The 144,179-nt window shown below is 35.0% G+C and overlaps 2 protein-coding genes across 5 annotated transcripts in view; one reads left to right on the top strand and one right to left on the bottom strand.

Moving 5' to 3' along the window:
- The window catches only part of ZC2HC1A (zinc finger C2HC-type containing 1A), a 68,019-nt gene extending 15,655 nt beyond the window's left edge, over positions 1–52,364 (top strand). Inside the window, exons 2-10 of one of the 2 annotated variants that reach the window (XM_089899026.1) lie at positions 1,316–1,389; positions 3,732–3,848; positions 7,443–7,584; positions 9,945–10,093; positions 22,310–22,409; positions 23,041–23,140; positions 32,327–32,443; positions 35,974–36,081; positions 42,514–52,364. In XM_089899026.1, coding sequence (XP_089755152.1) covers positions 1,316–1,389; positions 3,732–3,848; positions 7,443–7,584; positions 9,945–10,093; positions 22,310–22,409; positions 23,041–23,140; positions 32,327–32,443; positions 35,974–36,081; positions 42,514–42,679 — 1,073 coding nt within the window. In that variant the 3' untranslated portion in view covers positions 42,680–52,364. The remainder of the gene's footprint in view (positions 1–1,315; positions 1,390–3,731; positions 3,849–7,442; positions 7,585–9,944; positions 10,094–22,309; positions 22,410–23,040; positions 23,141–32,326; positions 32,444–35,973; positions 36,082–42,513) is intronic. The other variant, XM_022566641.2, reaches the window with a different exon arrangement.
- A 10,464-nt stretch (positions 52,365–62,828) lies between these two features.
- On the bottom strand, positions 62,829–119,219 carry IL7 (interleukin 7). Of its 3 annotated transcripts, XM_022555001.3 has the most exons (6): positions 118,564–119,215; positions 109,969–110,102; positions 71,252–71,332; positions 70,067–70,198; positions 67,417–67,470; positions 62,829–65,373 (listed from the first exon to the last, which is right to left on the bottom strand). In XM_022555001.3, the coding sequence occupies exons 1-6, from the start codon at positions 118,571–118,573 to the stop codon at positions 65,254–65,256; spliced, it is 531 nt and encodes a 176-aa protein (XP_022410709.1). In that variant the 5' UTR covers positions 118,574–119,215; the 3' UTR covers positions 62,829–65,253. The 3 variants fall into 3 exon arrangements, with proteins under 3 accessions (XP_022410709.1, XP_089755153.1, XP_089755154.1); XM_089899027.1 differs by lacking the exon at positions 67,417–67,470 and having other exon boundaries at positions 118,564–119,219; XM_089899028.1 differs by lacking the exon at positions 71,252–71,332 and having other exon boundaries at positions 118,564–119,218.
- Between the last annotated feature and the right edge of the window lie 24,960 nt (positions 119,220–144,179).

Below are 144,179 nucleotides of genomic sequence, written 5' to 3'. Positions count from 1 at the left end.
ATGGTCTGCACGCTGATCAGCAGCACTGGGGCCAAGGGAGTCCAGTGATTGGTGCCTTCCCATTGGTGGGCGAGGCCAGGTTCTGGAGTTAGTGCCAGCCCTCTGGTGGGTGGAGCTGGGTCCTGGGTTCTCTGGTGGCAGGGCTGGGTCCCTGGGTGACTGGGGGAACCAAGGTGCCTATAGTCATTGCCAGCCTGCTGTTGGGTGAACCTGTGCCCCCACAGTTAGCTGCTTGGCCTGTGGGTCCCAAGGGCTGTTGCAGACTGACTGGTGGGTAGGGCTGGGTCCTTGCACTACGAAGCTAGAAGGAGGACTCCCTAATGTTTCTTGCCAGCACGAGCATTCCTCATGGTAGAATGAGCTCCAGAAAATGGCTGTCATCAGTGTCTGTGTCCCCAGCGTGAGTCCCACATGCCTCCTCCTCTCTGGGAGGCTCTCCAAGATCAGCATGTGTGTCTGACCCCAGGCCAGTTTAAAATGACTGCTTCTGCCCTGGGTCTTGGAGCATGTAAATTTTCTGGGTGCCCTCTAACAGCGGAGTCTTTATTTCCCACAGCCCTCTGGGTCTCCCGAAAGTAAGCCCCCTGGGTCTCATCTTCTCATTGCAGGACCCCCCGTGTTGGGGAGTACAAAGTGGGGCTTGGACTCCTTGCTCCTTGGGGAAAACCTCTGCAATTGTGATTATCCTTGTGTTTGTGGGTAGCCTACCTGTGGGTGTGGGTCTTGACTGTACCATGTCTCTGCCTCTCTTACTTGTCTCATTGTGGATCCTTCTTTATATCTTTAGTTGTGGAAGATCTTTTCTGCTAGTCTTTAGGTTGTTCTCATCATGATAGTTGCTCTGTAAATAGTTGTAGCTTTGTTGTGCCCATGGAAGGAGGTGAGCTCAGGGTTTTCCTACTCATCTTCTCCATTCCACTAGCCACCAATGTTATTCTTTAATGCTTTGAAGATAAATAATGTATTTAACCTTCAGATAAATTTGGTTTTTAAACTTCAGTAATTTACAAAGAGACAGCCTATAAATTAAGAGACTGACAAATTGATTTGGTTAAAATAGAAACCAGATATTTCCAACATTATCAGTTTGGTTCTCCTTAAAGTATGAATTCTGTATTTGGCATTTGCCTTTTTGACCACTGATAACTTTAAGTCTTCTGCCCATTTTAATTGATGATGTTACTTATTTCAAAATGACATGACATTTTTCACGAGAACTGACAACTTACATATGAAACTAAGTGAAGACATTAAAATTTGGAAGTTTCACAGTTTGAGCCACTGAGTATATTGACTACATTCTTTTCGATTTTAGAAAATGGAAGTGTCCAAGTTGGAGAATTGTTACCTTGCAGGATTTGTGGAAGAACATTCTTTCCAGTGGCATTAGTGAGTACCTTTTTTTTTTGGAGTTTGGTAGATCTTTAATTGTTTAATACTTCAGGACAATGAAAAGAACCTTTGGAATAATTTAAAGAGATACTGGCTAGTATTCATTGCTCAGGAGTATCAGTTCCATCTTTTTTTTTTTTTTTTTTTTTGCGATACGCGGGCCTCTCACTGCCGTGGCCCCTCCCGCTGCGGAGCACAGGCTCCAGACGCCCAGGCCCAGCGGCCATGGCTCACGGGCCCAGCCGCTCCGCGGCACGCGGGACCCTCCCGGACTGGGGCACTAACCCGCGTCCCCCCGCATCGGCAGGTGGACTCCCGTCCACTGCGCCACCAGGGAAGCCCTCAGTTCCATCTTTGTCATTCTTCCAGAGTGCTCTGTTTCCTTCAGAGTTTGATTGGTCTTCAGAACTCCTCTCTGTTAAACTATTAAAGTGTTTTCTCCCTTTGTGGGACTATTAACAAAAATAAAACCAAAATAAACTCTTAGAAATACTGTTAGAAATAATGTATTTAAAGAAGCAGAAGGCTATGATGTCTGGGATTTTCTTTAAACTTCAGGAAAAAGTGCTGGGGCTGGGATAGATGAAACAAGATTGCTAAAATGTTGGTAATTGTTGAGGCAGGGATGAGTAAATGGAGCTAATTACACTATTCTGTCAATTCTTATGTATGTTTGAAATATTCCAAAGGAAAAAATATTTTCGTTAAAAGTGCACCTAAAATATATTATGCATTCTTTAGATGCTTAGTATATACAAATAGAAGCACATTTAACTGATTTTAATATAAAATCTCTAGCTAAGTAGAGAATAAGAAAGTCAATATGCCTTATTTAACTTCAAATATAAATATGTATTTATTAATATTTTGATGTGAAATAAAGATTTTTCTTTGAGTATGGGTCTGCTGATTAGAGTTTTGCTACATTTTATTTTGCATCCTCTCATTGTTTCCAGTTTTTCTTTAAAGCAGTGAGGAATTAATGACCCAAAATGTCCACCTGACTGCAGACTCCTCTTAAACATTAACAGCTTTCTTTCTTAAACCTTTCTTGCCCACGCTTAATTCATCCATTTTTTTTGTTATTAATTAGCTATTTTTGAAACCATTTTCAAAGCATTAAGCTGAGTTTTCACTGGGAAAATTATGCCTTTTTTTGGTCCTCATTTATGTATTTATTTAATATTTAATTAAATGATATAATCACGATAACAACTACAATTTGTATACATCAGTTTTGGGAACAGGCACTACATACTTTTGACATATACAGCTCAATGTGAGAACAGACATTCTCTAGAAAGTCGCCCATTAGCCATCCTTTTTTTTTTTTAAATATTTAAGAGATTTTATTCTAATAGTTACAGTTACTGTGTTTGTCAGAATGATATCCAAAAACAAGTATGTAAAACAGTTGTGTATTGAAAATATTACAGGCTCCATAACATTGAATCAGCCAGTTCTGAGGTTCCTATTTTCCCAGATAAAGCTTAGCAGTTCTGACTTGTTCATTGTTTATCAAAATACAAAAGAAAAAAAGGGCATTTAGCATCCTCTATGTTATTAGTCAACATGTTTTATTTAGGGGAAGGAGAATTATTATTTATCCAGTAGGTTAATTTGAGGTCAGTTAAGAGAGCTTCCATTATAATGTCTTTAAAATGAATATATGAATGACTGAATGAGCTGGCAGCCATATTAAAACAGCAACAGCAACAACAAACCCCCATCCCCCCCACCCAAAAACTGTAGGAGTGGGACACTAGGTAGCACAAGAAAAATCCTTGGTAAAAAAAAGGTGGAAAATTTGAGTTCCAGAGAGGGGGAAGGGATGATCATGGAGTAAGGACACAAACCTGACCACCTTGTCCTATATTCTGTGTTAACAAACTACTATTTTGTTAACTTGAGTAATCCCAACTGTTATTATTATGTTAGCTTTTGGAATCCTAATGCTAATGTGTTTTCCATTTACATTCCTTTTTCTAGTATCTATTTTCAAGTATTTAGTAATAAAGGTAACTTTTTTCCCATTTCAATAGCTTTGACTTGCTTACATTAGTTTCCTTATTCTTAGCAGTGTAAAAACCAGGAGACTATTAAATAACTAAAAAAAAATTTGGGAGAGTATTTATCAATACTTTCTTGTTGTGAGAAAGATAACTTGTAACATGCATTGCATATATTTTTTTAACAATTTTAGCTAAAACATTTCTTATTTATGGATTATTATTTATTTCATCTTTCAGGTTTTTAAACTGGTCTCAAATGACAATTTAAAGTTTTATAGTCTTTTTGTAGAAAAGAAAATGACATGTTGTATTTCCTCATCTTGACAGAAAAAACATGGACCTATTTGCCAGAAAACTGCCACTAAAAAACGGAAGACGTTTGATTCAAGCAGACAAAGAGCTGAAGGAACTGATATTCCAACAGTAAAACCTCTTAAACCTAGGGTAATTATATGACCTGTGAACAGTATGAACCTTGCTGCTACGTGTAATGAAAAAATTATAATAATCTATTATACTAAGATTGAAGAATAAGCAGAATTCTGTGTCATGTTCTCAGTTTAGAAGTGATTAGAAACTTGTTTATTTTGAATTTCGACAAAAGGGAGGCCAAAGTACTGTCCAACTATTACAGGGAGGTTTTTGTAGCATTGGAGAGCCAATTGCTTAGCTATAGGCTGGAAATAACTGAGAAGTCCTCATACATTCATTGTGAGTCATTAATTACTTCAGCTATAATTAGGTTTATGTCTCAATATGTTACACTATTACCAGTAGTGTAATCCCTGTAGTATACAAAAGGAAAGCTATTAGTTACAAACATCTTAGCATAATAAATATTATCTTGACTGATTGATTTGTCAGCATTTATCATCTTATTATGCTTTCTGGGGAAAAGTTTTATACGTTGCTCAATTGTTCATATATGATCATTGTCAGCTTATTTTCTTCTTTGTAACTAAAAGCAATGAATCTCCTATGCTAATCTCTCCTTAATACCACCTTTCATGATATGTTATTTGCTAAGAATAAATCACATAAATGCTTTGTCCGACATAGTTTTAAAGAGTTATTTCAGTGTAATAGTCAAAATTTGAGTACCTGACTTAATTAGGTTTTTGAAACAAACTACTTTCAGTGGTAATAACTTTTCCCAGTGTTACAGGAAAACATTTCCCTATGGGGCAATTAATCTTACTAATAAAATCCTTTGACAACAGAAAAGTCAGTTCATCTTTGTTTTTCAGTTTATGAATATTTAAGGGAAGGATGGAGAAGCTTGAATAAGGTACATAAATTATTATTTAAAGCTTCTCTTGGTAACCTGCCAGATGTATGATTGTATTAGCTTTAATTAGCTTAGATAAATTAATTAAATCTTGGTATAGCATAGTGGGTTTGAAAGCTGGCTCAAGATTCAGACCGCCTGGATTTAACCCTGGCTCTGCTACTTTGTTGTGTTGGGTGAGTTCACACACAGAGGCCTTATTTGTATCTGTATCTGGTACATCAGAGAAGAGAACTGTTTTGTATAGCCTAGAAAGCTACCCTGGGCTGCTCTTTTCTCCCAGAAACTCTTGTAAATAGCTGTACCAGGAAAACCTAACTCATTCAATGATGGGTAATAAAAAACATTAGCTAAGCATTAATATAATAATATATATAATAATACTTTGAGAAGAAAAGGTAGATGAGAGCAGCAAAAATTAGTAATATTCACTGTGGAGCAGATGAATGTTGTGATCAGAAATCTCACTATAAAGTAAGAAACTCTAAAGAATCAGTCATCTCAAACATCTAAATCTGCTTTTATTTAGTTAAGATTTTTGCATCTATATTCATGAGAAAAGTGGCCTGTGATTTTTCTTTTCATCAGTTTTGTTGCTGTCATAGGACTAGTTGGAAGGTTGTTCTCTTGTTTTCTGTTTTTGAAAGAGTTTTTAAAAGATTGGTGCTGTTTCTTCCTTAAATGTCTGCAAGTATTCAACAGTAAAGGCATCTGGGCCAGGAGTTTTCTTTGTGGGTCTTTTAAATAATAGATTCATTAAAAATAAATAAATATAAGACTATTATAATTTTTCTGTTTCTGGTATCTGTTTTGTGGTGTTTGTCAAGGATATTATCCATTTCATCTTAAATGTCCCATGTATTACCATAAAGTTTTTTTTATAATATCTTCTTTTCTTTCTCATGTTTGTAAGAACTGTTTTCCATTCCTTGGTAATTTTTGTTTTCTCTTTTTTTCTAGATTAGTCTTGCCTTATAAGTGTTTTTAAAGAACAGTCTTTTGACTTTGTTGGCTCAACATAATATTCTTGATTTGAAAAACAAAGACATAATAGGAATAATCAGATATTTCAATATTATGACAAAATAAATTTCTTTGTAGCACACAAGCCAGCATTATGTTTAATGGAAAGATACTTAGAGGTAGTTCCATTAAAGTCAGGAACAAGATTAAGCTCCAACCAATACAGTAAGTGCTAGTCAGTAGAGTTAAATAATAACAAGAAATTAGTTGCATAGGAATTGGAAAAGAGGGGGTAAAACTATCATTATTAGGTGATGATATACCTGGAAAACCCAAGAGATCAACTGAAAAATTACTACAAACAATAAGAGAAATCAGAGAAGTAATGAGATGTAATGTTAATATACAGAAATTATCAGGTTTCATACTTCAACAAACAACTCCTTGAAATATAAAAATGATTAAAAGACACTTATAAAAGAACAACACAAAATATAAAATATTTAGGAATAAACCTTATAATAATGAAGGTGCAAGACTTCCACAAAGACTACTTTAAAAAACCACTGAAAGACACAAATGAACACTTCTTCAAATGGAAATATATCTCATTCTTGGATAGGTAGACTTAGCAAAATAGAGTCCTTAAGTTCCTTAAGTTGTTTATGAATGTAATGTTTAATTTTTCTGGTTAAAATGTAGTTTAAAAAAATAGACAAGCTGAATCTAAAGTTCATATGGAAAAATACACATATAAGAATAACCAGAAAAGATTGAAAGAAAAGCAGAATAAAGTAGGTTTACCTTAGTGGATATTAAAATATTATTATAAAATCTCAATATTTAAAACACGGGTACTGACACACATAGTCAGAACAGTACAACAGAGAATTCAGAAATAGACCCAAATGCCAAAGAGAATATGAGAAAGGTGTTCTCTCAATTCACTGGGGAGAAAAGTTAATAAAGGATGGTGAGATAACCACATAGCCATGTTAAAAAAACAGAAAATAGAGTCCATATGTCATAAATCAGGATAAATTCCAAATGAATAAACAATTTAAGAATGGTTCTAGGTAGAAACATGGAAAAATTTTATTTTACCTTGGTGTGAGGTTGGGCCTTGCTAACTGAATGCAAATCTGGAGACTATAAAAGGAAAAGTAAGTTAAACTACATTTAAAAATAATTCTGCATATCGGAAGACCCTTAAACAAGGTTAAAAGAGATGTATTGTGGGGGAGGGGTGGGGCTAGTCTCCTATAAAGAATTACTAGAAATTGTTAAAAAAAAAAAAAAAAGGCCAATAACCCAATACATACGTTGACCAGGCTTATAAACAGTTCACAGAAAAGACAATACAAGTGATTCTTTATGATATGAAAAGATGTTTGCTCTCATTATAGGAAAAAAAGCAGTTAAAACCACAGAGAGAACTATTTTTCACCTCTCTAATCAGTTAAAAAACCAGAAGTTTAGTATCATACTATGTTGGAGAAACTATGGGAAAATAAGGAAATACACTCTTAGTGGTGGCTTAAGTGTTTGTAACACCTACAGGAGGCAATTTAGCAGTGTCTGTCACAATTAAAATTGTATTTTAAAAATTGCATATAATTTAGTTGCCTAAAATTTCTTTTCAAAATTATAAATTTGGGAAGGAGATCATTTAAGGACTCCTGATGAGGGAACATTTAAAATAATATGGTGTTTTCTTGAGTTTTATTTTAATTTATTAAAAATTGTTTTGAAACTGTTTTTTGTTTGTTTTTTTAATTTGTTTGCAGCCCGAACCACCAAAGAAGCCATCTAACTGGAGGAGGAAGCATGAAGAGTTCATAGCCACCATAAGAGCAGCTAAAGGCCTTGGTCAGGCCCTTAAAGAGGGTGGCAAACTTCCTCCCCCTCCTCCACCTTCTTATGATCCTGGTATATGTCATATTGTTGACAGAAATTGTTCATGTGGGAAAGAAATATCGATAGTATTGATAGATTTCTTATAAATTTTAAGATATTAAACTTGTAATAATTGAACCTAATGAAGCATGATCTTTAAAGTTTTCCTACAAAATAATGGTGACAATCCAGGCATTCAGGCTTATAAAGACACATCAGTGTTGGACATAGAAATGCATTATCTTTTTATCTCAATACTTTATAAAGCATTTAATATCATTTAAAAATTATGGTAGTAACTATTAAATGTTAATATTGCAGGAAATTTTTTTTTTTTTTTTTTCGATACGCGGGCCTCTCACTGTTGTGGCCTCTCCCGTTGTGGAGCACAGGCTCCGGACGCGCAGGCTCAGCGGCCATGGCTCACGGGCCCAGGCGCTCCACGGCATGTGGGATCTTCCCAGACCGGGGCACGAACCCGTGTTCCCTGCATAGGCAGGTGGACTCTCAACCACTGCGCCACCAGGGAAGCCCCTCCAGGAAATATTTTAATCATGCATAATGTCTATTGAAATGTAGTCATTCAGTAAGATTCAAATAATTGTGTTGCCTGGTTCTTTGGTATCTTCTAATCTGGGAAGGTAAAAAAAATCATAATTTTGCTTCTAAAAATGTATTATTCTAGTGGGGTAACCACCATATAGACGGATATACCTAGATTATGCCCTAAATTCGTGTATTTTTATATTTTCTTCATTGGGTGGGTAAAAGTTTCTTGTTTATTGTTCCCAAAAGCAAGGCAAGATGCAGGCAACCACATATGAGATAATTGAGATGAAGAAAGATTTAAAATAGCACCGTTGACATTTTGACAGTGGTTAATGGAGTAGCCTCAAGAGGTAGTTATTTTAATATAACAAGTTAGCTGCATTAAAATTGTTAGTATTCTAAGTTGGGATTAATTTCTTAGTAAAGAGAAAGTTAGGTATGATCTTTATAAGGAGAGGCTGATAAACAATTTCTATAAAGGACCAATAGTTAATATCTTAGGTTATGCAGTCCATAAGGTCTCTGTTTCAACTCCTCAACTCTGCCACTGTTGCAAGAAATCAGCCACAGAAAATATGTAAATGAATGAATGTGGCAGTGTTCCAGAAACATGCACCAGGCAGGCTGGATTTGGCCCATGGGCCCTTGTTTGCCAACTCCTGTTTGAGTCTTAGTAATTAACTTTAATGCTATGAGTATTTCTGGAATGTTTCATTTGGGTTTGCATCTCTTCTATTTCTACCTTAATTTTCCCCATGAAGTTGAATTCTCTCTTTGTTTTAGAGGTATTTGTATATTGCATCTTATTCAACACAGTTATATTTCTCATGTTTATGTTAAGTCAGAGCGGGGGCGGGGGGCAGTTCTTCAGGATAATTTGGACTTAAGAAATTTTTTGATCTCTTAGTCCTGACAGAACAACTTCTTTGTTATTAGAGATTTTAGACCTATTTCACTAGTTAGCAGGACAAATTTCTGAGATTCAGGTGAGTGTATATTCTAAAGGGCAAAAAACTCCATCTCAAAAAGTAAACCTATTGAAATAAATTGAAGATTTTTTTTGACACTTCTAAGTTGTTATATTTATTTCTTCTCTGTATCTAATAGAGTTGAAATCTTTCACAGTGCTATAAAATTTGGTTCTTTCTGGGATAACTTTAAGATTTATTTTGTGAGAAGTTTTGTTTGTACTATATATTGCATTTGGGGAGAATATATAATCTGCAACATTTGCTGTTTCTTAAATTTGAATTAATTATGTTAGGAGATATATTTTTATTATTCCATCTGTTGGAATCTCTAAGAGAAAATAAAACTGTATAAAGTCTATTAAATTATTTCTTGACAGCTTTCCTCTAATTGAAATTAAAGATTTTAACAGATGAGCCCAAATTTTAAATTTTTATTTTATGTAAATTTTTATTTAATGTAATGTGTTATTAATGTGTTATTACTTAACCTAGTCTACCTTATGAAAACATATATTTGTGATGAAAACATATGGTAATATAGAAGCAAAATATAATTAACATTTTTCCTTTACTTATTCATTTTTATGTAGGGACGATTTTTTTGTAGGGACGATTTTTATGTAGGGATCTTTTTTTTCCCCTCAAATTTGATTCTAAGCTGGGAGAAAATTGTAGTTTATCGTATACTAGCATACTTTTTTTCTTAAATGTCTTTACTAAGTTTAGATAAGTCAGGTTGGGTGGTTATAAGAAAGTGAGAGTTTTTGCTTAGCAGTTGTTATTTATGTTATATGTCTTGAGTTACTAACTTATAACTCTTTATGTCCCATTTCAAGTATTATGTTACTAATCTGTTTCTTTTTTCTGTTTTAGATTATATTCAGTGTCCATATTGCCAGAGGAGATTTAATGAAAATGCAGCTGATAGACATATAAATTTCTGTAAAGAACAGGCAGCACGTATTAGTAATAAAGGCAAATTTTCTACTGATACCAAAGGAAAATCGACTTCTCGGACACAGGTAATCATTGTGGTCATTTCTACAAATAAATGAGAAAATGACTTTAAGTTCACAGTTTTGTGTTTATTCTTTATAGCACATTTAACTACAGTTTCTCACCCGCTAAAATTTATATATTACTGTTCAGGGATTTAGTAAGAAATTTGAATGGCTAGTTGAGAACAAAATTTGAAGTGGACTTGAGTTAGTAAAGACTTAAAAATATACAGATTTAAAGAGGTATTAGGAAAAAAGGGAGAAAATTAGTTTAAAATAGATGCAGCAGATTCAGAGGAAACTAGAGGGGTTAGATGAATGAGAAAATTGCAATAAAAATCCACATTTGAAAATCATGTAAGTTGTGAATGTTTCCATGTTATATATGAGTAACACATTTGAGGAAATGAAAACATGGGGTTACATCCAGACTGCTACTTTTGAACTTTTAGACAAATGACATTAATGTATGTAAGCCTTCATTTCTTCACCTGTGAAGTGGTAATCTACATAACTATAGTGAGAAGCAAATGAAATGATGTATGTGAAAGCACTTAGAGAACCATAAACCATATAAGGATTTTGTTATATTAAATTTATTTTTACACTACTGTTGTTTTTCTTTAAGCATATTGTCACATAAAAACTTTGACAATGTCATACTTTTAAGCAAATTTTATTTTTCACAAAGCTTTCATTTGTAAACTTTTTTTTTAGTACTGTAAACTTAGCAAACAGTAAATAATCAAATCTATTTTTTTGTTACTTATGAATAAAATATTGGATTAAAAGACCACATTGTAATTGAGACCTCCTTGAGAGAATCCTCCTATTGAATTTTTGTTAATATTATCTGAAATGGAGCATATCATTATTACCATCATCATTGTGGGGAAAGAATAGCGAAGAAAACTCATTTAGAATTTCCAAAACAAATGGAAAACAATGTATATCTTTTGAACAGTTAAGAACATCAATAGGATTTTGTTTTGTTTTAAGAATAAAATAGTAGAGCAAAGGAAATACAATAGAATGTGTGTATTCCAACAGCTTGGTGCCAAATGATTTGTAAATGTAAAATCCAAGTAGTTTTTAAGTTCCCACCTTAAATTTTATCAGTTCTGATACCATGCCTAGTCATATATATTTATTTCAGTCTGACCCCATATTTTCTCATCTGTATTCATTCAAGAAGTTTTTGAGTACTTTCTTTGAACCAGACACTGTACCTGGTACTGGATCTACATTAGTAAACTAAGTAGAGTACTTTTCCTAAACAGGCTTAAATGCTTCCTTGTCATATTTAGCAGCTGTAATCTGGCCTGATTACAGCCCACTTTTTGACCCTGCTCTAATCAAAATAATGATACAAACACAGTGAAGATCAGGTTTTTATAGGTAAAAACAAGAAGTTCTACAGTTAAGCTGTCATAATTCTTCACTAGGAATTTTATCAAATTTAGGCATGGTTGTATTAAAGTAGACCCATGAAGACATAGGAAACCAAAAATATCATCTAATGTATGCTAAATTACATGTCTTGTTATTTTAAAAGAACAAATTATTTTGAAATAACTCATGCATAATTTAGATCCTGCAGTAGTCTTTCACCAGATTAGGCTAGGCTGAGTTACCTTATGAGTTTAAAGCAATACGATAAGTATTTTATGATTTAGGAATTTTCCTAATCAGATTCTGATAGGAAATCAGATTCTGATAGGAAATCAGATTCTGATTTCCAAATCGGTATTCTGATTGATTCTTACCCTACTTATTCTAAAGTAATGAAGTTTTAAGTCTGGAAAGATGATATGCAATTTTTAATAAATATTTTTCTGATTATTAAAAGGATTCCTATTCTTTATGGAAAATTTGAGAAATATATATATTTTAAAAGTTATCAACATAGTTAACATTTTAAATATCTCTAAGCTCTTATTTTTTACAACACTTTTATTCAGATTTTTTCTTACAATTTTCCCGTTATTTTTTTTTGTAAATTATACACATAGAAAACAAAGTATAAAACATAAATACATACATAACCACAAGAAAGTTGAGAAATACAATATTGTTAGTCTTACAAAAGCCTCCACTAGTGTTTCACTCCCATAATGTAATGTTCTCTCACTCCTAGCCCCCAACACCCGTGAAGTAGTCACTATTTTGACTTTACATATAATCAATTTTTGCCTTTTTATATAGTCCGCAGACCACATTAATATTTTTATTTACTATAGCTTTATGAATTTTTTTTTAATTGAAGTATAGTGGGTTTACAATATTATATTAGTTTCAGGTATGTAGCATAGTGATTTAGTATTTTTACAGATTATACTTCATTTAAATTTATTACATAATAATGGCTATATTTCCCTGTGCTGCACAATATATCCTTGTTGCTTATTTATTTTATACATAGTAGTTTGTATCTCTTAATCCCTTATGCGTATTTTGCCCCTCCCACCTTCTCTCACTCCACTGGTAACCACTAGTTTGTTCTCTGTATGTGTGAGTCTGTTTTTTTGTTATACTCACTAGTTTGTTTTTTTTAGATTCCACATGTAAGTGATATCATACAGTATTTGTCTTTCTCTGACTTCACTTACTATGATATTCTCTAGGTCCATTTATGTTGCTGCAAGTGGCAATATTTAATTCCTTTTTAATGGATGAGTAATATTTCATTGTGTATATATGTATATACCACATCTTCTTTATCCATTCATCTGTCAGTGGACATTTAGGTTGCTTCCATGTCTTGGCTATTGTAAATAGTGCTTCAGTGAACACTGGGGTGCATATATCTTTTAGAATTAGTTTTCGTCTTTTCCAGATATATGCCCAGGAGTGGGATTGCAGGATCACATGGTAACTCTATTTTTAGTTTTTTAAGGAACCTCCATACTGTTCTCCATAATGGCTCTACCAATTTACATTCCCACCAACAGCGTAGGAGGTTTCCTTTTTCTCCACTCTCTCCAGCATTTATTATTTGTAGACTTTTTGATGATAGCCATTCTGACTGGAGTGAGGCGATACCTCACTGTAGTTTTGGTTTGCATTTCTCTGATAATTAACAGTGTTGAGCATTTTTTCATGTGTCTGTTGGCCATCTCTGTCTTCTTTGGAAAAATGTCTATTTAGGTCTTCTGCCCATTTTTTTTTTTTTTTTTTGCGGTACGTGGGCCTCTCACTGTTGTGGCCTCTCCCGTCGCGGAGCACAGGCTCTGGACAGGCAGGCTCAGTGTCCATGGCTCACGGGCCTAGCTGCTCCATGGCATGTGGGACCTTCCCAGACCGGGGCACGAATCCGTGTCCCCTGCATCGGCAGGCGGGCTCTCAACCACTGCGCCACCAGGGAAGCGCTCTTCTGCCCATTTTTCAGTTGGGTTGTTTGTTTTCTTCATGTTGAGTTGTATGAGCTGTTTATAAATTTTGGATATTAATCCCTTATCAGCCACATCATTTGCAAATGATTTTCTCCCACTCAGTAGGTAGTCTTTTTGTTTTGTCAGTGGTTTCCCTTGGCGGTGCAAAAGCTCTTAGGTTTAATTAGGTCCCATTCACTTATTTTTTCATTTATTTCCTTTGCCTTAGTAGGCATATCTAAAAAAAATATTGCTATGCCTTATGTCAAAGAGTGTTCTGCCTGTTTTCTAGGAATTTTATGGTTTCTGGTCTTACATTTAGGTCCTTAATCCATTCTGAGTTTATCTTTGTATATGGTTTGAGGAAATGTTATAATCATTCTTTTATATGTAGCCATCCAGTTTTCTCAGCACCACTTAATTAAACAGACTGTCTTTTCTCCCTTGTATATTCTTTTTTTTTTTTTTTTTTTTTTTTGCGGTACGCAGGCCTCTCACTGTTGTGGCCTCTCCCGTTGCGGAGCACAGGCTCCGGATGCGCAGGGTCAGCAGCCATGGCTCACGGGCCTAGCCGCTCCGCGGCATGTGGGATCTTCCCGGACCAGGGCACGAACCCGCGTCCCCCGCATCGGCAGGCGGACTCTCAACCACTGCGCCACCAGGGAAGCCCTCCCTTGTATATTCTTGCTTCCCTGTTGTAGATTAATTGACCATAGGTGCATGGGTTTATTTCTGGGCTCTCTCTTCTGTTCCATTGAGCTAGGTGTCTTATTTTTGTGCCAGTACCATACTATTTTTATTATTGTAGCTTTATATTATAGTCTGAAGGCGGGGAGCATGATACCTCTGGCTTTGTTCTTAGCTTTATAAATCTTGATATCTGGTAGAACTTTTTCTCCTACCTTCTGTTTTTTAAGGTGGTTTTAGCTAATTTTTGTCCTTTGCATTTTCACATAAATTTGAAATTATCTTTTTAACGTCATTGCACACATGTGCACATACATACCCACTTGTATTCGATTTTTGATTAGGATTGCATTGAATCAGCTGGGATTGAGTTTATATCTTCACTGTCTTGGGTTTTCCCAGACTCAATATTATCAGTCTTTTTCATTTTAGCTGTTGTAGTGAGTGTATGGTGGTGTATTGTGATTTTAATTTACATTTCTTTGAAAACCAATTAGTTTTAGTAGCATTTTGTGTTCTTTTTTTTTTTTTTTTTTTTTTTTTTGCGGTACACGGGCCTCTCACTGCTGTGGCCTCTCCTGCTGCGGAGCAGAGGCTCCGGACGCGCAGGCTCAGGGACCATGGCTCACGGGCCCAGCTGCTCCGCGGCATGTGGGATCTTCCCAGACCGGGGCACGAACCCGTGTCCCTGCATTGGCAGGCGGACTCTCAACCACTGCGCCACCAGGGAAGCCCTCGTTTTGTGTTCTTATTGGTCATTTGTGTTTTCTGTGAAGTATCTGGAAGGTTTTTCTGGTCCTTTTTTTAGGTTCTCTTATTGAATGAAAGCATGTGTTAAGTATTCTCAGTCTTTTCTCAAATGTGTATTAACGATATTTTTTTCCCTTCTGTGTCTTGGCTTTTTTTTTTTAAGGATGGCTTTTGAAAAGCAAAAGCTTAAAACTTTGATAAAGTCTAATTTATAAATTATTTCTTTTATGATTTTTTTTTCTTCTTGGTTCTAAGGAATCTTTACCCTTACCAAGCTTGCAAAGATTTTTCTCCTTTATCTTCTAGAAATTTTATAGTTTTAGCTCTTACATTTAGATCTGTGGATTATTTCAAGCTAATATTTGTATGATGTGAAGTAAAGGGCAGTTGTTAATTTTTTTCTATATGGATAATCTGTTGTTTCGCACCATTTGTTGAAAAGACTTCTTTACCCAATGAATTGGCCTAAGCACCTTGTTTGATCATCAGTTGAATGTATATTTTTAGTTCTATTTCAGGACATACTGTTCTGTTCCATTCATCTGTATGTCTGTTCTTTTATCAATACCACACTATTGCCATACTAAATATTATACCATATAAGCCGTAAAATCATGTAGTCTAAATTCTTCAACTTGTTTTTTCTTTTTAAAATTACTTTGGTTATTCTAGGTTGTTTACATTTTATATAAATTTTTTTGTTTTGCTAATTTCTAGAAAAGTCTACTAGTGCTTGATTGAAATTACATTAAATATATAAATCATTTGGGGAAAATTAACATCTTAATATTGAATTGTCCAGTCCATGAATTTGTTATATTTCTTGCTTATTTAGGTGTTCTTTTTTTAATTGAATATAATTGATGTAGAACATTATATTAGTTTCAGGTGTACAACCTAATGACTCAATATTTGTTTATATTACAAAGTGATCACCACAATAAGTCTAGTTAACATCCATCATCATACACGATTACCTAATTTTTTTTCTTATGATGAAAACCAAAATTTATTTCAAGAGTGTTTTCCTTATCTTGTTTGATCTTGACGTTGTTTCTAATCTTGCACCCTACTATTTTGTTAAATTCACTTATTAATTATAATAGCTTATTGTAGATATCATAGGGTTTTTCTGTGTACACAATCATGTCATCTGTAAATAAGGACAGTTTTACTACCTCCTCTTCAATCTCTATGCCTTTTTCTCCCTGTAATAATTTATTACACTAGCTAGAATTTTCAGTCCAGTGTTGAGTAAAAGTTGTGAAAGAGAGTTGCTTTCTTCCTGTTCTTAGGTGAAAACCATTCAGTTTTTCACCATTGAGTACGATATTGCTGTGGATTTTTGTTGATGCCCTTTGTCAGGCTGAGAAAGTTCTCTTCTAATTGCTGAGAGTTCTTTTTTAAACCAAGAATGCGTTTTGCATTCTGTCAAATGCTCTTTATCTATTGAAATACCATAGTTTTTCTGTTACTCTGTTAATGTGATGAATTGCACTTATTTATTTTCAGATAAACCAACTTTGCATTCCATGAATAAATTCTATTTTGTTATGAAATATTGCTCTTTATAAATTATTGGATTTGATACGCTAAAATTTAGAATTATTGCCTCTATGCTTGTGAGAAATATTGGTGTGTAGTTCTCTTCGTTTGATGTTTTTAGCTGGTCTTGGTATCAGGGTAATGCTAGCCTCATGGATTTGCAGTTATTTCCTCCTCCATTTCCTGAAAGAGCTTGTAAATTCTTTTTTTGTAGACTTTTACAGTAATGGTATTATTCCTATTGTGTATGTTTGCTAAAATTCAGCAGTGAAGCCATCTAGGTATGGGTTTTTCTTTTTCTCAGAGCTTTTCATCTACATCATTTTCTTGGGTAGATACAAAGCTGTTCAGATTTTCATTTCTTCTTGGTGTCAGTTTGGGCAATTTGTATCTCTTAAGTAATTTGTGTAATTGGATTTATTGACCTAAGGTGTTAACTTCTTAATGTAGAAATATGTTGTGATATCCTCTTTTTCATTCCTAATACAGGTATTTTGTATTCTCTTTTTTTCCCTCTGGTTAGTTTTTTTCCCTTGATTATTCTGTTTAGAGATTTATTGATTTCATTATATCTTTTCAGAGAAACAGCTTTTGGTTTTATTGCTCTAGCATTGCTTTAGTTACATCTCAAAAATCTGAATGTGTTTTTTTTCTTATTCAGTTCAAAACATTTTTAAATTTGTGACTTCTTTTACTCAAAGTCTAGTCAAATATGAGTCATTTACTTCCAGATACAGTCATCCCTTGGTATCTTTGGAGGACTGGTTCCAGGAACCCCACCCCACGCTCCCTGCCCCACCAAGGATAAGTCCCTAATGTAAAATTGCATAGTGTTTGCATATAACCTACATCCTTCCCACATATTTTAATCAGATCATCTCTAGGTTACCTATAATATCTAATACAATGTAAATGATATGTAAATAGTTGTAAATACAGTATAAATGATATGTAAATAGTTGTGTGCATGTGGCAAATTCAAGTTTTGCTTTTTGGAACTTTTTGGAATTTTTTTTGACCTGTGGTTAGTTGAATCCATGGATTCGGAACCTGTAAATGTGGAACCAGTGGATATAGAACCCGTGGATACAGAGGGCCAACTGTGTTTGGAGCTGTTCTAGATGTTTTGTTGTTGTTGTTTTAATTCTGTTCTGGTCTGAGAATGTACTTGGTAAGATTTTTATCTTATTGGGATTTGTTTAATTGCCTAGCATGTGGTCTCTTAATGAATGTTCTGTGGCATATGAAAAGCAGAGTGTATTCTGCAGTTGTTGGGTATAAAGTTTTATAAATGTCAGTCAGGTAAGGTGGCTGGTAGCTTCATTCAGATCTTCCATGTTCTTTTTATTCCATCATTTACTAAGAGAAATGTGTTAAAATCTTTATGATTGTGAGCTTTTCTATCTCTCATTAATTTTGCCAGTTTTTGCTTCAAGTATTTTGAATTTCTCTTATTAAATGTGTTTTACATTTACAAATGTTATATCTTCTGTATTTATTGATTCTTTTATCATATGGAGTGTCCCTTTTTGTCTTTAGTGACATTCCTTGTGTTGAAATTTGTTTCATCGATAACATAGCTGTTTCAGCTTAATTATCCTAATGTTCCTTCTATTCTTTAACTTAAATTTGTAGATTTGCATCTTCTGTAGACAGCCTATAGTTTTCTTTAATCCATCTGACAACCTCAACCTGTTTGTTGAAGTGTTTTGGCATTTACACTTAATGTAATCATTGATATGTTTGTGTTTAGGTCTGCTATGTTGCTATTTTCTATTTTGTCTTTATTTTTGTTTTTATTCCTCTGTTACTTCTTCCTTGCCTCTCTTGTTTTAGTAGAAGACATTTTATTTTCTCTATTGGCTTTCTAGCCATAAGTCTCTGTATTTTTTAAAATCGTTACTCTAGGAATAACAAGATGCATCTTTAACTTAACCCTGTCTATTGATATGTTTATATACCTCTCACCAATCTTAGTGCTGTTGTTGTATATATGTAAAACTCTGTAGACATTATAAAGCCATCAATACTCTTGATGCGTATTGTTATAAGTGTTATACTTACTGCTTTAAAATCTGTCTTTTAAAGAAATTAGGAGAAAATAATATGTGAACATATATTTATACGTATATAGGCACACACACTGTATATATTTATGCATACATGTATATACTCTGCATTTTATATTTACTCACACATTATCATTTCCAGACCTCTTCATTTCTTTTTATAAATCTTTGTTGCCATATTTAGTCATTTTCCTTCAGCCTGAATAAGTTTCTTTAGCCTTCTAATAGTACAGATCTGCTGGCAATGAATTCTCTGTTTTTGGTTATCTGAAAAAATGCGTATATTTTACCTTCATTTCTCTGTTGAGATTCCCTATATTGTTCATTCACTGTTACCATATTTCCCTTTAATTCTTGTGTATATGTTCCTTTACTTTTTGAACATATTTATAATAACTGTTTTGAAATTCTTAATTACAAAGTCTTACACACCTGTGCCCACTTGAAGTCAGTTTCTGTTGACTTTTTTTGCTGAATATGGGTCATGCTTTCCTGTATTCATTTTCCTTTTCTTGTCTCCCCTTTCCCCTTCCCTTATGCTTCCCTTCTCTTTCTCGTTTCCTGAAATTAAACCCAGAGATACACAGTTTCCAGAAGGACTGCTTTTGGATGATTTCCAATCTCTTAAAATCCTTTTTTTAAATCTATAGGAGGATTATATCTGTATCTATAAGGAGGATTATAGATTATCTATAGGAGGATTATACAGCTGCTTCATTTCTCCACCATTGAATTTGTAATCTGTTATTTTTAATTTCTTCTTCTAATTTTCTGTGTTACTTTCTATAGTTTCTAATTCCCTGTTGATATTTTCAAAGTTGTCTTTTATATCTTTGAATGTAGTAAGCATAATTTTTTTATGTTATGTGTCTGATAATTGTTACATCATGTGACCTTTATGGATATGTTCTTGCTTTCTTTTTTCATTTGTGGTTCCTTATGTCATTATGTTTGTAATTATTATCGACCATTTTCTGCTGTTGCCCTTAAAATGTTATTCTCGAGGATTAATCTTGTGAAGTGCCTTTTTCAGAGAAAATTTGTACTTGTTTATTCCAGGTATCTACCAGTCTGGAGACACATTAAATTAAATTACTGGCTTTAGTTTGCTGTACCATCTAGTAATGCATAATCATAAAGCAAATCCATGTGATGGCCAGACCCTGTTACAATCTCACATGGTGTTGGCCTGGCAGTTCTTTTTCCTCTCATGTGACATTCAGTGCTTTTAAAATGATTTTTTATACTTTCCTGAGCATTTAAAATTTTTTAGTTGAAGGGTTGGTACAAATAGTACCTTTTACCATTTTATCAGAAATGAACGTCCTCCACGTTCTTTAAGTTTTTTCCAGTTTCAATAAAAAGTCTTCGTAAATATAAATATGTTACTAACACAATTTATTAGATTTGTGATCTGTATAAAAACACATGAAATAATCACCTCACAAATACTTATATGACGAATGAAATATGTATTGAGTATAACTATAAAATCAGAGTTTGTTCTTTTGATCATTAAAGTAAATTTATACAAAATGGTTGCTAGCTAGAGTCATCCTGAAAGCCTACCAGTAGAATTTCAGCTTGATGTTGTAGAATAGATAAAATACAGGTCAGTAAGGAAGGAGTCATATTATCTAGGTCAGGGGAACAGCAAGTTACTGAGAGACAGATGAATATGTTTTAAACAAGAGGCATTCAGAGTAGTATGAGGATTCAGTAAGGAAACTAACGTGACTAGTTTTGGTTGAAAGTAATAGGAAATATTATAGGAGATAGATAAAGTTGGGCTAGGTTCTGGTCATCTCAGATCTGACCAAAAAATTGAGTAAAATAGTAGGAGGTCTCTACAGAGGGGAAAAACAAAGCACCTTTTGAAAGGAATATTCTGCCTTTTTCTGTTTGTAAGCCATTAATTAATAATAGTAATTCCTAATATGTGAATAAAAATTTCTAGTACCGGTATATAATGCTGCCAGGGCCCTTCCTGCCTAAAATTTGACCTCTCAATGTGTAATATGCTATACCAGTATCTTTTATTAATGCTAATCATTTTGCTCTGTTTTTGGTAATTAGCACAGTATGAGTGGATCACCAATCCTGTTTCTTAATCCAATTTTATTGACCCTGTTTTTAGTAGACATGCCTCTAATATTTTGACAAATCTTTGTTAGGTCTTTTTTTCCATATTGTTAGTTTTAAAATCTTGCCTAATGTCTTCATTAGCATTGGTATTTTAGTAGGAGAGACTGACACTAACCAGAAATACCCCTTAGGTTTTCAAAGAAACAGTATATTTATATGGCTCATCTCCAAAGTCTCCTAGTCATTTGTTCATTTGACAGACAGTTATCGAAGGCTTTCTAGTTGCCAAGTGCTTAAGAAATTGCAGTTTCTGGCATTATACTTGTTACTTGTCTGTGTGTGTGTGTGTGTGTGTGTGTGTGTGTGTGAGAGAGAGAGAGAGAGAGAGAGAGAGAGAGAGAGGGACCATTTTACCAAGATTTGTTTTTGCAAAAGGTCAGATACTGAATTTTGAAGAGAGATAATATTTGCGTTCAAAATTTGTGCTTAGCAGTTTTCATTAGTAGCACATCTTAAATTTTATACTGATTATAGGTTGTAAATATGATTTGATTTTTGAAAATTAGGTTTAAAAACAATTTTTCTCATTAAGTCCAAAGCAATCTAAATAATGCATTGGGCTCAAGTACACATACATGCAACCACAGTAATCACCTTATAGTTGGAGTATAGGGCTAGAACTAAGGTGGCGTGAGTCTTAATTCCTATTTTGTTGTTAAGTTGGGGTGTAACCCTGGGCAAATTCACTTCTTTATCTTGGAGTGGGTGTTCAATAAGATTCTTTTAAATTCAGTAACAGAGCAAAATTTGGCTCAAGTAAGAGACAGTAAAATAAAATTAATGGTGATATCTCTAGAGAAGAGAGAAAAAATGAGAATAAACGAGATAAGCTAAAATACCCTATCTTTCTCAGCCCACATTCCATTCATCTAACATGGTCTGGTGAGGTTAATAAAGCCAGAATTAGCTCTTTCTCTCCACATTGGGGCAATAATCCATTAAGCAGCTATTGTAAAACTTGTTCAGACTGATAGGTACTCTTATGAATTTTTATCAGTAAGAAATATGACTGGATTATATATATGAAATATAAAACCATACCCAGGAGCATGTAAGAATCTTGACCTTTAAAGCTACACCACTGAGTGAGCATCATTGGGCATTTCGAAGTTTTTCTGTTATTATGGTTGGCATTTAAAATCTTAACATTGAGGGCTTCCCTGGTGGCACAGTAGTTGGGAGTCTGCCTGCTGATGCATGGGACACGGGTTCGTGCCCCAGTCTGGGAAGATCCCACATGCCGCGGAGCGGCTGGGCCCGTGAGCCATGGCCGCTGAGCCTGCGCGTCTGGAGCCTGTGCTCTGCAACGAGAGAGGCCACAGCAGTGAAAGGCCTGCGTATCGCAAAAAAAAAAAAAAAAATCTTAACATTGAGGAAATTTTTTTTCCATTTCATCCATTTTGTTTTCTTTGAATGGGGAAAAGTTGCTCTTAGTTTATTTTAGCAGTACAACATCTGAGCCAAACTTTTAGTACTCCAGTTTTGAGAAGAAACATATTTTGGGAAACCTCTCTGTGAGGTGATATATTTTAACCTACACTTTCTAAATTTGGATAATTCAGGAACTAATAAAAAGATTGCTCATTTAAGGTAATGTATGCTTTTGAAATACTGGTTTACAATCCATAATCAAAGAGTGATGATGATCAAATATTTTATTTTCATTATTTTAGTATAAGCCTCCTGCACTTAAAAAGTCCAATTCTCCTGGAGCCACCTCATCAGGATCTTCACGATTACCACAGCCAAGTGGCACTAGCAAAACTGTTGTAGGTAATGAGATCCATAAAATAACTTGATTTTTTTTTTTCTTTTAACAGTGTTGGTACAAAAGGAAATGAATATAGTATTCTGTTATGGATTATTCAAAATTTATAATTAGGATGAGATGTGGAGGATAAGTAATTATTTTGGTTTAGAAATAAAGTAACTTTCAGTAGCTTCTACTTTAGATATTTTATAGTTCTTTTTTTTTTTTCAGCTATATGTCTACCCTCCGTGTTGTAGTGATATATCATCTCTTGAGAATAGTCAACCAAGTTCTTTTCTTGATTCTTTGACCACAGTATTTTTCCCCTCATTTCTACCTTTCCCCCTCTGAACTTGACAGTTATCCTTAATAGACAAATATTTAATGATTTGAAGAAAATATTGATTACTGAAGTGTATCTTTATTTGTATATAAATTGTAAGAAAGAAATACAGAAATTATAAATGAAGGATGTGTATGTTGTTCCCTGGAAATTTTATTCAATTTTTTTTTTTCTTATTTGATAACTCATTTTGTTCTTTTGCCACAAAGATTTATTGCCACTAAAGCACCGTTTTCCTTGTCAGATGCTCTGTTTTATGTGATTTTTGTTTTTCAGACTGTCGTTAAAACTAATACCTTTTTTATTATAAGGTGTTCCTTCAGGTAAAGTGTCTTCAGTTAGCAGCTCTTTGGGAAGCAAACTTCAGACCTTGTCTCCCTCCCATAAAGGGATAGCAGTCCCTCATGTAGGGTAAGTCTACATTGAATTTAATTTATTAGTGATACATACATATATACATACACACACGAAACTAAGGTTTTATTTTGTTTAGGTAATTGGCTTTTTCATTAATCTTAATTTCTAAGTTTGTCTTTTAACATATTGCTCATCAGGATCAGAGACACTGCTATTGAGAATCTAACTTAGTATAACCAGTTAGGAAGAAAATCTGCTGGCATTTATCAAGAGTCTTAAAAACATTCATATCTTCGATTGAATAATTTTATTTCTGGGAATCTAGTCTAAGGAAATCACTTAAAATATGGTAGATTTTTATAATCATTATTTTTTAAGCACGTATCAGGCACTGTGCTAGACGTTTTACATTATTTTTATTAAAACTACCCACTGCCATAGGATGAGAGGATCAGAGAAGCAGAGTGATTCACTCAAAGCTACACAGCTGTTAAGAGTTGGAAGCAGGATACAAATTGGAGTCTCTTTGGCAGTAAACATTGGTCTCTTTTCATGTTTTTACTATAAAGTAAAAAAAATAAAATCACCTAAATGTCTAGCTTTGTTTGAATAGCAAATTGTGAAAATCTTCAAAAGGATATTATACAATCATAAAATATATATAAATTTTAAAAAGATGATCCTGCTATTATAGGAGAAGTATGTGGGATACAAACTCCATGTATACTTTGATAGAAGCTATAAAAATTTAATAATTTTAAAATACTTTTTGTCTTTCTATGGTTTTATATACATGGCTTTTAATAAAGTAGCATAATTAAGCTTTCAACAATTATTTTAATCTGGGAAAATTTGTTGATAACACTAGAGTTTTTAATAGAAGTCTTTCTATTCCAGTAGAAACTCACTTTCCATTTTGATAAACTAGAAAATTAAGGCATTGCCATATGATTATTAGAATGTGGCCTTATTCTTTATCTTTACACATACTGATAAAGTTGATTTAGGAAACATAGCATACCTTATTTTCAGATCTAGTTTCTCTCTTTGGTTTTTATGTAGGGAATATATATGATGGTATCTATCCATAGAGACTAACTGCCTTTTGTTTCCTAATTTGGACTACATAGAAAGTGTAAGACCTAAAAAGAGTTTAATGTAATTATTGTAGAAAAAGAACGAGATCTGATTAGTTAAATGTCTTTCCTCTTTGCTGTGCTTCCAAAAAGAAGAGACAGGCTATCCTTAAGAAAGAGACAGGTTATCAGTAGAACAGGTGGTTGAAAAGTTAAAAAGTTCTCATCTTCCAGTGCTAAAAAAAACTCATCGATTTTTTTTTGTTTGTGTTGCTTCTCTGCTGAGTTGGCCCACTAGATATTTAACTGAAGTATAGACATAGCAATATGTTTTAACTTTACAAACAGTAGTTTCATTTAGTTGATTATGAATTAAAGGCTGGTAGTTTTTTAGTACCTTTCCTATCATACTGGTAATTTTATCAGTTGACACTATTAAGTTGTACTGACACTGTTTTTAAAAGAGGACATGTGAAGCTGGCTGGTAAGATGAAAAGGGTTACTGACTTTGGATTAGAAAGCTAGGCTTCTAGATCCTACTTTGCCCCTAAATACCTATATGACTTTGTGCATATCTCTTCTCTATCTCGCTCTGACAACTTTCTGTGACTGCTTACACCTTGACAGATGATCTAAGAAAATCTGACCAACATTTATTTATCTTTAGGAGAAAATTTTTTACTAACTAGCAAAGGCTTTAGGCACAAGAATTTTATAAGTTATGTGCTGCTACAGTGCTATAAAGATTTAAAATTTTTGGTGGTCCCATATTATATTAAACTGTCAAACATAACAGTTTAAATCCCAATTTTATATATGATCCTTATGTGTTAAAGGCATTGTTTCCAACTACTGGAAGGAGAGTGGTGATGTGTGCTTCTGATCAATATATTACTGTATTAACTGGAACATTACTGTATTACTATATTGAATAGAATCCTTCATGACTATTTAGTGGCACAGCTGGTTATGTTTTTTAGATTATTGAGGTAATGATTTGTCTCTTGCCCTTACTAGATTATAAGCTCTGTGATAGCAAAGCCCTGTGTCTGCTTTGCTTACAGATATAACTACAAAATGTAAATAGTATAATGCTTGGCATATAGTCACACAAATTCTTGGTGAATATATGAAAAAAATAGTGAATCAGTAAATTCCTCATTTGTCAATTTTTTGACCCATCACAGAGTCATGGTCTGGTAGTGGTAAGAAAATTACAGAGGTTTATATGATAATAATCATTTTTATTGACACAGATAATTCAGGATTGAGTAAAGATAGAATTAAGACATCTGACTAGCTGTGATGTTCAAGCAGTTGAGCACCCTTCTGAGATTAGTAAAATGAGTCGTTTTAGTGGCTTGATTATTTAGAGCCTGGTATATATAATCTTTATTGTGGTCAGCTTTAATCATACATATCAGTGGTCTGTAATGTTTAGTATATATTGGAGTAATACCACATAAAAAATTATCTTTTTACTTGGAAAAATTCTCATATGTTTGATAATGCTAGACAACCTGTGGGTTGACTGATTTAAACAGAATTTTTATTTAAGAAAAACATACCCCTGATAGAAAATTTTTTTCTTAGCTAAAAGATGATTTTCTTTACTCCTAGAGATTTTAGATGTATGATGAAACACAGAGCTTTTAAATAAATATTGCCATGCTTGAATTGTATCAGAGTTTACATAGTCATTCCTTGAGAATTGTGTTTTGTTAATGGTTAATTACTAGCTTAAATGAATACTTCAGCTGATAATTTTCAATAGCTAAAGTATCAAATTTCAGATATTTACTTCTGTTCAGTTACTCTGAAAAATAGGAGTTTACTTTGAGATATAATGTAATAGATATGGTAAAACTAGAGAAACAGAATGCATGTAATGAGCACTTTTTAATAAAAAAAAAATTAGTTTCTCATACTTTATATTAACAAAAGTGAGAAATAAATGTCTAGTTTTTTTGTTTGTTTTTTGTGGTACACGGGCCTCTCACTGTTGTGGCCTCTCCCGTTGCGGAGCACAGGCTCAGCGGCCATGGCTCACGGGCCTAGCGGCTCCGCGGCATGTGGGATCTTCCCAGACCAGGGCACGAACCCGTGTCCCCTGCATCGGCAGGCGGACTCTCAACCACTGTGCCACCAGGGAAGCCCAAATGTCTAGTTTTTAAGTATATTTTTGTATGAGTGGAAGCAGGCTTTTCTTATAAGCCAATCTTTTGATGTGTGTGGTTTGTGTGGACCATTATTTAGATTTTTCTGAATTTCTCTCTCTTTTATTATTGATCTAGAAATGCCACAACCTAGAATTTCAGAGTTTGGCTTCTTTTGTGGATAACAATGATTTAGGCTGTTGGACTAGGGAAGCTCACTTTGCCATGGAATTGAGATACTACATTATCTGTATAGGATTGATGAGTTTAGGATTAAAATTAATTTGTCATTAATTTTATGACAGATTTCAAAACTTTGAGTGCCTCAAAGTATCAGAGCTATAGATGTCTACAAAGATACAAAATACCACTTGATAAATTTTTTCCCCAAATTATTTCAGACATCATTTTTTTAAATTTTATCTCTTCTGCTTTGTTACAGTCGTACAGGACTGAGTGGCTTATTTTCTAAGGGTTCATTCTAATGGTATCAACAATAAACAAGGACCTTCCCTAGGTTAAAGTTTGTCTCATTAGAAATAGATTGATACTGTTGCCAAATATTTTTTAAAATGCTCATTCAGCTATGAGTATTTGGAAAGCCTGCCAAAGTATTGTTCCTTTCTAGATATACTAATGATATCATAGCAGTTACATGCAGCTAGAGATAGTCCTTTTAAAAAGTCTAGGTCAAATTGAAGAGTTTATCATCTATGGAAATGTATTAGCTTGACAAAAAGTTGTGTTTTTGTCTAGGAATACAGGATAATCTAGTGATATTTATCATAACTTTATAGTAAAATTTTAAAGATCATCATTGAAATCTGCCTTTCATTTAGATTTTCAAAATCTTAAAATACTGGCATGCTTTCATGTATGGAATTTTGATATTTTAGAACAGGTGATATTTTTGTACTTGTTTTTTATTTTTATTTTTTTGCGGTACGCGGGCCTCTCACTGTTGTGGCCTCTCCCGTTGCGGAGCAAAGGCTCCAGACGCGCAGGCTCAGCGGCCATGGCTCACGGGCCTAGCGGCTCCGCGGCATGTGGGATCTTCCCGGACCGAGGCACGAACCGTCTCCCCTGCATCGGCAGGCGGACTCTCAACCACTGCGCCACCAGGGAAGCCCCCAACAATTGTTTTTATTGGAACATTGCCACACCTAATTGTTTATATATTGTCTGTGGCTGCATTCATGCTACAGTGACAAAGTTGAGTGTGACAGAGATGGTGTGGCTCACAAAGCCTAAAATATTTACTGTCTGGGTTTTTACAGGAAAAGTTTGCCACTCCCTTTTTTTCTGAATGAGCGAGTTGTCATAGGAATTAGATATTTATAATTTGAAGGTATGGGTTTTAAGGATTCTTCATTTATTCCCAAGGATGGAACTGTTTTTAAGTCATGTGGAATATCTAGGAAGTTAGGCCAAAGATTAGTGTTCCCATGAACCAAAGGGTTTTTTAAAAAAAACCTTTTATTAATCCATTCAAACACATTTCTGTGGTTGAATTGAAAGAACAATAAGGGATTAAAAATACTTTCATGTTGATTCTGACCAAATCTAGGTGCCAATTTCAGGACATATCCTTGAATTTCGTATGGGATTCTATGTTATGTGTAGAATTGCTTATTCTGCACCAAATTTACCCTATGTAGGTGTGCTTGCTTGGCTTCAAAATACCTTCCTTTTTTTTTCCTTAGCAGTAGCAAGACTTCTTTTACTGCTGAATGGATTTGTTTATTCCTGCCTTAATTTCTTTCAGACCTTGGGTGTATCACTGTCATTACTGAATTGGACCCTTTAAAAGAAAAATAGCATAGAGGCACTCTAAAAACATTGATATTGATAGTCCATAATTATTACTATCAAATTGAAATTTCTCAAACTTTGTAAATAATGTAAAAATACATTATAAAGTAGATTTCTCATTGTACTTTTTCAAAATTTATTAACACAGTAACCCCTGATGTAGATAGATGTATAAGTTCAATATTAAAATCAACAAAGGTGATTTTTTTTTTCATAACTTGAAACATCTAAGGCCCCTGAGGGCAGGCCAAACATGTAATAGAGAACTCCTGGTTCTTTTACTTGTTTTATTCACTTCCTTAAGTCAGTTACTGATGGTGTGCAAGACCAAGAAAGACATAGAGAAGGAAGGAACTTTGACCAAAGAGCAATCAGTTGGGTTTAAAACTTTAAATTGCTTTTGAAAATATGTCACTACTTTTGCAAAGATTTCAGTTTCTTTTCAAATATCCCTTTATCTTGCTCCTGCTTTGACTTATCTTTAGTGCTACTGAAGGTATAGGGACAGAAAAGAAGGGGTTTAATAGAAAAGGAGACATGAGCAAAGAAGTGTTCTTGTTCACTGAAATAAATATGAAGATGGTAAATGGCCTGGATCCGAGTCAGTTTAGGGAACCATTTAAGTATTTGAAAGGTCTTCTTTCATAAACTGATAATTTTACCTTTTAAATTTTTTATTGAAGTATAGTTGATGTACAATATTATATGTTTCAGGTGTACAACATAGTGATTCACAATTTTTAAGGTTATAATCCATTTATAGTTCTTATAAAATATTGGCTATATTCCTTGTGTTGTTCAGTATATCCTTGTAGCCTGTTTATTTTATACATGGTAGTTGGAACCTCTTAGTCTCTTGCCCCAAACTCTCCCTCCCTCCTTCCGTCTCCGCACTGGTAACCACTAGCTTGTTCTCTATATCTGTGAGTCTGTTTCTTTTATGTTATATTCACTATTTTATTTTATTTTTTAGATTCCACATATAAGTGATACCATACAGTATTTGTCTTTCTCTCTCTGACTTATGTTCACTTAGCATAATAATACCCTCCAAGTCCATCCATATTGTTGCAAATGGCAAAATTTCATTTCTTTTTAAGGCTGTATAGTATTCCGGGGTGTGTGTGTGTGTGTGTGTGTGTGTATTCATTACATATGTGTGTGTATGTATGTGCATATATATGTATATATCACATCTTCTTTATCCATTCATCTGTTGATGGACACTTAGGTTGCTTCCATATCTTGGCAATTGTAAGTAATGGCACTATGAACATTGGGTGCATGTATCCTTTTGAATTAGTGGTTTTTTTTGATCTGTACCCAGGAGTGGAATTACTGGGCCATATGGTATTTCTATTTTTAGTTTTTTGAGAAACCCCCTTACCGTTTTCCACAATAGCTGCACCAGTTGACATTTTCACCAATAGTGTACAAGGGCTCCCTTTTCTCCACATCCTCACCAACGTTTGTTGTTTGCGGTCGTTTTGATGGTAGCCTTTCTGACAGGTGTAAGTTTTGATAGCTCATTGTGGTTTTGATTTGCATTTCTCTGATGATTAACAATGATGAGCATCTTTTCATGTGCCTGTTGGCCATCTGTAGGTGTCTTTGGAAAAATGTCTATTCAGGTCTTTTGTTTATTTTTTTTAATGTTGAGTTGTATGAGCTGTTTATATTTTGGATATTAACCCCTTAATGGTCGTATTACTTGCAAATACTTTCTGCCATTCAGTTGCTTGTCTTTTTGTTTTGTTAATGGTTTCTTTTGCTGTGCAAAAGCCTTTAAGTTTAATTAGGTCCCAGGATAATTTTAAAATGTATTTAATTACCCCAACATTGACTATTATTTCATGGTATTTAAAATATATATGTAAGCAAAATTTATATGTAAAAACACTTAAATATATAAATTCATTTATATAAAATTATATTTATTAAAAATTATAGAAAATACATTATGTATAAATTTATGTATTATATAATCTTGATTACATTATGAAATTTTTAAATTTTATTTTTGTACGGTTAGACCTTGATAATAACATAACAGTAGCAGATTTTACTGGAACATAAGTTCAAGTGATTTGAGCTTAATACAACATATGCTAACATTTAGCCTAAGTAACATTTGAACACACACATACATATACATAGGTAGATATATCAATTGAGTTGAATTTCATAACACAGGTATGTGGTATGGTAAAATCATCATTGGAACTGCCTTTTAATTACGTTTTTAAAATCTGAAAAATACTAGCAGTTTTTTCATATATGGAAAATATGTAATATTCCCACTAGATAATTACCTTTAGATTTTTATTAGATTTCACTCATCTCCTTTGTTTTATCGTACATAAGATTTTAATAGTTCTTATCATGTTAGAGGAATCCATTTTTAAAATGTTTCTAAATTTTTAAATTTTAATTGCAATAACTTTTTTCTGAGGTAGAAAGTAAGAGCTTTTATTTCTTTTTCCAAATCCACAGATGCCTTTTGTGAGATAAACACTGTTTGGAACAATAATGTTTTGATTGTTATTAAGTAATTTAAAGAGAAATCTGATTTCTTAATTAAAATTCGAAATAGGTGAATTTTCCAGTAATCTCTCACAAATAAAGCCCATAAAATTAATATTCTGAGACATGAGTCTCAGAATTAATGTTCTGAGACTAATGTCTCGGAAATTTCAGAAAATTTGATACATATACATATATTTAATGGAGGCATCTAAAAAATCCTTTAAAATGTTTTTGGGAGTATGATGTAAACACCTAATTTAAGTATCACCACCAGCAAAATATTAATATCACCTTTTACATCAAAATGCCTTCTATGTATAGGATACTGAAGGAACAGAAAGTGGATAAAATGTGTCCTTCCTTAGAGACCCTTATTATCTAGAGGAATGAACAAATTCTTTTTAGACACTAAACTCCTTAGTAAGAACAAAGCATCAGGTCTGTCTTATTTGCCACAATATCCTCAGAATTTAGCACAGTGCCTGATACATAGTAGGTGTTCAGGGTTTAAATGAGTTTAAAAAAAAAAAATCCCTTTAAAAAAACTATACTTTTTTTTTTTTTTTTTTTTTTTGCGGTACGCGGGCCTCTCACTGTTGTGGCCTCTCCCGTTGCGGAGCACAGGCTCCGGACGCGCACGCCCAGCGGCCATGGCTCACGGGCCTAGCCGCTCCACGGCATGGGGCATCTTCCTGGACCGGGGCACGAACCCGTGTGCCCTGCATCGGCAGGCAGACTCTCAACCACTGCGCCACCAGGGAAGCCCGATACTTTTTAAGTTATCAAGCAGTGATGTGTCATTCAGTAGTCATTTAAGACAGTTCTAGTTTCCCAATTTAATTTTCCCTGCTCCCTACTATGAATGGATATTGGTTGGTGATAATAGAATTTGTTTGATGTAAAACAATGAGTTCTTTGCAAACCTGTAGTTTTTCTGTTATTCACTAGCCGGAAATCCTTTATACTTTTGGTTAAAAAAAAAAATTAGTAAGCTTCAGATGGCATGGCCACTTAACATTTTTACATGTGATTTTTAGAATTGCCATCCCCATTTTCATAGGATCATGTTTTACATTTCTCTGGATAAATTTTAGAAATAGTCATTCTTTGTTAGAAAGTCAGATAGGGATAAAGATAAAAATACATTATTTGATTCATTATTTTATATTTGGAATTTTTAAAGGTAGGGGAAATCATAAAATAAAATAATAAAGAAGAAAACAGAGAAAGGTTCTATGATTCAAGGAGGGGGAAAATTAGATTATTTGTGAGCTCCACAAGAACAAACGTCAAATCTGTCTTTATTTACCAGACTAACAACTTTCAGTTCATCTCTGGCTTCACAAATTTTCTTTGAAACAAATCCTTCTAAAGTTTTTTTTATTGATTCCATTGCCCTGCTGTGTATAATTAGTGTGGGATTTGTTAGGATATTTATCAAAACTGGCAGGGTGGCCTGCATAGTCAGAATATTCATATCTAATAATGGACATTGTATGAACTATCTGAGGATTCTTTTTTGACGTTAGTCCTTACCCTGGCAGATAATTAAGAGCTTGGGGGTTGGATTTCTGATGAACCAGAATAATGTCTTAAAAAAATTTTTTTTTAATATAAAGAAACAAACAGTAGCATTCTCCTTATGGGTACACCTTTATATATTTTAATAGTAAGATGGACAAGTTAGGCCCTCCACTTCGAACTGGAAGACATGTGCAAAGGTTGCATGACAGTGATACAAAATCAGACAGTGCCATCAAAAGACATGAGTTATTACCCATTTACAAGTAAGTATTTGTAACTCAGTTTGATTAATCTTTTTCAGATATTTCCTTAAAGGCTTTATATAATGGAATACTGTAAATTTGTACATTCCTATACTTAAATTTTTTTTATTTTAATCATTTTTAAGCCAAGAAGTACTAAATACTCTTCTAGGATTTATCACACTTTGATTTTTGATGAACATTTCTATTGTCCTAAATCTGATTTTAGAGCTTTCATTTTATTCCATTAAATTTTAATTTTTAGAGGGTTGAAATAAGAGTCACCTTCAATAATTGTTATTTTTATGAAGCTCTTTTTTAGGAGTAACATTTTTAAAAGAAGAATACGGGGAATATTACATCATATGTAACACTGTTAGATTATCTTTTAGTTAAGCAGACGATAAATTATTATAAAAAAGCTGGAGAAAAAAGAAATCTTAGAAAACATTCAATCCAGGATCCTCAGTCTTTTTGTTAGATGGTTACAAATTCCACATAAAACAGGGAAAAGGTTATGACACTGCCAAGCACACTCCCCTGTGTGTACTGGCCTAGCAGACTGAGTGAGGCAAGAGTGGCAGTGGCAGTCTTGGAGCTCTCCTGCACAGGCCTTCAAGGTTTACTAGTTTGGGCCCCCAAACCAAGTCTAGCCCTCTCAACTTAAAATGATGAACTTAGGGTCTCATAAGTTAAACTACTTATTAACATTGAAAAATATGTTGTTAAATAGAGTTTGCTTAGTTAAATTTTAAACCAAGGCCCGCTACAACATTCTCTTAACACTAGATTATAATAAATTTAACTAGATATACAATAAAACAAAGATGGGAAAAGTCTTTGATGCATTAGCAGCCGTCATGTGTTATTTTTAAGTAGTTGGTGATAAATCCTAGAAGGAAAAATTTGTGCCCTGAGCCTTTTTCTTTGTACTCCAACTCTCTGTACCCTCTGAAGCAGATCTCAAAGAAACAGTGATTAGCAGTGAGGTAGATTAAGTGCAGTTCCAAAATTAAACCTTCTTTGTTATTGCTTGAACTACAGCAGGCAGACTATAGATACATAATATGGGTAGCACTTTTCAGACTCTGGCCAGGAAGAAAAACGTGTTGACCATGTGAGACTGGGGCAACGTGTTTTAAGTACTGCTCAAAATGGTTCTAGTTCTCCAGTCTCTTAAGAATGGTTCTCAACATTCCGATTCTACTTCATAGATATTACTAAAAGTACACGATTGGCATTGAATAGTGGCAGCTGTAGTTGATAACCTTATATTTTTCTTTAATTTTTAAAATTTTCTAATTATTTGAATAGCTATTGATAATGAAGTTGTGTGTGTATATGCATGGGTTTGTTTGCATTATCTATATATCTCATATACATATTATATGAAGGTGATAGGATTTCTAACAAGACTTTATTCTAGAGCCCCCCCAAAAAAAGAAATGTGTCCTTCCTGATTCTCTTATAACTCTTATTACTTGGAGGAATTGCCATCCTTTGGCAATGAATTTTCAGAGATTGAGTTCCTAAAAAGGCATGTGATAGTTCTACAACATCCCTAGAGAGGCTGTATAAAAGTAGAGTAGAATACACCTCATGGATGGGCTTGCATATTGAATATAAGATTTTTAATAAGACCCACCTAAATTCAAGTTGAAACACTCTGGCCATGTAATAGCTTTGCACTTCACTTAATCTCTGAATATGAGTTTCTTCGACTTTAAAATGGGAATAATATCTTCTGAGATTTTTGTGAAGATTAAAGAAGCAAAGTATGTATAGTACCTGCTATCATATTTGGCATGTAATGGGCATTTGAAAAATAGTAGATGTTGTTATTTCCTGCATGTATTTTGGAGATAGCCCTTTAAAATTTTGGGAGACTCTCTCCAACTTTGCTGTATAAGTAGAAAAGGAAGAATTTCAGCCAGTTTGAGAACTTCCAATGTAAAGGCATTTTTTAAAGTATCCTACTTGATCATATAACACAACATTGCTTGTCTCTGAAATGAAAAGATTTGACTAAATTTCTAAAGAGTGGGAGGGAATTAACACTGTATTGAACATCTTACCCCTGGTTCTGCAACATACTGACTGTGTCTGTCACCTTGGGTAAATTACTCTTTGCCTCAGTTGCCTCCTTTGTAAAATGGAATTATTAATCCTTCCTACTTCATAGGATTATTTTGAAGATTAAGTGAGTTTTATATGAAGGCAATTAGAAAAGTAGCTATACCAAACGTAGTAAGCACTGTTATATAAATGTTAATTTGTAGTGGCAATAGCCATAGTAGTAATAGTAGTATTACCACCATCAACTATGCTAAATGTTTATAAAAATTACAATTTATATATCTAACTTTCTGTAAGATAAGCGATGATGGTCATATTTTATAAATGAGGGAACTTGGACTCAGAGAGGTTGCCACTACCAGAGAGTTGTTCAGAACAAGCTTTCTTTGATTCTGACAGTTTCAGAAAGGGAATTCAGTTATGATCCAACCACAACTTCTTCTTTACTGGTAACAGGTAGCCCAGGGTGTATAGTTGGTGAAATTAAATCTTTATATTAACCCACTTATTTTAGTTGCTCTTTCCAACAACAGACTTTCGTAAATAGAATATTATCCTTTTAAAATGGTTAGCTGATTTTTTTAACCACACCTCATACGCTTTTAACATTATTATTTAACAGTTATTCATAGGCGCTTAACAAAACACATCTCTATTTTGAGGGAACTGTAGATTTCAACTTTTAAAAATTTGAAACCTTTTAGAATGATTAACTTATAAATTTCATCTAAAGAATATATACATATGTCAAATGATTTTATGTACCATCAAGATAATGTTAGTAAATGCAGAATGCTTTGGTTTATCCTTAGTATTAAGGATTTCAGTTTTGAAATAATCATTTGGATTTTAATCTTTTGAATTTACCTCTCTACAGCTTCTAATTATTATTATTTTTTATTGGAGTATAATTGCTTTACAATGTTGTGTTAGTTTCTGCTGTACAATGAAGTGAATCAGCTATATGTATACCTATGTCCCCTCCCTCTTGGACCTGCCTCCTACCACCCCCTCCAGCCTCCCCCATCTAGGTCATCACAGAGCACCGAGCTGAACTCCCTGTGCAGCAGGTTCCCACTAGCTCTCTGTTTTACACATGGTAGTATATTTATGTCAAACCTAATCTCCCAGTTCGTCCCACCCTCCCCTGCCCCCTGTGTCCACATGTCCATTCTCTACTTCTGCGTCTCCATTCCTGCCCTACGTATAAGTTCATCTGTACCATTTTTCTGGATTCCACATATATGTGTTAATGTACAGTATTTCTCTTTCTGGCTTACTTCACTCTGTATGACAGACTCTAGGCCCATCCACATCCTTCACATGACCCAATTACATTCCTTTTTATGGCTGAGTAATATTCCATTGTATATATGTACCTAATTATTTTTCTAATCATGTAAATAAGCAATTCGAGAAAGAAATGCTTACTATTCAGTAGGTTTTTCATTATGCCATCTCCTTCTCTCTTCTAGAGCTAACATCAAACCTCGAAATTCCACACCACCTAGTTTGGCTAGAAATCCTGCCTCAAGTATGCTTGCAAGCAAAAGAAAAACATATACTGAGAGCTACATGGCCAGGTATGTTTAGCTCTGATATTCTAATAACTAAAATAAAAATGAGTATATGCTGCTTTTCAAGGACCATATACAAAAATTTCTATCAGGCTATTTATAGAAAATCTAATTTTTCCTTTGCTATATGATTTAATTTGGCTTTTATGTTATACACTAAAGAAATAGTTTGGGCATAAATAATGTTTTCTTATACCTTATAATCTTTATGGTAAATACTCAAGGATGTTTGTTCATTTACAGTGGATGCATTTGTTTTTTATGTCTTAATTTTAACTGCAACATGCTTATTTTTACCTCTAGAAATTGAATTGACCCTTTACACCACTGCTACTATAATTTTCAGCAGCGTTTTAATACATTTAAATTCCCCTGCTGAGATTGTGATTATCTATGTACTTCCCTTTCTGATCTGTCACAGTATTTGTACAGCTTCGACATTCACTCTGTTTTTAAGCATATAATGAAATCATTTCAGTTATATTTATTTTTTATATGTATCCCAATTTATTCCAGAAAGTTTTAAGGAAAGGTACAGAAGGCCATGATGTATAGTGAGATACAGCATTTTTTTTTAAATGAAGGAAGAATAGGAAAAGGAAAGACGAGAAATGGAAAAAGGAATGGGGTTACTCCACAAAATGTGTGTCATGAGACCCTGGAGATGGACTAGCCCTGGGCCACAAAGTGGAGTTTGAACTTTGTTTTAGGAGCCAAAGTACAGGAGAGGATAGGAGTAGTTACATGATTCATGATGTCTAAAACAGAAAAATAAATCACTTTCTCTGTGAAAGTACAACTAGTTCTGAGGCTTCAAAAATTCTCCTTTGATTTCTCATAAGGAGACACTGGATAACTTAATTGTTAACTTCTTAATTAACATCCCTACTGAATCCATACTGAATATGGCAGTGGATTTCATAGGGTGTTTTTTTTAAGGTGCCCTCAATGCAGGCCTATAATGTGACATCCTATGATTCACCAAAACCAGTTGTGATGTGGGTGTGTTATGTGTAACTGTATATATTGTCTGCTTTTGTTGTAAGTATGTAACATGTACATAGTCATTATTCAGATTTAATCCGGGGATAGATTTTCAAGTATCTAAGATGATAGCTCTCCATTCTGGTTGCCCATTAAAAAGAAGCATCTGTGGAGCTTTCTGAAAATGAACACGTCAGGGTCCCTCCCTGAGATTTTGATTTCTTTAATTTGGAGAGTGGGATCTGGGCATCTGTCATTTGGAAAGTTTTAAGAGTGATGCCTATGCATAAGATGAGGACCGTAGAGGGATTGGTGAATTGCTGTCTTTTCAGCTAGATTCTGTAATAAATATTGTTTGTCTCACCTGAGGTTTTAATACATGTTAAATATCAAAGAAGTTAACTTATGTTTCTTAGAGTCCTGGAGTGTGGTTGTACTATGTTGTTGTATATGTGTGGAACCATGTGTTTTGAATCAATGCCGAGTATAAGATTAACATTCTTATAAAATGGAAAACTTAATAAATACATATGATTGAATAAAAAGATCATTTTATCTTTCCAAAGAGGAGGACAAAAGAAGTGTCAACAGGCAGGAGTAAAATTCACATTAAAAAATGTTTGGCTTATTCTTTTTTTTTTACTTTTTAGAGCTTATATGTGATAGGAAGGCTTGAGCCTTACTCACTTGACTTATACTCTGCCCCCATCCCAGACAGAAATAATTATAACCATAACAGATAGAGAATTCTCAGAGATTTACTTTTCTGGCAGTGTGATAGACTACATTTCCAGGACAACCCCTCCCACCCAAAACACCTAGAAATGCTGGATAAAAAAGAAAAAATATCTTTCTGAATGTATAGCTTAGCTCTCAGAAAAGTAACGGGAACTTGTACAGACGAGGCCAAATTGTAAATTAACTGTCACACTGCAGCTACATTTGAGGTTTTCTGTGATCTTCACTATGTAGAGACTTGGGTTTTAAGGTCATTGTGGGAGAGAGGAGTTGACTTCTTGGACTTGTACAAAATGGAGTGTTAAAAACAACTTTTCCTTACCCTTCCCGCCGTGCCTCTGCTCTAAGCCAAGACTCTTGAAAGATTCAGTAAGGAGTCTTCTTAGACTCAGCCAGAGATACTTATATGACAGTATATTACATTTGTCACTGGAATTGTTTACAGAAATATAGGATAATAACAGGGCAGTGTCAGGTGTTTCTCTTTCATGGGAGCCCTTGCAGCGGTCCTGGAGCTCGTCTTCCTTGGCTGTCTAGCTGACAGCTTAGGTGTGAGAGAATAAGTTCTCATAGGTGGGTGTAGGGACAGTTTAATGAGAAATCCTTTGTCCCCAAAGGGAACCAGTATCTCATATAACAGTTTCATAGGCATAGCTTCCAGGTTATCCTGAGGGAGATACCCAGTTTCAGTGGACTGCTTATAAACACCGTTGCCTAGAAACACAGCTGGCATTTCACCTATATTGGGTTTTCATTAAACAGAGCTAGGAAGTTATCCCAAGGTCAAATATGTACACAGGAAAGGAGAAAGAGTGTGTTAACCCTTCTCTCACAGTATTCAAAGGGTTATCTCTCAGTGAAAGGATGGACTAGGAAAAAAAAATTTTTTTTACCACCCAGGAATAAGACTCCAAGGAAACTTGTCTGCCTCAGCCATGGCTCAGAGGGATGTGAGAATTCCCACCAATAATTCATAACTATAGGCGCACCTTCCCATGAGTTTAAGGTTTGAAAGCACAACATCTGCATATTCTAAGAAATTCTTAACTGAAAAAATAGCTTAGATACTCTTGGTTTAAGAGCTTCCTTGGAGCTTGTAAAAGCAAAAGCAAAAAGAATCATCTATGGTGTGAAATGCTGTTAACCCAGGCCTCCTGATTCGCACAGGTAAATAAACATGAGCTTGCAATTCTGAATTACAGAACACACATGGAAATTTCACACTGTACAAGGAAACAAAGGATCAGTCATGAAAGCAAAAAAAAACGAACACATGTGCCCATGACTTATGATACCGAAATCATCATAATTATGACTTGTAAAATAAGTCAGTTTGAAGTATATAAGGAAATAAGACAGGGAATTGAAGTCATTAACAGTGATAATATACTATCAAAAAAAGATTAGAGCATCTTTACAAAAGAACCAAACAACTCAATGTAAGGGAAAAAAAACCTCAAAAGATGGTGTTTAAATTGTAGATTAGACTCGGCTGAAGAAGAGAGGAGTGAACTAGAGGAAAGATTCGAAGACATTATCTAGAGTGTAGTCCTAAGAGAGAAGGAAAGCGTGAGAGAGATTAAAAATCATAGGTGGTAAAATAAGGTCTAAGATTTGTTGAGTCAGAGGTCGAAAGAAACTAGAGTGAGTGAGAGGCAACATTTGGATAATTTATACCTGAAAATAATCCAGGATTAATGAAAAACATGAGTTCTCATAATCAAACAACAACAATCCCAAGCAGGACAAATAAAATGAAAACAACATGTAGATGCATTGTAATGAAACTTGGGAAGACAGACCATGAGAAGGTCTTAAAAGCAGCCACAGCGGAAAGACGTTACTTAGACAACGTGAGGATCACCCAGCTAGTACAGAGCTCGCTTGCAACACTTGGAGCCAATAGACAATGGAATCGATCCACATGTTCAGGGTGCCGACGGAAAATAACTGTGGACCTTTGATTGTTCACCAGCTGAACCAGTGGTTCTCAAGCTTTAATGTGCATCAGAATCCCCTGGAGCACTAATTTCAACACAGCTCGTTGTCCCCACCTGAGGATTTCAGAGTCAGTGGGTCTGGAGTGGGGCACAGGTTTGCATTTATAGTAAATTCTCACTTGATGCTGATGCTGCCAGATTAAGGACATCACTTTGTGAACCACTGAACTATACTGTCAGTCTAAGAATGAAAATGAAATAAAGCTGTTTTCAGACAAAAAATATTGAGAAAATTTACCAGCTGTAGACCGTGACTAAAAGAACATTCAAAGGGAGTATCTTGGGAAAGAGTAAAGTGTCCAGAAGAGGAGGAATTTTGCAAGGCGGACTGGTGTAGAAATCAGTAATTAAGTAAATCTAAACTAATAGTACATGAAATAATAAAGATAAAACAGAAATTAATGAAATAAAAAGATTATAATGGAGAGCATTAAGGAAAAAAACTGGTGGTCAAATAGGAGCTTCCTCCCAGACGGTGCTCAGCAACTGCAAGAGATCCTGATGAGACCAGTAGATCCGAACCTTGGCTTCTGTATCTTTGTTGGCAGGAGGTAGAGAGGGAGCTTCAGGATTCTGTGTGGTACTTCACCTTTAATTAATTCAAATTCTCATCAGCCTGCTGTCATCAGGTTGAATTTTGTCAGGCCCTTTGTTCTAATTTACTTCGTTGTCACAACATGCTCCAAACTCTTTCATTCTTCATCCCCTCTACTGCAATCCTAACGGCTCTGACCAGTCTCTGCCACCCTGTACCATGTCCTCTTTGCTTTATTGTTTTCTAGCTGACATGCTATATATGTTATTTATGTTGTTTCTTCTCCATAAAACTAAGCTCCCTAGGCACAGGGATTCTTACCTGTTTTGTTACTGCTCTTAACTCTAGGATCAAAAGGAGTACTTTATGTAAACTAGGCTCCCAGTAAATATTTTTAAATGAATAAGTGAATGAATAACACATGATGAAGACTCACAAAACGAGAAGGTTGGTTGATTTAAAATGATAAACTTCTCAAGATGGATCAACAAAAAAGGAGAGACGGTACAAATAATATGCAGAATGAAAAGAGGAATGCAACCACAGATGCAGCAGAGATTTAAAATTGTAAGAACAACTTTTTGCCAGTAACTTGAAACAGATAAAATGCACAATTTCCTAGAAAAATATAACTTTTGAAAACTTATTTCAAATGAACTAGAAACTATAATCATTAAAGAAATTGGATCAGTAGTTAAACTGTGCTTGCTTCCTCACTACACGAGTGCACGTACACACACATACGGTGTACACACACACACACACACACACAAAATGGGCTCATGATAGTTTTATATAGTAAGTTCTACCAAACTTTTCCAGAGGAGTGAGGTGAAAAACAACATTCTTCAACTTATTTTCAAAGGTTAGTGAAACCGTGATATCCAGACTAATGAGAGAATGCAAAATTATGATCAGGCTTACTTATAAACTTGAAAATACATATAAAAATCTCCAAGAAATTTATCAAACCCGGGCCACAGACGTGAAATTCATGACACTGTAGATTCATCACAGAAAATGATTAATTTAACATTAGAAAGTCTATTAATATAATTTTTCACATCAACAGATGGAAGGGTTAAAAAATATTCGTCAAATAATAATATATGATTTACCACCTATTTTTGATTTTTTTAAAAAAGCTCTTAGAAAATTGGGAATAGAAGGGAATGTCGTTAAATTGACAAGAATGCTAGATTTACTAGAACCCTACATCACTCTTCATATTTAGTGGTGGCATGTAAGAAGCATTTTCTGTAAAAGCAGAAATAACACAAGAATGTCGGCTATAATTTCTATTTTAATCTAGCTAGTGTAGTAAAAAAAAAATAAAATTACAAGACATGGAAATAAGGACACAAAACTGTTATATTTACATATATATATTATGATTATATATAGAATACCCAAAAAAAGACAAATTAATAAATAATAATGAAGTCTTTTAATAAATTTGCTGGTTTTCTTATCATTATATTGAAAGTTATTGCAGTCTGTTTATCAGCAACAAACAGAAAATGCAGTCTTCAGAAACACACACACACACACACACACACACACACTCTCTCTCTCTCTCTCTCTCTCTCTCTCTCTCTCTCTCTCTCTCTCTCTCTCTCTCCTCCCCCGCCCCCCTCTCTCTCTCTCTCTCTCACTCACTCAAGGTATTTAGGAATCAATTTAAAAACCAAGCAAGAAGTTTAACTTTGATGGAGAAAATTACAAAACTTCAGAGATGTTCAAACCTAAGTAGAAATATACCTTCTTTATAAAATAGAAAATTCAATATTATAAAGCTATCTATTCTCTCCTAAATCAGTGTATAAATTCTGTGCCATTTTCAAACAAAGTTTATGAATCCTGACAAGTTCTTTTCATATGAAAGAACAAAAGCCTAACATTAGCCAGGACAAGTTAAAGAATAATGCATGAATGATTTATGAAGCTATAGTAATTAGTGTGATACTGATTCAAGGGTAGACAAATAGAACAATGGATCATGATGGAGTGGTTAGAAAAAGACCCCATGGATTTTGTTTAATCTGAACTAGAAGAATATTAACAATGAGATTAAGCAAGCTTTTAGTTACACTTAATATTATGTTCTGTTTCCCAAGGCTTACAGATTGAAAACTACTGACATGAACTTGGTGTTTCTACTTTCTTTCTGTACCTCCCCAGGCCAGATGGAGACTATGTCTCTTCACTTAATGGTGGAAACGTTAAAGGCATTGAAGGAAACTCAGTGGGACACTTAACAAAATTCTGCCATGAGTGTGGGACTAAATACCCTGTAGAATGGGCAAAGTTCTGCTGCGAATGTGGCGTTCGAAGAATGGTTCTGTGAACAGAATCCAAACAGGAAAAGAGCTAAGTCCAGAATTTTATGACTGTTGCTGCTTGGACATCTAGAGCACTTCCTCTAGTGATCTTGTGCTAAAATCATTCATAATACTTTTTTCAACAGTTTTTGGAGCATAATCCTTTGGCTGTGTAATGTGTGTGTGTATATATGTGTGTGTACATATACTGTATATAATAAATACCTGACAACCTAAACTGTGCCATACAAGGAGATGTTCACTTATCAGTCAGAAAATAATTTCAAGTGGAATCATTAACTTAGGTATTACTTTTCTGTTGTTCTTAAAGCACATTAAGCATACCTCCACCAACTCTCAAACACTAGTGCTTAGCCCTTAAGTTTTAGGATGATCATTACTTTGAGCAGAAAATCAGAATAAACATTTTTATTATTGGTGCCTATTTTCAGATAGTATCATTTAGGATGGGATGCTTGGAATTTTGGAACTGAAGAGAATATTTTTAGTTACACTTAGTTATGTGAGGTCATTTTTCTGTAGAGTTCTTTAATTATTCATTTTATAAATATTTTTTAGAAGGAGAGGGGAAAAAACCCCCTATGGTCTCTGTTGCCCTTTACTCGGTGTATTATTGATTATATAATTTAGAGATCTTTGCTCAGTTCTTTAAAATGCAATTATGCAATTTTTTTTTTGGAGATACAAGGCTGAAAATACAGATGTATCTTATTCTAGTTATAGCTGAATGATTTTTTAACTCTGTGTATTAGTTGAACATATATTCTTTCTACTGCTAATTGTCTTCACATTTCACTTTTTTCCTTTCTTTTCCATAAACTCATGTCTGAACAGTAATTTTAATTTGCTACTTCATTTTTGCAAAGTTTGCATATTAATTATTTAATAGAAGATGCAAAAAACTCCTTGCAAAATCTTGCATTTATATCTATGTACTTGATTTAGAAGAAATCATATTAATGGATTTTAAAACAAACCATCTCACCTAATAGACAGTAACTTCAATAATTAATCATTAGTGCAGGGCATGCAGGTTTAAAAGGATTTGAATTTTAGTCACTTGAAGTATAGTTATATGTAGTTATGGGTAGGTTAAGAGAACATCTAATTTTTCCTACTCATATTTCCTTTCTAGTGTTAAGCACTGAATCACCATTCACATCACAATAAAAAGCCACTGAAAATGCATTGCTTTAATGGATAGCTGATTTATTATGTAATTAAACATTCACAAAAATGTAATTATATTCCTCTTTAACTTTGACTAAAATACCGCTTTTAGTCATTGTCGCTTTCAGTGTAATTAGTATTTAGTAGTAGACATTTTTGATTGCTTGTGCAGCCATATTCAGTAATTCAGTAGTAGTTTCTGTCAAATCAAACCTAACAGAGCCTTGATCTTATTATAAAGGTACAAGCAGATCTGTTATAGGTAGTTTCTAACTTCTTATTTATGATTCTGATCAATTGTAAGGATCGTTGTAGAAATTTGTGGCTTATAACTTTCTCTGAAATTTATTTATACATATACTTTATAATTTTATTCATTAGTTTTTTTGTTTTGGGTTATCCAGTGGATAACTTAGTAGGAATGGGAATTATTTACCTTATAGTTTCTTTCCTTTCCATTAATTTTTTTTCTGGTTGCCTTTATTCAGTTATATTGGTCAAAAGGAAGGGTCAAAAGTCAAAAAAAATATTACAGCTTATTCCATCAACTAGAATAAGCTGTAATAAATTTAGGAGAATAATGTACATATTAGGATTCCATTTCAATAGTTTGTTCTTCTGTTCTAATTATCATAAATCATATGAAGAAGAACTTCAAACTCTTGTCTTGATCTAGAATTGAGCACTGTCTTCTTTCAACTATGTTTTTAAAGATCACATTTTTTGTCTGCCCAAGGAAGGGATAGGTGAATGAGCTTAAAGTGGCACATGTTTGTTTCTCACTGAATTTTACTGTGGCAAGTAAATGTTATAATGTGCTACATGGAAATGGGTTGGTAAGAAATCATCTAATTCCAGAACCCAGAGATTATTATAAACAGTAAGTAGGTGAAATATATTTATGAATTATGAACCATGATGCAATGTATTTAAATGAATTTTTATATTACTTGCATATATTATTCTCATGTTGATTTGTTGTGCAATAGTTCAGTTTTTAAGAAATTTTCCTTGATCTATGCATCACTTATTTTATTTTTATTTATTTTCACAAGTATTTTCCATTGTGGTAGGATAAAAATATGACTGTAAGCATAAATTAAAAATGTAAAAATTGCTTATGTAATATTCTGAAAGTTATTAGCTTGGAAAAGTAAGATTATTATGGCTGTTGTCTCTTGTTCACTGTTTTTTAATTACAAATAATGTCTTCATTTTTGAACCTATTCAATAAAGACATGAAGCAAAAAAATGCTAGTTGGTTTTCACTGATGTCTTATCTTTTATCCAGAAACAGGTAGAAAGATAGGAATGTACTGAAATATAAAGAAAATATTCGAAGTCAGAATATAGACTTTTTAATGAGAAGAGTTTTCTTTGGCAGTTTTTTTGTGCTGTCAGCTTTTAAAGAAATTATTACTATTTTATTGAATTGAAATGTTTTATAACTTCAAAGCATTATAAATATGTTTCTTCACAAGATTTTTAAGGCATAGAAACATTCTCTTCATAGCCAATAAAATTTAGCAGTTGACAAGGTTGATAGGAAACATTATGGATATTTCTAATTAGGTAATATACAGTTGAATGGCAGAAAGTATTTGTGATGAATACTGAGTGATTTAGATCATCATATTTAAAATTTTAAACAGGAGCTGTCTCTAGTGAAAATATGATCAGATTAGACATGTTTAATTTGCACTCAATTTTCCTTAGCCTAGAGGTGGACACTTCCTACCATGAGTAGAAGCTTAGGGAATGAAAAAATAGTAGAATAGGTACATAGCTACAGAAAGTCAGCAGAACTCTTATGTCTTTATTAGCATTGCAGATATATGTATTTTTAAATGCTAAGTATATTTTCAGTTTTTTAATGGTAAGTGTAATTTTAGTACTAAGATAGGTTGATTTTTTTCAACTGACTATGTTATTGCATAGAGCGGTGGAGAATCATTGAAACAAAGTTTATGGTAGCCACACTCATTTTTATTTTCATTTAGAAAATTTTTAGTTAAATATTATTGTCATGATATTCATTATTTTTATACAATTTTGCTTTTATATGTGAATTGCTTTTTTGCCACTAGAGGGTGCTTTTGGATAATTTATATTGCCAGCCTCCAGTTATTACTTGAAGGCCGCTCAGCAATAAGTATGATATTTTTTTGATAACGTGAAATTACAGAGATTTATAAGATGTAGTTTTTTGCTGTTTATTTTGTCGTGATTTTAATATCCCATATGTTTTTTGTTTGTTTGTTTTTAAGAAACCTAGGATAGCTCATTTTGGGTACCAGCCTGGCAGTTTTTGATAGAAATATTTCATATTAACACCTCACATAATTTTGTTAGCAAAATTATGTATCTCAAACATATTACTTATGCACATTACCAAATAATTCTTGTACTATTACTTTAACATTTCATCTTAATTGTATAACAGTTATAGTCTCCTTTTGAGATGGGGATTTTTTTATTTCCTTCAATCAGCTAGTCTTAACATTATATCTAACATGCGCAAGTGACATCGATTTAGATAGGAGCTAAATAAGTGGTTAGACCAACTAATGTAAGATGCACAAAGCTAAAACTTTCCAAACAGTTAAAAAAATGCTTTACATGTTCTTAAATCTATGAAATGCTAGGAATCAAGAGATATAAGTAAAATGTGATTTAGTCCCTGTCTTGAAGTTGATAATTTATTTGGAAAAGCTGTTATATAAACAGACAATTACAACTTAGGACAAAAAGAAGGATTTTTAAAAATTGAAGTATAGTTGATTTACAGTGTTGTGAAAGGATTCATCTTAATGGAACTTTTCCTTATAAAAGTACCAACAAAATGCTTTATTAAGTGTTGAAGCTTCTTATCACAAGTCATACAGTTGACCATTTCCTATTTTCTTTTTTTTTCCTTCCTTGTCCCAATGCTTAGGAGAAAACTTGGTAGAATATAAGTGAGAGCTGCACCACCTTTTAGAGGGGAAAAGGCAAGTGGCAGTGGAGAAGGATATGTGTGTGGTGGGGTCTGTCAGAGCTGTAAAATGTGAACTACGTGGACTGTCCTGAGGACTGAGGAAAATCAGTACTGAGTAAAAGTTACTGAAAATTCCAGCTGTTCAATCTTATCTCACATAACTCTTCACTTTAACTTTCACTGTCCTTTTTTTTCCCTGTCCTTTTTTTTTTTTTCTCCTCTCTTTGCTCCGTTTCTATGCCTGTTTTGAATCTGCAATAATAAGGCCAGGGATAGGAGGCTGCCAGTATTGGTGAGTAGATTATACTTGTCAATGAAATGCTGATTTTCACTCATCAAATCAGCGATTTTAAATTATAATAAAACTGAAAACCGTCTGGGGCATTAAGATAAATGTCCTTATCTACTGATGGCGGACATATAAATTGATGATACTTTTTGAAGAAGTGGACTAAATTTACTTTAAAAGCCTTAAAAATACACATGCCTCATAACCCAGTAATTTTATTTTTAAGATGTATTTCTTCTTGAAGGAGTAATCTAAAGAAAAATATTTATGCAGAAGACATTTAATAGTACTACTATTTGTAGCGATAAAAATTAGTTAATGAAGCACTTTCAAATAATTTTTAATGGCATGATGAGGTTATGTTTTATTAGGACAAATAGCCTAAAATAGGGAATGTGTGTAAAATATGATTCCAGCTATATAAAAGATTGCACAAATAGGCTTGAAATATATTCCTTATCATATTTTCCTTGTTTCTACTAAGTATTTGTGATGTTACATATTCTTTATATTTTTTGTATTGTCAGTTTTTAAATGAATATATAATACTTTTTTAATCTTTAAAAAATGAGGGTTATGTTTTTCAGAATCACTTGTATGTGATAATCGTTTATTTAAAATCACTACCTCATCTTCATTTGTTTTCTGACATTCACAAATGTAGATGATAGCCCTTGTAATATAGTTAAGCTAGTTTGTTTCTGATACCTGTTGCTGAAACTGGTTTCTGTCAACTCTATGTATAATTTTAATAAGATAATTTTTCTTGAATTTTAGTCGTATTATATTCTTGTATAGGCCTCCTTCCCTTAACTGTTTATTACCTGTGATTTGAAGAGTCCAAGGAATACAAGTGAAATTTTAATTTATAGAGCATAAAGTAAAAATTAAACCTGGTCTAAATATTTTAGAGGTTTTTTTGTTTTTTGCCTTTCCATTGTTGAGCTGTGGGGGCAAAAAAATACATGTGTGTGTGTGCGTGTATGTGTGTGTGTGTGTATATCTGTGTATGTGTGTGTGTGTGTATATGTGTATGTGTGGGTGTGTATTTGAAACATTCACATCTATTTTCACATATCTACTATACTTTAAAACTTTAAAGATTTTTTTAAGTTATCTTACTTTCTTCTCCTTGTTATTTTAATCAAGAAGAATACTTTGAGAACCAGAAAGTTTTAAAAATAGATTTCCATTTTTACTAATCTTCCCAAACTTAAGAGTCCTTATAGGGAAAAGTCATATGTACCTCACAAGAAACATCAGAAATTCTTTATTTTGAACACTAATTCTTCAAGGGTGATTCTCTTTGGAAACATACTATTCTGTTAATTTGAAAATTTAAAACAATAGGTTTGTTTTTCAATTTATTCCTTACTATAGACAAAATCAAAACACCATTTGAATGAGCAACACATCTGCTAGATCAGCTCTGTATCCTCGGTGAGGCACTGTATTCTCATGGTCTTTGCTTTTGATAAACAGTGTTACGATTCTCCCTCAAGTATCTCTAGAAAGATTGTTTCTCACTGATGCCATTACGAGAAAGCTGGTATGAGGCGGAGGGGCACTTATCACTCACTGCCTTAGATACTTTACTATAATTTAAGTAGAAAACTTTGAACAATACTAGAAGTTAAACACTGCTCAAAACATAGCTAGTAGTGAAAAATTATCTTGATCTAATTTTAAACAAATTTTCTTACTATCTGTAATGGGCATTTGTCCAGTTTATGGACAGCATCTTTTGAAAATCCTGTGTTTGGTGAGTTTTCTGTATTGAATCTCACTGCCTTGAAATCATTGCCAGAGTTTAGTTTTCCATCCTTTCTTGTGGCTAAGGAGTAGTCATGTGACTTGGGAACTACCGACCAGACTCAGATTCTGAAACAAGTAATGTGGGGAAGCAGATGCTGTATAGCATCTTTTCCTATTGAGGATGGTGGGGAGACACAGGACTTTGAAGGGGACTGTGGCAGAGTCAAGAAATTGCACTCTTATTGCAAGATGTGACTTGTTACTCTTTTTTTTTTTCTTTTTTTTTTTTGCGGTACGCGGGCCTCTCACTGTTGTGGCCTCTCCCGTTGCGGAGCACAGGCTCCGGACGTGCAGGCTCAGCGGCCATGGCTCACGGGCCCAGCCACTCCGCGGCATGTGGGATCTTCCAGGACCAGGGCACGAACCCGTGTCCCCTGCATCGGCAGGCGGACTCTCAACCACTGCGCCACCAGGGAAGCCCAGGTGTTTTACTTTTAACTTGAAAATTTAAAGTTACATGTCCCCATGGTGGCACTTTAGCTGACTGTCCTCCACTAGAGTAGTGTTTCATTATGATTTGGGCATTGTTTCTGGCTGAACAACTGGCAGACTTGATTAGCGGGCTCTTCCAGAGATTCTGTGAGTTACCCAATAGTTTTTAATAAATTGCTTTTTGCTTAAACTAAGTAGACTGGCATCTGTTATTTGAACTAAAAAACTTTTCAAAGGTAGACTTTGGTATGACCTTGTGCTTCACTTTTAAAAAGTGCTTAAAACCATATTCTACAGCTGGACTCTTCAATGTACTGAGTTAAGACAACTTTCCTCATCCCAAGCATGGTGTTAGATAATGACAAACTGAATTTTTTTTTAAGTATCAAAAATGAGTGTTTATTTGAAATTATGTCTTCTTTACTTTTCTGTTACATAAATGCTACCATTTAAACAAAACAACAGAACTAGTCAATAACGGTGATTAGTAGTAACTGATAGTAGGATAATTAAGCAAATATGATCAAGAAAAATATATTTTATAAAGTTTCTTTCTGTCTTTTGATATAGCATTTACTTTGACTTAAAAAAACTGTTGCTTATTTAAATTTTATAGGCTATATTATTATATGTATTAATATTATGCATCTTAATATTTATGTTTAAGATACATAAATTTAAGAGTTAAAAAAATTGAATATAAATACAATAAGATCGGTTAAACAGACACTTCATGTATTTATTTTTAACAGCTTTATGAGATATAATCGACATGTAACATTGTGTAAGTTTAAGGTGTACAAGGTGTTTATTTGATACTTATATATTGCGAAATGCTTACCACCATAGCCTTAGCCAACACCTCTACTGTGGCATATAATTAGCATTTCTTTTTTTACATCTTTATTGGAGTATAATTGCTTTACAATGGTGTGTTAGTTTATGCTTTATAACAAAGTGAATCAGTTATACATATACACATGTCCCCATATCTCCTGCCTCTTGCATCTCCTTCCCTCCCACCCTCCCTATCCCACCCATCCAGGTGGTCACAAAGCACCGAGCTGATCTCCCTGTGCTATGCGGCTGCTTCCCACTATCTATTTTACGTTTGGTAGTGTATATATGTCCATGCCACTCTCTTACTTTGTCCAGCTTACCCTTCCCCCTCCCCATATCCTCAAGTCCATTCTCTAGTAGGTCTGTGTCTTTATTCCTGTCTTACCCCTAGGTTCTTCATGACATTTTTTTTTTCTTAGATTCCATATAACACATATTCCATATGTGTTAGCATACGGTATGTTTCTTTTTCTGACTTACTTCACTCTGTATGACAGACTCTAGGTCCATCCACCTCACTACAAATAACTCAATTTCGTTTCTTTTTATGGCTGAGTAATATTCCATTGTATATATGTGCCACGTCTTTATCCATTCATCCGATGATGGACGCTTAGGTTGTTTCCATCTCCTGGCTATTGTAAATAGAGCTGCAATGAACATTTTGGTACATGACTCTTTTTGAATTATGGTTTTCTCAGGGTATATGCCCAGCAGTGGGATTGCTGGGTCATATGGTAGTTCTATTTGTAGTTTTTTAAGGAACCTCCATACTGTTCTCCATAGTGGCTGTACCAATGCACATTCCCACCAGCAGTGCAAGAGTGTTCCCTTTTCTGCACACCCTCTCCAGCATTTATTGTTTCTAGATTTTTTGATGATGGCCATTCTGACTGGTGTGAGATGATAACTCATTGTAGTTTTGATTTGCATTTCTCTGATGATTAATGATGTTGAGCATTCTTTCATGCGTTTGTTGGCAATCTGTATATCTTCTTTGGAGAAATGTCTATTTAGGTCTTCTGCCTTTTTTTGGATTGGGTTGTTTGTTTTTTTGTTATTGAGCTGCAGGAGATGCTTGTAAATTTTGGAGATTAATCCTTTGTCAGTTGCTTCATTTGCAAATGTTTTCTCCCATTCTGAAGGTTGTCTTTTGGTCTTGTTTATGGTTTCCTTTGCTGTGCAAAAGCATTTAAGTTTCATTAGGTCCCATTTGTTTATTTTTGTTTTTATTTCCATTTCTCTAGGAGGTGAGTCAAAAGGATCTTGCTGTGATTTATGTCATAGAGTGTTCTGCCCATGTTTTCCTCTAAGAGTTTGATAGTTTCTGGCCTTACATTTAGGTCTTTAATCCATTTTGAGCTTATTTTTGTGAATGGTGTTAGGGAGTGTTCTAATTGCATACTTTTACATGTACCTGTCCAGTTTTCTCAGCACCACTTATTGAAGAGGCTGTCCTTTCTCCATTGTACATTCCTGCCTCCTTTATCAAAGATAAGGTGACCATATGTGCATGGGTTTATCTCTGGGTTTTCTATCCTGTTCCATTGATCTATCTTTCTGTTTTTGTGCCAGTACCATACTGTCTTGATTACTGTAGCTTTGTAGTATAGTCTGAAGTCAGGGAGCCTGATTCCTCCAGCTTCGTTTTTCGTTCTCAAGATTGCTTTGGCTATTCGGGGTCTTTTGTGTTTCCATACAAATTGTAAAATTTTTTGTTCTAGTTCTGTGAAAAATACCAGTGGTAGTTTGATAGGGATTGCATTGAATCTGTAGATTGCTTTGGGTAGTAGAGTCATTTTCACAATGTTGATTCTTCCAATCCCAGAACATGGTATATCTCTCCATCTATTTGTATCATCTTTAATTTCTTTCATCAGTGTCTTATAATTTTCTGCATACAGGTGTTTTGTCTCCTTAGGTAGATTTATTCCTAGATATTTTATTCTTTTTGTTGCAATGGTAAATGGGAGTGTTTTCTTGATTTCACTTTCAGATTTTTCATCATTAGTGTATAGGAATGCCAGAGATTTCTGTGTATTAATTTTGTATCCTGCTACCAAATTCATTGATTAGCTCTAGTAGTTTTCTGGTAGCATCTTTAGGATTCTCTATGTATAGTATCATGTCATCTGCAAACAGTGACAGCTTTACTTCTTCTTTTCTGATTTGGATTCCTTTTATTTCCTTTTCTTCTCTGATTGCTGTGGCTAAAACTTCCAAAAGTATGTTGAATAAGACTGGTGAGAGTGGGCAACCTTGTCTTGTTCCTGATCTTAGTGGTAATGCTTTCAGTTTTTCACCATTGAGGACTATGTTGGCTGTGGGTTTGTCATATATGGCCTTTATTATGTTGAGGAAAGTTCCCTCTATGCCTACTTTCTGCAGGATTTTTATCATAAATGGGTGTTGAATTTTGTCGAAAGCTTTCTCTGCATCTATTGAGATGATCATATGGTTTTTCTCCTTCAATTTGTTAATATGGTGTATCACATTGATTGATATTTGTATATTAAATAATCCTTGCATTCCTGGAATAAACCTCACTTGATCATGGTGTATGATCCTTTTAATGTGCTGTTGGATTCTGTTTGCTAGTATTTTGTTGAGGATTTTTGCATCTATGTTCATCAGTGATATTGGCCTGTAGTTTTCTTTCTTTGTGACATCCATGTCTGGTTTTGGTATCAGGGTGATGGTGGCCTCGTAGAAGGAATTTGGGAGTGTTCCTCCCTCTGCTATGTTTTGGAAGAGTTTGAGAAGGATAGGTGTTAGCTCTTCTCTAAATGTTTGATAGAATTCGCCTGTGAAGCCATCTGGTCCTGGACTTTTGTTTGTTGGAAGATTTTTAATCACAGTTTCAATTTCAGTGCTTGTGATTGGTCTGTTCATATTTTCTATTTCTTCCTGATTCAGTCTTGGCAGGTTGTGCTTTTCTAAGAATTTGTCCATTTTTTCCACGTTGTCCATTTTATTGGCATAGAGTTGCTTGTAGTAATCTCTCATGATCTTTTGTATTTCTGCAGTGTCAGTTGTTACTTCTCCTTTTTCATTTCTAATTCTATTGATTTGAGTCTTCTCCCTTTTTTTCTTGATGGGTCTGGCTAATGGTTTATCAATTTTGTTTATCTTCTCAAAGAACCAGCTTTTAGTTTTATTGCTCTTTGCTATCATTTCCTTCATTTCTTTTTCATTTATTTCTGATCTGATCTTTATGATTTCTTTCCTTCTGCTAACTTTGGGTTTGTTTCTTTTTTGTTTGTTTTTCTTTCTCTAATTGCTTTAGGTGCAAGGTTAGGTTGTTTATTCGAGATGTTTCCTGTTTCTTAAGGTAGGATTGTATTGCTATAAACTTCCCTCTTAGAACTGCTTTTGCTGCATCCCATAGGTTTTGGGTTGTCGTGTCTCCATTGTCATTTGTTTCTAGGTATTTTTTTATTTCCTCTTTGATTCCTTCAGTGATCACTTTGTTATTAAGTAGTGTATTGTTTAGCCTCCATGTGTTTGTATTTTTTACAGATCTTTTCCTGTAATTGTTATCTAGTCTCATAGCATTGTGGTCAGAAAAGATACTTGAAACAATTTCAATTTTCTTAAATTTACCAAGGCTTGATTTGTGACCCAAGATATGATCTATCCTGGAGAATGTTCCATGAGCTCTTGAGAAAAATGTGTATTCTGCTGTTTTTGGATGGAATGTCCTATAAATATCAATTAAGTCCATCTTGTTTAATGTATCATTTAAAGCTTGTGTTTCCTTATTTATTTTCATTTTGGATGATCTGTCCATTGGTGAAAGTGGGGTGTTAAAGTCCCCTACAATGAATGTGTTACTGTCAATTTCCCCTTTTATGGCTGTTAGTATTTGCCTTATGTATTGAGGTGCTCCTGTGTTGGGTGCATAAATATTTGTAATTGTTATATCTTCTTCTTGGATTGATCCCTTGATCATTATGTAGTGTCCTTGTTTGTCTCTTCTAATAGTCTTTATTTTAAAGTCTATTTTGTCTGATATGAGAATTGCTACTCCAGCTTTCTTTTGGTTTCCATTTGCATGGAATATGTTTTTCCATCCCCTTACTTTCAGGGTGTATGTGTCTTTAGGTCTGAAGTGGGTCTCTTGTAGACAGCATATATATGGGTCTTGTTTTTGTATCCATTCAGCCAGTCTTTGTCTTTTGGTGGGAGCATTTAATCCATTTACATGTAAGGTAATTATCGATACGTATGTTCCTATTCCCATTTTCTTAATTGTTTTGGGTTTGTTATTGTAGGTCTTTTCCTTCTCTTGTGTTTCTTGCCTAGAGAAGTTCCTTTAGCATTTGTTGTAAAGCTGGTTTGGTGGTGCTGAACTCTCTCAACTTTTGCTTGTCTGTAAAGGTTTTAATTTCTCCATCAAATCTGAATGAGATCCTTGCTGGGTAGAGTAATCTTCTTTTTTCTCCTTCATCACTTTAAATATGTCCTGCCAGTCCCTTCTGGCTTGCAGAGTTTCTGCTGAAAGATTACCTGTTAACCTTATGGGGATTCCCTTGTGTGTTATTTGTTGTTTTTCCCTTGCTGCTTATAATATGTTTTCTTTGTATTTAATTTTTGACAGTTTGATTAATATGTGTCTTGGCGTGTTTCTCCTTGGATTTATCCTGTATGGGACTCTCTGTGCTTCCTGGACTTGGTTAACTATTTCCTTTCACATATTAGGGAACTTTTCAGCTATAATCTCTTCAAATATTTTCTCAGTCCCTTTCTTTTTCTCTTCTTCTTCTGGAACCCCTATAATTCGAATGTTGGTGCATTTAATGTTGTCCCAGAGGTCTCTGAGACTGTCCTCAGTTCTTTTCATTCTTTTTTCTTTATTCTGCTTTGCAGTAGTTATTTCCACTATTTTATCTTCCAGGTCACTTATCCGTTCTTCTGCCTCGGTTATTCTGCTATTGATCCCATCTAGAGTATTTTTAATTTCATTTATTGTATTGTTCATCGTTGCTTGTTTCATCTTTAGTTCTTCTAGGTCCTTGTTAAATGTTTCTTGCATTTTCTCTATTTCCAAGATTTTGGATCATCTTTACTATCATTATTCTGAATTCTTTTTCAGTAGACTGCCTATTTCCTCTTCATTTGTTAGGTCTGGTGGGTTTTTATCTTGCTCCTTCATCTGTGGTGTGTTTTTCTGTCTTCTTGTTTTGCTTATCTTACTGTGTTTGGGGTCTCCTTTTTGCAGGCTGAAGGTTCATAGTTCCCGTTGTTTTTGGTGTCTGTCCCCAGTGGCAAAAGTTGGTTCAGTGGGTTGTGTAGGCTTCCTGGTGGTTGGGACTAGTGCCTGTGTTCTGGTGGATGAGGCTGGATCTTGTCTTTCTGGTGGGCAGGTCCACATCTGGTGGTGTGTTTGGGGGTGTCTGTGGACTTATTATGATTTTAGGCAGCCTCTCTGCTAGTGGGTGGAGTTGTGTTCCTGTCTTGCTAGTTGTTTGGCATAGGATGTCCAGCACTGTAGCTTGCTGGTCATTGAGAGAAGCTGGGTGGTGGTGTTGAGATGGAGATCTCTGAGAGATTTTTGCTGTTTGATAGTATGTGGAGCTGGGAGGTCTCTTGTGGACCAGTGTCCTGAAGTTGGCTCTCCCACCTCAGAGGCACAGCACTGACTCCTGGCTGCAAGCTATACAGACAAAATCTCACACAGAAGCATACACATGCACACTCACAAAAAGAGGAAAAGGGTAGAAAATAATAAATCTTGCTCTCAAAGTCCACCTCCTTAATTTGGGACGATTCTTTGTCTATTCATGTATTCCACAGATGCAGGGTACATCAAGTTGATTGTGGAGATTTAATTCGCTTTTCCTGAGGCTGCTGGGAGAGATTTCCCTTTCTCTTCTTTGTTCGCACAGCTCCTGGGACTCAGCTTTGTATTTGGCCCCGCCTCTGCGTGTAGGTCACCGAGGGCGTCTGTTCTTCACTCAGACGGACGGCGTTAAAGGAGCAGCTGATGCGGGGGCTCTCGCTCACTCAGGCCGGGGGGAGGGAGGGGTGCAGATACGGGGCGAGCCTGCGGCGGCAGAGGCCGGCGGGATGTTGCAGCAGCCTGCAGCGCGCCGTGCGCACAAACTGAATTTTGAGAAATGTATTTAAGTTAATGTAATTATATCCATCTGGCAGGGCTAATTTTAGGATTAGCAGTAATGTGTATAAAATCTTTGCCACAAGGTCTGACGCTTAACTGGTTTTCAATAAATGATATAAATTACTTATTATATAATTTTGGATATATGTACATGTTATATGTTCCTCAAATAATTATTTAATTCCTATTATGTGCCAGGCACTATTCTAGGGGCAGTGAACAAAACAGTCAAAAGTCCCTGACCTTCCTCCATTCTAGTGGAGGAAGATTGAAAATAAAGAAGCTAAATCAATAAATATATGTTGTATTAGAATGTGATGAGTGCTATGGAGAAAAATGAAGCAGGGAAGAAACGGTTAGAATGAGATAGGAGGGAGAGTGGACATGAGTTGCAGTTTTAAGTAGGGTGTTGAAGGATGATGACAGAAAGTGACATTTGAGCGCACAACTTCAAGAGGGATGAGCCCTAACTGTTTGTCCTTTTTGTTTACTGTGTTGAATTGTTTGTTGGATCGTTCCCCCTAATTTTAAGTGCTTTCTGTTAAGAGTATTTAATATCTTGAAGCATGCAGGTGGACAAGAGAGAAAAGAGTATTTCATGCAGAAGATAAAAAAGAACAAAGGCTCTGAGGTAGGACCCCTGGAATTATGGAATGGTGTGAGCAAGGAACAGAAGATTAGAAATTTAAGGTAGCCAGATTGTTCATGCTGTAGAAGCCACCAAAATGATTTTAGCTTACTCAGAGTAAGATAGGAATAGGGAGTGACATGATCTGCCTTAAGCATATACTCTGAATATGTGTTCTTTGGCCCCTAAACGAATGAGAAATAAAAGGCAAAAGAAAATAGTCGTCACCCATTCTATCCTAAAATGTCCGTGTATATCGATCAAATTAAGTTCTCTTAACACTCAGCTTCGTGAAAGAATTACATGATGCAATTTAGAGTTGAAACAAACTGAAACTTTCCAACCACACCTGAGTATAACACAAAATGAGCTACTTCTTCATTTCACAGGTTTCCATTCAGTAGAAATGAAGCCCTATTTGTTATTGACACAGCTATTTTGTCTTACTTAGGGAGGCAAAGTTTAGTCATTAATTTTACCTTCTTAATATAGTACTTAATATTCATAAACTTATATTTCATTCTTACTTCCTCATTCATCAGTGTAAAATAATCTCAACATAACCTTCAAATGTGAGGAACAGAGATCCTTCTAAGATACCTTGAAAAGCAGGAAGGAGGGTTAATAAAAGATGCATGTGGACTAAAACTGGAAGGTCATTAGGTCCTGAGGAAGCTCTAAGTATTGGTCCATCTGCCAGCCTCTATGCTTCTCTTAGCTCATCTGTCCGTTCTCTAATTGCCGATCTTCTTCACTCACTCCTGTGTACCTTTCTTGTTCTCCCATTCCTTAGCTTGCCAATGCCCAACTTAATAAAACCTTAAAACATTCTATTTCAGACTTAACTTTGGGCAAATTTATTTAGGATTGTGGCTCAAATTTCTGGAACAGAGCACCTGAACTAGTTCCTCTTCTCAAGCTATGTGACATAAATCACAGATCATTACCCAGTCTATCAATTAGTTGTACTTTGAGCAGATGCCCTATACCCTCTTCCCATTAGTTGGGATAGAGGCATGAGTTCACGTGGTTAAGAACAGAGTCACTTAGCAGAAGTCATGGGTGGTGCAGACTCCATTACAGGAGGCGTGGATATGTCAGGGAATGACTGACATGTTTAGAAAACAAGTATTTGTTTATATTTGTAATAGTCTTCAAACTAGCAAATTTGAAAACTGAAGTGAAATGTTTTATGTAGAAAATTTGTTAGTAACTCTATTAGTATTAATCTGGTGCAAAGATTCTCAATGGCAGTAGAGAGACAAACCTCTGGGAAATACGTACCCAAATTTTCTGATGATATAGTGGAGTAATATATAGTTTAAAAAAGCAAATTCATTGTATCTCTTACTTTCATAATACCTCAAAAAGTAAAGCGTGACAAAATCTTGGCTGGTTGGGGTTATGTTGAAGGTAAATTAAGAATTTAAAAAGTGATTTTAGAAGTTTCTACATTCATGGAACACATGACTTCTATTTACAGATGACATGATTTTCTATGTAGAAAATCTCAAGGGATCTACCAAAAAACCTAGAACTTATAAGTTTAGTTCTAACAAGGTCATAGGATCCAAGGACAATATACAAAACTCAGTTAATCCTATATGGCAGCAATAAACAATAGGGATTTGAATTTTAAATACAATAGCATGCAGGCACATATACACACAAATAGTTATGCATAAATGTAACAATATATGTGTATGCTGAAAACTATAAAGCACTGATGAAAGAACACAAAAATTTAAGGATATATATACTGTGTTTATTAATTCAAAGAATAAACATAGCATAGATGTCAGTTCTCCCCAGTTGAATCAATGCAATCTCAATCAAAATTCCAGCAAGTTTTTGGGTTTTTTTGGGGGGATGGAGTTTGTGGTTTGACGGCCTGATCCTAAAATGTATATGGAGAGGCAAAATAACTAGAATAGCCAAAACAATTCTGAAAAAGTAAAACTTGGAGGACTCATTCAACCCAATTTCTAGATATTATAAGGCCATAGTAATCAAGTCAGTGTGATTTTGTAGAAAAGATAGACATTTAGATCATTGGAACAGAATAGAGCATCCATAACTCAATCCACACAAAAACAGTCAACTGAAATTTACAAAAGCACAAAAGTAATTCAGTTGATAAAGTATAGTCTTTTCAACAAATGGCAAATGATTGTCCATATGCAAAAAAATGAACCTTAATACACACCTTATATTCATACAGAGTGAAGTAAGTCAGAAAGAGAAAAACAAATATCATATATTAATGCATATATGTGGAATCTGAAAAGTTTGGTATAGATGATTTTATTTACAAAGCAGAAATAGAGACACAGATGTAGAGAACAAATGTATGGATACCAAGGGGGAAGGGGGTGTGGGATGAACTGGGAGATTGGGATTGGCATATATATACTATAGATACTATGTATAAAATAGATGACTAATGAGAACATACTATATAGCACAGGGAACTCTACTCAGTGCTCTGCATTGACTTAAATGATAAGGAAATCCAAAAGAGGGGATATATGTCTACATATAGCTGATTCACTTTGCTGTACAGTATAAACTAACACAATATTGTAAAGCAACTACACTCCAATAAAATAACTCAAAATTAGTCATAGACCTAACTGTAAAACATATGTCTCTAAAAACTTTTAGGACAGTAGTTTCAACTCTCTCTCTGGGACAGTTCAGCAATGGCTGGAGACATTTTTGATTGTCACTACTTGGAGAAGGATGCTATTGGTGTCGAGTGAGTAGAGACCAGGGATGCTGCTAAACATCCTACAATGTACAGCATAACCATACCCACAACAAATAATGCTAATTTTTTAGTTTGGATAAATGTACTATGGTTTTGTAAGATATTAGCATTAGAGGAAACTTGGTAAAGGGTATATGGGAACATGCTGTACTCTTTTTGTAACTCTTCTATGTATCTGAAATTATTTCAAACTAAAAAGTAAAGCTTGTGTATCACTACTTTAGGGTAGCAGACTACTTCAAACATTTGGTAATTTCATAATTTATTTCTATGACAGCATCATGTACTATAGTTGAAGCATTCTGTTTTGATTTCTGTTGCAAAATGACTTGAATCCTTCAATGAAATTTATTAAATGTGTAAATATTGCCAGTCATGTATTAAATGCTAAAATTTTTGAGACTAAGAAAATATTTTCAAAAGTCTTCTCTTAAAAGGGGGTCTTCTTTGATTATCTAACCTAAAATACTACCTCTTTTCACCAGTCTGTTTTTTTTTCTTTTCCATTAGAACTTGTTTTCTGTAGTAATTTTGTTTATTTATTGTTTACGGTTTCCTCTCCTAGAATATATGCTTCATGAAAGCACAGACTTTATTGTACCAATAGGATCAGGACCATCACATTAGAGATGGGTGCTTAATAAGTATTTGTTGAGTGAATGAATTATCTATTTGTGTTGCATCTTCCTGTTAAGTGGTCAGTATTTAAAAGTTGGAGCTTCTTCTTTAAACCCACTGGCTCTGAATATATTAGTCCCAACCCTAGTAATTTCCCCTGAGTGAAACTCTTTCCTAAGCAGAAAGATGTATTGGTCTACACACTTAAGATTTTTCACAGCAAAAGACAAATCCCTTTCCTCCTTTCTGTTGGGAAGGAGGCAAGGAGATGACAGAGTAAATAACTGTTGTTTTGTACTTTTCTGTCAGATCTTTCTGGTTCTACTAGAAGGCTTTTATCTCACCATATTGGATGCCCTGCAAACTAAGCTCCTTTTATTTGTGATAGTATTTGGACCACTGCCAGGACAATTTATTAGATTTTCTTCTGTTTAATTATTTTTTTTAAGTAAAATGCTCCTGTTAGAACCAGATTATTTCAGACATAAGAAAGTTTGTGATAAGCATCAAAGATGGAAATTGGCAAACACATGTCCACTTTCCACATGGTAGCATCTGGTGATTGAGTTATTTGCTGAGCTTAGCAGTGGAGACACAAACAAAGGAATTGTCAACCCCACCTGGGAAGGTGTGAAAAGACTTCAGAAAGGATGAGACCCTTAGAATGAGCCTTGAAAGAAAAGGAATAAATCAGCATGCAAGAGTAGCTAAACTTAAATTGTGAATATTGCCACTTGTCTACATTTTCTTCATTTTAAATGTGATAGAAAATTAATTCACCTTTAGGATAGTATCTTAAAGAACACTAACCAATCCCCTACTTAGAAAATTTCTTATACAGGAAAATGTACTTCTTTCTTACCATTTTGTAAGGAGAGGTAGAAAAACAAACCCCCAGTTTATTCCTAAATGAGAATAACCATTTTTGCATCTTTCTCAAATACTAGTTTTGTGGATCTAGATGAATACATATATTTTGATATTTAGACATTAAAAACTGTTGGAATTGGCAATTATCAATGTATCTACCTAGTTTGTTTCTCTTATTCTGTAAGATTTCCTATTAGGTCAGAATCAAGACTGAAAGATGTTTCACAACTAATAGCGTTTAGAAATCAAAGAAAGTTCCATTGAGATTGTGAGAAGATGACGTTGAAGGGTCATGTTCATTTAAATTAGTTATGTTTTAGGGCCTTATCTATCTTTAAGTAATCTGTATTATAAAAATGTATTTTCTGGATTATTTAAATAGGTTTTATTAATTAATTTACAATTCATCTTTATTAACTACCGTATGCGTGGCTTTATCCATTAGGTGCTGAAGGAAACAAAAGGTCATACATTCTTTCAGGGGAGAGAAAACATTTTAAACAACTGTGAATAGAAAAATTAATAATAATTGTATTTAAGATAAAGTAGTAAGAGGAACATGATCAAATAATAATGCACAATGCAGGCAATTAAGTTCTATGGGCAACTAAAGGAGGAAACATTAGCGTTAGAGGCAGACTTTTGAGATACTGCGTGTTCAGTTCCAGACCACCGCAATAAAGCGAGTCACATGAATGTTTTTGGTTTCCCAGTGCATGTAAAAATTATGTTTACACTATCCTGTAGTCTAAAAAGTGTTCAGTAGCATTGTGTCTAAAAGAAAAAGCAATGTATGTACCTTAATTAAATACTTTATTGTTAAAAAATGCTAAGCATCACCTGAGCTTTCAGTGAGTCATAATCTTTTTGCAATAGTAGCATCAAAAATCACAGATTACCATAACATATAATAACAATAAAAAAGTTTGAAATATTGCGAGATTCACCAAAATGTAACCAGAGACATGAGCAAATGCTGTTGCAAAAAATGGTACAGATAAACTTGATTGACACAGGGTTGCCACAAATTTTCAATTTGTAAAAAACCCAGCATCTGTGAAGTGCAATAAAGCGAAGCACAATAAAACAAGTTTATCCCTTATCTACAACTATCATGGAAGTCACAGCAATTGAGAAGAAAGGAATTAAGATGCCCCTAGAAGTTTGAGCAGGATCTGAATAGAATTTGGAAGAACTTTCTAAGCAGTAAGAACATATTGACTAGAGATATGAAGATTGCATTGACAGAGTACTATACAAACCGTAGAGTAGAAATGTGTGTTTCTGGAGAAATATTTACAGTAGATTTGATGAGATGTCCTTCTTAAACTGGCTGTCAATGAAAGAATGGCTTAAAGAAAAGAAATGCTTCTAATTGTAATAGAACTATCTTAATCCTGAAAGGGGTACTTCCTTCAGCAGATCGCTTTAAAGCTTATTTTAAAAGACTTCTAATGGAGTTCCTTTGTATAAAGCAATATTCCTCAAAGTGTGATAGGTTAATGGTTTTTACATAAAAGTGTTCTGTAGTCAAATTGTGGAAATGCTATGTTAGTGTTAAACTTTTTTTAAAAAAGCTTTATGAGTTTACAGAGTTTTAAATTACTTACATGAATTATGAGTCTCCAAGAGAAAATTATCTGACCTCAGAACTCTCTGGGGTTTTTATTATTATTATTATTATTATCATTATTTTTAATAATCAGTAAGTTTTAGTGTTTCTTGAGACAAACTTTAGAAAATGCTGATTAAAAGCATCCACATACATATTTGAAAGAAAATGTTCATTGAGATAAAACAAGTCTAACAGGGGGATAGAAATAATAAAATAATATAGTATCCAAGATCATTATTAACCAGCCTGCCTTGTCTTTACTTACCTTGCTAGTAGCTAGGAAACACAGAAGGGAAATATAACCATAAAAGCCTGGGTATTTTTTTCCAAGCATTTGACACACCATGCTGAATAAAAATTTTTGAGTGCGAATTTTCTGTAAAATTCAATTCTATCATAAAGAAATGATAAAAATCAAGGTCAAAGGTTAAAATAAAATGGAAGAAAATTTTAATAACTTGTAATAAAGCATTTTAAAATATTGTTCCTTATTTTGCCACAATCACAGAATTTTTTCAACACTGTTGGGAACGTTACAGACAGCCTTCAAGGAAACATCTTAAAGAACAGTTTTAAGTTTCCCTTTAGAAATTTAAAATTTCACCATTTCATAGCTGATCGTTTACCAATAGCACCAGTTCATCAGGGTGGAAATGTACCACATAGCTGACCTGTTTAGTGGTGTAAGGAAGAATAGCCTACTTTGAAAAGTCCATCTGAAGAAAAAGCTTGCCGAAGAGTCATTTGCTCCTACAAAGTGTTAGTAAACTCCCTTTTCTGGAGTTAATAATGAAAACCAAATAGAAAACATAGCTGAGTCAACACCTCATTAATGGGGTAATCAGTGAATTCTATACAACAGTCTGTACAATTCTATACAGCTACCTGCACCAGTGAGGAAGAAACTCCATATAGGTTGGGGAGAGTGAGAAAGAGATGCAGAGAGACAGACACGAACTGAGAGGAAGGTCTTACCTCCACACATTGAGGATGGCACCTGAGTGTCGTCAGTAGATCACATAAAGCCAGTCAGCTCTTAACCAGGTGGTGATGAGGCCGTGGTGGCTGTTTTAGAACTTTTGGCTTGCCTAGAATAGTGTTTTCAGTTCCCTTTATAAGTAAGTGAAGACTGTTGGCAAACCTTTCTAAGCTGCATCTGGTATATACAAAAGTTTCTTTAAAAAGACTAAAATTTAACATGGGAAGTAAAGCAGTGTTCCTGTTCTTGTATAGTTTGGCGGTCCAGGTCTCATGTACATTCTCAATAATAAGAGAATAAAGGTTATATTTCAGTGAAAGTGAGAAATCAAATAGTGGTGCTGTATTAAAAATCTTGATCTTAAAAAATTCTGTTGGGGGAATTCCTGGGCGGTCCAGTGGTTAGGACTCTGCACTTCCACTGCAGGGGGCCCAGGTTCGATCCCTACTTGGGGACCTAAGATCCTGCAAGCCGCATGGTACAGCCAAAAAACAAACAAACAAAACCCCTGTTGGGATTCATTAAGTGAATCTGACAGTGTTAATACATAAGTCATTTATTATCAAAGGAGAAATGTTATCCAAAGTAAGCAATTGTAATACTGTATGAAAATATTTTTATATACAAATAGAGTGTCAAAATTAAATATATACATTCCATTAATTAAAAGGCCAACATATATTATTCTCTTAAAAATATAGTTCCCAAATTGCAAACTCATTTAGACAAATTTTATTACACATAAATGACAAAAGTAACTAAGTACTATGGTTTAGCATCCTTAGAACAGATGACTTTCTATTTTGTGAAATTATTCTTTATCTTCATTTTAAAACATCTGTTATATCATTTATTAAAGGCACTGTGTTATACATTTGTGTTTAATTACATCTCTCAATTATCTTGGATTCCTTTATGCTACTGCTTCTTTAAGCTGTATGACTCTTGTTCCCATGGGCCTTATGCATATCTCACTGTAACTCTGAAACATTTCCAGCACAGATGACAATTTCCACTCTCATTGCAGCATGCTGATGCATAGTGGGCCATAAAATTATTTTGGTAATAATGAAATGTTAATTTTTAATCCTTGTAAACTTTATACATTTCACAGAATTTATATGTCTTCTGAAAATTTTAAACAGGTTTAAAAAGTATTATTGCAACTAATATCTTACATAGATTGTCTTACAAAAATCAGTTCAGAATTAATACCGATTGATATATGTCCTCATGCATGTGAAATAGTTTGTTGATTGCAGCGTTTGGTTTCCACTGTTTATGTCCATCTTCTAGCACTACAGTAAGGATTTCTCAATTGCCGTAATCCGTTTTTACCAGGATGCATTCAGTAACTTCCAGAAGGCATTTTACCCTGGAAAATTGCATAAGCAGATAGATTCTTGGAGTATACAAATAAAGCTCTTAAGTTTTTATATTGCCACTCCGTATTTTTCAATGTTCTTTAGCGCCCCTCAAAATTCTATTCCAACAAGTTTTTATCTTTTGTAGTAGTATCTTTAGGAAACACAGGTCATTCTGTTTTTTCTGTTCCTTTAAAGACTTATTCTCTTCCTAGAGAAATAATATAAAAAAAGTTTTTAAGTTCACATTTTTATAAAAATACACATTTTAAAATATTTAATCTTTAATATCCATTATGCTAGCTTATACTAAAAATTTGGTTTAATTAAAAAGAATCTTGAATGATATTTTTTAAAACTATGGTTTCTAACTATAATTGTGATCATTGATGTGTAGGAAAGTCAAGGTTGTTGCAGTTTAAGATTTAGGATTAATTAAAGAGCTATGTTAGGTGGATGTCATTTTCACCACTGCAACAGTGGACATAAAGAGTGCTATTTAAACTTTTGTGAGAAAGATTTGTACATTATTCAATTGAGTTTTTTACAATGGAAAAAATGTTTTTATGGAAGGAATAATTAATACTGAAAATATTCAGTTTATTTTGTCAAAGATGATTAATAAGGACATACCTGATAAAGCTTGTTCCCTAGTCTTCCCTAGAGTATGGAAGATGCCTGCCTCATAAGCTAGTTTTCAGTCCCTGACAAAAATCTTAATAAGGGCTACCTGTACAACCTACAGAAAGTGGAGAAAGAGATACCTCACACGGAAAAGACATATAAGAGAGTAGCTGTACATATACTCAGTTGTATTTCCGTGAGTCTCTGCGAAGTGGATTAGTACAGGGTTGAGTAATTTCTTCATTTAGATAACAACCAATTATTGGGTGTTTGCTAGGTCAGGTATTGTGCTCAGTGCTATACATACATTATTTCATTTTATCTACTTAATAATTATGAAATTGATGATTTCACCTTTCATATTTGAGGAAACTGAGATGTAAACAGGATAAATAAACCGCCATGGTCACACATCAAGTAAATGTAATGACTGGGTCTTAAGCTTGTTTGTCCTATTTTTAGTTTAGTCACATTCAGATCTCTTTTAGCTATATATTTAGTAACAGTAACATATACCCTTTAAATAATGCATTTAAAAGATTAGAGGACAGATTTCAAAGATAAATATGAAGGAGAATTTCTCATATTCTTCTCTTTAATGAGGGTCCCAGGACATCTTTAAAAAGTACAAATTGAAGTTTATATGACTAAGCAGGTTTGAAATACATAGATGTGAATATTTCATGACTTTTCTCAAAGATCAAGATTGAACATTCATTAAAAAGACAAAAAAACAAAGAACCGTGATTTTGCCTCTGTAATCCTGGGAACACAGATGTTATCTCCTTTTTCTAAACTTTCTTTCTAAATTCCCTTAGCCAGAGGCCCTCAATGTATTTATTTATATTGCTCAGTTATTCATTTCAACTATTCCACTTCAGGTGGAATTCCTAGAGTTTCCTGAGTCCCAGGGTGTGCAGACTCACACTGCTTCTCTTAAGAGGAATAAGGAATTTCCATATATATATATAGTGGTCAAATAACATAATAATGGAAGTGTGAAAAAGGAATCTATCACTCTCATGAACCAGGTGTGTTCATTTTTCTATGTCTCATCCTAGTTAATATTTATATCATTGTAATGTATAATCAGATTTAATTAAATATTCTGACTTTTTCATTCATATTTTCTACATTGGAATGTAATTTTGTGTAATAATCTAATAGAATGTGTGCAAGTATATATAAATATAGAATATTCAAATACTATTATACATATACAGTATATACTGTACAGTCTATACTAATAAAATAGGTATAAAATGGGTTCTCATTTTTAGTATGTATTTCTTTACTATAGTAACATTTTTTCATTGTATCTTGTTGTCTAGTTTATTTTCTCCTATATTGTTCATGTCCTTTGCTATTACCTACTGAGGTTTTAATTTTGTTTCTTTTTAAAAAATCAATGCTCTGACTTTTTCCCTAGCTTCTTTAGTTTTAAAATAGTGGTTTTTAAAAATTCAGTTTAAAGGGATCCAATTTCTAAGGGGTACCTCCCTTCTCCTTTTACCAACATTATAATGAATATTTTCAAAATCGAGCATATAAAAGGAAACAATTCAAAGAGAAATATTAAGGAATTAAGTTGAGTAAAAAGCTGATAAGAAAACTATACAATCACTCTTACCAAATTCTTAGTGGGTTGGGCTTCACCCAGGGAAGTTGATTTTCTTCCTTTACCCTTAAAAACCAAGTCATATTTACAATATTGATTATTAATCCTTTATTACTCCTTCCATTAATATAATTGCTAATTTTCATATTACTCTCAGCCCATCTAATCTATTTGAATTTCTACTTTAAATTATTTATTGTTAGTGTGGCAGAATACTAATTTCATTTAGAAATTGAATAACAGGGAGAAGGGAGAAACAAGAGAGGTTAGTCTTCCGAATAACCTGGATGCATAATTTTGCAAATATGCCCAGCACTGTGTTAATTGCTGTGAGTTATGAAAAGCTAATATAGAAGGGTATACTAACAGAGACAAAAAACTAGAATTTTAATCAACATGAAAATAACATTAGCATTAAGTTGTTAAATCCTTAGCATAAATTTTATTAAGCTTTACCCATCAGAAGCAAAATGAGATAACTATAAAAAGCTTGTAGCATGCCTAACTCACGAAGAAAATTCAATATAGCTGACCATCTTTAACATCTTGCCTTCTCATTTCAAGAAAAATTTGGATTGTAGCAGGTTAATTTTGTAACATAATTTTATTTAATTTCAAGATTAGTTGATTTTGGAATATGGTAATCAATGCAAAGCTCAACACATGAGAGAAAGAATTGCAAATATACAGCATACCTATAACCTTTAACCCTTTCTAGGCCAAGAGGTGATATCGCTAGTTTGCTCTGCATTCTTTTCAGTTAAGCCCTGACTTGAAGCTTATGCACAACATAAGCCATTACTAAGTAACTGTATGTGTAAGCAACATGAAACGAACTTGCTATTCCTGCATTAGTTAGTACAGTAGTCTCTCTGTATTTGTGGGGGATTGGTTACAGGACCCCAGTGGGTACCAAAATCCAAGGATGAATGCTCAGGTCCCTTATATAAAATAGTGCTGAGTTTGCATATAACCAGGCACATGCTCCTGTATACTTTAAATCATCTCTAGATTACTTACAATACTCAGTATAATGTAAATGCTATGTAAATAGTTGTAAACACAAAATAAATGCTGTGTAAATAGTTGTTGATGTGTCTTGACAAATTCGAGTTTTGCTTTTTGGAAATTTCTAGAGATTTTTTTTCTGAATATTTTTGATCCACGGTTGAATCTGAGGATGCGAAACCCATGGATATGAAAGGCTGACTGTACTTTAAATCACTATAAATAAGGATTAAGAGATGGTAGGCTAGAATGTAAAGTCTTCATGAATCTTAAGCTTGGCCTTAAAGGATGCATAGAACAAGAGAGATCAGATTTACAGAAAAGAGAACAGTAGAAATTCCATATAAGGGACTAACATTAGTAAGGGGACAAGATTGGAAATAAGCTTGGCAAATCCACAACACCAAGAGGAGACTGGCTTGCATCAAGTAGATAATGTAATGATAAATGAAGTGGTCCAACTTATACGGTCCAATATATATTTTCATCACTGTCAATAGGGCTCAAGGACAATCTTACCATTTTACCTTCTATGGGCAACTACTAGTATTAAAAATTAAAAACACACACAATCCTTTTTCTATCATAAAAATGTTAAAATTTTCTTTTAAAAATTATAAGAAATATTTTTGGCTTTATGTGGCAGCTGGTAACATTCCTGAAGAGGGAGTAAAAATAATAATAGTAATTATAAAACATTTATTGAAACTTTTTAGTACTAAGCACTCTATATTATGTCATTTTCACATCCTATAATGTAGGTACTATATTTTTCTCCACTTTGCAGATGAAGAAACTGTTGTCTAGTCTCAAGATAATGTCTTCCAAATTTTGTTTTATTGTTTATATTTCATGACCACTAGCAGTGAAGTAGGAAAAACTTAGCCCTATACTTATCAAAATTATTGAGGCAAAAAACTTGAAAATTGTTGGACATAAATATGCCCAATTTTTATGTACAAATATATTTGTTAAATACATTTGATTACCCGTTTTATTGGCTATGAGTTCTTATAAGTGTGTACATATATGGATTAAAATTATTAAGACATTTTAGAAATAAAAATTTACCATTCCTCACCCAACTTATCACACTAGCCTCCTTGAAAGTTATTATGACAATAAAATTGATTATTTTCTTTCATTTATTTACTTTCCTTTTTTATTTTCTTTTTTCTTTTTTTTCTTTTTTTGCGGTATGCAGGGCTCTCACTGCTGTGGCCTCTCCCGTTGCAGAGCACAGGCTCTGGACACACAGGCTCAGCGGCCATGGCTCATGGGCCTAGCCGCTGCGCAGCATGTGGGATCTTCCCGGACCGGGGCACGAACCCGCGTCCCCTGCATCGGCAGGCGGACTCTCAACCGCTGCGCCACCAGAGAAGCCCTATTTTTCTTTTTTAACTGAAGTATAGTTGACTTACAATGTTGCTTTCATTTAGTTTTAGTACCTTTTTAAAAACAATTTCTTTGCCCTAGCCAAGAGATGAATAGGTATTTTACAAGTTGAGGCTTTCGTCTTCTAGAATTGAGTAAATGTATTTCAATTTTCTTATAAGCACTTAGATTTCTATGCTAACGGATTTGATCATCAGAGAATGACAGTATCTTATCACTGGAGTTGTTGACATTTTTGTTCAAACAGTCCTCAGCTTACCTTGTTGGTGCAGTTCAACAGTGTTAATGTGCCCTGTGAAACTGTTGATAGGTGAAGATTGAAATCGTCACTGATATTCATTTTAAGGAATTGCTTCAACTTTCGAGCAGCACGATATAAAAACGAAGCTTCCTATTACAGAAAAAACATCAGAAGGGCTGTTTCAAATAAAATATTAAGAAGTGATAAGCTTTCCTAAGGAGCCTAAGGCCAGAACTGTATTGCTAAGTAACACCCCACCTCCACCCCAGTTTTCTTCTATTCCAGTTAATCGCATGACTGAAGAGCAACTGAACTGAAACTGTTTAGCTCCCAGGTGACAGCCTAAAGTGCCTAGAACCCAGTTTAATGATTATCTGACTTTTTAAAGTCTCTTTTCTTTGCTATGTGTGATCTTATCGCTTATGAGTGAACATATAACAAGTTTATTCAATTTTAAACAAGATAACTAAAGGAGAGGTCTTCTGGAAGCAATAATAGTGAAAGGTATGTGTGACTTTTCTTATTGTTATTATTTTTGCCCTTTTTGAGCTATGGACAAATAGCTGGCAATAAGAAAATAAAGGGCCTATTCACCTAAAACAAGTTTTTCAAATATTTAATGTAAGAAATTTTAAAAAAAGCAGAATTTATGGATATACTCTTAAATGCCATGAAGTTAACTCAGCTATTGTGAGTTTTAAAAAAGTCTATTGAATAGCACACTAGTTTCTGCAGAAAGAGATGACACAAATTTTTGTTGGAAGTTCTGTAGATTGTAATATTATACCAAATAGAAGTGGTAGTGGTTTGAAGATAAGCAAATATTGAAAGAAAAACTTTCAAAATGCCTACAGCTAAATTACACCCATTACTTGTGTGTGTGTGTGTGTATGTGTGGCAAGGATTTTCCTGCATAAAAATTTTAGAAATAAGAGATATGTGTCTTTGAATTCAGCAGTTCTTCTAGTATTTTCAAGGTGAAAATGAAATGCTAAAATTAAAAGGAATATCAAATAAGCATAGGGCTATTTGTAAAAGAAAAGTATAAAAGACCATAGTATAACTTATCAATGGGAATTGTCGGGTTAGAGCCAAAAGACTGTGTTATTAATATAATCAATATAATTAACAGAGATATAAAAAATATAAGCTTCTATGAAATCAAGCTTGAATGACATATAAACTCCAAATAATTGTCATTACCTTATTATCATCACATGAATGTTTTTTAAAAAAGTTAGGTTCGTTATTCAGGCAATTGCTATCAAAGTCTATCATGCTGTCCTGTAATAAATAATATAAAATAATATGGTTAAACTGGGGACCTTTCTATCATGTAGTAATTATAAAAATAACAATGTTATAATACTTGGTATTTATATGTGCATTTTAAGGAAAATAACTTTAGTCTGACTTAGCTGACTAGGCAGGAAGAATAGTTATCTATAGTTGAAGAATAAACAAGTATATACACAAACCCTCACGTATTTAGAGCTTCCCCCAGACTCCATAGGTTAATCTGAGAAATCATTGAGAGAAACTGGCTTTTTGGGGGAAATAAAAGTACCTATTTTAGAAGTTATACTATATAGACAACGTACTATAAATTTTGAAATCATGAAGTTGAGATCCATTTAAGAGGTTATTTGGTCCAATTTCCTGCCACTATCAAACAGCAACAAAGGGAATTTACTTTAGAATGAAGGCAAAGCCTCTTGACAGTGAGTAAAGTTGAAATTCATTCTGCAACATTTAAAATAATCCAGTTGGGGATGTTTGAGGTAGAATTTAGCTGAGAAAAAAGTGAGATTGAATATGTACATTGTCATTGTCATGTAAGAGGCGGGGAAGGCAGACTGGCACATTCTCATTTTTCTTTTCTAAGGAATGTAGTATTAGAAGGTGGGGATTAGCTGAATCAAGAATGTACTTGAGGGCTTCCCTGGTGGCACAGTGGTTGAGAGTCCGCCGGCCGATGCAGGGGACACGGGTTCGTGCCCCGGTCCGCGAAGATTCCACATGCTGTGGAGCGGCTGGGCCCGTGAGCCATGGCCGCTGAGCCTGCACGTCCGGAGCCTGTGCTCCACGACGGGAGAGGCCACAACAGTGAGAGGCCCACGTACCACAAAAAAAAAAAAAAAAAAGGAATGTACTTGACATATTAGGAAGAATTTCCTAAGGATTCAGATTCTTTATGCACAGGATTGGACTAGCTCTGTCCAGCAAACTAACCATTCCATGATATCAGAGCTTCTAGAAGGACTTCAAGCAATTTTAGCCTATGTGTTGTCATCTAAGGAACAGATAAAAAGTGGAGTAATGGCAGGATGTAATCATGAGCTTCTAATCTTCATCTGCCTCTCAGAAAAATATGCATTACTCTTCTCACCACTGAAAAGCACAAATGGTCTCTGGATTCATCCTGACTTTAAATGTATCTGTTTTATCTATAGGAATTACAGCCTGAACACGTAATCATTTATTTAACCATTCAACACTTACTACAGGCCAATGGGCAAAGTCCTCTGCCAAGCTTGATAGGGGAACAAAGACAAGAAAACACAGTCCCATTTTCTTATGCCATTTGATGTAAAGGGCAGATGCTGCATCCTTGGACACTTGTACATCACTTCTTATATTTGTAAAAGTATGCTTATGTAAACAGAAGATTTGTTAGTGCCGAACATCCCAGTCATACTGCAAATATCTCAAGTGCAAATAGATATATTTTTCTATAACTATCCTCATGTTGCCATTATACATATTCCTGAAAAGACAGTGGAAAATTAATGTTTGCCTGTTAAATCATTTTCCTATTGACTTGCATTTAACCCTAAGAAGGATAATAAATCATGTATACATTTCTCTCTGATAAAACATGCTTTTCATTTTTGCCATGCCATCCATCAAATAAAGAAGATAAACAAATGTGCAGCTAATCTGTATGATGTTTTCCAATTTACCAAAAATATTATATGAACTAGTACCTATTTCTTGGAACATTTTAACCAATTGCATGACACACGAGTATTTGAAAAGCCATATTGGTTAAGCCATTTCATTGCTCCAGGTATTTAACAAAACTCATTTTTGGCAGATACAGAAAGGGTGTTTTTATACCAGGTAATTTGTTTGCCAGATGTGTACAGCAGTAGATAAAACTCTCACTTAAAAGTTTGACTCAAAAGGTTGACTCCTATAAAAGTCACAATTATAGTTGACTAGTTGACTTTAGTGCATTTTATGAATAGATTTAACATAAGCATACATGAGTGCCAACTACAGTTGCTTTCTGAAATTGTTTCCATTTAAGCCCTGTGAGAAGGGTGGCTCAGACTAAGATATGTAGAATCATGGAGTTGGAAAGAACCTTATATATCTATCTTTTGATTTAACAAATAGTAGAATTACTTTATCAGTAATAGTTTCTTACAGGCATCTTGACATATTTGAATATTTCTTCATCTTTATTATGAATATGAAAGAAACAAGAGACAAGCCAAGATCACATTGACTGTGAACTCAGTATTTTCCAGTGTAAAACATTATGTTACATAAGTTGTTCCTAAAATATCTAACGTTCTTTCGATATGTAGAATTGCATTTTCTTTCATTTTAGCGTAGTTTTCTTCTATCTTTGAATTTTTTTCTAATGCATGCACAGTAGCCCCTTCCCCAGAAACACTAATTATATACACAGTTGATTTTCTATTTCACTTTTTTCTTTTATATATTTATCTTTGATTTTTTTAAGATTCAATTTTGTGTGGTTTTCTCCAACATGTCTTCCATATGCCTGTTCTAATGGGGAACTCATGGTTACATGTGTTCTAAGTGAACTAATGTCTATTTACTGCCCATAAATGATTCTCATTGGCAGCTACATAACTGATAGCTGTCTCCTTTCTATTCTCCTTCTATTTTGTAGGTCTGGGCCTGAGGATTGGGGTTTTGATATGAAGAAGAAAGATTCAGTCTCGTGTCTTACTATTCTTTGAAAATGAACTTGGTCCCTACAGAAATCTTTTTCATTTCTGATTATCACTATCACAGCACACTCACGGCCCAAAGTCTTATGGCATATAAAGACTCATTTGGAGGACCTTTTGAAAAGTGAAACTTATTTTTAATGAAATCTGTAGCCTGTATGATAATTGAAAAAGTCTGTATTGTTCTTGGAATCCTATTTCAAATGTTACAAATTTTACCATTAGGTAGCTTACCAGATTATTGTAAGAATTGGTAGTTAATTCCTTGCTTAAATTAAAAGTCATTCATTTATTCTTCAATCAAATACTTGTCGAACATCTACCATGTGCCATATAGTAGTGAAGAGAGAATTGTGATCAAAATCACAGAGGGTTCCTTCCTTCAAGAAATTTACTGTCTGGTGGTAAAGACAGACATCAATCCAATAATCACAAACAAATCTCAAATTAATAATTTTTATGAATAAAAAGTATATGCTACCATAAAGCCTATAAAGAAGGATTTTACTTAGGAACCTCAGTAAAGCCTTCCCTAAGAAAGGAACACTTCAACTGAAATCTGAAGCATGAGTAAACTAGAGAAAAAGAAAATAGAGGAAGCGTAAAGATGTAGAAAACAGCATGTATGGCTTCAGTTAAGTGGGAGGGAATAATGGCAGATAGGCTGCTGGATGAAAGAGAGCAAGGGAAAGCCGGTATATAGCTGAGAAAGCAAGAGAAATCACCGGTTTCATACGAAAGAGATCTGGAGGAAACTAAATTATGCTGGGGCTTAAGGACATGTTAAGGAGCTTTGTCTTGATCCTAAAATCAATAATTAATGACTAAATACCTTTTTCAAAGATCATATTAATAGCAGCATGGTAAATGGTTTGGAAAGGTTCAAGAAAGTATGTGTGTGAATCTTTAGGAGACAATTACATAGTGCTTGAAATAATGGTTTATTGGACTTGGTGGTGGGAAAGAATGTAGAGATAGGTGAAAAGACTTGAGAAATATTTAGAAAGCAAATATAACACTATTTGAGAATTAAAGTTAAGGAAGATTGACAGACCAGGGATGATTCCTGGGTTTCTGTTGTGTGCAGCAGGATATACTGTGTTGCCATTCACTGAGATAGGGAATAGTAGTAGAGATGGTGTGAATAAAATATGTTTGGTTTTAAACAGATGAAGCTTGAGTTTACATTCAGAGATCCAAGAACATACATAAAGAAGCCAGAAAGTTAGAAAACCTGGGGAATAGACTGTTTTAAGAAGGTGGTGATCCATAATATACAATGCCAACCGAAAGGTCAAGTTGTCTTGTACAAAATCTATTCACATAAAGAAAGCAAGTCTAAATTAGAAAAACAGCTGATAATAGATGGTAAAATGAAGTATTAAGCAGATATGATATTTGTTTTGAGATAATATTTATAAGCAAGAACATATGCTTATAATAAAACATGCTTATAATAAAAATCTTTCAAAAGAAAAAGGTGTTATATATAAGCGTATATTCAAATGCATATGCATATGCACAAACATGAACATATGTATAAGAATTGACTAATTAATCTTCATCTAACTTGCTGGGATAATCAATATTCTACTCCTTCTGTAAAACATATTGACTAATGCTCACAGTATACCAAAGACTCCCAACTCCAGTTTCTGATATACTCATGTGTTTTTGCATTCACAATTGGAGTTGCATATTTACTAAGTCTATTCCTTAACACTAAGTTATACTTATTATTTAATTAGATCACTTAATTAAATACTATATAAGTCAAAGAATATTAGAATGAAAATACAGTTGTGTGTAGGACTTTCAGTTTCCAGTCTGGGAGGTAAGGAGCTTAGAAGTCACCATTCCATCATAACAAGTAAAATGCTGAACAAACTGAAGAATCAGCAACTCTTCTTATATCTGTCAGAGAAGTGAGGTCACAGGGTAAACTGCCTCCCCAAATATTGGAGAAACAGACAGCTGATGCAATAATTACAATTTAGAGAACCAGAAACCCAGGAGCGGAAACCTCCATGTGAACCAATGCTGGGATAGAAAAACCTGAACTGTAATTGATAAATTACTGGAAGCTCAGAATGGACAAGTCTTAGAAATAAAATTCCAAGGGGACCTACCACTGGAGGTCCCCCCTTTGCTCACACTTTTTCTGAGCTTTACTTACAGGAGTTCTATGAGATCCTCACAGTGAATATGAGAAAAATCCCCATGTGCTTCTGGCAGAGAGAGGAAAAAAGCATTGATTTTAAAATATGCCAGAGTGTTATGTTATTCTTAACAAGGCCTCCCCTTATGAGAACCTAACCTGCTGGAATTTTATCAGAGCCTAACCTATCTGGGGTAAGGGAAATACCCAGCTCCAGTCCTTGCTAGATATCCTTTCTCACCTAAGTGGGTAGGTATTGAGAAGCACTGGTAAAGTTTACAATCCAGGGGCACAGACTCATCAAAAGACTGAGACCTAATCAAAGGACTATAGAAAGCTTCCCATCTCCCCACACCTTATCACTATATTACTAAAAGCTCATTTACCACAGGTTTATTTATGCAGAACATCATGTCCACCTTCCAACAAAAAATTACAAAGCATACTAAAAGGCAAAAAACACAATTTGAAGAGACAGAACAAACATCAGAACCAGAGATAGATATGGCAGTGATGTTGAAATTATCTGACTGGGAATTTTTTTTTTTTTTTTTTTTTTTTTGCGGTACGCGGGCCTCTCACTGCCATGGCCCCTCCTGTTGCGGAGCATAGGCTCCAGACGCGCAGGCCTAGCGGCCACGGCCCACAAGCCCAGCCGCTCCATGGCACGTGGGATCCTCCCGGACCGGGGCACGAACCCGCGTCCCCTGCATCGGCAGGCAAACTCCCAACCACTGCGCCACCAGGGAAGCCCCTGACTGGGAATTTTTTTAAAAAATTATTATTATGCTATGACCTTTAATGGGAAAATATGCAGAAAAAATGGATAATGTAAACAGAAAGACAGAAATTCTAAGAAAGAATCAAAAAGAAATGCTAGAGATAAAAAGCACTGTAATGGAATTATGGGCTCTTTATTAAATTAGACATGGCTGAGGAAAGAATCTCTGAGCTTGAGCATATGACAATAGAACTTCCAAAACTGAAAAGAAAAAATAAAAAAATACCAGGGGAAAAATGGAACAGAATATCTAAGACTGTGGACAACTACAAAATGTGTAACATATGCATAGCAAGAATATCAGAAGAAAGAGAGAAAGGAACAGAAGCAATATTTGAAGCAATAATGGCTGAGAATTTTTCCCAAGTCGATGCCAGACATCAAACCACACATCCAGAAAGCTCACAGAACACCAAGTAGGATAAATGCCCCAAGTCATATACCTAGGCATATCATATTCAAACTTTAGAAAATCAAAGATAAAGAAAACATCTTGAAAGAAGCCATGGGGGTCAGCGGGGGAAAATTACTTACAAAAAAGCAAAGATAAAAATTGCATCCAATTTATGTTCTGAAATCATTCAAACAAGAAAAAAGTGAAGTGAAATATTTAAAATATTGAGAGAAAAACCCACCAACCTAGAGTTCTATACTCTGAGTAATTAGCCTTCAAAGGGAAAAAAGAAATAAAGACTTTCTCAAACAAAAATTGAGGTAATTTTTTGCCAGTAGAACTGCCTTGAACAGAATGTTAAAAGTTCTTTAGAGAGAAGAAAAATGATACAGATCAGAAACTCAGAGCTACATAGAAATAGAAAGAGCATCAGAGAATGAATAAATGAAGAAAAAAGTAAAAACTTTTATCTTCTTATTCTGAATTGCTCTAACACTTTGATTAAAATAATAATGGCAACAATGCATTTAACTATATATAATTTGATTACATATATACATATATATACATATATATAAAATACATGCTTATATATAAGTGAAATCAATGAAGCAGTGATATGAGGGACAGGAGGAAAGAAAAGAATTATTAGGAATATTTTGTTATTTTAAGGTACTTGTACTAATTGTGAAGTGGCACAGAGTTATTTCAAAGTGGACTTGGATCAGTTGCAAATATATATACCAAACTCTAGGGCAACCAGTAATGAAAGTTTAAAAAGAAGTATAATTGTTATGCTAAGAAAGGTCAGAAATGGAATCATAAAATGTCACAATCATAAAAGATAAAGTGTGAAGACAAAAATAGGAACAAAGAATAAGAGCAAAAAATAGAAAACAGTAAAAAACATACGGTAGATATTGGTCCAACTATATCAATAATCACTTTAAAATGTCAACAGTCTAAATACACCAATTAAAAGACAGAGATTGTCAGAGTGGGTCAAAAAAACACAACCTAATTATATACTGTCTATAAAAAACCTACTTTTAATATAAAGACACATATAGATTAAAAGTAAAATGAAGAAATATATACTATGCTAACATTAATGAAATGAAAGCAGGGTAGCTATGTTCATTTTAAACAAAGCCAACTTCAGAGCAAGGAAAGTTATCAGGATGAAATGGACATTACATAATGATAATGGAGACAATTGTCCAAGAAGATATGATAATTCTTAATGTGTACGCGGCTAACAACAAAGAGTCTAAATACATGAGGGAAAACTGATAGAATACTAAGAGAAGTAGATGAATCCACTATTGTAGTTGAAAACTTTAATATCTTTCTATCATAAATGGACAGATTCAGCAGGCAGAAAATCAGTAAGGACATAGTTGAACTTGACAGCACAATCAATTAACTCTATATAGTTGGCATGCATAGACAACTTCATACTTCATCCAACAGCAGCAGATTACATAGTTTTCTCAAGAACACATTGAATATTCTCCAAAGAGAGCAAATTATGGGCCATAAATTGAATCTTAACAAATTTAAAAGAATAGAAATCATATAATGTCTGCTATTAGATCACAATAGAATCAAACTAGAAATCAATAACAGAAAGACAGCTGGGACATCCCAAAGTATTTGGAGATTAAACAATACACTTTGAAGTTATATGTGGATTGAAGAAGAAATTTCAAGAGAAATTTTAATATTTGAAATAAATAAAAATGTAACATTGAAATCTATAGGATGCAGTGAAAGCAGTGCTTAGAGGGAAATTTATAGTATTGACTGCATGTGTTAAATAAGGAAAGTATCTAAAATCAATAATCTAAGCTTCCACCTTAGGAAACTACAAAAGGAGAGAAAATTAAATCCAAAGTAAGCAAAAGACAAAAAAAAAAGTAATAATAAAAGTTAAAGCAGAGATCAATTAAATTGAAAACAGGAAATCAATAAACTCAACAAAAGAAAAAACTTCTCCTTTGGAAATATAAATAAAATTGATAAGCCTTAGCCAGATTAACTAAGAAAAAAAAAGACACAAATTTCCTAATATCAAAAATGAAAGAGGGGACATCATTACAGATCCCATGAACATTAACAAGGATAATAGATACTCTAGATGATAATTGATAATCTAGATGAAATTGACCAATTCCTTAAAAGACACAATCTGCCAAAATTTACCAAGAAATAGGCAATCTGAATAAGCCTATATCTATAAAAGCAGTTCAATCAATTGTCAATAAGCTTACAAAACAGAAGCACCAGGCCCAGATGGGTTCACTGATTATTTCTATCAAACTCTTGAGGAAGAAATCATAGCTATTGTCTATAATCTCTTCCAGAAGAAAGAAGCAGAGGGAATACTTCCTATCTTGTTATATGAGGCCAGGCTTACACTAATACCAAAACCAAATGAAGACAGTACAAGAAAAGAAAACCATAGATCAATATGTCTTGTGAAAATAGATGCAAAAATCCTCAACAAAATATAAGAAATTGAATCCAACAATGTATAAAATAATTATACACCATAACCAAGTGATATTTACCCATATATGTAAGACTGGTTCAACATTCAAAAAAATCAAAGAATGTAATCTATCACTTTAAGAGGGTAAAGAAGAAAAATCACATGATCAAGTTAATAGATGCAGAAAAAGGAGTTGACAAAATCCAACATCCATTCATTAAAAACAAAACAAACAAGCCCCCTCCCCAAAAAAAAACCTCTCTGTAAACAAGGACTAGAGGGGAACTTCTCCAGCTTGATAAAGAGCATCTTCAAAATCCTATAGCTAATAGCATACTTAATGGTGAGAAACTCAGAATTTTCCTATGATCAGAACAAGGCAAAGATGTCCCTCTCACCATTGCTTATCAACATTGTATTTTGAAAAAACCTAGGTGATTCAATATGACAAGAAAAGGGGAAAAAAAGATATAAAAATTAGGAAGGCTGAAATATAGCTGTCTTTTTTACTAGATGACATTGTAATTTATGCAGACAATCCTAAAGAATCAACAGAAAAAAAAAACCACACAAACCTCCTGGAACTAATAAATGATTATGCAAGGTTACAGTATACAAAGTTAGACAGAAGTTAATAGTTTTCTTCTATACTAGCAATGAACAAATGGAATTTGAAATTAAAAACACAACACGTTTAGAGTACTTAGGTATAAATGTAACAAAATATGTACACGATCTTTATGAGGAAAACTACACAACTCTGGTGAAAGATCAAAGGAGACCTAAATAAATGGGAAGATAGTCCATGTTCATGGATTGATGGATTGGAAGACTCAACGTTGTTAAGATGTTTGTTATCCCAGCTTGACCTATAGATTTATCATAATCTCAAAAATCTCAGCAAGTTATTTTGTTATATCAAACAACCTGATTCTAAAACTTATATATAGAGGCAAGGAGAGGACTTGTTTACTAAGGTTGTTCATACAGACAGGTGGGGAATCAACAGATTAACATTCTGTCATTTAATGACTGCATTTGTGATTAGCCTTACATCCACAGTGACTGATTTCTTAAGAACTTAAATGTTTTAAAATATCATTTAATATCAGCATTCTAGCCAGAGGTGATTTTACCTAGACAAGGTGAATACCGAGATAGGAGTGTAACGTTCTCTTGCCACCTAGGGTCCCATAAAAGTGGCCCAGCATATATTGAAACCATAGATTCCTGCCTTAGCTATATCAAACCTCAGACATTTTTAAAATTGAGACATAATTGACATATAACCTTTGTTTCAGGTGTTCAACAATAATTTGATATTTTTATAAATTGCAAAATGATCACCACAATCAGTCTAGTTCGATAAGTTTAGTTAACATCCATCACTACACATAGTTACAATTTTTATCTTGTGATGAGAACTTTTGAGGTTCACCCTATTAGCAATTTTCAAAATATACAATACAGTATTATTAACTGTAGTCACTGTGCTGTACATTACATCCCCAAGACATAATTCCCAGTTTTCTGGGATCATTCTGGATTATACCAGAATTACAACGTGTTTGGTTATCTCCCCCTTGCATTCTTAAAAGTGTTTCAGTTTGGGCAATAACGTATTTTCTCACCCTATTTGTACTATGGTGTTTTGATTTTGGTTTGCATGATATGGTTTTCCTATCTTTTAACTTTTTAAATTATTTTGAACATAAAAATATTTTAATGTCATATATATTACTTGCTTATCATTATTCAAACAATACTGAGATATATAATGAAAACCTTAAAATTTTTCTCCACTGCCCCTACTAGAATCACCTACCTGAGGTGATTCATATTAGCAGTTTGATAAGAATACCCTTCTTGCTCAAAAAACCTATGCATATGTGTAATGTACATACATGCATACAAAATTCACACATATACATGCATATATAGGGATTATGAAGGCACTTTCCTTTACCATTTAAAAATATAGGATCATAATACATACATTACTCTTCAACTTGTTTTGTATTATTTTCACTTTATATTATGAGCATCACTCTAAGTCAAACATATCTAGAACAGCTTTTTTAAAATAGCTACATAATATTCTACATTAAGTGTATTCCAAGGTTTATTCAACCCTTCTCTTATTGATGGAAAAAGTCAATATTTGCTCCAACAAACAATACTACAATAGACATCTTTGTATGTGTATGTGTGTTTATATATTTGTATGTGTATATTATCTCCTTTTATATTAATGTTTGCATTTTTGTAGAATTGGTTCCCATAATTGAGACTTGCTGAAGGAAATGGTATATTCATTTAAAAATCATTATGTTCAGTAAAAATGATTCATGCTTCTACCAGCAAATAAGAGAGCCTGTTTTGTCACATCCTTGTCAGCACTAGATGTCATAAGCCTTTCACAATTTTACCAATCCTGATATGTGTAAATTTATGCCTCATTATAGCTTAAATTTTCACTTCCATGACTACTAGAGAATGAGCATCATTTCATGTTAATTGACAGTTTGCATTTCCTTTTCTATGAATAGCCTGTTCTTAACAATTTTCTTAGGTTGTCTGTCTTTTACTGATCAGTTTCTACATTTTACATAAGGAATTTTTAAAAATTTTCTATGTTTTGTTTCAGGTATATTTCTTACATAATGCATTTTTTTTTACAATTGGTTTTAAGTTCAGAGATTAAAATAATTCATATTTATTATCAGATATTCTTTACTATTTCTTTATGTTCCTTTTCATTTGTTTTTTAATTTTGGTATATCGTTGGCTTTAGCATTTATTATTTGTTATGAATAACTATGCTCTGATATTCAAGAAATGGGGGAGATATTTAATAGCTAAAATGTTTCCTACTAAATTTTATGCTAAAATTCTAAGGTGAATATACAGTACTATTAATTAACAACTATAAGTTAATTAATCAAAACTCTGAGGCTACCAAAGTGTGGTTATGTTATTTCCAGTCCTTCCTATGACCAAGAGTAGCCAAAGTAAAGCAATTCTAATGAAATTTATTGTCATTTTGCTTCTCATTTAACTTACATTCATAAAATAGTATGTTTTATATTGCGTGTCTCCATAGTACATAAACAATAGCGGAAATAGAAAGTTAAGTGCTTTAACAATTAATATTGATGGTCATTCTGTAGAGAACAGGCCAGGAATAAAAGCAAAAAACATCAGTCCAAAAATAACATTGAAAATGACTATATTATCAAATATAGTGTATCAAAATAATATAATAAAAGTACCTTCAATATGCTTTTTATGCAGAAAAGTTAGAAAAGAAAATTTGTTAATGTGAATTTCAACTTGTGAAAATACCTGTATAGAATTTCTTTGATGAGGCACAATTATAAAAAAGTCAATCATACAAAATACTATATATAAAATAGATAACAAGATCCTACTATATAGCACAGAGAATATATTCAATATCTTGTAATAACCTGTAGTGAAAAAGAATATGAAAATATATATATATGTATAATGGAATCACTTTGCTGTACACCAGAAACTAACACAACACTGTAAATCAACTGTACTTCAATAAAAAAAAATTAAAATTCAATCAGCCAGCAAAATTCATTAGAAACTCTTATAGTGTTATGAATACGAAACAAAGGGGGATACCACGAAAGGGTAATGAATAAATCTTAGTTTTATTATTTATTTATTTGCGGTACACAGGCTTCTCACTGTTGTGGCCTCTCCCATTGCGGAGCACAGGCCCCGGACGCGCAGGCTCAGCGGCCATGGTTCACGGGCCCAGCCGCTCCGCGGCATGTGGGATCTTCCCGGACCGGGGCACGAACCCGTGTCCCCTGCATCGGCAGGCGGACTCTCAACCACTGCGCCACCAGGGAAGCCCTAAATCTTAGTCTTAAACCTATTTTTTATCTTGTGTAAAATTGTATATGCCTTGCATGTCTTTTCTGGAAGTGAATATATTTGCTATATTTATGGGATGCCTTTCCAGTGTTAGCAACACCCCTTAGATACATAACTTGATATTTTATTCATTTGTGTTAATCAAGGTGTGGCTAGGTAAGCTTGGGGATAAGAAACAGTGTTCCAGGACTGGTATTATTCAGCAATTGGCAGATTTCCCTAGATATCAATGTTCATGTCAAATAGAAACACTGAATAATTACTGAAACCTGGCAGTATATTCATCTATAGCTGGTGTTGTGCCACAGATCAAGAAGTTGTGCATATCTACTCTGGATGTGTAGGAATGTCATTATGAGGCATATATAAAAGTTTCATACAGGGCATTCATTCTCTGTTTCTTCTAAATAGACTGTAGTCCTACATCAGTGCAAAGGGAAGAACACTGAAACTGAGGTGTGGATAACTACATCTTAACATTTCCACTATTTGCATTAAATAATTTTTCAGCAGTAATGGACTTCAGAGATTATGCAAGCCAAATTTCTAATCTTATGAATTAGAAAAGTAAGGCACAACAGCAGTTAACTGACTTGTTCAAAGTCTCAAAGACAAAGTGGCAAAGCTGGGACTCTGACCCAAACATTCTCATTCCAGAACAGTAGACCTATAACACCATGCTGACATATGGTAGCCTCTCCTTGAATTTCCTCATCTGTAAAACTGAGTTCGTTGAACTTGAGAAGTAGTTTTCATCCAGGATTACCCCAGGTAATCCTGGGGTTCCACAGGATGACTTGGGGGGCCCTTATAAATAGGCATGAGATGATGCATAATAGTCAAGGTTCAGGGCCTCACTGGAGTTCTATGTAGGGGCACTTGAAAAAACAGTTTCATGGATTAATAAAAATTTGAAATCACAGTTATTAATGATTTACTTCCAAGTTCTATAGATGCAAAATTGTCATGTATAAGTTTGAAGTTCAATAGAATTTCACCCTGATAAATCAAGCAATTTATAGTCTCCTCTTTTTCTCTCCAGCTGCTGGGGGATATTTCAGTCCCACTACTCCTTTTGGGGACTTTGCTCTAAGAACTCCATCTACTCACTTAGTATTTACTACTTTTTATTTACTTGTTTCTGGTGCAAGAACTACATTTCATCAGTTTTTAAGTTTTCCATTGTATCTTCATAAAATCAAAGAGTTACTGCTTGATTGACAGTATCAATAGTCACACATTCCCAAACTTTCAGAGGACATCCACTGTCATATGTAAACTCTGAATACTGAAATAACCATCTTTCTGAATGTTTCTCATCTCTAATTTATTTTATATGAGCCATATGAATTATCTTTCTAAATCCCAGATCTAATTCTATGAAGTTTATGAAGTTTAAAAAACCATCAATGGCTCCCTATTACCTAATCCTAGAAAATCAAGTTCACATTCCTCAGGTTGCCACACAAGGTCTTCCAAGATCTGATCACAGCCTAACTTCCAAACTATACACTCACATCTCAACCAAAGCTCAAGCCACATAGGTCATTGACCGTTAAAGGCAACTCCCCAACTCCCATACCTAATAAGTTTCTGTCTCTAAATATTTTTATCTTTAATATCAGCATTATCCCATTGTGTTATAATTCTTTATTTAAAAGTTTGTCTTTCCTTCAAAACTGTGATCTTACAGGACTGGGACTTTGTCTCGTAGACTGGTCTTTTTTATACTCATGTTCAATATCTAACAGCTTACGAACAAGGGATTAATTTCCAAAATATGCAAACAGCTCATATAGCTTAACATCAAAAAACAAACAACCCAATCAAAAAATGGGCAGAAGATCTAAAAAGACATTTCTCTAAAGATGACATACAGGTGGCCAACAGGCACATGAAAAGATGCTTAATTTCAGTAATTATTAGAGAAATGCAAATCGAAACCACAATGAGGTATCACCTCACACCAGTCAGAATGGCCACCATTAAAAAGTCCACAAATAATAAATGCTGAAGAGAGTGTGGAGAAAAGGCAACCCTCCTATACTGTTGGTGGGAATGTAAATTGGTGTAGCCACTAAGGAGAACAGTATGGAGGCTTCTGAAAAAACTAAAAATAGAACTACCATACGATCCAGCCACTCCTGGGCATGTATCCGGAGAAAACTCTTAATTCAAAAAGTTACATGCACCCCAGTGTTCATTGTAGCACTATTTACAATAGCCAAGACATGGAAGCAACCTAAATGCCCATCAACAGATGAATGGATGAAGAAGATGTATATATATATATATATAATGGAATATCATTCAGCCATAAAAGAGAATGAAATAATTCCATCTGCAGCAACAGGGATGGACCTAGAGATTACCATATTAAGTGACTTCAGACAAGACAAATATCACATGATATCACTTATACGTGGAATCTTTAAAAATGATACAAATGAACTTATTTACCAAACAGAAATATACTCACAGATATAGAAAACAAACATGGTTACCAAAGGGGATGGGGGGAGGGGAGGAGAGATAAATTAGGAGTTTGGTATTAACATATACACACTACTATGTATAAAATAAATAACCAACAAGGACCTAATATATAGCACTGGGAACTATACTCAATATCTTGTAATAACCTATAATGGAAAAGAATCTGAAAAAGAATGTATATAGAGATCTATATCTATATCTCTATCTATATATGTATAACTGAAAAAAATTAACAACTTGCAGGTAATGACTAGCAGACATTTTGTAGATGCATACAAAATTGCATTAAAGCCTGGACTCCAATCTTACTTTCTTAAGACCTACCCATGTTTCAGTCCTATTGAAATTGTAATTCTCCAGTCACTAGAGCTCTTAGAGTGCATATCATACATCTTTGAATTGGCAGATTATAATCGGCAGGTGCTTAATAAATGCTAAACTGAACTATTAAGGAACAGAAGTTAAGATTTTACAGAGATCTAGAAAAACTCATTGCAAATCTGCCAACGTATGCACAATGATCATTTTAGGAGATTTTAATCACTCATCCGTCTTAAGGTTAATATGCAGTAATGGTTACATATTATGTCATAAGCATGGCAATCAGCAATTAACAAATGTGCCAAATATAAAATTCTAATCACCGGTGCTTGTATACTGTATTCTCTAACTGCCTTACTACTTGCCTGAACTTTATATATCACTGTCCAACTATAGGACTCATAGGATTTTATGAATGAGAGAAAATGAGCGGCCAAGTACTAGACTGAATCTATTTAAAGATTCTGCTGAGCTGAGGTGCGATGGTCATGGGTAGAAAAAGGATAGAGATTTACTGAAGAAAAATGTCAAGGAAAGCAATATAAGCAAGCATGGTAGACCAAACTATCATGCAGAGCCTCAAGGGAGTGCTTTATTCTGAAAGCAAAACTGTAAACAATGCCTGGTCCAGCAACAATAAGCAGGACATTAGGTAAGTTACATGTGCGTGTATTGGTAGCACATAAACCAAGCGTAGTAAGAAGTCATGAGTATAGCTAGTATGGTAAAACCTGTAAGTCATGTAATAAATTTTACCATGTCACACATGTACATTAACATCTTTACACTATAATTTAAAAATGACATTTCAAGTTTTTTATATAAATATAGTAAAGTATGTGCATTCATTCATTCAGTCAATAACTGTTTTTGAGGGGTCTACTCTGCTAGGTAATATTCTAGATGCTGGGGGATAGTGATTAACAAGAGAGTCTCTGCCCTCACAAATAAGAAAATTTCAGATAGTAGCAAGAGGTATGAGGAAAATGAAAGAATATAAGACATTGCAGGGAGAGGAGAGGCCACTCTAACTCTAGAAGGAAGTGAATTTTATGCTCATCAATTCACTTTTCACCGCAGAGTCTGCATTTTTCTTTTAGTTGGTTGGATTTTGTGGCTACTGTAGCAGATTTTTTCTTCTTCTTTAAGAAAAGGCTCATGAGTGCTCTGTCCCCTACATTTTGACATGGATGCATAATTTTCTACCCATGCACTTTATACTTAAACAATAACTTGGCTAGGTATAAAATTCTTCAAGTCACATTTTATTTCCCTCGGAATTTTGTGGCTATTATTCCATTATCTTTTGTATTTAGGTGTGGAAAATCTGAAGCCGCTTTGATCACCGCCCCCTCCCACCCCAGGATGATGTGCCGTTTCTACCTGAACGCTTAAATTATTCTTCTTTTATCTTGAAGTTCAGTCATGCTACCATGATATAATGTACTGGCAATCATTTTATATTAATTTTTAAATAGTATATGATATTCCCCTTTGTTAATTCCATTGTTTCAGTCATTTGGAGGAAAATTTTCTCCTGTCACAAATTATTTTACTTTTCCATTTGAGGGTTATCTTTTGTAGGAACATTTATCTATAAATTGCCTTATTACTGTCCCTGGTATTTCTATATAGTTGCCCTGTTATTTTCATCTGAAATTTACTGTGGCCAACTCTGTTCTAATATTTATTCTCTACTCCTTATCCTATGACACTTTTCTCACCTACCAGACAACATTGTCTTTTCTCAGCACTTCTAAATGAGGACATGGTATTGTCTCTTCTATCTGCTCTTATGAAGCCTGGGAACACAGGGTGGATGGATAGGGGTGTGTGAGGGTGGTAGTAAAGCAGGGGAATGCAAGAAGGCAAAGTTATGGTCAGTTGTATTGGTGAGCAAGGATGTGCTCCTTTTTTAACAATTTATCTTTTTAAGTTCGTTGTGGGGTTTGATGAGCTGCCTTTCTTGGTGAGAGAGTGGTCACTTGGTCTTCAAGATTTCCTTCCAATTAAGAGTGAAGCGTTTTGCTTTTGACAGAGACTATGATATTCAGGGGTCATTTGCCCACTTCACTTGCCTTTCTCCAGCAGACATGTCCACTGCCTCTCTCCAAGGTGGAGTACTACTGAGATCTGTTTCAGAATTTTACCCACTTTTGTTACCATCTATATAAGTTTTCTATGACTGCCATAACAAATGTCTGCAATCTGGGTGGCTTAAAACAATAGAAATTTATTCTCTCACAGTTCTGGAAGCCAAAGTTTGAAATCAAAGTGTTGACAGAATTCCATGCCGCTCTCCTAGCTTTAGGAGGCTGCTGGTGTTCCTTAGCTTGTAACTGCCTAACTCCGATTTCTGCCTCTGTCTTCGCCTTTTCCTTTTGTCTCTTTCCCCCTCTTTTCTTCATTTCCAAGGATGCTTGTCATTGGATTTAGGACCCACCTAATCCAGGACTATCTCATCTGGAGATTCTTAAATTAATTATATCGGAACAGACCCTTTTTCCACATCAGGTCACATTCACAGGTTCTAGGTGCACATATCATTTGGGGTGCCACCACTCAATTCACTACACTGTATTATTATTTTTGGAGGGGTGTCATTTTAGGAGATGCTGTTAGTCATGTGGGTTCTTGAAAGATTTTTCTCATTCTCGGGCTGCCAGCTTTCAATGACTTTTTTGCATAAAGTGTCTTTTACTTAGTTTGATTCTCTATTTTATACTTTCGTAAGGTTTTTGGTACCCAATTTTAGCTCATTTTAATGTGCTTCCGTCTGTCATCTTACCCCACCAGTACATTTTACTTTATGAATGACAGGGATACATATACCTTTAGACTCTATTGTGTAATCATTAGATTAGTATGTTAAGTCCATTATGAAGGTCAGAATCTGTTATATCATTTCTTTGCTGTAATGAGTAGTTTTAAAAAGAGTATGATATGCCATCAAAATAGGTATGACATACTTCAGCAGATTGAGAGTACTCATGATGTCATATCTTTTCAATTTTTCCAATTAAACTAGTCCTATCTCCACTTGCTAAATTTGTAGAAATCTCAAATTTTTGAGATTTCTTTTTGTTCTCCTGAATTGTCCAAGAATACAGAGTTTGTCCAGTGAGAACAAACTAGGTTTATTTCCAAATGCCATCTAGAGAAAACAAGATTATCTGATCCATTCACAGCTTTTGGTTTATGCTTTTCCTGTTTTGTTTTGTTTTTTTTTCAAATTTTTGTTGCAGCTAAAAGGTATCAACACAGAAAACCAGTGCAACATAGTTTGATGTTCTTGCTGGTCCAGATACCTGTACAAGCTCCAACGGTGCACAGGTCTGAGTCCCAAATTTATAATTATCTAATTCATACTTATATGCCCAGCATTGTCTCCAAAGAGATCTGCAAGGTCAGGGTTCTTGGATCTGAAAGTGATGCCAATCCTTACACTCTTTTCCAGAGTAAACTTTTCTCAACAGATACCTTGAACCTGGCGTTGAGTCCAGGTGACCAGTCAGTATTCTTTTCTCTCGTGATGAATTCACCCTGTCAGTGAATATCAGTCAGGAACAATTCACTCTTTCGTAAAGACTATCATGGGACCTCAAAAAATAAGAGGTTGGGTTCTTAATCTCATTCTGCCCAGGAAACTACCTATGAAAATGTAATTATTTCCTTCTTAGCAACCAGTTGTGCATAAAAAAGCATATTGGACCTGTAGAATTTACGTCACCATAAAATAAGTATTACTAGTCTTCATTTATTTTTAATTAACTATTTTATTTTGCATCTTTTGGTAAAAAGAATAAACTGTACTTTCTTTTTAAATTGAAGTATAGTTGATTTTTAATGCTGTGTTAGTTTCTGGTGTACAGTAAAGTGATTCATATATATATATATATATATATACACATATATATATACCTTATACATTTTCATACTCTTTTCCATTATGGTTTATTACAGTATATTGAATATAGTTCCCTGTGCTATGCAAAGGACCTTGTTTACCTAAAAAAAGGACAAAGTTCACATATATCCCCTCCCCTCCATCCACAGTTTCCTCTATTATTGATGTCTTGCGTTAGTGGCGGCTTTGTTACAATTCATGAATCAATATTGTTACATTATTATTAAGTTCATTGTTTACATTTGGGTTCACTCTTTGTGCTGTAAAGTTCTGTGGGTGTTGACAAATGTATGCCATGTGTCCACCATGAAAGTGTCATATTGAACAGTTTCACTGCTCTAAAATTCTCCTGTGCAGCACCTATTCTTTCCTCCCTCCCACCCTTCTCAATATCTGGAACCGTTAATCTTTTTACTGTCTCCATATTTTTGTCATTTCTAGAATGTCATATAGTTGGAATCACACAACAGGTAGCCCTTTAACACTGGCTTCCTTTGCACAATATGCATTTGAGATACCTCCATGTCCTTCTGTGGCTTGATAGTTCATTTCTTTTTATCACTGATTATATTCCACTGAATGGATATACCACATTTGTTTATCCATTTACCTGTTGAAGGACATCTTGGTTGTTTCCATTTTCGACAATTATAAGTAAATAAAACCTCTATGAACATTGGCATGACAGTTGGGAAGAACTGACATCTTAACAATAGTGAGTCTTCCTATTGATAAATATGGAATATCTATTTACTTAGTTCTTTTTTATTTCTTTCATCAGTTTTATTGTTTTACTCATATATATATAGTACTTACTTTGTTATTGTACTTATTTTTACCTGATTACTTCATTATCATGCTAATATAAATGGTGTTGTGTTTTTAATTTCAAATGACAATTGTTCATTACTGGTATATAGAAATCAATAGTCTTTTGTAATTAACCTTGTATCTTATAACTGTACCTTTCTATAATTACTTATTAGTTCCAGGAATTCTTTTGTTGATTCTTTTGGGGTTTTTTTTGTCAAGACAATCATGTCATCTAGAAACAGAACACTTTTTTATTTCTTCTGTATGTATTTTACTTCTTTTTCTCATTTAATTAGATTAGCTATATTTCTCAAATGATGTTGATACGAGTGGTGAGAGGATTACATCATTAACTTGTTCTTAGTCTTAAAGGAAAGCATCTAGTTTCTTACAATTAAGTATGGGTGTTGGCTGTAGGTGTTTTGTAAATAAATTTTACCAGATTGCGTAAATTACTCTCTATTCCTAGTTTGCTGCAAGTGTTTATAATGAATCCCTGTTGGATTTTGTAAAATCCTTTTCTGCATTTATTGACATGATTTTTCTTTTTAGCCTGTTGATGTTATTGATTAATTGATTAACTGATTTTCAGTTATGGAACCAACCTTGCATACCTGGAGTAAATTCCAGTTAGTCGTGATGCATAATTAATACACTATTGGAATTAATTTGCTAATATTTTGTTGAGTTTTTTTTCCCACCTACGTTCATGGAAATATTCATCTGGAGGTTTCCTATCATGTAATGCCATCATCAGGTTTTGGTATTAGGGTGATGCTGGCCTCATAGAATGAGTTAGTAAATATTCTCTCTGTTTTTACTTCTGCAAGAGTTTGTAGAGAGTTGATATACTTTCTTCCCTAAATATTTGGTAGAATTCACCGGTGAAACCATCTGAACCTGGAATTTTGTGTTTTGGAAAGTTATTAATTGTTGATTCAATTTCTTTGGTAAAGAAAATAGACCTATCCAGATCATCTATTTCTTCATGTGTGAGTTTTGGTCACTGTGTCTTTTAAGGAATTGGTTCATTTATCTAAATTATCAAATTTGTGGGCATAGAATTGTTCATAATTCATTAGGCAAGGTTCTCCAGAAAAACAGAACCAATAGGGGGTATATACATACATATATATATATATTTATTTATTTATTTAAGTAATTAGCTCATGTGATTTTGGGGACTGGGAAGTTCAAAATTCGCAGGATAGCTCAGTAGGCTGGCGGTTCAGGGAAGTTGATGTTGGAATCTTGTATCTGAAGGCAATCTGGAGGCAGAATTCCTTCTTCCTTGGGAGAACACAGTCTTTACTCTTACAGTCTTCAAGAGACTGAATGATGTCTTAGTCTGCTCAGGTTGCTATAACAAAATACCACAGACTAGGTGGCTTAAACAATAGATATTTATTTCTCACAGTTCTGGAGGCTGGAGAGTCCAAGATCAAGGTGCCAGTCAAGTTGGTTCCTGGTGAGAATCTTCCTGGCTTTCAGAGGACCATCTTCTCACTATGTCCTCACATGATGGAGAGAGGAAGCTCTGGTGTCTCTTCCACTTCTTATAAGGGCACTAATCCCATCATGAGTACCCTACTTTCATGACTTCATCAAAAATTACCTCCTGAAGTCCCGACCTAATACCATCACAGTTGAATTTAGGGCTTCAATATATGAATTTTGGGAATAATACAGGCATTTAGTCCATAACAAACAAGGATCATCCACATCATGAAGGTAACTTAACCTGTTTTCTTCATAGTCTATAGATTTAAATGTTAATATCATCTAAAATATACCTTCACAGCAACATATGGACTGGTGTTTGACCAAGCAACTGATTACCATAGGCAAGCCAAGTTGACCCATAAAATTAAACATCACAGTAATATTCCTTTATTATTCTTTTAATGTCTATGGAACTAGTAGTAATGACCCGTCTTATTTCTAACGTTAGTAATTTGTCTTCTTTCTTATTTTCTTGGTGAGCCTGGCTGGAGAGCGGTTTACCAATTTTATTCATCTTTCAAAGAACCAGATATCAGTTTCAATGAGTTTCTCTATTAATTTTTTGTTTTCAATTTGTTCTCTAAATTTTGTTAATTCTTTTCTTCTGATTAATTTAGCTTTTTTTTAACATCTTTATTGGAGTATAATTGCCTTACAATGGTGTGTTAGTTTCTGCTTTATAACAAAGTGAATGAGGTATACTTATACATATATCCCCATATCTCTTCCCTCTTACATCTCCCTCCCTCCCACCCTCCCTACACCACCCCTCTAGGTGGTCAAAAAGCACTGAGCTGATGTCCCTGTGCTATGCAGCTGCTTCCCATTAGCTATCTATTTTAAATTTGGTAGTGTATATATGTCAGTGCTACTCTCTCAATTTGTCCCAGCTTACCCTTCCCCCTCCCCATGTTCTCAGGTCCATTCTCTATGTCTGCATCTTTATTCCTGTCCTGCCCCTAGGTTCTTCAAAACCTTTTTTTTTTTTTTTTAGATTCCATATATATGTGTTAGCATATGGTGTTTGTTTTACTCTTTCTGACTTACTTCACTCTGTATGACAGACTCTAGGTCCATCTACCTCATTATAAATAACTCAATTTCGTTTCCTTTTATGGCTGGGTAATATTCTATTGTATATATGTGCCACATCTTCTTTATCCATTCATCTGTCAATGGACACATAGGTCACTTCCTTGTCCTGGCTATTGTAAATAGTGCTGCAATGAACATTGTGGTACATGACTCTTTTTGAATTATGGTTTTCTCAGGGTAGAAATTATGGTTTTCTCAGCATTTATTGTTTCTAGATTTTTTGATGATGCCCATACTGACTGGTGTGAGGTGATACCTCATTGTAGTTTTGATTTGCATTTCTCTAATGATTAGTGATGTTGAGCATCCTTTCATGTGTTTGTTGGCAATCTGTATATCTTCTTTGGAGAAATAGCTATTTAGGTCTTCTGCCCATTTTTGGATTGCATTGTTTGCTTTTTTTGATATTGAGCTGCATGAGCTGCTTGTAAATTTTGGAGATTAATCCTTTGTCAGTTGCTTCACTTGCAAATATTTTCTCCCATTTTGAGGGTTGCCTTTTCGTCTTGTTTATGGCTTCCTTGGCTGTGCAAAAGCTTTTAAGTTTCATTAGATCCCATTTGTTTATTTTTATTTCCATTTCTCTAGGAGGTGGGTCAAAAGGATCTTGCTGTGAATTATGTCATAGAGTGTTCTTCCTATGTTTTCCTCTAAGAATTTTATAGTATCTGCCATTATATTTACGTCTTTAATCCATTTTGAGCTTATTTTTGTGTATGGTGTTAGGGAGTGTTCTAACTTCATTCTTTTACATGTAGCTGTACAGTTTTCCCAGCACCACTTATTGAAGCGACTGTCTTTTCTTCATTGTATATTCTTGCCTCCTTTATCAAAAGTAAGGTGATCATATGTGCATGGGTTTATCTCAGGACTTTCTATCCTGTTCCATTGATCTATATTTCTGTTTTTGTGCCAGTACCATACTCTCTTGATTACTGTAGCTTTGTAGTATCGTCTGAAGTCAGGGAGCCTGATTCCTCCAGCTCCGTTTTTCTTTCTCAAGATTGCTTTGGCTATTCGGGGTCTTTTGTGTTTCCATACAAATTGTGAAAGTTTTTGTTCTAGTTCTGTAAAAATTGCCATTGGTAGTTTGATAGCGATTGCATTGAATCTGTAGATTGCTTTGGGCAGTAGAGTCATTTTCACAATGTTGATTCTTCTGATCTGAGAACATGGTATATCTCTCCATCTGTTTGTATCATCTTTAATTACTTTCATCAGTGTCTTATAGTTTTCTGCATACAGGTCTTTTGTCTCCCTTGGTAGGTTTATTCCTAGGTATTTTATTCTTTTTGTTGCAGTGGTAAATGGGAGTGTTTCCTTAATTTCTCTTTCAGATTTTTCATCATTAGTGTATAGGAAAGCATGTGATTTCTGTGCATTAATTTTGTATCCTGCTACTTTACCAAATTCATTGATTAGCTCTAGTAGTTTTCTGGTAGCATCTTTAGGATTCTTTATGTATAGTATCATGTCATCTGCATGATTAATTTAGTTTTAATTTGTTCTCTTTTTTCTATTTTCCTAATATGGAATCTTAGAGAATTAACTTACCTCTTTCTTCTTTTTTAATATATGCATTCAATGTTCTAGGTACTGCTTTTACTGTGTTACACACATTTTGTTAATATGTATTTTATTTTCATTTAGTTCAAAATATTTTAAAATTTCTCTTGAGACTTCTTCTTTGATCCATATGTTATCTAAAAGTGTGTTTTTTAATCTCCAAATATTTTGGTATTTTCCATCTATTTTTCTGTTGTTGATTTCTAGTTTAATTACATTTTGGTTTGAGAGCATAGTTTGCATGACTTCTATTTTTTAAAAAACTTGTTAAGGTATATTTTGTGACTCAGAATATGTTCAACCCTATTGAAAATTCCATGTTAACTTGCACAAAGTGTGTATCGTGTAGTTGTTGGATTAATTATTTTACAAATGTCAATTAGGTCTGGTTAATTTACAGTGCTTTTTAGTTCAATTACATCCTTACTGATTTTCTGTGTGCTGAATCTGTCAGTTACTGCTAGAGGAGTGTTGAAATCTCCAGTTATAACAGTGGTTTTATCTATTTCTTCTTGCATTTTATCAGTTTTTGCTGCCAAGGTTTCAATGCAGTTGTTAGGCACAATCACATTAAGAATTGTTATGTGGGCTTCCCTGGTGGCGCAGTGGTTGAGAGTCTGCCTGCCAATGCAGGGGACATGGGTTCATGCCCTGGTCTGGGAAGATCCCACATGCCGCGGAGCGGCTGGGCCCGTGAGCCATGGCCACTGAGCCTGCGTGTCCGGAGCCTGTGCTCCGCCACTGGAAAGGCCACAACAGTGAGAGGCCCGTGTACCGCAAAAAAAAAAAAAAAAAAAAAAAGAATTGTTATGTTTTCTTAGAGAATTGACCCCTTTATTATTATGTAATTCCCCTGTTTATTCCTGAGAGTTTTCCATGCTCTGAAGTGAGCTTTGTCTGAAATGAATATAGTTACTTCAGCTTTCTTTTGATTAAGGTTAACATGACATAACATTCTCCATCTTTTCACTTTTAACCTTTATGTGTCTTTATATTTAAATTGGGTTTCATGTAGACAACATAAAATTGGGTCTCATTTTTTTTTATCCACTCAGAGAGTCTCTGTCTTTTAACTCGTGTATTTTTATTTCATTTTTACAACTTTACAAAGTCATTAATTTTTAGTTTTTTAAGGAACCGCCATACTGTTCTCCATAGTGGCTGTATCAATTTACATTCCCACCAACAGTGCAAGAGGGTTCCCTTTTCTCCACACCCTCTCCAGCATTCACTGTTTGTAGATTTTTTTTTCTTTTCTCTTTTAGATAAAAGGAACATTTTAATTAATTAATTTATTTATTTCATGCAGTTTTTTTTCCTGACAAGTTGATTAAGATATAATTCACATACCATACAAATCAGCCATGTAAAAGTGTACATTTTAATGACTTTTAATACAGTCACAGAGGTGTGCATCTTTCCCCATAAAATGTCAATGCTACTCTCTCACTTCATCCTACCTTCCCCTTCCCATGCCCCATGCTCTCAAGTCTGCTTTCTACGTCTGCTTCTTTATTCCTGCCCTGCCACTAGATTCATCAGTACCGCTTTTTTAAATCGCATATATATGCATTATGATACAGTATTTGTTCTTCTCTTTCTGACTTACTTCACTCCGTCTGACAGACTCTAGGTCCATCCACGTCTCTACAAATAACTCAATTTCGTTTCTTTTTATGGCTGAGTAATATTCCATTGTATATACGTACCACATCTTCTTTATCCATTCATCTGTTGGTGGACACTTAGGTTGCTTCCATGTCCTGGCTATTGTAAATATTGCTGCCATGAACATTGTAGTATGTGACTCTATCTGAATTATGGTTTTCTCAGGGTATAGGCCCAGTAGTGGGATTGCTGGGTCATATGGTAGTTCTATTTTTAGTTTTTTAAAGAACCTCCATACTGTTCTCCATAGTGGCTGTATCAATTTACACTCCCACCAGCAGTGCAAGACGGTTCCCTTTTCTCCACACCCTCTTCAGCATTTATTGTTTGTAGATTTTTTTTTTGACATCTTTATTGGAGTATAATTGCTTTACAGTGGTGTGTTAGTTTCTGCTTTATAACAAAGTGAATCAGTTATACATATACATATGTTCCCATATCTCTTCCCTCTTGCATCTCCCTCCCTCCCACCTTCCCTATCCCACCCCTCCAGGAGGTCACAAAGCACCGAGCTGATCTCCCTGTGCTATACGGCTGCTTCCCACTAGCTATCTACCTTACGTTTGGTAGTGTATATATGTCTATGCCTCTCTCTCACTTTTTCCCAGCTTACCCTTCCCACTCCCCATATCCTCTAGTTTTTTGATGATGGCCATTCTGACCAGTGTGAGGTGATACCTCATTGTAGTTTTGATTTGCATTTCTCTAATGATTAGTGATGTTGAGCATCCTTTCATGTGTTTGTTGGCAATCTTTACATCTTCTCTGGAGAAATGTCTATTTAGGTCTTCTGCCCATTTTTGGATTGGGTTGTTTGTTTTTTTGGTATTGAGCTGCATGAGCTGCTTGTATATTTTGGAGATTAATCCTTTGTCAGTTGCTTCATTTGCCGTTATTTTCTCCCATTCTGAGGGTTGTCTTTTCGTCTTGTTTATGGTTTCCTTTGCTGTGCAAAAGCTTTTAAGTTACATTAGGTCCCATTTGTTTGTTTTTATTTCCATTTCTCTAGGAGGTGGGTCAAAAAGGATCTTGCTGTGATTTATGTCATAGAGTGTTCTGCCTATGTTTTCCTTTAAGAGTTTTATAGTGTCTTGTCTTACATTTAGGTCTTTAATCCATTTTGAGTTTATTTTTTTGTATGGCGTTAGGAAGTATTCTAATTTCATTCTTTTACATGTAGCTGTCCAGTTTTCCCAGTACCACTTATTGAAGATGCTGTCTTTTCTCCATTGTATATTCTTGCTTCTTTTATCAAAGATAGAACTACCATATGACCCAGGAATCCCACTACTGGGCATATACCCTGAGAAAACCATAATTCAAAAAGAGTCATGTCCCACAATGTTCATCGCAGCTCTATTTACAATAGCCAGGACATGGAAGAAACCTAAGTGTCCACTGACAGATGAATGGATAAAGAAGATGTGGCACATATATACAATGGAATATTAGCCATAAAAGGAAACGAATTTGAGTTATTTGTCGTGAGGTGGATGGACCTGGCGTCTGTCATACAGAGTGAAGTAAGTCAGGAAGAGTAAAACAAACACCATATGCTAACACATATATATGGAATCTAAAAAAAAAAAAAAAAGGTTTTGAAGAACCTAGGGGCAGGACAGGAATAAAGATGCAGACATAGAGAATGGACCTGAGAACATGGGGAGGGGGAAGGGTAAGCTGGGACAAATTGAGAGAGTAGCACTGACATATATACACTACCAAATTTAAAATAGATAGCTAATGGGAAGCAGCTGCATAGCACAGGGACATCAGCTCAGTGCTTTGTGACCGCCTAGAAGGGTGGGATAGGGAGGATGGTAGGGAGACGTGAGAGGGAGGGGATATGGGGATATATGTATACATGTAGTTGATTCACTTTGTTATACAGAAGAAACTAACACACCATTTTAAAGCAATTATACTTCAATAAAGATGTTAAATAAATAAATAAATAGAATAGTTCCAAGAATTTCCAATATCATAAAAAGAAAAAAGTCATTAATAGAATGAAAAGACTTACCTCTTAAAAGGTTACTTTTCCTGTTAGATTGTAACTGATTCAGTCATGCTGCTAAATTATATACACAGGAAATTTGGTTTATCTTCTAGCATAACTTGATTAATAGAGAACTAATTTAGTCTTTATTTAGTCAATTTAAATCTTTTCTCAGTTAATTACAGTTATTTAAACATAATATACTTAGACATATTTCTAAAGTAATATGCGACTAGAATTTGATCATTTATTTTCTTAGCTGCCTCTGTTAACATACCAATCAAATGCAAGATCAACAGATATTAGGGGAGAGAGACTTTAAAGAATTAAAAAGTTTTTGAAAAGGAGAGAGAAAGAGTATTAGATTTGATTTTGGAAAGATAACTCAAGTGCCAGTAAAGAAGCCAGGTGCACTCAGGTGACAGGGAGATCAGCTGGGGCTTACTGAAGGCTATAGAAGTGGTTCCAGTGAAATTTTATGATTGCCTGAACTAAGACTAAGCTAGTGGAAGTCAACAGAGTGAATGATGTTAAGGAAATATACTATTCTGTAGGATTTGGTGATGGATGAGATGAAGGAGCAAACGTATTAAGAGGGAGTCCAGGTTTTGGTGACTAAATGATTGGGCAAATGTTGCTCCCTAAGACAGAGAATGTAAAAGGAGGAACAGGCTAAAAGTGATGATAATCAGTCTTCCATTGTGCCACATACATCTGGGTAGAGATTTCTAATTGGTATTTGACCTGAATGGTTTTAAAGTTCACAAAAGAGGTATAGACTTGAGGGTATTTGAGAGCTATCTATGGAATTTAAATCTGTGAGGGCCCCTGGAATAGAGACAGAGACAGAATTAAGGATATTAGAAATGATAAAAAACAATTATAAACTATTAATCATTAGATTTTATAATTTAAAGGGCAGCCCTTTATATGCCTGCAATTAGACTGAGTCATTCCTAGAAAGTATTTGGCCATATTTATCAGCCCTTATTATTTTTACTAGACTCTGTTTTAGTGGCTAAGAATTACATCATTCAATCATATGAGTCATATTTAGGCAAAACGATTTTTATGGATAAAATAATGTTGTATAACATCTAAAACTAGCTCATATTGGATATCAGAAAAGTACTTGACATTTGATTCATAACAAATTTCTAAACAAATAGATGTTCAACAGAAAGAGACTTCTTAGCCTATTTGAAACAAGTTCTGGATTTCCATCAAATTATGGTGTCAATTTACAATCCATAAGTTATTTATTATACATTATCACAATTCATATTATTATTTACATGAAAAACTACAATGTGCATCGTATTGTGCTGAGCATTCTGTGGGATACAAAGATGAATCAGATGTAAACTGTCCTTAAGATACTTATAGACTTGTACGGGGAACTAAGACACAGACTTAGGTAAGTATACAAGGAGTACAAAGTTAAGAATCACAGACAATTTTAAAATGAAATTAAGAGAACAATCCTATTTGCAATAGCATCAGAGCCACATAAAATATTTAGGAATAAATTTAACAAAATAAGTTCAAAGCTTACAGTCTGGAAACTACAAAACATTGTTGAAAGATATTAAAGAAGATCTAAATAAATGGGAAAACATCCAATATTCATGGATAAGAAGCATTGTTATGCATTGTTAAAAAGGCAATACCCATCAAATTGATCTATAGGGGCAACAAAATCCTTAGCAGAATCCCAGCTGACTACTTCTGAGAAATTAAAGAGATGATTCTAAAAGTCTTATGGAATTGCAAGGGACTGAAACAGCAAAAACAATCTTGAAAAGAACAAACCAGAAGGATTCACACTTTCTGCTTTCAAAATTTAATCCAAAGCAATGGTAATAAAACTCTGGTAGTGGCACAGGATAAATATGTATATGAATGGAATAGAATTGAAGAGTCTAGAAATAAACCCATACATCTACAGTTAACTGATTGATTTTTGACAAGGTGCTAGGACTAATCAATGGGGAAAAGAATAGTCTTTTCTTCTACAAATATGGTTTATTTGTTGCTTTATAAGATAATTATTTTTGAATAAATTTCACTCCAGTCCTTGATTATATATCTTTTGGCAACAGATAGCTTATTATTAATTATTACTATTATTAACTTAGAGGCATAATGTTTGACACAGAGCATTCCACATAGTAGAAGATTGATAAATATTTGTAAAAGGAGGAAAATAATCAATTTAAGGCCAGTAATGAAGGAAGGGAGGAAGAGGAAGAAGAAAATATAACATGATTTCTTTTCCCTGTCTCAAGAAAATTGAGCACTACGATAGACCCCAGAGATAATTAAATTTTCACATTTCATAGGGAATTTAAAAGTACTAAAGAGGTTAAATGAGCTATCCAAGATCACAGTGCTTGCTAATAACAAAGCTAGTAACAAATTAGGTCTTCTGATCCTTCACTCAGTGTCCTTTACACTGCACTGCAATGCTATTTCACTGAAAAGAAATCTAATCAAGGCTATCAATAAAAATATATTTTTCCATGCTGCAAAAGATTGCTTTATTTATCCTTAAAATAGATGTTTAATCATGGATTCTAAAATAAAATGGATAACTTTAAAATAATGGCTAATTGAATTTATTGTGTAGCTTTTCTTACTGTGGTTGAGCTAAATACTGAAAAAAACAAAGAAGCCTCATAGCAGCTGATACATGCAGAGTGTAATATATGGCTTTGCAGATTTGATGCAATAAAACTTAGGTATCAGATTAAAATCAGGGTACTCTTCTAATTTTTCCTTTAACTTTATGAATTCTTTCCATACGCGTCAAGGACATACGTGAAGTTATCCAGTGGAATTCCCAGATCGCCAAAATTCCTCAAAAATAGGAGCCTCTGGGAGTAGGGCCCAGAAATTTGTGTTTTAACAAGGCTTTCAGTTCATCTGAAAGATGCTAAAGTTATGAATCACTGCCTTAGTCTACAACCATCAATGATTTACACCTAAATCACTGAAGTTGTTTCCCACTGTCTCCTTGCTTTCCATTCTAACACACAAATTATCTACATGGTTGCCAGAAAACAGTTATAAGATAAAAATCTGATGATGTTATTTCATTCTTCATTCATTCATCAAATATTTATTGAGACTTCTAACCCTTCAGGGTACAGCAGTGAACACAAAGAACAAAGATTTCTATTCTTGTGGTGGTTATATTCAATGCCTTTTATTCCCCTCCAAATTCCTCAGTGACTTCCTAGTGCTTAGATAAAAAATTCAAACTCCTTTGTATAATGGGCCCAGCACTCAGTGGTCTAGGCTTCCTCTGAGGATTTGGTTCTCTTCTTGTATCCTGTAACCCAACCACACCATGCAGTTGCTTTCTTACCTACATTCATTTGCAAGGTGATCTATCCCCTTCCCGGGGGAGACCCCCAACACTGTTCTGCTCCATTTTGCAAAACCTACATGCATTTTAAGATTCAAGAATTATTTGTGACCAAAATTCACAAGAAGAAATAGATGATCTGAATAGGCCTATACCTATTGAAGAAACTGAATCAGTAATTAATAACCTTCCAAAACAGAAAGCACCAGGTCCAGATGGGTTCACTGGTGAATTCTAACAAATATTTAAGAAAGAAATTAGACCAAATTTCTACAGTCTCTTTCAGAGCATAGAAGTAGAGGGAACACTTTCTAGCTAACTCTATGAGGCTACCATTACTTTAATAGCAAAATGAGATGAAGACATGACAAGAAAAGAAAGCTACAGGCCAATATCTCTCATCAACATAGATGTAAAAATCCTCAATAAAATATTAGCATATCCAATCCAGTAAAATACAAAAAAGAATTATACACCAAAACCAAGGGGGATTTATTCCCAGCATGCAAAGCTGATTCAACATTGGAAAATCAATTAATTTAATCCACCACATCAACATATATATTTTTTAAAATCACATGATCTTATCGTTTGATGCAGAAAAAGCATTTGACAAAATCTAACACCAATTCATGAAAAAAAACCTCTCAACAAACTAGGAAAATAGGGAACTTCCTCACCTTGATAAAGACTATGCAAAAAAACTACAGCTAATGTCTTACTTAATGGTGAGGAACTCGAAGTTTTCCCACTAAGATCAGGTAGAAAGCAAGGATATCCCCTCACACCACTCCTTTTCAAAACTGTACTGGAAGTACTTGCTAATGCAATAAGTCCTTGTTAATGCGATAAGTCAAGGAAATAAAAGGTATACAGATTGGAAAAGGAGGCATAAAGCTGGAAAAGGCAAAACAATGAGACAATATAAAGATCAGTGGTTGCCAGAGGTTGGGGGGAATGGAAAGATAAATAGGCAGAGCATAAAAGGACTTTTAGAGATGTGAAAATACTCTGTATGATATTACAATACAATGACAGATATATGCCATTATACTTTCTCCAAATCCATAGAATGTACAATACAAGAGTGAACCCTAAGGGAAAACTGTGGACTTTGGGTGATTATGATAAGTCAATGTAGGTGCATCCTTCATAAAAAATGTACTTCATAAAAAAGCGAATGATGTTGATAATAGGGATGGCTATGCATGTGTGGGAGCATGGGTACATAAGAAATATATACCTTTCTCTCAATTTTATTGTAAACCTAAAACAGCTCTAAAAAGTTGTCTTTGAAAATAAGTCAAGACAAAAAAAATTCATGTGTTCTATGAAGTCTTGACTGACCTCCTCCCTAAAGAGGGAAATGGCAGCTCCCATTTTGATGCCTACATTGTGCCCTATTTTATATGTAATTCTATTTTATAGATGTGACTACATAAAATAAAATCTGTATATCAAAAAAAACAAGATAAAAAGTAAATGATAAACTGGAAAATGTTTTCATCAAATATGACAGTCATAAAGTTATCATACTTAATATATAATGAGCTCTGACCAAGTGATGGGAATATCAATAAAAGCCAATAGGAGAATGGCAAAGGATCTTGAGGGCTATAAGGGAGAAGATATCCTTAAGCTGGCCTCCGCCTTGTCCACTGTTATTGCCTCTGTCCATGCCACTGACTCGGCCATGATTACAGGTGTGTGGAGTTATGTGGTGTAATTATTGCACAGAGGAATGGCATCACCAGAGTTTTGTACTGCATTTAAATTCTAAAGCTTTTAAACAACAGAATCCCTAAGTAGAATAAATATCAACAATTGATTTAATATAAGTGATGAGGAACCATAAGAGCCAAAACAATCTTTAAAAAGAACATAGTTGGAAGACTCACACTTCCAATTTTAAAACTAACTACTGAGCTACAGTGATCAAGACTGTGTGGTACTGACAAAAGGATGGGTATATAGACAATGGAATGAAATTGGAAATCTAAAAATATACTCATGCATTTTGGTACAACTGATTTTCAATAAAGACGCCAAGACAATTCAATGGGGGGAAATAGTCTGTTCAACAAAAGGTGCAGGAACAACTGGAAAAGAATGAACTTGGACCCCTATCTCATATCACGTACAAAGATTAACTAAAAATAGATCAAAGACCTAAATATGAACTAAAGCTATAAAACTCTTAGAAAAAATGTAAGTGTAAACCTTTGTGACCTTGGAATAGGCAATAGTTTCTTAAATATGACACCAAAAGCATTACCAAAAAAAGGAAGAATAAATAAATTGGACTTTATCAAAATCAACTTTTGTGCTTTAAAGGACACCATAAAGAAAGTGAAAAGAAACACAGAGAATGGGAAAAAATATTTGCAAATTGTACATCTGATAAAGGTCTAGTATCCAGAATATATAAAAAACTCTCACAACCAAACAATAAAAAGACGACCCAATTTAAAAGTGAGCAATGTATTTGAAAAAAAAAAAATTCTTCAAAGAAGATACACAAATGGCCAGTAAGAATGGTCAATATTGAAAAGATGCTTGACATCATCAGTCATCAGGGAAATGTAAATCAAAGGAAAAATGAGATACCACTTCACACCCACTAGGATGACTAGAGTAAGAAAGTCAGACAACAAGTTTCGGTGAGGATATGGGGGAATTGGAACCCTCCTCATACACTGATGGTGTGAGTGTAAAATGGTACTGTCACTTTGGAAATAGTTTGGCATTTCCTCAAAAGTTAAAAATAGAGTTACCATATGACCCAGCAATTCCACTTGTAGGTGTATATCAAAGAGTATTCCACAAAAACTTGTACAACTAACATTTGAAGAAGCATTACTTGTAATAACCAAAGAGTGGAAACAACTTATCCATTCAACAGATGAATGGATAAACAGAAATGTGGTATATACATTCAACAGATTATTGATCTATAAGAAGAAATGAGGTACTGATTCATGCTATACTATGGGTGAATCTTGAAAACATTACGCTCAGTGAAAAGTCCAGTACAAAAGGCTGTGTATGGTATGATTCCATTTGTATGAATCACCTAGAAAAAGCAGATCCATAGAAACAGAAAGTAGATTAGTAGCTACCAGGGTCTGCTAATGAGGAATGGAAAGCTAGAGCAAATGGTTTTATCACTCTTTGAGGTGATGCAAATGTTCTGGAAGTAGATAATGATGATGATTGCACAGCTTGTGAATATACTAAAAGCCACTAAATTGTACACTTTAGAGAGTACATTGAGTTTTATCTCAATGCAAAATAAACACAGAAAACATAAACGATGGATACATGTTGAAAAAAAAAAAAACAATCAATGTCACTAGCAGTCAAAGAAATGTAAATCAAAACAGAAGGTTATTTTTCCACTACCCTGGCAGATATTATCAAAAATAAAAATGCTGACAAAAATGATGATCTCATATATTGTTGTAAGAACTGTAAACTGATGGGTCCTTTCTGGAAAATAACTTGGTAACATGTATTAAGAAGCTTAAAGTGCTGATTCTATTTAACCTAGTCATCCCAGTTCTAGGAATCTGAATTCCTTATTTAGTAGACCATATAGAAAAAGGACCTTTGTTATTTATTATGCACCTCCCATTCCCTCTGAGCTAGGTGGAAAAATGAGTCTCACTCTTACCCTGGGCCCTATTTGGACTCTAGGTAATAGTTCCCATCATTCCTATTTTCTTACTTCTACAACTCAATTCTACCTTATTGACCTGCTCTGGATGATTTTAACAGTATTCAGAATATCTGTGCAGCTCCCCGTCACCTTTCCCTACAATTCAACCGGTTCAGTCACCATCTAGTGTCCCTGATACTCTTCTTTCATTATGTTCTCATCATAACTATCTTGTGTTTTCCCTCAAAAAACAAAAAAACAAACAAACAAAAAAACCAGGGCTATTATCTGCTTTGCCTCATAATAATGAGGGCTTTTTCTGGAACCAGATTGCTTGGGTTTGAATTCCAGCCTTGCCACTTGCCAGCTATGTGGTCCAGGTCTCAGTTTTCTCATTACATGGAATTATCGTAAGAATTATATAATTATTACATGGAAAGTAGTCAGAGCAGTTCTGGCACATAGTAAACCCTGAATTTGTGTTAGTTGTTATTATTATTATCACCTCATAGAGATATTATGAAGCTCAAATAAAATAATGTGTATGAAACTGTTTTTTAATGCACTGCTATTATCATTTTATATTATAGTGACATGTGTATAACTTATCCTCATAAATTATAGAAGAGCAAGGACTATCTTATTTTTAATGGCTCACATTGCACATAGTAAATGCTCAAAATTTGCATTGTAATTCAATGTTACTTTTATGATCAAATCACTATTGACTTTTGGTTGTCTAAATACCATCACATCAAGACCACTGACAATCTTGTTATAACATATATCCACTTGTGTCTTCCACTATGTCAGCAGTCTTCAAAGTGGAGTCCACAATGAACAATCCACTGCAAGCATGGGAGGAAAATTTTTAGGAACTCTATCTACATTTTTTCCTCATCTTTTGTAAATTTTCATTATTTGGTATTTATCATTACTAATGTGTGCAAAATTACTATGAAAATGCTATGACATATAAATAAATGTTAATGTATATTGGAAGTGCAGGCTCAAGAAGATAGTTTTACTAAAGGGTGTACCGTCTAAAAAGTCTGGAGATCAGCACACTATCCCACAATATGGTTTCTCTCCTAGGATCAAGCTGACCTATTCAACTCCTCCTAGAACACAGTTTATATCTCTTTGTTTCCAAATCTGACTCACAACCAGTCTGTCTGAAATGAGAGTATGGCAGCCACTCCTTTTCAAGCTGCAACTTGCATTCTTCACACCAAGACTTAACCACCACCAAACGAAAGCTTCTTAAAAGAAGGGTCTATATCTGGTCCACCTTTGTGTCTACTGCCACACCTCCACCACCCCACCACAAAAAAGGGGTTTCCATAATAACTGGCACATAATAGGCTCCACATAAATGTTTGCTGAATGAATAAACTGGCAGAGAGATTGCTATTGGAAGGCAGGAGAGTGTGCTGGTTAACAGCAGAGGCTCAGATCCTGGCTCTGCCACTTAACTGGGTGGCCCTGGGTCTCAGATTTTTCCTCTGTGAAATGAAGGTAATAAGAGTAAGTAACAAGTAAAAAACATTATCTTAACTCAAAATGATTAATTTAGTAGCATAATTTAATGCAAAAAATGCCCCAATTAATGAAATATAAAATGGGGCAATTACCATGTAGTGAGCACTTTTTTTTTTGTCAGTGGAAAAAATCAGCATTTCTCTGTGATACAGTGTTCAATACATATCATCTTGAGTTTCCCATATCCCTCCAAGAGGTATAACACTGAATTTCCCAAGGTGTCATGCCACTTCTCTATGAGTATGCAGAAAAGAGTGGAAGGAGGGGAAAGGTGGAAGTAGAGTGGAAGGAGGAAGTAGAGTGGAAGAGTGGAAGTAGAGTGGAAGGAGGGGAAAGGTTAGACAATTTCCTTCCATCTTATGAACATCTGAGATGGTTTTCCTTTGTCATTTGGGGTTTCAAGTACTGGTCACTGTTAAAACAACACATCCCATTATTTTAATACAGCTCTTAAACTGTAAAAAAATTAATTTTGGTAGATGACTTATTTGTCTATGTTGAAAACCCCAAAGAACCAATAGCAACAAAAACAACAGCTCCTGGAACTAAAAAGCAATTATAGAAAGGGTTCAGGATACAAGGTTAATATACAAAAGTCAATTGCTGTCCTATATACCTGCAATAAATAATTGGAATTTGAAATTCAAAACAGAACACCGTTTACAAAAGTACCAAAAATACAAAATACTTAGATATAACTCTAACAAAATACTAACAAGATCAACACAAGGAAAAGTGCAAAATTCTGATGAAAGAAATTAAAAAATTAAATAAATAGATATTCCATGATCATGGATAGTAAGATTCAATATTGTTAAGATAGATAAGATGTGAGTTCAGATACCTCACCAAAGAAGATATATAGATGGCAATAGTATATGAAAAGATGTTCAACATCATATGACATTAGGGAGTTGCTAATTAAGACTACAATTAGGTACCAAGACACACCTATTAGAATGGCTAGAACTTAAAACACTGACAACACCAAATGTCAGGAGTTCTCATTCATTGCTGGTGAGAATGCAAAATGGTAACACTTTGGAAGACAGTATGGCAGTTTAATACAAAGCTAAACATAGTCTTACCATATGATCCAGCAATCATTCTCCTAGGAATTTATCCAAATGAGGTGAAAACGTATGTCCACACAAAACCCTGCACACGAATGTTTATAGAAGCTTTATTCGTGACTGCCAAAAATTAGAAGCCACCAAGACATATCCTTTAATCAGTGAATGGATAAACAAACTGTAGTACATCCATTCAATGGAATTTTATTTAAAAATAAAAAGGAATGAGCCATCGAGCCACAAAAAGTCATGGAAGAACCTTAAATACACGTTACTAAGTGAAAGAATCCAGTCTAAAAAAGCTACATACTGCATGACTCCAACTATATGACATTGTAGAAAGGCTAACCACAGAGACCATAACAGATCAGTGGTTGCCATGGGTTCAGAGGCAGGGAGGGAAGGAGGAATCAGTGGAGCACAGGTAAGTTTTAAGGGCAATGAAACTATTCTGTATTATACTGTAATGGTGGATCCACAACCTGATGCATTTGTCAAAACCCATAGAACTGTGCAGCACAAAAAGTAAACCCTAATGTCAACTACGGAATTTAGTTAATAACAATGTATCAATATTGGTTCATCAATTGTAACTAATGTAGCACACAAATGCCAGATGTTAATAATAGGGGAAATTGTGTAGAGGGAAAGTGGGTATATGGGAATTCTCTACTTTCTCCTCAACTTTTCTGTAAACCTAAAACTACTCTAAAGAATAATAGCTATTACTTTAAAAGTCCATAGTAAGTAAAAAAATAACAGCAAATTTTATATATATACACATATGTATAAAAATACCTAAGGATATTCATGTACACACTTTCAGATAAAATAAAATAACTATACAACTTTTTCACGATAATTTTTAAACATTATATTCTGTTATTTTCCTTCTCCTAATATAATATGTTTTTACAGGGACCATCAATGGGAGGTGAGGAAATGCAGATAATTATGCTAAGTTATGTTCAGAAAAATTTTGGTAGTGAAGGACAGCTGTGGGAGTCTGAGGTCTAGGAAAGAATTCTTTTTACAGGATATAATAATGCCAACTTAAAAAGAAATATTGTTAGCAGCCTATTTCAAGGAATATAAATAAATATTAGAACATAAAACTGCATACCAACAGTATATTTCAAATTTTCCCAGTGAGTTAAAACGTGAGGAAAACAAACACATACCAAATCATTGATGTTGACCATTAGAACATTCTGATAGGCTCCGCCGTCTTTACCTTCAATATCACAATCAGATGATGCTACTGGCAACAGAACAAGGATCAGGGGAGGAATTCCAAAGATATACCTAAAAGAAACTAAATTCAACAATAAGTAAGAATAAGCTAAATGTCATAAGTCATATTATATCATTTGATGGTGGTATTTCAATTGACCTGACCGCTTATTTCTAATAATTTTTAAAATGTATCTTGGTTTTACATAGTGTAGGAAGAACTCTAAAGTTCAATATTATGTAACTACCAAAGAAAGACAATATTTTAGAGTCTAGGTTTCTTTCAGTTTTTATTCAGATAAAACTCTTTGGGAATATGCAGAACAAGTGTGATGACAGCAAAATCTCTTTGCCTCATCAACAGAAAAACAGGTAAACTACAGGTTAACAAGTATACATTTTTGAAATTTTATGATCTAAGGCACGTGATTGTATATTTATGTAAAACTTGATGGTTGTTCAAGTGTCCAGCTGCTTCCTGGAAACAACATCGCAGGAAGTTTATCTGCATGGTACTGCACGGTGATTATATTTTTTCTTTTTAATGATGGATCCTAGAAGGCTTACCCTCCTCAGAACTGTGACAAAGTTGATATTTATATTATGAGACTCCTTATCTTTTCAGTATCTTCTTTTTCTAAATGCCCAGAGACCGACATTCTCTTCAAACACAGCCCTGTTTAGCTTCTTGACATGTTAGGAAAACCCAATAAATAAATTCATACCCTGTTAACTAATGATTTATATCTGTTTTTAAATAAGTCTTCTCATTTAGGGGCAACTGTTAATCAAAAGGAATGAAATTATAAATGGTATCATTTTGGGCAGTAGTAATACACTGCTAGAAAGCCAGTGATTCCCTGAGGCATTAAAATCTGGTTTTATAGGGACTGATTTTATTTCTTCATAAGCCTGCTGGAGTGTCTTGTTTGCATCTTTCTGTAAACCCTCAAGTATTGTTGACAATATATTTCCTGTGATTTTCCCCAGTGAACTTTAACTGTTCTTGTTGAGTGCAAGATATTTCACATGTATGCCTTCTCCTGATTAAGATTACAAACAATACTCCTTGGAATCCAAGGAACTAATATTGTGAAAACAACCTAAAGACTGTCAAATATATCAAATTTCCCATAACATTCTCATCTATTACATCATTACCTGTCATATAAAAATTAGTAGCTCTCCCCAGTAAGTTATGTGCCATTAGTGACCTATATTTTTACAATAGAGAATGTAGGCTGGGCAGCAGATAGGGGAACAAACATGAATCCTACATCTAATCTTAATATGTCACTGACACCTAACAAGGTAAGAGAAACAAGATGAGATGTGGAGTCTATTCAAACTCTGCCACTAAATTTCTATATGCATGATAAGCAAGAATTCGCTTTGGAGATTAATAATGATGATGAGCTAGTTAGCTTTAATTGAGTACCTGTCATGTACCAAGCACTGTTCAGTGCCTTATACTTACTATCTAAGGAGCAAAAGGGTCCTACCTGCTAGTTAATCTTTTTATAAAACATAAATAGTAAGGTGCCAGGTCTGGATTCTAACCTGAGCTGGTTATTTCACCAGGATTTGATCAGAAATGCCCATTATCTTCTGATAACATGTCATCACTTTGGTCTTCTGAATGAAAACCACTTCCATGTACTATTATACAGCCCTACCTCTCTTTCTTCTACCACAGTCCCTTCATCCTGAAGATTCTCAAACAATGATCAATTGCTAATTATTTACTGAGTCCTAGCTTTGTATAGATTGCACAGAGCCAAACTTTTTACTTTCTCTGTCATCTTACAGATGCCCAGCAGGGATACTTTGCGAGGAGTAGATAGTAAGGAAAATTTATACAGCATATAACTTGAAATGAGCTTTAAAAGAAATATAACAAAATAATTAAATACTAGAACGCAAAAGAGACATTTTTACTATTATACATAAATGTCATTTCAAAGGCCCACATTTTATGTTTTAATAAAGGAGGTGGTTTTATTTTCTATGAGCACTAGTTGTTGTGCCCTCTTCACTCCAAATTTCAGTAATTAGTGCTCCCAAAATTCACATCGACCCATTTACTCATTGGATGGCATTTTGTCAATGCTTTCAAATGATGGCTTAGTGGAAAATTCAGTCTTTTTTGAGTAACTAGTTTCTCAATTCTAAAACAATATTTGCCTTATCTGGAAAGCATGTCTTTGGTTGCCGTCTTTGTTGTTAAATAGGCTAGCCCCAGATGGACTAGGGCAATGCAAAGTACAGAGGGAGACGCAGGGTTTTGTGTTGGTATGCCAATGAGTTGTGTGACTGACTGAAGGACAGAGCCTCATAAAAGCTTCACTTTAGACTAAATGATCTCTTAATGTGGCTTTCAACTCTCAAGCACCTTAATTCTAAGAACCTACCTAGCCATCCAAATACAATAACTCTTTAGATTTGAAATCGCCTGACCAACAATGTTGCAAACACACCCAGGGCTTCAAATCCACATCTCAGAAGTTCCCAGCTTTCTCATTAATGACTTACAGTTTGGTCTGCAATTGAAGTCTTTTCTCCACACCACATAGACAGTAACATATTAATATTGCCTAGTTTGAGCCCGCTTTTGACATTGTTGTCACAATAGAAAAGGACTCTGCTTTTATTTTTGTTTTAGATTATACATAGATACCCATTCCTTCCCCCCACCTTGAACTTTCCCTTTGGTTACAAAAAAGACAAACCATAAAGAATAATGCAAGGCAAGCTTGGGCTTGTGGAATTTTCTTCAGATTTCCGGAAGGGATTGAAACTGGAGAATTTGTTTTCAGTAGGGGATTTGGTTAAACCAGAATGATGGCTGTCTAAAAAAAAATCTTGTTGGTTTTTAAATTAAGCCAAATAATACATTTAATCCTCAGATGCTTAAGTTATGGGGTCAAAGTGAACATGAACAAATTAATTTCAACAGTCCTTCAAATCCAATCTTTCCTTAGTGTTTGAGACCAATCAGTGTTTATTGATTGTCTATTATAGACATTATATAGACCTATTTTCACTGGGATTTTAAAGAAATGGTCAAAAGACATTTAAGATGGAATTAAAGACATTATCTGAATATATAAGACTTGGCTTTAATATGAACAATTGGCACAAGTAAGTGAGTAAAAAAGAAAAAGTGAATAAACAGTAGGCAATAACCATATGTTATATGAAAATCAGCTTTTTAAGGTTACAAAAATGAATGTGATTATGCTCACATAAAGAATTCTAATACATTCCACAAACATATTAAGATTGGATTATAAATTCTATCCACAAGTCCCATGATAAACAACAGTTAAAGACATTTCTGAAGCCATCCTAGAATACTGCATACAATATTTCATTTAATCCCATAACCATTTCTTGAGGTAAGTACTACCAATCACTAACATTTTTGCTGGTGGAGAATCTGGGATCCAAACATTTTTCCCCATATAAAATATGTCTTGTAAGAGGCATGATTCAAATCCAAGAGTCTAGAAACTAAGCTGTTAGCCACTGAGCTGCACTGCTTCCTATAAAAATAACTGCATGTATGTAGTCAAGGGAAATGTACAAAAGTCCATCTTCCTCCAGATGAATCTCACTACAGCGCTTCCTTGGCCAATTCCTGAAACACGGCATCACGTACTCCTATTTCAGGAAAAAAGACACTGATTATTTGCTTTATTGCATTAGGTTATGTGTCAGAGATGAGGCCAGAAAAGCAATCTCACATCACGTGTGTGACATCAACATGTAAGCTGGTCCTACAAAAGAACATTTTCCATTTTTGTTTAAGGTATTGCAACACTGATGTGGTACCCTGTGTAACCCTCCTTTATACTTGTTCAGGCTTTTTAATCTTTCTCAGTTCTCTGTTTTTATTGCTATTCCATTTTTGGGTCCTCAAATATGATTAAATTATCTAAACTAGATAGCACAATTGAGGACCACATAGTACGTCCTCAACTACTTCAACTCCCAAAAGAAGTGGCAAAGTAAAAGGATAAAAAGTAACCCACAATAGAATTAGAAATGAAAAAGGAGAAGTAACAACTGACACTGCAGAAATACAAAAGATCATGAGAGATTACTACAAGCAACTCTATGCCAATAAAATGGACAACCTGGAAGAAATGGACAAATTCTTAGAAATGCACAAACTGCTAAGACTGAACTAGGAAGAAATAGAAAATATGAACAGACCAATCACAAGCACTGAAATTGAAACTGTGATTAAAAATCTTCCAACAGTCAAAAGCCCAGGACCAGATGGCCTCACAGGCGAATTCTATCAAACATTTAGAGAAGAGCTAACACCGATCCTTCTCAAACTCTTCCAAAACATAGCAGAGGGAGGAACACTCCCAAATTCCTTCTACAAGGCCACCATCACCTTGATACCAAAACCAGACAAGATGTCACAAAGAAAGAAAACTACAGGCCAATATCACTGATGAACATAGATGCAAAAATCCTCAACAAAATACTAGCAAACAGAATCCAACAGCACATTAAAAGGATCATACACCATGATCAAGTGGGGTTTATTCCAGGAATGCAAGGATTCTTCAATATATGCAAATCTATTAATGTGATAAACCATATTAACAAATTGAAGGAGAAAAACCATATGATCATCTCAATAGATGCAGAGAAAGCTTTTGACAAAATTCAACACCCATTTATGATAAAAACTCTTCAGAAAGTAGGCATAGAGGGAACTTTCCTCAACATAATAAAGGCCATATATGACAAGCCCACAGCCAACATCATCCTCAATGGTGAAAAACTGAAAGCATTTCCACTAAGATCAGGAAAAAGACAAGGTTGCCCACCCTATTCAACATAACTTTGGAAGTTTTAGCCACAGCAATCAGAGAAGAAAAGGAAACAAAAGGAATCCAAATTGGAAAAGAAGAAGTAAGGCTGTCACTGTTTGCAGATGACATGATACTATACATAGAGAATCCGAAAGATGCTACCAGAAAACTACTAGAGCTAATCAATGAATTTGGTAAAGTAGCAGGATACAAAATTAATGCACAGAAATCTCTGGCATTCCTATACACTAATGATGAAAAATCTGAAAGTGAAATCAAGAAAACACTCTCATTTACCATTGCAACAAAAAGAATAAAATATCTAGGAATAAACCTACCTAAGGAGACAAAAGACCTGTATGCAGAAAATTATAAGACAGTGATGAAAGAAATTAAAGATGATACAAATAGATGGAGAGATATACCATGTTCTTGGATTGGAAGAATCAACATTGTGAAAATGACTCTACTGCCCAAAGCAATCTATAGATTCAATGCAATCCCTATCAAACTACCACTGGCATTTTTCACAGGACTAGAACAAAAAATTTCACAATTTGTATGGAAACACAAAAGACCCCGAATAGCCAAAGCAATCTTGAGAATGAAAAACGGAGCTGGAGGAATCAGGCTCCCTGACTTCAGACTATACTACAAAGCTACAGTAATCAAGACAGTATGGTACTGGCACAAAAACAGAAATATAGATCAATGGAACAGGATAGAAAGCCCAGAGATAAACCCACGCACATATGGTCACCTTATCTTTGATAAAGGAGGCAGGAATGTACAGTGGAGAAAGGACAGCCTCTTCAATAAATGGTGCTGGGAAAACTGGACAGGTACATGTAAAAGTATGAGATTAGATCACTCCCTAACACCATATACAAAAATAAGCTCAAAATGGATTAAAGACCTAAATGTAAGGACAGAAACTATCAAACTCTTAGAGGAAAACATAGGCAGAACACTCTATGACATAAATCACAGCAAGATCCTTTTTGACCCACCTCCTAGAGAAATGGAAATAAAAACAAAAATAAACAAATGGGACCTAATGAAACTTCAAAGCTTTTGCACAGCAAAGGAAACCATAAACAAGACTAAAAGACAACCCTCAGAATGGGAGAAAATAATGGCAAATGAAGCAACTGACAAAGGATTAATCTCCAAAATTTACAAGCATCTCATGCAGCTCAATATCAAAAAAACAAACAACCCAATCCAAAAATGGGCAGAAGACCTAAATAGACATTTCTCTAAAGAAGATATACAGTCTGCCAACAAACACATGAAAGAATGCTCAACATCACTAATCATTAGAGAAATGCAAATCAAAACTACAATGAGATATCATCTCACACCGGTCAGAATGGCCATCATCAAAAAATCTAGAAACAATAAATGCTGAAGAGGGCGTGGAGAAAAGGGAACCCTCTTGCACTGCTGGTGGCAATGTGAATTGGTTCGGCCACTATGGAGAACAGTATGGAGGTTCCTTAAAAAACTACAAATAGAACTACCATATGACCCAGCAACCCCACTACTGGGCATATACCCTGAGAAAACCAAAATTCAAAAAGAGTCATGCACCAAAATGTTCATTACAGCTCTATTTACAATAGCCCGGAGATGGAAACAACCTAAGTGCCCATCATCGGATGAATGGATAAAGAAGATGTGGCACATATATACAATGGAGTATTACCCATCCATAAAAAGAAACGAAATTGAGCTATTTGTAATGAGGTGGATAGACCTAGAGTCTGTCATACAGAGTGATGTAAGTCAGAAAGAGAAAGACAAATACCATATGCTAACACATATATATGGAATTTAAGAAAAAAAAATGTCATGAAGAACCTAGGGGTAAGACAGGAATAAAGACACAGACCTACTGGAGAACGGACTTGAGGATATGGGGAGGGGGAAGGGTGAGCTGTGACAGGGCGGGAGAGAGTCATGGACATATACACACTAAAAAACGTAGTAAGGTAGATAGCTAGTGGGAAGCAGCCGCATGGCACAGGGATATCGGCTCGGTGCTTTGTGACCACCTGGAGGGGTGGGATAGGGAGGGTGGGAGCGAGGGAGACGCAAAAAGGAAGAGATATGGGAACATATGTATATGTGTAACTGATTCACTTTGTTATAAAGCAGAAACTAAGACACCATTGTAAAGCAATTATACCCCATTAAAGATGTTAAAAAACAAAAAAGTAACCCTATCCTTAAGCTTCTAGTGAACTCTACTGGAAAAAAAATCATTATCAAAATCACTCATAATTATTATTATTAGGAGTTTAGAATTCTAATATTTTGGTTGCTGATAACTTATGATGCACGATTAGCATAGATATACTTCAGGAAATAGAGGTTCCTTGTTAGTAATGGGCACCTTAGCTTCCTTTTCTTGTTTTACCTCGCCACTCCAGATCAGAGGTGATGGAAAGATTAGATCTGGGAGTGGTCCAGAAAAAAGCAATTGCAGGAGATCCATGGGCATTGTAAGGAAAACAGGAATATACCTAATTTCTAATTCTATATTAAAGTTCTGGAGGACGCCCATTACAAATCTTCTATACGCTAAACCCGCTCCCCACCCCCCTTTACTTTGCTACTGATCAGGTACTTCCTGACTATGTCAATTTTTGATGCTTTAATACCTGTGAGCAGGGATAGGTCTCTTGATCTAACGATGTCGCCAGGAAGGGCACAGACCAGGCATCAAACACAAGAACAATCTGCTCCCCATTCTGGCACCCTCCCGCACCCGTCTCCTTTTGCTTAAGGAAATATTTACTATAAAAAAGTAGAATTTCCCTCAGCAAATCCTCTCCACTCACATCTCTTTTCCCCCTTTTTTCTTCCCGTCAGCTTTTGGACCCGTTACCTTGGCCATATGGCTGCCAACGGGAATCTAGCTCGCCTCAACTCTGCCCTTGTCCATTTTAAGTCCGTATTTCGCACAGATAAAATAGACTAAATCTCGGCAAGGGTCTAGAATTTAGAATTATACCTGTTAATCCTGCCTCCGTCCATGAGTACCCATATAGGAAAGAAACCAAAACCCGAAAGTGGCCTTGTGCCAGCCTGAGCACTTGGGTTCCCAGCAAAAGACACAAGGTACAGCCCCAGTTGGAAACTCCCAGCCTCAATGAGGAAAAACGGGGTTTTCCAGAGACCTGTCCCCTTGAGGTTTAAAAGCGTGTCCCGTGGGAGCTTCGCTTTCGCTTCTCTAAGGGGTTGGAGCTGCAAGAGCCCAGATCCTCGCCGATCCCGGGACACCTGTGAGTACCGTGGCGCGACCAGGAGCCCGGGGAGGGTGGGTTGGGCGCCGGGTTGACAGCGGGCAGCGCTGGCGAGGGGAGACTGACGGAGAGCATTGGGATCTGGGCGCGGGCTGCCACCGCTGAGCGGCTCGGAGGCTGCAGCGCCCGGTCTCGGGACAGAGAGCAGGCGTAGGGGACTGCTTCTCTCACGCAGCCCACCAGGCTCAGCAGCCCCAGGTGCAAGTGGTGATGGGCCAGAGTACTCGGGTGAGGCTGCCGGCTGCCCAAGGGCAGAGCAGCCAGGGCTCTCCGCAGATCCAAAGTGCAAGGCCGGGCTCTTCCCGGACGCGCCTGGGCGCGGGGCCCCGCAGCATGTCCCAGAGTACCCTGGCGTGCCGCGCGAGCGAATTTATGCGCCCGGGAGAGGAGCGCTTACCATGGAACATGGTCTGCGGGAGGCGGGCGTGGTCATGATGACCGCAACTGCAGCAGGAGCAAGCTCTCACCGCCCATTGTCACTCCCAGGACCCTGGTCTTCCGCGGAGTTGCGGGGAGTCCGTGCCGGCTAGGGCAGTCTCTGCAGCTGGTTCCTCCTACCCACGCCGCGCCTGCTGTTTCATCCATCCCAAGGGGGGCGTCACACACCACGGCCCGGCTCTGCGCTTTGCCTTTCCCATAACTTCCGTAGGATCAGCCGACAGTGTACTTTCAGTTTCTACTTTGCGCTTGGTCTGCAGGTTCGATCTCTGAGTTAATCACTGGGGCACCTTCACCTCCCCGCACACCTCCTTCTCTTGGTCACCTGCGTCCTCCCCTAGCGCTTCCTGTGCACCTGGACCAGGACCAGAGGAGGGCGCGGAGTCCCAAAGCACCGCAGAAGGAATGAGTTAGCCTTCTGAATCGGGGTGATTCGAGGCAAAGACTTTCCAGATGACCTCTAAACCGCCTTGGCAAAGGCGGGCGACTAGGATCTAAAAGCATCAGTTGCTAATGTGTCCACAGAAGCCACAGATGTGTAGGGCGAAAACTGGGCTATTGCAAGCGGACGCCAGGGAGGAGGCGTCGCAGCTCTTGCCGCGGATGTGGTGGTGGACGACGCCAAGTCAGTCGTCTTGTTTACAAAAAAAAAAAAAAAAGGAAGTAAAGAATGATTAAGAGGGCCACGGGCCACGCCCTCAGCCTCTCTAACCTCTCTAGTCTCCTTCCTCTCTGTCTTTTGTACATGCACCTGCCCAGGTGAGACCTCAAAGAAAAATAACCCGGTGTGTCCACCTAATCTGGTAAGTGCTATCTTTGGGCTTGATAACCAAAGCCCAAATTAGGTGGAGAAAGTGGAGACTGACAATAGATGGTAACAATGACTGCCTCGTGTGCATTTATCTGAATTGGCTAATAAATCAACTTATCCATCATGACTGTCTGTTACAGAGGGTTAATTTTTTTTCTAGGTCTGAATTATTTAGGTATTTTCTGTTTTCATTTGATTTCTGATATTCTGCAGAAATCCTGCTTAAATGAAGGTGGGTAACGCAAAGTAATCACAGTGATAATAGCGTTATGGCTATCACTTATCTAGCATTTGCTCTGTACTAGTATTGTGCTAAGTCTTTTATGTATGTCATCTCAAGCAAAATTTTCTGTGTGGTAGACAGTTTTGTTATCTGCGCTTCACAGACGTAGGAACTGAGACTTCCTTAAGTATCTGCCAGATTCACTCTGCTGGTTAGTAACAGGGTTGGGACACAAACCTACTGTAAACCAGCTCTAGAGTCCACACTTGGAACCCTGTGTTAGAAGTCCTGTGAACAATGTAGACATTGATGCCAGGAGAGAGACAGGGTCACATTGATGCCAGGAGAGAGACAGGGTCACATATCATATGAATGTGCCTTTGCCTCAGTATGGGGACCTCAGGGAAAATTTCTGGAGTTTGTGAATTCTGAATTGAGACCCGAGCAGGTCAATTAACTTGGCCATGTGAACATTCCAGATTCTGCCATAGTGTGAATGAAGAAAAGAGGAAAAGAAAGAAGGGAGAAAAACAATGAAATAGAGAGTGAGGTGGTGTTGCTTAAGGCTGAAACTTGGATTTCTATTTCTCTTTTAGTCTCACTTCTCACATCCAACCCATAGGCAAGTCTTGTCAACTGTACCTCTAAAATAAATCCCGAATCTATTCTGTGAATTGCCTAAGGGTAAACCATTAAAACCTTTCTGTCTAGGGGATCTTCCAGCTTTCACTCTTGCCCACAACCCTTTCATTCTCTTCATAGTAGCAGCATATTTATTTACATTTGCCATCCTCTGTGACCACTCTCTGGCCACTTCCCACTGCACACTGGGCTTTCAAGGCCCTGTGTGATCTGGGCCCTGCTGTCCTCTGTGACTCCCTCTGGGACCCATGGCCTTTGTCCTCCCTGCGTTCAGCCAAGCTGACTTCCACTTAGAACATTTTCTAGTATACAGCCATGCAGAAAGTAACAGAATGAGAGGGGGCAACTAAGTGAGATGCATGAGTGAGAACATGTGTGGAAGGGAAAGTATGTGAAGGCAGGAGGGGAATAGGAGGAAAGGGGAAGAGAACAAGGGAAACAAATGAGAACTGGAGGCAGAATGCGGTGGGGAAAGCCAAGTATTTCCATCTGACTGGAACCTAGCCTGGAGGTGGGGAGTAGAGAAACAGAAGGCCAGAGTAACTGGTAAAAATGAATGCTGTAACTAAACACAACTAGCTTGGCTATTGATTTATTTAAAATCCCTGACAGCAGCATTGAGGTATGTAATTGCACACAGCCTGCAGGTTTTTAAAATTTTTTTAACACTTCAGGGACAGATAAAAGAGCATCCACCAATAACTTGCTCAACAGGAAATCCATCTTCCTTTTTCATGCAATCATCATAAAACCTGGTTGAACAAGGGCTTGTGCATAACTGAACTTTTGGGGAGCATGATTGGAAATTATTCAGAGCTCCAGGAGAGGAGATATAAATTCCACACTGGACTCTGACCCCAAACGTGAAGAATCACTCTGAAGACGATATTCGTAAAGCATTTGGCATTTTTATTGTTATATGAAAATTGGCACATTCCAACTACATCAAGTTATTTTCGCCTATGACAGAATTAATACCATTTGAAAAAAAAATCCAAATGTAGTCTTAAATGCGTGTTTGATATTTTGATAAACTGAAGAGTATTTTTCATAAGACAGATAGAAAAGGAAAAAATAAATGTTTTATGAATTTTTATATGCCAATGTTTTGTAATAGAGAAATGGAGTGGTTACCTTTATGTTCACTCATAGACACAAGAATTGTGCAGAAAAGCCAATATGTAAACAAAGTAGTATATAGTTTATGAATTATAATCAATGAACATTAAGAAGGAAGACATTTTCAGAATGATTAGTACAATGTACTGAAAAAAATGGAAACAAAGCAATATGAATATCAACTTAAAGAGAGAATTGTTAAAGATTAACTAATGTCTTTTTAAATGTTCTACAATCTTCAATCTAAATAGTTCATTATGGGTAACCTAAAAATCTTTTCTTGATAATTATCTGTAGTATTTTTACCCAACTTAATATGACCATTCTTTGTAGTCTGAGATCTGAATGCTAGATATCATTCTGTCTATAGATATTTTCTGAAGTTCCTGTAACTTAATTTTCCAGGCATAATATTCAACATATTTCAAACACACACACACGAAGGACTTCTTCATGGGCATGTGTTCTGTGTAGAACACATGGGGCCTGTGCTTAGAAAGGGCTCTGGGTTTGATTTAATGCTCTGCAGTCACTGTCTTGAAATTCTTAATTATTTTTGGACAAGGAGACTCTCATTTTCACTTTGCATTGGACCCCACAAATTCTATAATTGGTCATGCATACTCACACATATTAAGCTACACATGGTGAATAGCAAGGCATGTCTTCAGGTGGTTTCAGTCTGGTGGAGAAAACAGATGTTAAACATGTAATTTCATGGATAAAGAATATTATGTAAAGGAAACTTTGAGATGTATTTCAAACCAGAGGATTAAGGCAGTCTAGACTAATTTTAAAAATTAGTGGAACTAGCCTCCAGAATAGGTTAATTTACATCCAATGGAAAGATAGCTATAAGTGAATAACCTATAATTCTAAATCAGATATGTTTGATTTTCAAGCATGAGCTTGAGGATGAATTTTAAGTTTTGTCAAATGACTACCTAGCATCTATTTACATGGTAATGTTTTTTTGCTGTTGCATTCCTGAATAAACCACAAATTTACCATAATGTTAAATTCAAGTTGTTAATATTTTACTTAGAAGTTTGCAATTATATTCATAATTGGAGTGTTTGTTCTTCATATTATACTCAACTGAGCCAGGGCCATTTTTGTCCAATTTTCTTAGCTTCATAAAAGGATTTGGGCATTCTGTTGTTTTCTAGAAACTGTAATGTTTAAGCATTCATTATATGACTGATTTGAGTTCAACAATGAAACATATTTAATTTCATGGGATGAAGCCCAGGGATAGGATGTGACTACCAGTTTCAAACATTTCAAGAGTGAAAATAAAAAGGTTTCTTCTGAAGGCTGAATCAAAATGGCCCCATCAAAATATCAGGGACTGCTGGAAATGTGTATGTCAGCATTATCAATGATTGCTTGAGCCATGGAAATGAATGAAATCATTCAACCTGCAACTTCAAAGAGAGAAGAGAGAGACAGTCAGTGCAAGGAGGAAGCTTGAGACATGGGCATTAAGGGTAGATGGAGAATTAGGTGCCAACAAATTGACAAATAATAGGTCGTGAAGTAGGAGAGGCATTAGCATCCCAGAAAGCGGAGGGAAATAGAATTTCAAAACAGATTAAGTAGTCAGTATTTCCAAATGTCACAAAGAGATTGAACAAAATGAAGTTTGAAAAGTGTGCCCACTGAGTTTGGCATAGTAGAGATTGTCTATGGTCCTCATGACAACAGTTTGAGAAGAGCAGTGTAGTTAGGCGCAATATTCCAGTTTCTGGGATGTTAAGGGAAGATGCAAAGAAAGTGAGAGAAGACAACTCTTTAAGGTGTCTGGTGAAGATAAAAGGAATCAGATAATGGTTTGAAAGGCATGTAAAGTGTAATGGAAGTTTCTGGTTTCATGTATGAGAGGTACTAGAACATATTTATATATTAATGGCTAAAATTGGGTTTTTCTGAAGAAGTAGGAAAGGTTGGAACCGAGAAACCCAAGACAGCAGATTTATTTTTTTTCCCTTGTGTCCCCTCCGCTTTCATTTCACTCCTTAATTTCTGTAATTCTAAATAATCAGAATCCACTATAAATCCACTATGCCTAATTTTATGTTCCTTATTGAAACGTTCTCTAGGGCACTCACTTGTCTACTTCTGGATTGAGTATTGGCTAGTCTAAGAGAAAAATACTGCCCAAATTGCCTTTCAGAAGGAACAGCTGTAGCTTATGTAGTTTGCATTATCCACTCTGTTTGTACACTAATGGATGTGTTGTTGGCAATCGGAGGTCCAGTTAATTCCATTTACTGAAATAGTATATTGAATTAGCTGCACCTACACAACAGGAAAAGTACGGAAAGAGAACTGCCAAGGAGATTTACTTGCAAAAACAGGTTGGCCTTTAGGTTAATTTCCTTTTACAGTTTAATATTTGATAAAGATTTATCAGGAGAAAGAAAAGAAGGAATTGTATTAAGTCAAATTTACGTCACCAAAACAAATATTTCTCAAGGGCCTCAAAAGACCTAGATAAAACTAAAATCATAAAGATCATAGTCTCAATCAGGATTAACACAAACCAACTATAACAATAACAACACCAACAAAGTATGAATTTGATCAAGTCCATCACTTTCCTAGATTCAACTCCCCAAAATTTCTTTGGGCCTCTAATCTTTTTTTTTTTTCTTTCTGATAGTGATCTTTGTGGCTATTGAAAATCCTCAATTTTGTTTTGTTTTGTTTTGATTGTTTTTAGATTTTACTTTAAAGTCACTGATTTAAATCTGGCGGTTATTGGAGAATGCCTGCAAAAACTGCTAGTTTCAGAGGATCATTCTTAAATGACCAATGTACCAGTACACACAACAGCCATTTTTTTGTCCTATTTTTTTATTAGATCTCATTGTAGGCCACTTAGAGCATGTATTACAAAATGAAAATATATATACTGAAAACTTAAAAAATAAATTGAAATAGCTTAATACATTAAGGACATATTTGTATTTGGTAAACAGCAAATTTTAAAATTTGCTAATTTAAATTAAAATAAGCTAATTTCAAAAGCTTACTTTAGGATAAAGAAAAGTTATAGTATGGGTTAGTTTGGAGTTAGAATCAAAGGAGCCTTCCTTTTCGAATCTGAATAGAAGTTTAGAAATCTCAGAGAATGAAAATGACACAGAATATCATTTTGAAAGGAGGGAAAAAACAAGAATTAGAAAATATTACATTTCACTGGCAAAAACAACGTCTTAGTTAAGACAGATCAGCCAAAAAAAAAAAAAGAATCTAATGAGGAAGACATTGTTAGAAAACCTGTTAAACATTAGGGAGAATTGCTAACATAGTAAAACAAACAAGCAAATCAAAACATAGAGCCGCCATTTCATAGGACATGTTACTCAAGAAATATATAATACTCTCCTGCATTGTTTGAAGAAATCATTGTATCTTCCTAGAAATAGTCAAGGTCAGCACATAAATGAGCTCAAGTCTCTCCCAACCCTAAATAATACTTTAAAAAAAATTCAGCACATAGTTATTAAGTAATACTATGTGCCAATCACTGTTCTAGTTGTGTGGGATATTTCAGTGCACAAAACAGACAAAAATAATTCCTGTTAAATTGAGATTACATTCTAGTGGAGGAGGTAAACAATAGACAATAAAAAAGTAAAAATTATATTAAATGTTAGAAATTTATTAAGGTCTATGGAAACCAAGCGTAGGATCAAGATAGAGAATGTGTGTTGTGGAGGGGAGTGTGCGTGGGGAAGAGTGTTGTGATTCTAAATGGGCTTCAGTGGGAAAGTGACATTTAAACAAAGACTGAAAGGTGATTGAGTGAGTCACATGGATGTCTGTAAGAAGGATCTTCTGACTCAGTTCTTTTGAACACTTGATTTGCAGTCTCAGCATACTCTATGTAATCTCGTCTTAAAGTTTTCATGAATTCAACTTTCTTCATGCCAACTGTTTTCCTCTCTAATTAATCAGTAGTATTATGGCAAAAAGTGAGAGTAGAGAAGAAATATATGATGGTCTTTTATCCGTGAGGTCTTCCCCCTTATAAAATAGCAATTCCCCTTACCATATTCCCATATATTTTTCTCCATGCCATTTATCAACATTTGACAGATTTCATGCTTACTTGTTTGTTTGTCTTTTTCTCCTCACTATAACATAAGCTCCATGAAGACATTTTTTTGGTTCACTGATGTATACTTAGTTCCTAGAACCTTTCCCAGCAAATAGTAAGTTCTTAATAAATATCCAGTGAATGAATGAATATTCTACAGATAATTGACTACATCAGGGAAATAACTAAAGAATTAGGCATATTTAACCTTGACAAGAAAAGACATAATCAGGAGTACAATCAGGAGTACAATCAAGAATGTTCCAGTACTGGCTCCTACTGGCCTGGGAGAGCTGATGACAAGCATCTCTTCTCAGCTCTGCATTCAGTGACGTCCCATTGGTTGCTTGAAGCAAGCCATGGTGAGAGTACTTCTGCCACAGAAACCAGCAAATACTAAAAATGTATCATTTACCAGTACACCATTGGGCACAAGTTGTCAGATAATGGCTTAGTGAAAGAAAGCACTTTTTAACATTTAGAGCTATCCAACAATGGAATGGCCTCACAGGTGGTATTTAGGTCTATTTTAGAGATCTGCTTATTGAGGATATACATTGGAAAACTTATTCAGGCGTGTAGAGTTGCTGGTCATAGGATACGTTGCTATTCTGAAAATAATCTGTCCCTTTCCCTATGACTCTAAAAATTTTGCCTATTGGTGTTAATTTTTATAAAGTTTTACTACAGTGTCTCCAGATATGGATTTCTTTTTATTTACCCTGTTTTAGATATTTGAAGCTTCTTGATTGTGGGCTGCTATCTTTTATCAGTTCTAGAAAATCTTAGATCTTATTTCTTCAAATATTTTCTCTGCCATGTTCTCTATATTCTACTTCTGAGATGTTATACTTTATCATTATGCTCTCAAAATCTCTTACCATTTCCTCCATATTTTTCATCCCTTTGTCTTTCAGTGCTTCACACTGTTTAGTTTCTTCAAATCTTTCTTCTAGTTTACTATTTTTTTCTTTAATATTGTCTAATCAAATGATAAATCCCATAGAAAATTTTTTTCCAAATTTATTATGTTCTTCTGTTCTTGATTTTATATTTGGTTCTTTTTTAATGTGCTGTGCCACTTTTCATAGCTTATAGTGCCTGCTGAAATATTTAAGCTCGGTCCTTTATTTTTTTATTGAATAAAGTAAGCATGTATGCTTTGTAGTCTTCTTATACCTCTACTACTTGTTTATGATAAGGGTAGAGTATCAAGTATTTGTGGGTATGTTTCTATCTCCTGTTTTTCTGTTATTTTCACTCATGGGGTCTTATTTCTTTGTGTGTCTGGCTATGGCACATCACATTGTGTGCTAGACATTGTTTAGAAACCTCATTTGTAAGAATAATTTGAAGTTCAGAATGATGAGTATCATCCCCTAGAAAGGACTTTTGTTTTCTTTTGTCAGGTAACTGAAGGCACTTCCAGTCTGGGATCTTCTTAATCTGAGTTCCAGGTATGAGATTTCTTGGACCATCCAGATGACGAAAAGCTTGGCTATATAAGTCTATCAAACGTTGTGTTACTTACAGTGCCTGTTTACAATAAGGGTACACTTTTTTGGTGTCTTAGTTTAAAGTAGTGAGTGGCTAATTAGAGCCTCCATTTTGAGTTCTTATTCTCTGATTCTCCCTTTTTTTTTTGTATAGTAGCCTAGTCTTGATTTGTGGTTGCAATGTTTTCTTTTATGTTATGAGACAGAGAGAGAGATTTAAATGTCCGTTTTTTACCTGCATTATTTACACTTGAGGGGTTTTTTCCCTCTTTTTTTGTTTTGTTTTGTTTTGTTCATGGTGTCTCTTGCTAAAAGCCGAGAAAAGTCTTCTTATCTCTTAGAAGAGGGTAGTTAGTATAAAGCTATCTACAAATGCTAAGGTGGAAAGGAGGGCTCTGGAGATCTACTCTTTTAAGCATGCAGATTTCTTCTTAACCTTCTTTATCTCTTCTCTTTACCATAGTACCTCCTTCTACTTTGCTTATTGTTCAAAGTTCAGTCCCTTAGGTCCTGTTCCCCAAGAAAATTATCTTCAAACTCCTGTGAGGGGCTGGGGAGATGGGTGGAAATAGTAATAGTCTTCCTTTGCTTGGTAGGGTTGTGGGACTGGAATCAAACTAAGTTGCATAGACACTTGTCTCCAATGCTTCTTTGTTAGCAACACTTACTGCTGCCTTCCATGCATAGAATCTGATGAAAGAATTTTTGCTAAGGAGAACCTGTTCTCTTCTAATTGATATAACTTTTTTCATCTGCTAACCTCTTGTTCTCATTGTCTTTATGGAATTTTACAATTTTTTATTCCTTTAATTTGGGGAATGTTTCTAGACTTGGCAAAAATAAATTCACGTTTCAATCTACCAAGTTTTAAAAAGCAAATGAAATTAGGTTTTTAAATGCTTTCTGTGAGCCCCATCTATTGTCATGTTTTCTGTAGCCACCTTTATTCTTGTTCTTAGATCTGTCTTTCCAATCCAAGTCCCATTTCTCTACTACTACTACAAATAATAATAAAATCAACATTTATATAAGACTTACTAAATGTCAACAATTGTTTTAAGTATTTGACATGTATCAACTCATCTAAACTTCAACACTATGAGATAGCGTATCAGTTATCTATTGCAACAATAACATTGTATGACAAACCACTCAAAAACTTAAAAATGTAAAACAATTTACAACAATAGCAACACACTGTTTTTTTACAAGTCACTGTTTCTGCTGATCTGGGCTGAGCTCAAAAGACCTTGATTTTGTTTGCTCATTTGTCTGCAGTCAGCTGTCAGGTTGTTATGGGATGGGTCTAGGATGGCCTTAGATGGGACAACCTGGCTCTTTTGTATGTGGTCTCTGATTTTTCTAAAGGCTAACCGAGGAGTATTCCCATGGCCACACCAAGATTCCAAGAGAAAGAGTGGATGCATGCAATGCTTCTTGTAACCTAAGTTTACACTGCACACAATCACTTTCTAATATTCTATTAGACAAAGCAAATCAAAACACTAGTCCAAGTTCAAAAGGTGGGGAATAGACTCTGCTTCTTACTGAGAAAAACTACAAAGTCAAAGTGCTAAGTGAAAAAACAAAAGTGCTAAGTGTATGGATCCACAAATAGGCATTATTATTATCCTCATTTTAGAAGGAACTGAGGCTATATGGAGAGGCTAAGTAGCCAGCTCAAGGTCATGGAGGAATTAGATGGTGGCCCTAGTATTTGAATTCAGACCATCTGACTTTAGTCTGTGTCCTTGATTCCTATGATTTACTCTCTCGCAAGTGGCATATTGAATCAGTTGAAGAGATGATAGAGAAAGAAAGGCAAAAGATAGCAAAGGGACTTTGGAGTAATTCTATACAGAGAAAAAATGAGCATGCCCCATAGAAGAAAAAAGGTTACTGCAAGAAGATGACACTAAGAACCCCTTTGTGAAATTAGAGGAAGGCATGTAGCCTCTGGATTTTGGAAGGAGAGAAGGCATACTGTTAAAGGTAGCTGGCTTTCTGGAGTCTGGAGCTTATTAGAACCCATTTCATTACAGTAACCAGAAGGAGGGCACAGTATCCAAAATAATTCACAATGATAAGATCTTGGTGGTATGAATAGTTGGGGAAAGGATTTTGCAACTTCTTGTACCAGCTGCAATATTAACTGTAAATCTTGTAGCTTGGTTAATTAAGTTGGTTTATAATGCATAGGTAACCTCAAATGTGTTATATAGTGGACATTCTTAATCTTTAATTTATACTTATTAGTCCCTGCCACAGTGTCTTCCTTGATCTCAGTCTCTAGTTTTTCCACCTCCATTTTTTTTACAGCAACCAGAGCAATTTTTCAAAATGCATATTTGATCATAGCACTTTCTGCTTAAAAATCATCAGTAATCCCTTCAGAGTGAAGCCTAAATTTTGTAAGGTGCTTTATCAGGTGGCCTTTCTTTACCGCCCAACCTATTTCTTGCTGTCCTTTCTCTCCCAGCTAAAGACCTTGCAGAATTCCAAATATGTCATACACTTTCATGTCTCGTTCCCTTTGCTCACACTGCTCTTTTGGCAAGAAATACCTTGATCAACACAAACTCCTTCTTTCTTTTTTCCTGTCTTTCTTTTTCTTGCCTTCCTTCCTTCCTTTCTTCCCTCTTCTTTTTTCTTAATCTTTGCCAATTTGAGAGGTTGGCAGGGAGAGCAATGCTGGAATTGGAAAGGCACATTATTAGTACTAGCTAAGGAAGTTGGGAGCAAAAGTGACCTGTGTTATTTCTGGACCAAGGCAGAGAAAAGATTACAGGTGATTCTCTTCCCTCTTCTCATACTTCTTTGTTGGCTAAGAAGGGCACAGGTTTCAAATGGAACAGCTGTAAATTGGTGGGACCTTCTTTAGGCTAGATCCCTAAGTGACTATGTGAAACAGAGCTCCCCCACAATCTGTGATAAACTTGTCACACGAATGAGAAATCAATTTTCTTGTGCTAAATTCCTGAGATTTGGAGATTAATAAAGTGCCACATTATAACCTAGTATTTATTTAGTTCTTTGGTAAAATTCCTCTTCATGTCCTTTGCCTATTTTTCTACTAGGCTATTCACTTTGATTTATAAGACATCTTTATATGTTATACATTAACATAGACATCAACCTTTTTATGTCATTTATACTGAAATAATTTTGCCAGTTTATTAATTGCCTTTTGACTTTATGATGTATTTTCATCTTCAAAAGTGTTAAAATATTTATAGAGTAACCTATAAATCTTTGAAAATTTCTTTTCCTCATTTTTAAGATGAGAAAGGCTATCTGAAATTTGATAGATTGATTTTTCTTCAGTTTTATTTATTTTTAATTGAGATATAATTGACATATAACAGTATATTAGTTTTAGGTGTACTGATCTGATACATGTACATATTGAAAAATAATTACCACAATAAATTTAGTCCATTACTACACATAGTTACAAATATTTTTCTTGTGATGAGAACTTTCTTTTAATTGAAGTATGGCTGATTTACAATATTTGTTAGTTTTAGGTGTACAGCAAAGTGATTGAGTTTTATATATATAATATCTATATTCTTTTTCAGATTCCTTTCCGTCATAGGTTATTACAAGATATCAAATATAGTTCCCCATACTATACAGTAGTTCCTTATTGTTTATCTATTTTATATGCAATAGTGTGTAACTGTTAATCCCAAACTCCTAATTAATCCCTCCCCCCACCTCTCCCCTTTGGCAACCACAAGTCTGTTCTCTATGTCCATGAGCCTGTTTCTGTTTCGTAGATAAGTTCATTTGTGTCATATTTTAGATTCCACATATAAGTGATATCATGTGATATTTGTCTTTCTCTTTCTGACTTACTACATTTAGTATGACAATCTCTACGTCCATCCACGTTGCTGCAAATGGCATTATTTCATTCTCTTTTATGGATGAGTACTATTCCATTGTGTGTATATATATATATATATATAAACTATATCTTCTTTATCCATTCATCTGTCGATGGACACTTAGGTTGCTTCCATGTCTTGGCTATTGTAAATAGTGCTGCTATAAACATTGGGGTGCATGTATATTTTTGAATTAGAGTTTTCATCTCTTGATGAGAACTTTTAAGATCTACTCTCTTAGTAACTTTCAAACATACAAAACAGTATTGTTAGCTATAGTCACCATGCTGTACATTACATCCCCAGGAATTATTTATTTTAGAACTGGAAGTTTGTACCTTCTAACCACCTTCACCCATTTCTCTTGTTTAATTAACTCCTATTTTTAAAACATGAAATGTAATTTACTGTAATTTTTTTTTTTTGCGGTACGCGGGCCTCTCGCTGTTGTGGCCTCTCCCGTTGCGGAGCACAGGCTCCGGACGCGCAGGCTCAGCGGCCATGGCTCACGGGCCCAGCCGCTCTGCGGCATGTGGGATCTTCTGGGACCGTGGCACGAACCCGTGTCCCCTGCATCGGCAGGCGGACTCGCAACCACTGCACCACCAGGGAAGCCCCTACTGTAATTTTTGTTTATGCATGGTATTGGGTAGGGATATAGCTTTGTAATAAATACATGCATCTTAAAACACTTTGCTCTCCTTTCTAAATTAAAAAGACAGTTTGAGGGTGTCCTTTTGAATTATTTCTTAACATCCTCATGACGTTAAATATCCATTCAGTACATTCAGGGCGACTTGGTCATTTAGCACTTCGCTGAAAGTCTGTCTACTCCAGGGATGCAGAGCACATCAAAGGAGGACAGGCAGGAAGCAGAGACGTTTCCTGTCATGAGGGGAAATGCCTGATTCAGTGATGCAAGCAGTCTGGAACTAGACAGGAAGCAACTCTCTTCCTCGGTACCTGTGTAGTTTGCACTTTACTTTTTCACTTAGTAATTCAGTCTTCTACGCGATAGTAAAATATAGATTGAGGGCTGAGAAGCATTTTGCCAGGCTAATGGGAAACACCCTTGTTTCTTTTTTCTCAGTTGTGTAGGCGAAACAGTCTAGTAATTTACAATCGTGGGGACTTTCACTATACTTGGAGATAATCACAGTATAGAGAGTGAAAAATTATCTCACTGTTTTTTTTTGCAGTTGCATGTCGTGTGTTCTAAGATTTATACTAGGCTGGAGTAATACTCAGTTCTCTAACCAAGAACCTGTAGATGCTCCTCCCTTAACACAAAGTTCTGATCAGAACCATGAGATATATAAGAGCCTACAAGACCGAGGTTTTACAAATTGCAATCAGAAATGTGTCTGAGTGATGGTGGTGGGATAAAGGTGTGTGTGTGTGTGTGTGTGTGTGTGTGTGTGTGTGTGTGAAAGAGAGAGAGAAAGTACCTAACCAGATGCAGCCAGGCCAGAGTCAGGTTATTTACAAGGTTGGTCTACAGTCTTTTGCTTTAGTAGTGGGTCTTACCTTTCATAAGATGGATCCCCTACCCTGTCTTAATCTGACACCTTGCAAAGAATTTTTGGTGGCTCTGGTTTACAATGGTTCTAAGAGAAAAAGAAGACAAATCTTTTTAGTACCACCAACACAGAGAGCTGATAATAGCAGTCATGTTACCAGTTTTCTGCATTTGTAGAAACATCAGGTCCTACAGTGCCAGGTTAAAATACTCCTGTCCATTATAATTCCCCAGGAAATTGCAATTCGAACTCTCCATAGAACTGGTCTTTTGGTTTAATATTAGCAAGAACTGAAAAATATTGGCATTAGTTTTATAGTTATTGTTCTTTTGAAATCCCTTGTATTTTAACATCTGGAAGAGGGGAAAACAAACCAAAACTGAACACATGCATCAGTGATGTTTTTGTGCATTAAAAACAGGTCTTCCAAATATTGACAGGGTCAAATTTCTAAGCTTCTCAAGACACAGATCAGTTCTTTTAATAATCTGGTCTCATTTCTCCAATTTGAAATCTTTGAAGGCAGGTTTGTATATTCCACAAATCAGAAATGATTATCATCTTTTAGCACAAGTTGATACTTGTTTTAACATAAAAATTTAGTTGCAACATGTCTACCCAAAGTCAGCAGATGGTCTAAATACTTCCAGTGTTCTGTGGGAAATTACCTTGGGGCAACTTATACTTGTAGCCTCCAAGTACATCTCCAGGCGAGTTATCTGTACCAGAGGTCACAGAGCAGGTGGGCTAACATTAAATTACGATACCTTGAGCTACATGTTTTATTAAATAAATTTAAAATAGACTGTTACAGTCAAAAGGAAAGAATGGGATCAGTTGACAATCTGAGGATCTGAGGAAAGTCGGGTGGAAATATCATAGCTCCCGAATCCTGGGGTATCACAAACCAAGCTCGGGTTTCAACAATGATTCAGCTATTTGGAAATATCTTGTTGATTGTGTCAGCCTTAAATTCAGTACTGATTTCTCTAGAAAACCATTTTGCTAACTGTAAGAGTATGAAGACCTATGGTACAAAAACTTTATACAAACAATAAATAAAATGCTAAACAAATGTAAGATATTATTTTTGATATTAGTAACAGGGTATTCTGACAGCACAAATCCTTCTTGTAATTCCCATCATGGTAATGAGCTACTCAATTAGATTCATTCATTCACTCATTTAATTGTCTATTTGTTTACTATGTGCCAGGTATATAGTATAGAATGAATAGAGTGGGAAAATGTATAACTGAATCACTTTGCTGTATGCCTGAAACTATTACAACATTGTTAACCAATTATACTCCAATATAAAATAAAAAGTTAAAAAATAAATAAATAGAGCAGTGAACAAAACAACAAATATCCTGCCCTTACAGAGCTTTCATTCTGGTAAGTGGGGAGAGAAAATAAAATATAATAAGTTGCATTCTATGTAAGAAGATTCTAAGTACAATGAAAAATATAAAGAAAATAAGAGGGTTTGGGAAAATCCGAAGGGTCAGGGGTTGCAATGAGGGTAGGCCTAATTTTTAGCAGAGTGAGCCCTATAGATATTTGGGGGGAATATGTGAGAACACTTTTGAGTTAAAAAGAGATCAGCTTCTAGAGTTAATTTGAATGTAGAGTTATCAGGATTTGTTAACAGATTGTATATGTAGGCTGTGAGAACAGCAGATGCAAAGGCCCTGAGGTAAAAGGGTTCCTCATTTCTTCCAGGAACACCAGGGAATCTATTGTAGCTGAAGCAGAAGGACCAAGGGGAAGCAATGAGGAGGACAGAGAGGCAGTGGTGGGACCAGATGTGTGGGGTATTGTAGGCAATATTAAGAATTTAGCTTTTGCTCTTAAGTGGGGAGATATTTATTTTATATGCAGGGTTTTAAGAAGAAGAGTGATATGATACAACTTACATTTTAAAATGATACTCTGGCTGCCTTATTGAGAAACAGACTGGACTGGGTTAAGCATGAAAGCAGGAAAACCGGTTTGGAAGATGTTGTAACAGTCAGGTGCAAGAAGTTAGTGACAGTCCAGGCTGACAATAGTGAGAGTTTTAGGGAGAGGTTAGGTCCTATAATATAATTTGAAGTTTGAGTCATCAGAATTTGTTAACGGATTGGATGTAGGGTGTGAAGCAAAGAGATGAATCAAGATAAGCCTAAAGATTTTGATCTGAGCACCTGAATAAGTGGCAATTCCATTAACTGGGTTGGAAAGCGGGAGCATCATTTGGGAGAGAAGAAAGGCTCTGTGTGGATATGCTAATCTCAATTCTGAATGTCACTTTAGAACCTTAGATATATGAATATGTAGTTCAGGGGAAAATTGTGAGCTGCAGATATAGATTTGAGTGTTGCCCATGACAGGGTGTTACTGAAAGCCATGAATGAGGATAAAATCACCAAGGCAGTGACGTTAAAGGACTGAGTGTGAGGCTCTTAAGAATTAAAAGGCCTGAGAGAAGAGGAAGGGCTGTAAAAGAAACAGAGTAGGAATAACCATTGAGGGTGGAAGAAAATCAGGAGCGTGTCTTCTTTTTTTTTTTTTTTGAAGTATAGGTGATTTACTATGTTATGTTAGTTTCTGGTGTACAGCAAAGTGATTCAGTTATATATATATATATATATATATATATATAAAATTTTTCATATTCTTTTCCATTAAGGTTTATTACAGGATATTGAATATAGTTCCCTGTGCTATACAGTAGGACCTTGTTTATCCATTCTATATATAATAGTTTGCATCTCCTTGTCCCAAACTCCCAATCTAACTCTCCACCAATCCCCTCTCCCCCTTGGCAACCACAGGTCTGTTCTCTATGTCTGTGAGTCTGTTTCTGTTTCTTAGATAAGTTCATTGGAGTCATATTTTAAACTCTACATATAAGTGATATCATATGGTATTTGTCTTTCTCTTTCTGACTTTGCTTAGTATGATAATCTCTAGGTCCATCCATGTAGCTGCAAATGGCATTATTTCATTCTTTTTTATGGCTGAGTAAGATATCAAATCTTCTTTAACTGTTCATCTGTTGATAGACATTTTGGTCACTTCCATGTCTTGGCTATTGTAAATAGTGCTGCTGTAAACATAGAGGTGCATACATCTTTTCGAATTATAGTTTTGTCCGGATACATGCCCAGGAGTGGGAGTTGTCTGGATCATATGGCAACTCTATTTTTAGTTTGTTGAGGAATCTCCACTCTGTTCTATGTAGTGGTGGAACCAATTTACATTCCCACCAACAGTGTAGGAGGGTACCCTTTTCTCAAGAGCATGTCTTGAAAGCCAAGTAAAGAACCACTTTAAATGCTTCTAATTGATCAAATAAGATGAAAATTGAGAGTTGATCAGGGGATTTAGTAACATGGGGGTCAGTGGAAACCCTGATCTGAATGTCGTTCCGTGGAGTGGAAAAGGCCAGAGAAGGAAAGGAACAGGGGCTGGATAGCATACCCAAGGAGCAGAGTGGTGGGGTAGAATCTGAATGGAGAGATGTGGTCAAGTTTAGTATGGAAGAAATAACAAAGTGCTTGAACGCTGATGGAAATGATTTGGTATAGGGTGGGAAATTGATGATGCAAGTAGAAGAGAGATTTGAGGCGCTGTATCCTTGAATAACTGCGCTGGATGTGACCTAGTGGCTAACTAAGAGGTTGTCTTAGATAAGGATGCAGGCAGTTCATCTATAAAAATAGGAAAACAGAGTATAGGAGGGTAGTTACTATGGCAAATATGATGGTGGGAGCCTGTGAGGGTGCCTTCTGATTGTTTCAGTCTTTTCAGCAAAGGAGGAAGCACAGCCATCAGTTGAGAGTGATGACAGGAGAAGTGTTTTGGGTACATATGTAGGGAGATATTTATGAATAAAGTCATATAGAAGAGTGTATTAGATAATCATAATGCAGAAGTACAGGTAGGTGGGAGGTGTCTTTCTCATCATATAAGCACAGAGCAATTTGGTACATACCGTAAAGTTAGTCAGAAACTGCTGGATCCCTAGCCCCTCTCCTCATCTGCCTCTGCTTCCTGATTATTAGACCTGTAATTACTCATCCTTTCCTAGTCTAACCCATACTGCCTGCACTCTTGTGATTTACTTATGGTCCTAGGTACTAATGATTTGCAACTTGTAACTTATTACCCGATTTTATTAATAATTAATGTTGACCATGGTGGCTATGTTTAGCTATGCTAGGATTTAAGACTAGATTTACAAGAAGGATATGTTTCTGAATCAAGTCTGTGGATTGGAATCATGAAAACATGATTATAAATTAGTACAACCACTTTGTTAATAAAACAATATCTAGCATCTGGCCACAAAACCTTTAATTCTGTTTAAAGAGTTTTCACAAATGGGCAAGGAGGACATGTATTTTTGTGAATAGATATGTCACCTTTATCTGTTTCTGTTCTCAGATGGGTAGAAAGGAGAGCAGGGGGCAGAGAAGCCACTGGAAAGGTGAACATTTTCCCATTTTTAGTTTTTATGGACAGCAGAAAATAAATATCTCATGGCTGTGGCAGAATGGTCAGTGTCAAATGAGAAAACACACCTGCAAGAATTTTTGATAACAAGCTAGACTGAAACTCTAAATTTCCACTGATAAATTTTGGCTCCAAGCTCAAAGTATCAGTGTGAGTTGAAAGAAGTGTTTTATTAATACTCTAAAATCTAAATCAAATTCAACAAAGACCATTAATAGCCAAGGCATTATTGTTAATATAATGTGAGTGAAATGGATAAGAGAAATTAGGTAAAAGTAAAGGAAATATGGACTCGAAACCAGAAGTCTTGGGTTTTAATTCTGCCTTTGTCATTGACTAGAAACCTGAAACAAACCTCGTAAACTGTGAGTCCCTATATTTCCAGTTTGAAAATGAGAGCTTGAGTTAGACACCTTCTAAAAACTCTTCTAGTTCTAAAAAATAATTCTACATAGTGAATCTTCATTAAAGACTCCTTTTAAAAGTGTCATCTATTAAAATACAAAGGTCAAATTTGTTGATGTGTTTTTTCAATTTTTAAAGAAATTAGATCTTTAGTTTTTTGATGATAAAATTAATACATGTCTTTTTTAAAAGCAGCATAGAAAACTAACAAAGGAGTGGGAAAAAAGCACATGTAATCAATCCCATCTCTCACTATTAACATTTGATGTCTATAAGGCTATTGAATAACAATAGCTATTTTGATTGGAATATATTTATTTTCTTTAAAGTAGTTATTTACTGATATAGGAAAGCTGTATTTAAAAATATTAATTTTGTAACTGGATGCCTTTGTGAAACTCTCTTAAGTCATTTTAGTCAATATTTTGTTTTCTTCATGTAGAAAGTTTTTTTTTTTTAAATTGGGGTATAGTTGCTTTACAACGTTGTGTTAGTTTCTGCTGTACAACGAAGTGAATCAGCTATATGTATACATATATTCCCTCTCTCTTGGACAGCTCTCCCCCGCAATCCCATCCTTCTAGGTCATCACAGAGCACCGAGCTGAGTGATCTCCCTGCGTTATCTAGCAGTTTCCCACTAGGTATCTGTTTTACACATGGCAGTGCACATATGTCAAGTTTTTATCTGCAAATAAAACTATTTAACACATTTTGAGCCCCTACTATGTAAGGAGTCCTTTCAATTATTATGACATTATATTTCATATTCTTAGAAAACATTTTTAACAATTCCTTTGCTATTTCTAGAACGCTATGTCATTTCTAGAACAGTATTAATAGCAGTGTTGAGAGTAAAAAGTTCTTAGTGAGTTTTTTTTTAATCATGTTAAAGATCTTTATTAAGAATTTTAAAAAATGTAAAATAAGAGTTTGATGACTTTTTGGCACCTATTATGATTACAGAGTGTTTTTCCCTTCATCATTTGTTATTTTTAGAGAGGAATTATATTAACAAGACTTCTAGTATTAAATCATTCTTATATTCTGGGAATGAGAAGAGTAGAATTCTCATTCTGGTCATATAATAGTAGAATTTCAATCAGCAATGGATTACAAATATTAACATTTTATTAACAATTTTTGCTGTTGAATTTTTATTGACATGCGACTGTGATTTTATTATCGCTGTTTTGGCCAGGTTTTGTTTCAGGGTTAAATTAACTTTACATAAAGTAAAGCTTTCCTTCTTTCTTGGTGCTCATAGAAGTAAACTTTTCCGTGAAATCTGAAAGAATTCTCTTGTAGTACATTCTTTGTTGTTGTATAATAGCTTCATCAGTGCTTTATTTTGTTCTTGATTTGTTTTGAGACAATTTACTTCACTTATTTTCTGTGAAGAATTTCTTTCAAATAGATTTTCAAACTTATAGGGTTGAATACCTATGCCTATATAAATTTAATAACTTCTCTGGGAACTTGAAAAGGTGGGGAATTACCTGTAGACAATAGTTTATGTTATTTCGTATATTTATAATTCTCTTAAGACTATAGTTCCTCTTTAAAAACTCATCTCGTTTCTGGAGTAAATCTGTTTGCAAAGAATATGTTAGTCTATGTTTTGCATGCTGTGTTTCCTTCACATTTTAATTAATTAATTTATTTATTTATTTTTGCGGTATGCGGGCCTCTCACTGTTGTGGCCTCTCCCGTTGCGGAGCACAGGCTCCGGACGCGCAGGCTCAGCGGCCATGGCTCAGGGGCCCAGCCGCTCCGCGGCATGTGGAATCTTCCCGGACCGGGGCACGAACCCGTGTCCCCTGCATCGGCAGGCGGACTCTCAACCACTGCGCCACCAGGGAAGCCCTCTGTCACATTTTTAAACTATTTTATTGTAAAATAAACCACAAAGAAAGCAAAAAAGGAATGCAGAGATTAATGAATTATTGTAAACAGAATAATTTTTAAAGCCACTTTATTAAAGTATTGTTGACATATAAAAAATCTGTACATAATTAATGCATACAATTTAATGAGTTTGGGGATAGGTAGACACTCGTGAAACTATCACCACCTTCAAGGCCATAAACATATCCATTACCTATCAAAGTTTCCTCCTACCTCTTTTATTATTATGTTTATTTATTTATTTATCTGTGATAAGAGCACTTAACATAAGATCTACCCTCTTAGCAAGGTTTATGTATACAAAACTAATATGAATATGAAATTAGCTATAGGCACTATGCAGTAAAGATCTCAAGAACTTACCTATCTTACATAACTGAAATAAATGAATTATAACAATTACTTAGGTCAAGAAATAGAATTTTAGTAGCCATCCCAGAAGCCCCTTCATTTTCCTATTTTCTTTTTGTTGATTTTGAATCTTATTTTTTATTGAGATATAACTGAAATATAACATTGTATTAGTTTTAGGTGTACAACAAGTTGATTTGATATATGTATATATTGTAAAATAATTACGATGATAAGTTTAGGTAACATCCATCACCTCGTATAGTTACAATTTTTTTTTTTTATTCTTGTGATGAGAACTTTTAAGATCTACCCTCTTAGCAACTTTCAAATATACAATACAGTATTATTACCTGTAGTCACCATCCTGTACATTACATCCCAGGACTTATTTATCTTATTGTCCCATCTTAATCATGGCTCTTCTCCTTCCAAAAGTACCCACTATCCTGACCTTTAAAAGAAGTACTTCCTTGCTTTTCTTTATGATTTTATCATCCAAGAGTGTAGACCCACTTTTTAAAACTTTATGTTACTTTTAAAGTGTTTTTTTAATCTACACATTCTCTCTCTTTCCCTTTTGTTCCATCATAATAAATATCTTGAAGAACCTGAGGAATTGGATGTATAAAGTTTTTCACAGATCACCATATTTCTTTATCTTCTGAATTTCCTGTAAGTTGACAACTGGATTCACATGCTTGATAACACTGTTTTGATTTCCATGGCAAGACCGTTGTTGTGATGTGTTCTTTTGTTAGAAATCTTTATTTCTGAATGTTTTGCTCTTTATATGTGATGGGGAAAAATGCAACAAACTTCACTTCTAGTGCGTTGTGTGAGTTCCAGTGTGTATGGATTGGTGGTGGGGGGTTGGGGGTGGATTTTGTGTGTGTTTTACATTAAGGGTATGAAGGAGTACTTCTTTGACTTTGGATTGTTCACCTATGGTAGCTGGGCAAGTGTTATGGACTGAATGCTTGTATTACCTCAAAATTCATATGTTGAACTCCCAATGTGGGTCGTATTTGGAGGTGGGTTTTGGGGAGGTGATTAGGTTTTGATGTGGTCATGAGGGTGGGACCCTCATGATGAAATTAGTGCCCCTATGAGAAGAGGAGGAGAAGGCATACACACCAAGGAAAGGCCATGTGAACACACAGTGAGAAGGTGACCATCATTGAGGCAGGAAGAGAACATTTGTGATACCCACTATGCCAGCACCTGATCTTAGATTTCCAGCTTCCAGACTCCGAGAAAATAAATGTCTGTTGTTTAAATCACTCAGTCTGTAGTATTTTGTTCCAGGAGCCCAAGAAAATGTAAGAAGTCAGGATGGAGAAAAGTTACAGGGCCTAAGGACTTTTAGTTTGGTGAGGCCATGTTTTTTTTTTTTTTCCTCTTTCTTGCATAACCACATTTGCATCTGTAAAAATTACTCACCCTTGCTTCTAGAGTCTGTAGATGATGAGAATCCCTTCCCCATTGCCATGTTGGAGAAATATGTTACTTTTAAAAAGAGTGTTATCATTAAATAAACCATAACAATATGCTAAGGAGTGGCTGTTCATTTTTCTGCATTTGCTTAGTCTTGGGGCAGGGACATTCTAGGGCAGAAATCTGTTTCTTGCAAGGTCTCCTCTGTTTCCAGTCCTGTTCTCCATCTACTCTCTATTAGTGAGAACTGGCAGAATTTGCTTTAGTTACTTCTCTGAAAACTGCACATTTTCAGGAAGAGAAGTTGCTCATCAACCTTTGATGCTTTTCTTCACACTGATTAAAATTTACTGTACTTGGTAGTAATTCCTGCCAAAGATTTGTGAAACTATATCATTGGCAGTATTTACTGTTTTCAGAGCTGATAAACATTTTCTTTCTCATTTTTATTTCTTTTTGGTTATATCTGTCAGTTTCCAAGAGGAGGCCTTTATAAGAGGTTCTCCTAAGGAACTGTCCATTTTTTCTTTCAAATAAAAATGAGTGAGTAAAACATGTATAAGGCACTTGGTTATTTGAACCATGAGACAATTAACTCCTTATGCAGCAGTTCTCAAAGTGTGTTCTTTGGAACCCAGTTCTACGTCATGTTAATAGGAATTACAGGAGAAAAGTTTTTCATGATCGAATAAATGTTAATAACACAAGTGAAACAAAATTAAGCAATTAAAAATTTTTTACTGAAGGACTTTTAACACCTTTAACATGCAAAAGGGCATTGTGAGTGTATAAGACAGACATAATACACAGTGTTTCCCAGAACTTATTTGAATTCAGTATCTTTTTTTCTATAAATCATCACAGAGGAAAAATAAATTTGAAGAACAGATTATGTAAAACACTGGTATAACAGCATCTTTTCCTAATTACAGGTGAAGAAGTTAAGAATAAAGGAAAAGTCTTTCATATGCAAGCCTTGCCAGCTTCATCATAAAACACCCTTCATTCCCCCTCCTTCTCTGCTCCCTCCCTCCCTCTGTTAATGCAGCAAATGCTTAAATGCCCCTGATACGCACCGCAGAACTGCATACTTGACTCATGCTCTCTAGTATGTATATAAAAGGAACTTTTAATATGAAGGAAATAATATGTTCATCTCCCATTTTACAGTAATATTGTGAAAACTGAATGAAGCAATGCATGTAAAGTGCTATAAAAATCCAATTGCTCGACAATGAAATCTACGGACCAGCACTTTTCAAACATGCTGTTGTAATACACGGACGTGTTGAGCTTCATTGTGAAATATGTTGCAAGTTCTTAATATATCCAAGTGTGTGATATTATACGGTTTTGTTTTTTTTTGCGGTATGTGGGCCTCTCACTGTTGCGGCCTCTCTGGACGCGCAGGCTCCGGACGCGCAGGCTCAGCGGCCATGGCTCACAGGCCCAGGCGCTCTGCGGCATGTGGGATCTTCCCGGACCGGGGCACCAACCCGTGTCCCCTGCATCGGCAGGCAGACTCTCAACCACTGCGCCACCAGGGAAGCCTACAGTTTTCTTTTTAAAGACAAAATATACTGTCCTCCAGGTTATACTTAAAATAACATCATTGTCATTCATTTGATTTCTGACATGATTTATCAAGTGGGAGAAAAAGGGAAAGTGTTCTAGCCAATCTTTTGGGAATTGCCCTGGGGATGGATTGTCTCTGCCGTTGTTATGTAGCATGTGGAGATAGCACATAAAGATTGTGAACTGAAACAGAAGACCCTGGGCCTTGGCATAGTGGACATTCATCATTTTGGTAAATTAAGAACAGTTTCCAAAGTGCATGATGTGGTGACATGAAATGTTGTTGAGACTTGGATTTAATCACATGAGGCTGGATAGTAGAGAATGAATCACTTGGTACTGACTGAGTTTAAGAGCTCTTGAAAGAAACATGATTTGAGAGAAAGTCCAAAGTTTATTCAAATATTTCTGTGAACAGCATGGGATGAAGGCACCTGCTTGGCTACCACAGTTGTGCTGTGAGTGAAGTATGAATATTTAAAGGAGAATTTTTATGTGCATAAGGTGATGGTAACAGAAACCATGACAGCACTTTGCCATCCTAGATTTTTCTTTTTGGGTTAAAGAATTTTATATAGGGGAAGAGTTATAAACTGACTGGAACTAATGGTCAGAGCAGATGAAATCAAAATTTATTGGAAAATAGATGCTGAGCACACGTATCCAGTGAGGAGAAGCCATCCTCAGCACTTAGAGGCAAAGGGCACAGTGACTTTTCTACTTGGTTGCAATGCAGCAGGTTTTATGATTAAGGGCAGACTGATTCTGCCCGTCTACTAACCTAAGGGCATCTAGCATCAAGAATAAGTGCGTTGTGCCTGCATATTGGTGCTGCAGTATATAAAATTGTGACACAGCACAACGCCTTTTGGGCAGATTTCATTAGGGCACACCGTCCTGCAGACAGTTCCAGAAATACAAAGCCAGATAGACTTTTATGTGCCAGTTCTCCACACTGAATTACCCTTTATTATCTTGACTGGTACGTATTCTTTTAGATACAGTAAAAATATGTGTCTTATTATTCAAGATTCCTTTTGGAAACTGCCAACAAAGCACATTTTACCTATGTCTACCAAGGGCTACTGATTTTGGGGAGACAAATATGCCAATGGATGCTTTTGAATTCAATGCATGTTGTTCATAGAAACAACCCTCATCATGGCATTCAGCATCTCAAAAGACTCCCAGGTCCTGTTTAATACAAAGTGTCTCTGACATTACTACTCTATTAATGGAAATGCAAAGCTAATTGGTATTAATACATAATGTGCATGGGGTTTTGCAGTTTACAGAATGTTTTTCTTGCACTTGCTCTCAATGTTTTTGGGGTAGAGAGGTTAAACTCATACGCCTGGATGCAGGTATATCCTAAAAGGTGTTAGGTCTGTTGAGGTTTTGTTGAGAGCTGCAAAGTGAGCCAGAGCTGGGTTCAGGGACACCCACCTTGCTATTAGGGTTGGCTCAGTGGAGGGCAGTGAGATGGTGATGAATCTATCTCAGTTCTAACCCTGGAGGTATGTATACCAAGCTCTACAGTCCTATGGAAAGGTGGAGACCTCATGGTATGTGCCTTTCCTAGAGA

The sequence above is a fragment of the Delphinapterus leucas genome, chromosome 17 (assembly GCF_059928025.1).
Source record: "Delphinapterus leucas isolate spDelLeu-1000000601 "Yukka" chromosome 17, BTC_Dleu_Yukka2, whole genome shotgun sequence".
In the NCBI taxonomy this organism is placed as follows: Eukaryota; Metazoa; Chordata; class Mammalia; order Artiodactyla; family Monodontidae; genus Delphinapterus; species Delphinapterus leucas.
This window is presented reverse-complemented; position numbering and strand designations above follow the sequence as displayed.

Excerpts from the sequence above, each read along its gene's own strand:
- IL7 (XM_022555001.3), bottom strand. Across the intron at positions 70,199-71,251 it reads ATTCATGTGATGATAATAAG|GAAGCTTCGTTTTTATATCG; the intron begins GTAATGACAATT and ends TTTCTGTAATAG. Across the intron at positions 67,471-70,066 it reads TGTTGAACTGCACCAACAAG|GGTAAAGGAAGAAAATCAAC; the intron begins GTAAGCTGAGGA and ends TTGGTTTTTAAG.